Source organism: Nyctibius grandis, chromosome 7 (genome assembly GCF_013368605.1).
Source record: "Nyctibius grandis isolate bNycGra1 chromosome 7, bNycGra1.pri, whole genome shotgun sequence".
In the NCBI taxonomy this organism is placed as follows: domain Eukaryota; kingdom Metazoa; phylum Chordata; class Aves; order Nyctibiiformes; family Nyctibiidae; genus Nyctibius; species Nyctibius grandis.
Window position 1 is genome coordinate 14,321,093 of NC_090664.1, and position 144,179 is coordinate 14,465,271.

A 144,179-nucleotide genomic window follows, 5' to 3' on the forward strand; every position below is an offset into this window, starting at 1 on the left:
TAGACATTGGAATGGGCTACCCAGGGAGGTGGTGGAGTCACCATTCCTGGAGGTGTTTAAGAAAAGACTGGGTGTGGCATTTAGTGCCATGGTCTAGTTGACACAGTAGTGTTAGCCCAAAGGTTGGACTCGATGATCCCTGAGGTCTCTTCCAACCTGGTTGATTCTGTGATTCTGTGGAGGTCTGTCCTTCTCAAGTTACCTTTTGTGAACTACTCCAGTTTTTACCACGTCTTCTTCTTGCATCTCATGCCCATGTTTCGGGATGTTTGATGTCTTCTCCTATGGAACCAGCTTCATATCCCTGATTATCTTATTGCCTTTCTCTACATCTTCTGTAGTTTGGAGACAAGGAGAACCTGAACTGAATGCCACATTCCAGATGTGGGTTCATCAGATTTTATTCAGTGGTTTATCATGCTGTTCCACCAAACTGTTTGGCTCTCTATTTCCCTCCTAATAATTTCTGATTTGTCATTGAAGAACTTCCCACTGTGCCTCCAAGATGTTTTTTCCATTTGATTATAGCCAATTTAGAGAATATCCTTGTGTTCACAGCTAAGGATGTGCCATCTGCAGTACTTTGCAATTATTCACACCAAATCCAATCTTCATTTTATCATCATCTGCTAACTTAGAAATGTGAGAACCTTCTGTATTTCTTCACAGTTAGCTGTAGGTTGGACTGCCCTCAATAACTGTTTATCATCCACAAATGTTATCAGTTCATTATTAACTCCCTTTTCCAGATCACTCAGAAATATATTGCACGTCTTTGGGACACCTCAGAAATTTCAGTAACCATCCTCCTTAAAGAAAACAGGCAATTTCTTCTTACTTTTGTGTCTTATCTTTTAACCAGTAACTAATTCGTACAATGATCTTTCCCCTTCTCACATGCTAGCCTAGTTTCTTTCAGAACATTTGCCCAGTCTATCCACAGTGCTCCCTTAGCACCCGATTAGCTCTTGCCCCTTGCTAAGGTGGGATTCCTGTTTCTGATTTGCTTAGAAAAAAAAGTTTGGATTTGTTTTGGCCATACTATGGCTTTACATCTAACCCCACCAGAATTTACACCCTCTTATATTTTCCTTCTTCAGGTTTCACTCCTACAATTTAAAGACTATGTTTTTAACTCCTGAAATTTCACTTACTCTTGTTTAGCAATGCTGGCTTTTTTCCAGGTGTGGAAGTAGAGGGACATCCTTTTTGTAATTGATTTAGATTCACTCCAAGACCTCACTGCACATCTAAACATGCTGCAAGACTCCATGATACCTTCAAGCATTTTAGCCTCCAGCTGCTGCTTTTACTTCCCCTTCTTTTTCTTGCTTCCTAATGCTTATGATTTGCCCCTTTCAAACTGAAAAACACTGTGGTGGATTTTCTGTATGGCATCTCTTTGGTGAACCAGAATTTTCCTCTTTCCTCCCTGGGAAGATCACAACCTGCACCATCACACTTTCTGTTTGTACTCAGCCACTGAAAGTTATGGCAATTGTGGTGCAGAATCTTGCTGTTGAAGACATAAAAACATAATGTACATTGATGGTGAAAATATTTGTATCGAATTCTGTACAAAACTGAGAACAGAATGAAAATATAAAGTATGAGCCTAAATACACACAGCCCAAATGCACCATCACAGATCTTACCCACAGAGCATAATAAAACTGGAAAATTAGCAGAGAAAAATCAGCATTAGTTTTAAGAAGACAATAACATTAAGAGAGTTATCCTTTACCCTTTAGAAACAAAAACCAGAAAGTTTTTTTTAAAAATCAGGGTAGTGAAATAAATCACATTTAACCTACTGAGCCCTAGCCCTACTTTTCCTGAAGCATCTTAATGAACAAAAAAATTAAGAATCACTGTGCTATGCATTTCCCTCTTTATTTTCTGTCATATACTATCTCCTGTGAATATGGAAAAATCTATTTCCTTTCATTGTATTTCTAGACTAAGGTATTGCAGCTAAAAATACACCAATTTACTCATTTTTGAGCAAAACTGTCTTGGTAAATAAAATAACTCCTCGAAGTATTATGCAATCAAAGTTTAAAAAGTTTGTGCCATGGACTTCAAAGGGCAGCATGCAGGCTTTTCTACAGACAGTAGTTTTGGACAGGAAGGCGTGTAGTAAACATGATAAAAACAAGTGTCTTCATATGCTAAAGGTTTTTATCTTTCTTTTCTGTTTCTTCTCAATGAAACAAAGAGATGTAGCTCAAATATTTCAGTTGTCAGGAATACTAGCACTGTCAAGTCCACATAGCTGAGGAACAGTGATTTAATTCATTTTCCTCGTCACCTACATTCAGCTTGACGAGTTTGCATCTATCGGTTGTCAGAGCATTGCCTTGATTCTCAGATTTTAAGCAAGAGATTTCAGTACTGGCTTTAAAAGAAGAAAGGAAAAGGTTTGTAAGGAGAGATATTTGCTAGGGAATCAATTAAAGAAAATCAGTAGACCTGGAGAACTGATACGAAACCATCCCTCCAGAGCCTTTCTATAGAGTACTGCTTAACTTGGTTTAAATTGGTTTTGGTTGGGATTTAAACACGTAGATTCAGAAGCTCAGCTGGGGAAAAACTGTATCAGCTCCAGAACCAGTCTTACGGATCAAGTAATGAAGTGGAAAAATGGAAAAACTAAAGATAAATCATTTATAGTTTTGTCAGTCAGTTTTGGGGGGAGTTTTTTATTTAAAAAAAATGCTGCTTGAAAGCAAATTTTAAAAACCTGCAAGTGTTTTAAGTGTTTTAGGACTGTCCAGATTTTTGTAAATGTTGCTGTTTAAGTAATTTTGTCTAGATATTGTGGAGAAATTCCTGCATTTAGTTGTGAATAAACAGCACTGAATTCTTGATTAAGTTAGTAGCTCCAGCTCAGTCCCTTCTTTTAGCTAGTCCCCCCTGCTTTTTCCAGAAGTAGCATATTAGCTGGGATCCAAAACACCACTTGGGGAACACAGCAATTAGGAGAATTATATCAGGAATGAACTTGGCTCAGCCTACAAGGAGAACGACATGTCCCATTCAGTAGGGTTTGTTGAATTGCCAGTACGCTATAACATTTTATCTGCTCTCTTCAGATTCACATGTGTATTTAGCCCTACTGCTTTTGGCTTCTGCAGGAGGGCACGCAGAGCTTGGGAAGCTGGGGGCAGCACTTTGGCGATGCTGGAAAGTTCAGCAAGATAGAGCTTAAGGTATAAAATGCAAACTAAGCAGGATGTGTAATCAACAGCCTCCTCTCCTTAGAAAATAAAATTTTTACTTAATTGCCAGGGGAAGGAGGAAGGCAGAAATATCAGAGAGCAGATATTTTTTGGACAGACTGTGCCCTTTACAAACATTAAGATTCTCTTAATATGCCAAAAAATTGTTCATCGAGATAGAACAATGCAAATAGCTAAGCTGGTCACAAGAAGAGCTAATCAGGCAGGACTCAGCCCACAAAGATTACATAGAAAGTTGACTCTATGCACATTTAAAAAAAAGGCTTTTTTTTTCCGGTTCTCTCACCTGCTTTGGAATAAATTTTAGATATTCACAGAATCATAGACTGGTTTGGGTTGGAAGAACCTTAAAGATCATCTAGATCCAACCCCCCCGCCACAGGCAGGGACACCTTTCCTCTAGACCAGGTTGCTCAAAGCCTCATCCAACCTGGCCTTAAACACTGCCAGGGAGGGGGCATCCACAACTTCTCTGAGCAACCAGTGTCTCACCACCCTCACAGTAAAGAATTTCTTCCTATTCTTTTAACAATGTTCTGAAACAAATAAGATAAACAAACTTGTGCCCTCTAAAATTCAAAAGAATATAACTGTAACAGAAATAACAGATAACGTAATGGGAGATATGACTCTGTAGTTTTTTTAATTTTTTAAGGCTGTCCTTTAACATTTGTTTTTTCAAAGCAGCATTTTATGAATTTTTTAATCCACCCTTCTGCAATCTATATTCCAATGTCAGTTAGACTGGATCTATAGGAACCCAGAGACAAGTATCATTTTATTATGGTAATAAAGGACAAGAGGAATACATTCTTGTGAATTTGTTCCCTTTGAAAATTTTATCTATGAAAACAGAAAAACATCATGTTTGTAAAGACAGCAGAGCTTTAAAGTATCCATTTCATATTCAAGACTGAGTTTAACTGCATGGGCTTTATATTTTCCTAAGCATTTATCCATGAAATCATACAAAAAGTATTTTCTAACACACAGTAAAATATGCCCAGCCTATATATTCACTTATTTCATTCAGCTTTTTAAAACAGGCTGCACCCTAAAAAATAAAGCCACTTTTCATTACGAACAAATATACAGAGTAAAAACACTAATTTTATTTAACTTTTTTTTTCCCCTACATCACTAGTGGTACTCTAGTTTGAACAGTACACTAAGTTTGCTCTTGCTTTCTCATTGTCCTCCCCAGTGCTGGGGACACCTGCCTGAAGCTCACGGGAGGCAGTAAGTGGGTGTAAGATGAAAACCCACTGCATTTCCCCGCTTACCTCTCTTCGATGTCCTGCAATGCAGCTCCTTCACATTGGCTCCTCCCCAGTGCTGCCGAAATGCCCTCCGGGTCTTACCCAAGCTTCGGTCCCTTACACCTGGAGTCAGGGCACTCTGCTCTCCCCACACTGCACCCCTCTCCCATCACGATGAGCAGTCCCAAAAATGGGCTACCATTCACCAGCTCTTCACCTGGCACCCCAAGGAGAGAAGTGCCCTTCAGGGACCCTCTGGTCCTGGACCTCTCACAGCCCACTTTGCCATCACTCCTCTCTTCTACCTGATCAAATCAAGTGTGCTCCAGCACCAGCTTTCTGATCAATAAATTACTCTGTTTTACATGGTTCAAATTTAAGCTTTTATTTGGTTTTTAAATTAAAAAAATAAATTTCGTTATTAAATAGTGGAATGGGTCTAAACTAACATTTACATATTAATTCACTTGCTTTAGGATACCACCAGAGAAATAATTAAAGTATACCACCCGGACAAAACTTTCTGTTAGAAAGCTCAACAGTGGCGTAATTTGGTTAAACAGAAAAAAACCCCAAAAGTCTTAATGTTTACAATGAATGTTAGAAGTAAACCTCTGGTTTTAGTGTCATCCAAATCTAAATTCCATCACAAAGGCAGTCATTGTATTCAGAATACTATACCACAGTGCTAATGTCATCAGCTTCGTCTGGTTTCTTTTGCCTGCTTGGCAGGGATTTCAAGTACTCAAGGTGCCTCCTTGCATCCTCCTGATTTTGCCGGACGTAATAAACCACATAGGAGATCACCATGGTGAACCAGCCAAACATGGTGACCAGCATGGCATAATCGGTTGTCTTTTTAGGAAGGTTGCAGAGGTCAGCATCATTGGCAGCGTTGAGAAACGGTCTCCCAGCGTGTTCATCCAGCACAGAAGTCTTGCAGATGACGTTGTTGGCCGTCTCGTGGTTGGAAGCCATGCTCCTTAACACCTGCTGCAGCGTGCAGTCACAGTGCCAGGGATTGTTTGCAATTCTGGCTCTGGCCTTTAAGTTGTTGAAAGCGTTTTTGTGCACACTTTGAATCCGGTTGTCAGACAAATCCAGAGTCTGCAAGGTTTCTGCCACCCCTTTAAAGGCATGTTCATCTATAAACTCAATCCCATTTTTTGATAAATTGAGGACTCTCAGTTGGTGTAAGTCCTTAAAAATTTCGTTGGGGATAGATGTTATCTGATTGGAGTCCAAATAAAGTAAGACTGTTTCTGGAGGAAGATCTCTAGGTATTTCCTTGAGGTTCGCATTGCTACAGCTGACGTTCAGACCTCCAGAGTGAGAACAGAGGCAGCCTTTTGGGCACATACTGGCAGAATGAAAGCACAGTATCATGAGGACAAAACTTTGTAAGAGTAGACACATGGAGAGGGAACGAGTCAACCACAGGTCTACCAAATGCATGCTGGGGTGTCAGCATAATCACACGACCATTTCTCATTCAGCCAACAGTGGTGGGAAAAGGATCGGCAAAGCTGAAATGTGGCTTCATTTTCTTCAGTGGGATTAGTAAAAACTGACTAACATGGGAGCTTCCTCATGGTCCATACTCTTCTTAGAAGCACACCTACAGAGAGAAGGAAAACAAGTTCCTTATACCATAAACTCCAACCCCAATTTTGTTTTCATTAAAACGAATAGAAATAAAATGAAGTCAACATGAAGTGCAACACTAAATAAATGATCTATTATCCTATGAGTGCACCAGAGGATTTATTTAGGTAACTCCTATTAGCATTAATCTGAGTTTAGTACATAAATCCCCAGTACATTTTTAAGAGGACAGACTACACTATTACAAATGGCACAGGTTTGGGCTTTAATACTTATTAGAGGAGGCACTGGTTTGTTTTTATCACAAACTTTTCTAAAACAGCCATAAAATTAAATTACATTTTCCCTTGCTAAAGTAGAAGATGCATTAATAGGAGCTAAGAGTTGGATCTCCAGCAACAGTGACAGGTGAGTGAGGAATTTGTGGTGGGTAATGTGAACTTATCTCAAAATAATTCATGCTATTTTAAGTCCAACTCAAAGTACTTCAGCAAGGAAATATTTTTACTATATCAAGAAACAAAAATTAAGTAAACCAAATGCTGCTGCAAGACAGCACAAACATCCACCATCTCCTTGTCTGTCTCTCCCTCCTTCTCTTGTGCTTTTGACCACTGGAAATCTTGTATCTCCCAGCATTTTGTGAGCCATTGCTGTGAGACCCACAGAAATCATTTCTACTTCCAGTTTTCTTGAAAATTTTCTTTTTATTTAACACAGAGAAAAAGAAAGAAATATATCAATTGCCAAAACCTCACATCCCCTCAAACCAAATAAAACTCATACAAACCTATGTATGAGCCAAACAAAAAAAATATCTCATTCGTGGCATGCAATTTGCTAATAGAACATATGAAAAATATTGTTTCTGTTTCTCCCCTCTCAAGTTAGCTTAAAAATAGTAAATATCCAGAAGCTTTTCCATTTTCTCCTTTAATTGGAGCACAAATACAGAAGTCTGAAATGCTGACCTATAAAGTTTCAAAGACAACCTTATTTATTTTTTCCCCTATTATAGTAAACTATGAATTTTCTAACCACGACAGGCCCATTTGTTTTCATGTACATGCCCTCTGTCTTTGTAGCAGCTCGGACATGTGCAGCCTTCAGGTTGTATTTACACGTAAATGATTTTTTTTTTTTCTGAACCCACTGAACAACAAAATCCCTGCAGATGATATTTGTAATTCCACAGAAAAAAAGAAGAAATTGCATTGCAATCATTTTTGCCTGCAGAAGTCACTACTAACTGCAATTTCTGGCACATCATAGTAATATGGATCAGATGTGTCATGCAGTATTTCAAACCCATAGCTCAAGTTTGATTTAACCCTTTTGCTGAGGCTTAATGTGTCAGTAACACCACAGAAAAAAAACCAAAATATCTTAATAACATGTACATTAGGTGTGATTACTCCCTTGCTATGGCTCCGGAATGGCAAAAGCTCAGCACGCTCTCACTGCAACTACTGCAAAGAGTAGTAGTGTATCACCACTCCTCTTCAACTTATCTATTGATCTAGACAGAAATGGTTCAGGAACCTCAACAGAAAGTTTACACTTGGACTCCATAACGCGAAAATCTTCTACTCTAAAATTAAAAAGAAAGGAAATTGTTAGCAACGAGAAATAGTGAAGTTAACCCTGGAAATGTGAACCATTAAAAAGGGAAGTGAGTAGAGCACAAAAAGCTCCCTATGAGAAAATGGAGGGGAGGCAGCACCTCCACAATCAACAGTACTGTAGGACCTCTGTGGAAGAAACAGGGTTTATGTGAAAGAAGCCTGTTGCACTGAATACATTCTTGTATTCACTGTATATATACTGTATATACACACTGTATATGCATCCTTGCCATTTCTCCCTGCGGCTCTTTGGTCACTGCAGTGCTTGGTCTTCAGATCAGATAGAAATCTGCTACAGAAGGAGAGAAGTTACAGAAGTTGTTTTTTCCCAGCCTGCCCAAAAGTGCTAAATACTTGCTAAAATGTACAGCCCATTCAGAGGCCAAGCTGGAGCTGGCAGCTGCTCCCCCTGGCAGCTCCTAGCTGGCAATCTGCTCCTCCCTCCCACAGCCCTGGCTGCTGCCCCAAGAAGACCCGTTCCCTGGAAAAACATCCACCTGTTTTCTTTTCCCTTCATGTTTATGTGTCTCGCTGCACCAAAAGAGTAGAGTGGTCCAGCTCATCACCACAGAACAAGCATTTCATCACTGACTACTTGCATACACTGGTTTTCCATCAACGATACTAGAATCCTGCCACAGGAATGGACTAGGGTGAAAGAGCAAAGACCTGAAGTAGATGCTTAATTTTATAGAAGCACCAAAATCACACTGTTCTCACCAGAGTGTTACGATTAAATAACATATTCATGTCATCACAGGCTAAAAAACCCCTCCCAACCTGGAATTACACCATGAATCCTTCTGAGTCCTCCATAGCGCAGCTATGCCACTAGAGATCATGTGTCAAACATGTCCCACACATTGAAACCAATGTGGAATGTCTTCATCCCACTGAAGACAAATGAAGCTCTTTAATGTATTAATGTGTGTAGAGTGGAAGAAGTAGGATCATTACAGACTAAGCAGGAAAGTGTTTAATGAAGCAATGCCTCTTCAAAAGAGATCACTAAGTAAATGGATAAATAGGGAGGAAAACTCCCAATGTTTTAAGTTGTTAGAAAGAGCAAATACAAGTTTAAACCCATAATTAACAACCCAGTCAACAAAACTTAGCTGAGCAAGAATAAAGCTCAGCAAATTCTCAGTAAAATAACTGGAAGCAAGCCAACAGGACTGAGCATCAGTCAGGAGAAACAGAACTTTGTTTACTTCCATAATCGGAGTATCTGATCCAAGGGATATCTGAGGTTTGGGTTTCACCAACAAACTTACAGTAACTCTCAGCTCCCAAAAAGCCTTCAAGAGATCCCTAAAAAAACAGCTCGACTTTTCAAGCCCAGTCTAAGTAAACTCCTACCCTTCAGAGTAACAACCTTCTTGTATGCCAACATTGGAAGTTTGATACAGAATTAGAAAAGCCCAGGAAATAGACTCCTACGGGACTCTTTTTTTAGACATCCCTTAGAGCAAACTTGCACTTTGAATAAATACTAAAATTTTATAACTAAAAATCCATTAAAAGGGAACACTGTAAAAAGATCATGGTTTTATCTGACTTCCAGAACATTACTGAGATGTTTTATAGTCTTGAAAGACCTGACATAATAACTTTTTTTCCCCCTCTTTAAGACATTGACTATGTCGGTACATAGAAAAGTTGCTCGTTGATAAATCTAGTCTCCTATGCTCTATTAAAACAAGTCTTAACTTTGCCATATTGAATATTTTTGTTTTAAATCAGGCTTAGCAAATTACCCACTGAAATAGAAAATACTCCTCTTTTTAATGGATTGTTTTCCTTGAACTCTTCTTCCTGTAATGCCAGTCTGTTTGTTACAGCACACAGACAGACCTGCCTTGCTCTCCATATCCATAAAGAGCAATATTTTATGTCTTTGTACTCCTTTTCTTTTGCCATTGTCATAAAATGCCATATACTAATTTATCTCTAAAAATATTACCTTGTAATTAGTATTGACAAGAGAGCCATAAGCTGGAGACTAAAGGCTAAAATTCACAGGTGATCAGCACATTAGAAAAGTTCAGTTTGCTAAAGGACTGAAGACAGGACAATTTTACCTGAACCAAAGAAAGAGATTTGCCACCACTACTCCCAAACAACTGCAGATGGCATATTTATGAAGGATCAAAACAGATAAGCTATCCACGGGAAGAACTATTTCTATACATCCTATCCTTAATCAATCTTATACCACACGTTAATACAGACCTTCCAGTAAGCTAAACGTTGGGTTGTCCTGTGCATTGGTGTGCCGTGTTTGGGAGCAGCTGAGCCTCTGGAGGCCGACAGTGTCTGTGCACACTGGGGGAAAAACCTCCATGAAATCTCGCCTGGCTCCTCCAACACCTGAGGGCTCAATCTGACCACAACTGCTAAAAACACAAGAAGATTGATGTAAAAATACTGAGCCTCCTTCTTCTACATTTTACTCTAAGTCTGTTCCGGGGTTTAGATGATGGCTCAAAATTGACTATCAAAATAACAGTAATTATATTAAAAAAAAAGGTAATTTTGTTCACTTCCCTATGGACATATGATAAAACTACACCACTGCAATGTGACTGACTGAGTGGGTACCCAGACGGAAAGCGAGGATACCTGCGAGCTGGAGCTGAGCGGGAGCAGCAGGACCCAAAGGAGAACACAGCAGCCGCTCCTGATCTCTGTGCTGTCTGTGCGCTACAGAACAACAAATTTCATGGGTACCAAGTGAATTCCTCCAGACTAACAACACAATTCTTTAAAACAACGTTGCCTGTGTACTGTCAGTGGGGAAGGCACAGTGGCACACCACAGCTAAGGGCAATCTCACTAGCTGTACAGGCAGACTGTGAGAGTCAGGCAACTCGACCCTCTCGGTGGCTCTGGGACACCATCAGGAAACTCAATTTAGCAGATGAAACAAGAATCTGGTCTGGATCCTCAGGACAACCTCTGCCTTTCACGCACCTCTCCCTGGCACTCCTCAAATGTTGTACGGCTGCCTGGTCACTTCACAGCATAGCTACCTTGAAGGTAGGCAGTGAAAATGCTGTGAAGCACCAAACCAGAGAGATGGCAAGAGCTGCTTGCGAGGTGCCAGGTGATTTAAGTTCCCAGACAAAAGTCTCTGGCAACGGAAGATTTTCAGGATCTCAGAACATGGCAAGATGAAATCCTAAAGCAGTAAGAAGAGAAATTAATAGAAGCCAACAGCAAATGAGGTGGGAAAAGAGGGGTGCAAAAGATCACTGATTCAATGAATAATTGAAATGCCATGATTAATCAGTGTGAGCCTGAACTCCAATTACATAACGGATTCATTATCTAATGAAACACCAAACGTACTCAAACTATAATATTCTCCGCTAAGACAGGACTCAGAATGCCAGTCAACATTTTGTTCTCAAAAACCTTCCAGTATAGACATCTTTCTAACAACTGCTCACAGCAAACCACTTCCAGTTGCAGAAGCAAACTGTGTAGTTAAAAGTTTACAGATCCTAAGCTACCAATACCCTCTCTTGACAGTCATGGAGTAATAAAATGGTTGAGGAGAGCCAAATGAACATTTTAAGCTATAATTACTTTCTGATGGTGAGATCACTGAATGTATCACTCCTTATTACAGATTAGCAGCTTACTTAATTATACTGTGTGGGCAAATGAATCAGCATTTTAAGACTGATGGGTTGGGTTCATGTTAAAAATGTATTTGACTTTCTCCCTTTTCATGTCAAGTCAGGAATTATTTTATAACTCACAGCTGATAAATAATTGTGTGAAGCTTAGCAGATATAGTAACAGATCAATGACAGAAAAATATTACCAATTAGGCTCAAGATATGCCAGTTACTGCTCAGCAAACATATCTGCAAAATTGATTTTTTACCACTATGTAAGAACATGAAGAACCACATTACAGACGCTAAAGGGAAATGCTCCAACACAGACAAATGATTGCCTGTGAAGAGTTCTCCAAAGCCATATCATTTGTTTCTATGTTAATTATTAGCGTGCATTAGATCAAAAACATATTTAGAGTTTGGGATTATATTCTACCAAGTCTCAGTCACATTTTCTGAGACAACATCAACAATCATTCTGTTTGGCAAGAAAACCCTTTCCAGCAGCAGCTGAGTCAATCCTCCATATGATCTATACTAGAAAAAAATATATACTCTGAAAGCTTAAAATAACCTGAAGTGGAAATACTTTGTCTTCCTTGGGTAGAGAAACCCAGACTAAAGTCTGTTCCAAAGTCTGGTTATGAACTGAATGCCTAAGAGCCTTTCAAGATTAGGCAATGCAGTAGGTTTTCAATAAATCTGATAGAATCCAATGCAAAATGTTTTCAACATAAAAGGTCAATTTCACAATATTTGCTGATCTATTTTTCTACCATAGTTTATAATATCGTGATCAAAGTGAAAAAGACAAGTGCTTGGTTGGAGCCATACCCTGACTCTGCCCAGTAGCTAATGATGGATGCTCCTTCAACTTAATTCTGCACTACCATATCAGAGAAAACGTCGTCTTGATCTCAAGATAATTACACTGATCACCTCAATGATTACCAGCATAATCAGTGACAAGTCTTGCAATTTAATCTTGATAACTGCATCTGGTGACTGTAGATGGTGTCCTTGTCCAACTGAAAATCTCATTCTTATTTTGCAAAGTGTAAATCTAACACACACCCCCTGCCCCCCGCCCCCCCTAGCAAAAACTGTGTTATTGGAAACTAATAGGCCTTTAAGGTAGCGCCTTGCAAAGATAAGCAAGATGCAGACCATCTAGAGACCTTTCATCCACCTTTAGGGCACTTATTTAGTTCTGCATACTGCTTTCTTCAGGCTCATTTGAGGTTCATCCAAATGTTCCTGCAACTTAGTAGGCAGTGGGAAGAGAGAAGCTGTAATTAGGCTGGGGAAGCTGTGCTGATAATAAAGTCAGCAAGGCAGAAATAAGCATGCAAACCTGAAGGGACCATTCAGCAAGGAAAATGCTAGCGGCTTCGTAAAGTTGACAACAGTTGCACGAAGCAGCCAGTGAGACAGCTGCTGGCAGCAGATACCCAGCCACTAGGGAGTCCTAGAAGAAATAAGATGTGTTATGGACTCCAAAGTAAGACAGGGAATGGAGGAGGAGGATGAAGCAGAGCGTGACTGAAAGTTGCTTCTTCCAGCTGATCCTCTGCCACAGAGCAGGTTCCTGGGAACCATGAAGGGTCACCGCAGATGAGACCATCTCTTGGGTTAGATGCCTCAAAAGGAAATACAGATGTGAGCAGAGGCAGGGCCACAGTGGCTGTTTAGCATCCAGTTTCACTTGCTCTTCACTTTACTCTTGCTTTTAATTGGGATCTAGATTACCCTGTTGTGTTAAACCACAGGACACCAGGGCTGTTTCTCTCCATGCACAACTGCCCAGTGACATAAACCCAGAGCAACAATCAATGGCACAAGGAACTTTCAAGGAAAGAAGCTAGGGCAGTAGAAGCTACTACTAAAATGAAACAATCTGATGAACATCCACAAGACGAGACCACAAAGAAAAAGAACATATTTCCAGAGCAATTACTCTGTATGAAAAAATCTGAAAGGGAGGGCAAAAACCACAAGCTAAATTAGCGATAGGGGACAGCACTTTAGAATAGAGTACCTCAGCAGTTATTAATTCAGCTCCTTGTGCTTTGAAATATGCTAGTTGTATAATAACAGGACCTTTTAGAGGCATGCAGGAGTATCTGATTTAGAAAAATGCAAGAAAAATAAAATGTGTAACATTTGTGTATAAAGGAAACCAATAAAGTTTGAAATTCCCAATTAAAAGCTCTAAACGTAAAAGCGAATGCTCAACACCACAAAACCACACTCTTCTATTAAAGAAATTAAAATTGTGATGTACCAACGCATTTCAGAAAATAGCAAAAGAGATAGCAAGAATGGAATAATGATGAGATCAATAAGCAATTAAGCAACTTTAAGAAGATGTTCAAGTGACCTGGAATCAAGTGACACACTGAGTTAATTACAAGCCATTTGGGCTTGCCGAAGAAACTGGTTGATCAATGATGTTGGTTTTGCTATGTCAATGGTTATTAAACCCCCACACAGCCACTTGCATAGCTGAGAGAGCAAAGAGCACATCTACAACATACACATCTACACTTCTCATTTCTCCACCAAAGGTGTCAAGCAAAGGTATCGTAAACCTCTACCATATCAAACCACCCACCACTAAAACCACATCCCCACTTTTAATATTTTAATCCATGAGCAGCTTCAAATAACTGCAATTTCTTTTTCATCGGCTTGCCAAAGAAACATATCTTTTTTCTTTCAACGAACACCATAGTACTGGGCTAATAATAGATTTTATTTCTATATTTAGGTATCATTATAGCTCTAAAAGCTGAATGTGTGACAGCCTGGAACAGTTAGACAGAGGGCTTTTGTACTTCCATGAAAGCAAGATTAGCAGGTTCCCATCAGGACTCGGTTTTAGCTCTGCTGGCTGCTACTGGCATTAGAGACCAAGGAAAAGACTAGCCCAAGTACAACCTCTGCAGCTCTGCTTCAGCTGAGGATCTTCCAAGCAAGCAAAATCTAGCAACGGAAAGCTTCAATGCCATCTTGTGCTGCCAGCATTTCCCTAATTAAGAGTTTAAGGCCAGATAGAGCCATTAGATCATCTAATCTGACCCCCCGCCTATCACATGACGTGTCATTTTACCAGTAAACCTCAAATTGAGCCCAATAATTTAGGTCAGACTGAAGCATGTCAGAACTGAGGAGACTGCTGTGTGCCCAAGGCAGTACCTTTTGTACCCACTGTTCTTGCATCATCCTGTACCGGGAGGTAACAGGATGACTTCAGCAGAGTCTGAATGCACCCAAAAAACTCAATTCCATCAACACAGAACCACAGAATCATAGAATGGTTTGGGTTGGAAGAGACCTTAAAGATCTTCTAGATCCAACCCTGCTGCCATGGGCAGGAACATCTTCCACTAGACCAGGTTGCTCAAAGCCCCATCCAACATGGCCTTGAATGTTCCCAGGGAGGGGGCATCCACAGCTTCTCTTGGCAACCTGTTCCAGTGTCTCACCACCCTCACAGGAAAGAATTTCTTCCTAATATCTAATCTAAATCTACACTCTTTCAGTTTAAAACCGTTACCTCTTGTCTTATCACTAAATGCCCTTGTAAAAAGCCCTTCTCCAGCTTTCCTGTAGGCCCCCTTCCGGTACTGGAAGGCTGCTAGAAGGTCTTCCTGGAGCCTTCTCTTCTCCAGGCTGTACAACCCCAACTCTCTCAGACTGTCTTCATAGGAGAGGTGCTCCAGCCCGTTGATCACCTTTGTGGCCCTCCTCTGGACTCTCTCCAACAGCTCCATGTCCTTTTTATGTTGGGAGCCCCAGAGCTAGATGCAGTACTCCAGGTGGGGTCTCACGAGAGCAGAGTAGACAGGCAGAATCACCTCCCTCGACCTGTTGGCCACACTGCTTTTGATGCAGCCTAGGATATGGTTGGCCTTCTGGGCTGCAAGTGCACATTGCCGGCTCATGTTGAGCTTCTCATCAACCACCATCCCCAAGTCTTTCTCCTCAGGGCTGCTCTCAATCCATTCTCTGCCCAGCCTGTATTTGTGCTTAGGATTGCCCCAACCCACGTGCAGGACCTTGCACTTGGCCTTGTTGAACTTCATGGAGTTCGCATGGGCCCATTTCTCAAGCCTGTCAAGGTCAACATCCACCATAGCAGTTAAACTACTCTAGCAGACATACCTGCTCCACCGGGATCTAGACACCTAGCAAAAGTGTCTGTTTTCAAAACAAAGGCTATATTGAAAGATAATGTTAGACTGCTCATCATGAACAGTTGCATGTTACCACTTGTATCCAAATGAGAGTTAGAAAAACTGGCTTTTTTTTAATGTGCCGGTGAGTTACATCAGGCCCTCAGCTGCCATTAAAGGACATTGCAAATTACTTGTGTTCCACCTAAGCAACAATCAGCATGTTTTCGTTTTGAAATGACTGCTCTGGAGCATCCCCAAGGCTTTCCAGGAAGTCAGGTAAAATCCTTTTATTTTATTTTTTTTAAACCATGCAGTATTTTTCCAAAGTCACAAAAAGCTCGCTGTGTAAGTTTCTCTTCTGAGGACATATGATTATAGCAAGTTATTATTGCAACCTGATGTAGGAGGCTGAAATCCTTCAAGGGTTTTCTGACCCTTACTCAGCAAAAATATTTAGCCTGGTTGCAACTCAGCAGCTTGGTGAGTCTTCAGTGTTCAGGGGGCTGAAATAAAAGTTGTTTTTCAACAATTGCTAAATAATAGGAACAGCTCTAAAGAAAAAAAATGGATCGGCATTTCTCAGTGGAAATAAACACCAGTCTTTATCAGACATGAAATCTAGCTGGGCTAAAAAACAAAAACAAGGCACAGCTGCTCAATACTGAGTGAGCAGAGATTTTCCAGTCAGTCAGTCATCCTTCCCAGGGAGAAAAGAAAGGAAGAGCCAAAGAAAGTGTTGCAATGGCTGCCTCCAAGATGAGAACAAACTGTTGAGGTCACATTTATTCTAAGGGAAAAGAGGTCTTTATTAGCAGCACCAGAGCACGACAGGAAGAGACTGAAACTCAGTTCAATAAACCCCTTATTTTAAAGACAAGAATACATCAGCTCTTTGTGTGTCCCTATGGAGGTTATACAGCCAAGTTGACTTTGGCAGAGCTAGCCAATACAAAAAGCAGGAGCTGTGAAGAAAAAAAAAAATCTTCATTAGCAGGGCGATGATTCAATGAGCAAGACACTGGAGGCTGCAAGTTCACAGCCAAAGAAGCTCAGGTAGAAATAATTTATAGCAAAATTAAGTTAGGTCATGATAATGAAATTTAAAGACAAGTGGGACATGATTTATTTTAGTAAGGCTTGTTGAAAAGTGAAAACCAAGCAAAGCTAACAGGAGGGCTAATTTAACTCTGGTTACAGTTGGTACTGGCACCACAATAAACTTTACTTGACATATTTAGAATGGGAAAGAGAATATAAGAATAGGATTTTGAAAAAAAATGTTTACACCATTCTTCCAAATTGCAGGGGGCAGCAGGGCAGATTTGGTCTTGCAACTCACTGCTGCTTGTTTCCCAATTTTAAAACATCCTGACACACAGCCCTCAGTGGCAAACAGGGGCGAAATACCTGATCACAAGCTTTGGGAAGGGATGGATACCAACACCTGCGCTGCAAAGCCCCTGCCATCAAGGAGCAGGAGGGAGAATGGAAAACCCTAATGGGAGAAGCTCTTGTAAGAGGTGCTGTCCCTTCGCAGGTCACTGGAAAGCGGCAGCCATGGGAGTAGGGATGCTTTTACCGTTGAGGGTTTTGTGAGTTACCTCAACAGGTTATTCGGCGGCAGCAGTGTGGGCTTTGGCTCGTTTGGCAACAGATACGGTGCCATTATGTCCTCAACTGTCCCTCCTGCCGCCCACCTGCCTCTCCCTCCTCATACTGTGAAAAGCGGCAGGCGAGGGGAAAAAAGAAAGGGCCACTCTATAATGGATGAATGCAGCAGTTTGCAGGGGGGGTGGGGAGAGAGTAATGAAAAAGCGTTAATATTAAAGTAATAAAGCTTTGGGCCATTTTTCAGTCTGAAATGCACAACACCATAAAACAATGCTTAAAGGCATTCACTTCTCTTCCAAACCACCTGCACGCTAAGGCACCCTGCTATTAGCACAGAAGTTGTTTACTACCAGTCTCATTTCAGTCTGATTCCAGGAGAGCCGTAATGCTCCATTTTTTCCCTCACTACAAGAGCCCAAGTGGCCTCAGGTTTTCTTTGGTATGCCAAGCCCTGCTGTGTCACCTGCGATCCCTGCCTGGTCACTAACCCACTCATTTCTAACAAGATGTATAAAAGTCACGTCGGAGCAATGGGAAACTGTCCCCGGCGTACAGTACACGTACATCCTCCTTCTCCCCTTCTCCTCCGGTTCCTGAAAAAACAGCTACTCTTGGTGAGGTGTGTTGAGCATAACTATGATGGCAGCTTTGTCTGTCAGTACTGGTCACTTGTGTCCATACACTTCCCTAAAATGGTCTGGGTGGTGGTAGGTAAAACAAGACTACTATTTCCTCTCTGAAACAATTCCTTTCAAAAAAAGCAATGGAGAGGCAATGAAATGTAATGGCAGAGAAAATAAATAACAGACATTCTTGAAATTAAGACTTATTTTTACCTGTTTGCTTTCTTTCACTTCTCTTTTTTTGTGGTTTTTTTTTTTGTTTGTTTGACACAAATAAAAGCATCTGAATTCAAAGCCGCTCATTTGCTTTTATTTTCTATCAGAAACAAACATTAGGATTGAGGGGCTCTTTACAGAGATGGCCCAGCTACAAAGAAAGTCTTCATCTCACTGGCAGGACTACTATTTTAAGGTCAAAAACACAAACACTAGAAGAGCGGCGATATCGACAGGAATGTTCAACGCTGTCAGGAAAGCCTGTGGAATTGCAGGCAGAGCAATGACAAAAGAGAACCAGAAACTGCTGTCATGCCTGTGCTCTCACTGCGAAGGGAGGAAGCCAGACGTGGGAGATTCACATGAGAGACCACATCGGCTCATGAGCCGATGGGTGAACTCCTTACAACCTGGAGCCCAGTGAAATTGCCAAGCATTAACAAGTTCTATAAATTATACCATCTTTCTGGGACCTATGTGACAAACCAAGAAGCAGCCCACCATCAGCAGCATCAGCTTCCCATTGACTAATACGGCAGAGAGAGATGCACTGATATGGTCAACAACCCATACAGTGGTATAGTCTTAACCGATATTTACACATCTTCACCACAAGTGAGGAATGAAAAGCACCCTGTCCCCCTCCTCTCTCCCTTTTTAAGAATCAATGAATTTCAAAGGCACCTTTACCTCTTTTATGTATTCAAATCCCATGTCTAAATACAAATCAATAGTCCACAACACCCAAAGAAGTACAAATGGCCTATGCAACACCATTATAAAGTCCCACTCTACATACTATGAAGAATGGCAAAACAACGAGTAAAGCAAACCGTATCGCTTGAGAGCAGCCCTTTCAAATCTCTTTTTCTTCACACTCCCCATCACAGGAAACATTACATTGCTCATTCTCCTTCCCTTAGTTGCCATAGATGCAGTGCCACAGTGCTGCAGCAGCGCTAATCCCATCTCCGTAAACTGGTTCACATCTGAGCACCTCCTGAACTCCTGATGCCCTCCCTTCTTGCTTTCAGTCAGCCAAAGGTACCCTCCAGTTCCACCCCGCCCTCCCTCACTGCACAGTGAAGTTAACAGACCGGCTCACGCACAATAAAAAGGACTAAACTGTCACAGTGCAGTGGTGGCATGCATACCTTCAGTGCCACTCATGTTCTGGTCCAGGGAAAGTTTGCCTGCACCCCCAAAGGATGCTTCCCGAAATGTCAGATTTTCCATCTCCAACGGCAAAGAGGAGCCCATCCTCGCAAACCTGCATTTCAAACGTTGCAACCTTTGCCAGCCTGAGGAACAGCCCAGTATTAAACCTCCATCAACACAGTGCTGTCAACTGATTTTCAAGCTGATCTGTGACAGATGAGCTGAATTTGAAAGCAGCCAGTGTTCACATGGCAATAGCCACGTGTTACTGCACCACCGGGGCTCTCACAGTGCTCTGTGCTCAAAAGCATCTCCCCAGAGCACAGAAGGGAGACACTAACAGCCACGGCAGTGACAGTCACCCCCATATTGTCCATTGTGGACACATGCCCTCATCAACAGGGCTGCCACAGACCTCAGCCTTGTGCCTAGGCTGAATGTGAAGAGATAAAGCGAGGTAGTCTCCTGACTTTCACAGCCACCACAGAGGATGAGGAGAGCGTGTGCTAGTGGCCACAGCACGACTGCGCTATGGCAAGCCAGGAGATTGCGTGCTGGCAAGCATGTGGTTACTCAGGCCACAAGTCCCAACAAGTCCTAAAAAGCTATTATGATGGGTCACTTCACCTTTTTTCCTTTTCATTGGGATATACAACTTCTCCTTTCTCTTCCCACCAAAAAAAAACCTGCCGTCTTGCAAACAACCATTCTAAAATTCTTTGAAGTTGCAACACTGAAATGTACTTTGGCGGATGCAAACATCTGTGCAGGGAAAGTCAGCCATCAGCCCTGGAGGTGTCTTACAACTTCATCTACAATATTAATCCACCAGACCATCTTTTCACATTATGAAGTTACTTTTATGGTTGCACAAACAACTTCATTAAGAATGAGTGATTATTTCTCTATCAGTGATTTTAACAGCTGCCTTAATATGGCAATCATTTATTTATAACAAAAGAAATACTAGCCGCCTCTTAGAATCAATGTTAGTAGTAAGATGAGAGAAAAAAAAAGCCTATTTATAACATGCTAATAATTATTTTGTTTAAAGTTATTACAATATTCCCCAGGCAAACTTTTACACTCTACCTTTACTCATTAAAATGTGCACATGGCTCAAAACTTGATGGCAGATGAAAAGAAAAAGAGAAAAAAACAATTTCACATCTTTCCCTTTACAGTGGCACTCTTTCAGTTAAGTAACTTCTTATTTCTGCTGCATTTTTCATAGCGTTTGTATCAAAGGTGTTATTGACACTTTAACAGATTTTTTGATGTCATTGGAAGATATAAGTTTTCTTATTGAATTTTATGAAAGTAATTTTTATAAAATATGAATTTTTAAAAAACTTTTAAAGCCCCTGAGAAACAATTTGTATAAAACATTATATAATATGAAAAATTTCAATGAAAATACAAAATTTAAAGAACATCGGCATTTTTCTGTCTTACTAAAAAGATGGTATTTTTTCTTCCGCGGTTCTTCCACCTGGTGCTTTCAATCAGCTCTCTTCAAAATGAAGAGAAGGTGCTTCCTCAGTGCACTAATAGTTACAGCCCCTTACGAACAGGTGAACAAAGCGGCCTCGTTGGATGCTGGTTGGCTGGGCTTGCGCTCAGGATCTTAGTAATGATCTGAAGCAGAAGCTCAGATGGTTGTGGTGAGATTACATGGTGTGTTTGTAAGACCAGACACCTAATACAGGGTATGTTATGAATGGAATGGTCTACCATGAACAGGACACACACATTGCAACCCTGACTTAAAAAGATGCATTAACAACACAATATATACTGAGGAAAATAAATGACCTTTTTTGTGTAACAGTGCCAACAGAAATCAGCACAAAAGATGGCACAGCTACTCTTGGGAATAATTACTGCAACATCTGCAGTCTCCCGCTAGTTTTGAGGCAGTGCCATGGTTCCCACCCAGAGCCATTCTTGCTTGCGTGCAGGATGAGGAGCGACCCTGGCAGACCTTCACATGATGCTAGGCTGAGTCCTCACTGCTGTGCTATCCCCTGAGAGCTGCTGGCTGTTTAAGGAATCCTAAGAAACTGAAAGACTTTTTAAAAGTTATTATTAACTTAAAGGTGGTGGAGCCGTGCTGGAAGAGTAGATGAACACTGCCAAAGATGGGTGGCTTCTCAGCAATAACTCCATTCAGTGGGGATGTCCAATTTCTCTTTGGAGGGCAGGGCTGACTAACCTATGCTCCCCACTAGTGGCACATGCTCAGCAGGAAAGGGACAATCTGTGCTTTGCACCGCCTTGAGCAGTGGGATTCCCAAGCTGCTGCTGGGCTTGGAGCTCAGAAGAAGCCAGGAGCCAGAATCCTGCCTCCTGCCGCACCTGTACCCTGCGAGGCAGTGGCTCCCAGCGCCCTGGTCCTGTTGAGCTCAGGAGCTGTCAGGTTCCTGCTAAGCTAGAAACAGCATCTTCACTTTTTTTTTCTTCCCTCCTTTTCCCCATTTGATGACGGCACAGAAATACTTGTAGATCGGGACTGTTACACCCATGCAAGCTTAAAACAACCTTGCTCAGGCACAGACGACAGCTCTCGATGGCAATGTGAACGTGACTGCAGACTAATCCACCTTGTTGTTCTGACACATGAAAACCATCTCTGAAATCCCTGCACTGCCTGTAGTCACTCCTGTTACATGTCTCTGCACAGCCAGCACTCACAGCCAGGCCAAAACAGGAGAGAAGCACACAGAAAAAAACCTCCCACATTTTTGGTAGATTCATCCTCCTTTGTGCACTAGAATTTTTCTATTTTCGGTGTAATCACGGGAAGACATTAATTGTTTAGCTTTAAATATAGGTCTATCAACAGACTTTAAATTTACTTAATACACACATTCTGCAAATAACTGGTTTGCATTTAAAGCACGTTTAAGTGTATCTCTGATAGCTAGAGGAACAGACTACTACCAGAAAAAAGGCAGTCCGTTTAAAAGATATTTCTTCCTTCAATATTCTATTCTCAGAAATCTCAGGCCCCTGCAACCAGTGAGAAAGCCTGGAGCAATGAAGATTTCCTGTCAGCAGAAGAGGATCCTGTTAAGGGACATTTAAACACACTGGACATACATAAGCCCGTGGGTCCTGAGGGGATGAATCCACCTGAGGGGTGCTGAGGGAGCTGGCTGATGTTAACTGGAGGCTACCCTCAACTATCTTTGAAAGATCATGGGGATCAGAGGATGTTCTAGAGGACTGCAAGAAAGCAAAAGTCCTATTTTCAAGAAGGAGGATCCAGTAAACTACAGGCAGGTCATCCTCACCTCCAACCCTGGGGAGGTGATGAGCAAATAAATCTGGGAAGAATTTCCTTAACATATGGAGTAACATAAGGTGATTGGGAGTAGTCAGCATGGATTTATGAAGGAAGAAATCACATCTGACCAACCTGATAGCTTTCTGCAATGAGATGCCTGGCTCATCTCATTGAGATGAGAGAGAAGTGGATGCTATTTATCTTGACTTCAGCAAAGCTTTTGACGCTGTCTCCCATAACATCCTCCTTGACAGACTGATGAAGTACAGACTAAATTAGTAAATGGTGAGGTGGATAGAAAACTGTCTGAACTGCTCAGCTCAAAAGGCTCTGGACAGCAGCACAAAGCCCAGCAGAAGACCAGTCACTAGTGGAATACCCCAGAGGTCAGTACTGGGGCCAATATTATTTAACATTTTCATGAACGACCTAGACGATGGGATATAGGCCTCAGCAAGTTGGCTGATGATACAAAACTGAGAGGAGCAATTCATACACCAGGTGGGTGTGCTGCCATCCAGAGGGACCTAGACAAGCTGGAGAAACAGGATGACAGGAACCGCATGAAGTTCAACAAAGGGGAATTCCAAGTCCTGCACCTGGGGATGGATAACTCCATGCACAAGTACATGCTGGGGGCTGGCTGATCAGAAAGCAGCCTTGCGGAGAAGGACCTAAGGATCCTGGCAGAAACCAAGTTGAACATAAGCCAGAAATGTGCCCTTGCAGGAAGCGTAGATAACAGCGCCATGGGCTGCATTAGAAAAAGCATCACCAGCAGGTCAAGGGAGGTGATCCTCCTCCTCTACTCAGCACTGCTGAGACACATCTGCAGAGCTGGGTCCAGTTCTGGGCTTCCCGGTACATGAGAAACATAGACTGAAACAAATCCAGCAAAGGGCCACAAAGGTGATTAAGGAACTGGAGGATCTGATGTACAAGGAGAGGCTGAGAGAGATGGGACTAGAGAAGGCTCAGGGGGGTCTCATCAATGTGTGTAAAGAACTGATGGGAGGGAGTAAGACAGACCCAGACTCTTCTCAGTGGTGTCCAGCAAAAGGACAAGAGGCAATGGGCACAAACTGAAATACAGGGAATTCAATCTGAAAGTAAGAAAATAATATTTTTATTTTTTTTTTCTTTTCCCCTACTGTGAGGGTGGTCAAACCTGGAACAGGTTACCCAGAGAGGTTGCGGCATCTCCATCCTTGAAGGTACTCAAAAGCCTGCTGGACAAGGCCCTGAGCAACCTCCTCCAGGTGACTCTGCTTTGAGCAGGGGGTTGGACTAAGCGATCTCTAGAGCAGCTTTCCATCCTCAGCCATTCTGTGATCACTTCCAAGCAGGTTAAACAAAACGTCTGAAAGAACTACAATTCAAGAAAAGACACTCGAAAGGAGTATAACTTGAGAGAGATAATTCTAGGCCCTGCAGCACTACATGTAACTCCTACTGAAGCACATTTTTATTTCCTGTTTATGTTACACACGGTTGTACAATCTGTGTTGTCTGTAAAGAAGAGATGCACTTCATGGGGTGCTTCACTTGCAACAGTGAGGTATAAACACATACCCCAAACCCAGAATTTGGCTGTAGATGTTTTCTACCACTTAGATAGGGTTTATGAAACATCTTACCATTGAGTACATTTTCCACTATGACTAGGGTGGGTAAACAAGTCCAATTACATATGTTCTATTTTTAAAATACTAATTGTAAGGTACATAGTGTAAAACATTAATTAAAATTATGCTGGTTTCCACAACAACAATGCTTCCTGAGAAATGGCTATATTAGCAAACAAACATTGAAGATACACAATTATTGCATTGCTCTGTGACATCACAGAACTCTGTGACTCTAAATCAAAATAGTGCTCTTCTTTTTTTAACTCATACCAACATCTAAAAGCAAAAGATCAAAATTGCAAATATTTATTCATTTATGTAACTGAACTGAAGTGAACAAATTGAATTAGTGAATTGACAGCATGACAATATCCCCAATAAATATGCATAAACTCATTTGGAAAAGTTTTCCCTGAAGCCTCCTGTTGGGTTTCTGGCCCCAGCTTGCCAAACCAAGAGCCCTTGTGTCTGCTTGGTATCTTGTGATTGCTTTCACTCAGGGATTCTCTGTGGCTTTCTCTTGCTGTCTTCCAGCAGAGCCAGCACAACTGTTTTCATCTCCTGGTATCAGTCAAACTTTCTATCAGGTTATTTGCTTAACCTAGCAATCCCAGAGGCTCCCAGGAGGCCAGACTCTAAAGGAAATTTCAAGCACTGCAAGTCATTGGAGAACCAAGGCATACCTCCTCTGCCCCATACTTTTACAGGTCCATCTGCAGGTGAGAAGGGGAGCACTACCACTGACCAGCTTTTTTCCAGAGCCATAGAGGGAGTCAACCATGGAGGTAATCTCTGCACATAAGCAAAGGTGCTACATCATAGGATCATGTAGTTCATGCCTTGAAAAAAAAGCACCATCTCAATTTTCAAGTTCACAGTAACAAAAATACCTTTAAAATTCAGACTGACAGCAGTGATAGCAAGCAAATTCCTTTTAAATGCCCTAAACAATTTGGCTTTACATTTCAAGGCAACAAGTTTAATTTCCACTTCTGTTTTACGCTGAAGAGAAGCTCCCTTAGGCACCAAGCCTAAAAAAGGCAGCCCACCACATACTTGCCCACAGTCATTACCTCTTGAGTGCTGGCAACCACTGCTTAACTCACTGCTGCTTACGGTGCTCCTCATGGTGGGAAAGCACTGATGGTAAGGAAGTAAGTAATATTTTCAATTTATTTTTTTAGTTCTTTCTGGTCATAAGGCTAGACTGTTTTAAAAGTCGCTGTTTGTATATTTCCCCCTGATGTTTCACAACTTTCTCTTAATATGTCTTTCAGCCTTCTCCACAAAAACATCCATTCTTTTCTGGTTAGCCTTACTAATTTGAGCATTTGGATTAAACCCACTTAAGAAAACTTGTCTATGAAGTAGCTTTTATGTTTCTACATGTTAACCTATTTTTCTGTTTATTTCACTTACGGTATCCTTATTTAACTTAATTTGATACATGAAAAAAATGGTATACACAAAAATTAATGCCAAAAAGAACCCCAGAGGAAATAATACCAGAAGGTACAAAAACAGAGGGAATATATGTGCGTATGTTAAGGAAAAAAAACCAACTAGAGTACCTATGTGAAGGAGCCAATAATGAGTTACTTTGATCTTTTAATCACAAGTTGGGGACAGACCTGTTGGAGAGCAGTGTAGGGGAAAGGGACCTGAGGGTCCTAGTGGACAGCAGGATGACCATGAGCCAGCAGTGTGCCCTTGTGGCCAAGAAGGCCAATGGCATCCTGGGGTGGATTAGAAGGGGTGTGGTTAGCAGGTCAAGAGAGGTTCTCCTCCCCCTCTACTCTGCCCTGGTGAGGCCGCATCTGGAATATTGTGTCCAGTTCTGGGCCCCTCAGTTCAAGAAGGACAGGGAACTGCTAGAGAGAGTCCAGCGCAGAGCCACGAAGATGATTAAGGGAGTGGAACATCTCCCTTATGAGGAGAGGCTGAGGGAGCTGGGTCTCTTTAGCTTGGAGAAGAGGAGACTGAGGGGTGACCTCATTAATGTTTATAAATATGTAAAGGGCAAGTGTCAAGAGGATGGAGCCAGGCTCTTCTCAGTGACATCCCTTGACAGGACAAGGGGCAATGGGTGCAAGCTGGAACACAGGAGGTTCCACATAAATTTGAGGAAAAACTTCTTTACGGTGAGGGTGACCGAACACTGGAACAGGCTGCCCAGAGAGGTTGTGGAGTCCCCTTCTCTGGAGACATTCAAAACCCACCTGGACACGTTCCTGTGTGATATGATCTAGGTAATCCTGCTCCGGCAGGGGGATTGGACTAGATGATCTTTCGAGGTCCCTTCCAATCCCTAACATTCTGTGATTCTGTGATCTGAAACCATTTTTTCAAGTAGCATTCTTTAATAGGTCCACGCATAAGAAATTCAAATGTCCAAATAACTCATAAAAATACTACTCAATACGGTGTGTTCATGCATGACTACATAAAGTAAGCAAGATTCAACACTATGGTAAAGAGAATAAATGAAGTGTAAAAATATTTTCCCTTACAACACCAAATGGAAGTCACACTCATTTAAGTAAATATTTTGCTATATTGATAGAAGCCAAATCCATGTTTTTTTTCAAAGCCTTGCTTTAGTTGTTGCTTGTAAACTACTGTGCTTTTTTTGGTCTGCTTCATATGAAATGACACAAGAAGTTTGTGTTCACATAACACTATCAGTGAAATGCTCTTTGCTTTTTTACAAGCTGTTTCTAACAAACATTTTAGCACTCTCAAAAGGTGAAGAATACAATCAGCCAACCTCTTTGTGCATCTCCCATGAGGATACTCATCCTCAGTAGAAACAAATTTCACTAGCCGTAGTCAGAAAGCTGTAATGGCATGTTGTAAAACCATGATACGCACCAAAAACTTACAGACTTGTTAATCAGTAGCAAAATACAACAAAATACCCTCTCTGAAAACTACCCAGATTTGCCAAACAGCATCTGGATAGTTTCCCTTTTTTAAACGGGAACTTGATGCTTCATGTCCAATCCATGCACACCATTTTCTCCTTCCTCCCTAAATTCTAAACATTTTTCTTACATTTACTTCTGAGATTCAGTAGTGACAGTTTCTTCCTTACACTCCTACATATATTTTGCACAAGCTGTTAAACAGCATTAGTCCATGCTCTTCTTTCGTATCAGTCACCACTGGCCAAAATTTTTTCTGCAGAATGTGGTACACAAGAATCCAACTGACTTCACAGTCGCAAAAGCTCAACAGCAGCCAGACTATTAAATAAAACAGAGAAGGGAAGTGTTTAGACGTGGTACTCGACCATGCAGTTTGATGGAAGACTGTTTTTCTTGTGCTCTGAAGGAACCTAATGAAACTGACCTTAAGAGAAGTCCCAGTTCTGACCCTCACCACCCAGCTTCTAACTTGTGCAAACACAGCTTGGCAGCCAGGCTGAAGAAAGCTTTTGCAGACTATGGTCATGCAGACCCTCCAAATGGCCACAAGAAGCATTTTCTAGGTGAAGACAGGTCCCAGGTGGCTAGCAGGGAAGGGGTACGAACACAGCATTTGGAAGACAGGTTGAGTATGCCCAGTGTAAACTCTTTATGTTGCCTTTAACTACCATAAGGGCATCACTTATAAGCAGATTGCCTGGTATCACTTGGTTGTTGCACTCTGCACAATATAATAATCCAGGTTAGTTCAAAAGGCCACCATCAGCAAGAGCACTGGCTGAGACCTTTACCTAAATAAGGAAAGAGATTATTTATTTAATCTGAGCAGAAAGGTACTCTTCAAATTCCATGACAAGTCTTTACTGCAAATTCCCCCTTACCATTCAAAGCCAGCAGATAAAAACTTAAAAAATGAACAAGTTAGAATTACCTAGAGAAATTAAACCTTGTGGTCTTCATAGACCTAGCAAAGCAGAAAGATTAACCTAAGCAAATTCCCCACCAACACCCCCCCAAAAAGAGGCAAAATTATACCCTGGTAATTCTTTCAGTTGCAGTTCACTAATTTAGCTTTTAGTAGTAAAAAGGAACAACCAGTTTTAAGGTAACAATTTAAACTCTATGTCCTATTTTTTGAAAATTAAATTAAAATACCAGAAGAGATACCAGGAAGAAAAAAGAGTGACATTGGAAAACTGACAGATTCTGGGAGATTAAATAATTTAAGTCTGAATGTCCTTCCTTCACCATGTGTTAGGACCACATGGCATGAGGAGAAAAATCAACATGTGCAGTATCTGAAACCCGTATCACAAAACAGAAGAAACTGGTGGATAATAAAGAACTAACCTATCATGCAAGTGCTGATTTCTGTATATGTTTAAATCTGGAGGCACACTACCCCTTCCTGCAGAGCCTTCTGCTGAGTACAGGATCCACGGGGAAAATGGCTTAATCTCCAGTAATGACACAGTGTGAGAAGTCTATCTGGGACACACTTAATGCTGTCCTCCAGACTGAGGGTGCACTTCCAGGAATAAAGAGTTAGTCACCATGTCTCTCTCCACCACCCGTCTTTTCATCTTCTGCATATCCTGCTCTGCAGAGATAGACATTCACACCTACAGGATGCTGCTAAGTCGTGTGGGGACACAGCATGCAGGAAGCTGCTCCTCTACAGAAAACTCCTGCAAATGCAGTGGACATCCCACTAGTATTTCTTTCGTTACATGGATTTCTACAGGATGTGAGATGGATGTCTCTGGTGGTTTCACTACACCCTTTTCCTGAATGGAAGCACCACTCTGCTTCTGAACACCCTGACTTTTCTCATGCGTGCTGGAAAGAGGCAGAGAGCATCTTCTTACATTCTTTGCATATACTATGAGGCCCAACAGAGGCATTATAAAACAGATAAATCATTAAAAAAAAAATGGTTTAGTTACAGCAACCCTTTTTTTTTTTTTTCCTTCTTTTTTTTTTTTTTGTAAAATAAATTCCTGGGTGGAATTGCAATGTACCCTGAATGCTGTAAACATTTCTTGTCAGCTCGCTCCCAAAGCTCATCTAAGGATGGGATAAGATCACGTGCAGCTATCTGGTGAAGCAAAGGAATGAGTCATCAGTCTGCAAGCTGAACAACAGACGGAATCATAGATTCAGACCAAGGTAAGCATAGTAATCAATGAAAGACCAGTTTCTAAATTACACCTCTAGAGAAAGCAGCCTAGGATGGCAACTCATAAACATACCTACCTAGCCTACCATTAGAAAGTATATAGGGAATCCAGTGGGCCACTTAGAGAAAAACTCCATGGAATTCAAGGTGGGGAAACTCTCCCTGAAAAATGTTTGAAACAGCCAAAGGAATTCACTTACAGCAGCATACACCTCTCTAAATAACTTGGTCAAGTCTTGTGTCCTAAGTTCTTACAGGTTGGCATAAATATTATGGATTAGGAAAATGTCATTTTTAAATAAACTAAGTAATTTTAATTAATTCATAGTGAACTCTATTAGTTTTACTCCTACTAAGATTAGTACAATTTTCCTCGCAGAAGAAAAAAAAAAAGACAGTGCAAATGCTCTCTCATTTTGTATTCAAGCGGTTTCTTCTTTGACTAACCAAAGATAGTCTCTCATAAAATGAGATCACTTCCCACCAATCAAACTGACAAAAAAGGCTCAAAATCTGTTTGCAGTTTTGCTGGTCTAAATGCAAATAATCTAGGTAATAAGTTTAGATTTCTACCAAAGCAACTGAAAGTAAAACATGTCCCCAGAGGTCTACAGCCTGATTAGCGATGATAAGCTGTGATAGCACAGCCCCGGCTGCTCAATAGTACACAAAGGAAGAGGTGGGCAGGTTCAGAGAAAGCTGCACATATTGGTTTCACTTCTATTCACAATTTACCCCTACTATTTCACTCACCCACTCTCTCTTCTCCAAAGCATGAAATGCCAGTCGCTTAGATTTAAGCTGTTCAATATCCAGCTGGCTAAATGCTACCATTCCACATAGTAACTCCCAAACATCATGCTAGCCCAATGTATTTTCAGATGTTTTGCTCTCCTCCCGAACTCTTCTGCCCTGCCACCAGCTAACCAGCCTCAGCACCTGCACCACGTTGCGACCACAGCTCTTGCTCCTTCCCTGCCGTGAGGCAGCATAGCCTTCCCTGAGGACTGCTGTGGGTGCAGTACACATCAGGAGTACTTTTCCCCCAAACCTTCACTTGCACCTATACCTCACTGAGCGTTGCATCCCCTGATTTATCCCTTTAGTTACTGCATGCTACAGAGATGACGGTTACCACGCCCCATTCACAGCCAGCACACGGTTGTCTGAGCTAGCTTAACCCTCAGTGACAGACGGAAAGAGAGTGGGAAGAGGGAGAGCCTGGGAATATGGCCTTCAGCTTGGCTCTTCAGGAAACTTCCCCACCCAGCGATTCTGCTGGCTCAGGTGCAAGATTCACAGGTTTAATTTCAGTGGTTCTCTTCCTACTAACACTTTATTTTAGCCCAGACATGGCACATACTGTGCACTGACTGTGCCAGTCTGGGCAGGGTGAGCATGCTCAAAGAATACAGCTGAGAAAGGTGACGACCTCATCAAGAAAAGTAATACCAAAGATATATTAAGAGAATGAGTGCTCAAAATGGGACAGTACAGGACGATATGCCATTTAAGACTTCCAACACACAGCAGCATGTCCCAAGGAGGGAATACTACTAGATTTTTGTACTGACACCTCGAAACCTACGCTTCAACAGCTTAATAGGAAGATAATTTAAAAGCTATAAAGACTACTTCCCTTCTTCTCCAATCTGGACCTGCTTCTTCACTTACCGATTTTTTAAGGTACCTCAGCTTCCATCTCCGTTTCAAGGCTTCTTATTAACTTATTTCTCATTTTAAGTATTTACAGTTTGGGAGTAGAAAAAGCAGAGGGATAGATGATGAGCAGAAGGAACATAAACTGGCTGTGCTGGATACCCACTCCAGGAGCTGGACCACCTCCCCTGTGGGCAGGATGGAAAGCAGCTTGGGGATGTCTCCTTCCTGTTCATAAAAACACTAGGGGCCGTGAAAGATTGCTTTCCCACCAGATTGTGGCTGTATCACACCTACCACGCAGTGAGCCAGAGCACCCCTGCCACACACACAATTAAATTCTGTCAAGCCACTACTGACCACCCCCAGTGCACAGCACATGGCACGCTTTAATTTAGCATTAGCAAAATACCAATAGCCCCTGGAGAGACTTGGATTTAATTCTACTCCAAAAATATGTTCACTGTACTAGAAGCAAAGCAGCAGCAGCAGTGAATAATAATTATTAATTGTCAGCTCTTTGAACATTTTCATACCTATACTGAATGTCTTGGAAAAGATAGCTCTTCTTCCCCAACAGGAATAACAGAAACAATATTTTTCTCAAAAGGAAGACCATTTCAGATTGCAGATGTTAACTGTACATTTCATTTCTAAACTATCAGATTCTGGAAGTCGAAGAAACAAGAATTCAGTATGTAAAACTGCAGCTCAAATATTTTCAGCAGCCCAGCAAAATCCTCTTGCACACATTCTTGTGAGTTAAAAAACAGATCTGCTGTGAGGCACAGCATGTACCTCACGGCAACAGCGTAGATTTATGTTTCTGCTCTCTGGGAAGTCACTGCTATGTAAAAGGATATGACTGGCTTTACAGGTTGAGGTAAAATCTATTGTCCTGAAACAGACCGAAAATGGAAAACAGATTTAGCAGCCTAAACATACAGAACTATCAGAAGGGGTTGAGAGGTAGGATACACCACCACTGATTTATACAGTTTAAATAGCACAGTCGATGCCTGTCTTCTCCATTCGAAAATTTCTCTTTTTGCTTTACATTTTCCTTGCTTTTCAGCCCTTTGGAAACCTCAGTCACAGGGGAGAAGATGTCACATTTCCCCTGGAACGAAATTGGCTTATGACACATTGTATAATTCAAAAAATACATAATGCATTAATTTGACACACTCCTGTCATCAAGACCTTAATTTCTAATATCTTATTTTCCAGATACAACTAAAACATTTCTCTGCCTCAGCCATCTAAATTGTATCACTTTAAGAGAGATTCTTCCCACTCACCCCAAGGTCCTTCACATGGGATATTCCCAGACGTCTGGGGGAAGGTTCACTTCAGTGTCTTCTTGAACGTACTATGTTCTCATCCTAGCAAGTGACTACTAGTGAGCTGCTTTTCTCAGCCAACACTTTGTATTTTAATTCCTGTCTTTTCTTGACTAATTTGCCCCCTCTTTTTCTGTGCGTTAGTTTTTCCCCCTACTTTTGTGTTCCCATTAACTCTTTTAACTCAGCTTTGCTTTCTGGACCTGTGTGTCCCTCTTCTTTACCACCAGACTACCACCCATGCTACAAGTTATCTCAAATTTTGCAAGGGACTACAGCAATGATTTCTGATGATACTCTACAAGTCTAGGAGTGCTGTCTGGCAATTGTTCAAGTAGAACTCTAAAATTTAAGTGGGACATTTTCTGTAAGATAGATGTGCTTCTGCTATATAAACTTTATGCCCTCTTACCTTCTCGAATTACAGCTGCTTCTCTTTTGATGTAAAAAGGCACAGACAGAGAGAGAGAGGATATCTGGATATACTGAAATGCGTTATAATGTCTTCTGGTGGACAATTAATTGTAGTCTGTGAGTCAGAGAACTGTACGAGATCCATCTGCTCACAGGTTTGTGACCTTTCTGGTGAATTTTAGGAGTTATACACCGTCTCAGATAAGCTGCCATTTCATCTTCACAACAGACCTCACCTGGTTAAATATTACATATACGTTGCAGAAAGCAGAAGAATTATTGGCAAAGCCAGTATTAAAATGCAACAGACCCTTTTTTTCTATTTCCCACAATACCGAGCTACCCCTACAGTGACCTGAGATGAGGGGACAGCTGACTAGGAGGGGATAGAGACACAGCACTGTCAATGCCACCACAGGCAGCATTGTCACAATCTGACCCAGCATCTCTGTCTTTCCCTTATCTCCCTCATCATACATCTTTTTCTCGCCCTGCAACCCCAATTGTATGTACACACAAACCAAATGACCCGGTGCTATGTTTTTTTCACAGAATGTCCAAAAATCTTATTCCCTGGTTTCAGAGTTTGATGGTACATAGAATAATGGGAGCAGACCCCAAAAAGAGAAACCCACCCCAAACCATAAACTGGTGTTGCTGACATCAATCTTGCCTCTCTAAATCAGTCCTAAATTAAAATATCAAAAGGAAAGGATGCTTCACAGAGATAATAAATACTGGCAATTATTCTTCATAGCCTTCAATACACAGTCATTTGCACTTGTGAAAGACAATTACAAAACATTATTCTGACTCTATGCATCACCAAAGCAAAACAGTGAATGTAATGTACCAGCATACTCCCTTTGCACTGTTCTCTGTGACTCTGCAGAGATGTCTGGGGAAAAACACAAACCAATATTCGTAATTTTAAAGATTCCCTTTCTGTGTCCTCTCTGACTGTTTTTTGTTCAATCCCTTCATGGTCTTGCCATCAAAAATCAGAGCATCATTCACTGTCACAAAGCTTCATATCCTGGACATAAAGGAAAACCAAAGCTCTCCTTTTTTGTACCAGATCCCTTAGATGGGAATGTTGCCCAAGTGAAAGCAGCCTGGCTGAGCCGTGTAAGAGGTTAGGAAGCAGGAGATTGCACAGCAATCTTAATCTGGATGCGAGTGCAGGAAAGAGAAAGCAAAAGCAGGTCCTGGTAGTGGCAGAGGACACCTGAGGAGCCGCTCCGTGGCATTGCACATGTGGGCCAAGGCTGATCTTACTTTTCCTTCCCACATGCCTGGGCAAGCAGCCCAGCTAAATGAACACAGCACCAGCATGGAGACTCGGCTCTGAATGTGCTCTTTATACCATATACATTGGCCAATTCAACCAAAAATACCCCTCAATTCTGCCCAGCACCAAAAAAATGAATGGAGCTGAAGGGCCACTGCCAAGCTGGAGAAAATGACCCTGACTTGGGTGAGCAGCTCTAAAAGAAACTGAGGAGAAAAGACTGGAAGACGTGTCTTCATAGGGTCAAACATACTCTTAGTCATGTCTTTTTCAGTAACTACTATTTTTGTGCTAAGTTTGCATAATCCTTTGCACAACAAGGTATGTATGACACGTGATTTTTTAAAAATATTAAAAAAAAAGAAAAATCTTTTTGCAGATTAAATTAGTAAAGCTATGAAGGCTAAAAAACTTCAGATTATTGATTTTACCCCAGCCTACTTCATTACACACCTAGTGTGAAAATTTATTACAGGAAAATGTTACCTATTTAAATTTATTATGCTTTGTTTTTTTTTGTTAACTTATTTAATTAAAAACTTCTCAATTTATGTAATTTATTATGGCATGACCATTGTTAATGAAGCTCACAAAAGGTACCGCTGGATAAATTCGTGCAAAGGAGATGAAGCAGAGCAGAATGAGGGATTATGTTCTCAGACTTCTGAGGCAAAGAAGCCTGAAATAAATGCGAGTTGTGAGTATTTGGAGCAGAGGGTGCATTCATTGCAATTATTTCAGACTGCACACTGAGTGCAAAAGATTAACATAAATAGGAGTTGTTATTGCAGATGTTTCTATTCTTGCTAGGAAATTCCTTGAATATAGAAATCACAGAATAAAAAATGTGAAGATGCTATACTACAGCATCGTAACTTTTGTTCTACTCTTTTTCCTGTTCTGGACATACCAGAAGAAACATAAAGACGTTCATCTTCAGGCCTTGAAGGAAAAACAGCACTCCTCTCTGGTACCATGACAAAACATCTAGATGTAACCTCACTGCTCAGTAGTGAGCATTTCGGCACATTCCCTCCTCCCTCCCAGAAGTTCTTAGACTGCACAGCATCAGGTTACCCCCCAGAGCCTACGCGGCCTGAAGCTACAACCATAATCAGTACAATAAAATTCATAGTAATTAACAGCTTTTAAGATCCTTGCTCCTCCATTCACAACAGCAAATTGGACACATAAATAATTCACATGTAATTTTGATATTTCCAACTCCCTTTCTACATTAAGCAATGGTAAAATTTCCAGTCAGTCTGGAAAAAAATACACAACACTCTTCGTTTTGAAAATTTACCAAAAAATAGAAGCAGGTTAAAATGTCTAACGACAATACTGGAGGTGTGTATAATACATCTCATCATATCTTCTGCTTTACTTCCTCACTTCTCATAACTTGCTTTCTTGTCTCAGCAGGATCACAATGCACAGAAACCAAGAAGAAAAGTAAATGATCAGGGGAGGGCTTTTTGACTGTAACTTCAATGTGCTCATGTCTATCACCTCAACACTTTCTTAAAGAAGAACTATACAGCTGTTCAAGCTCTTCGGTTATTTGTGGACCAGCTGTATGAAGTATCCTCCATGCTCGCAGAGGTCAGTAGGAGTCAAAGATGCTGTGGTCAGTACAGAATCTGTCTATAGGCTGAAGATTATTTCCTATTGTTCTGCATTAAACATGAAACAAAAAGGTCATATGGGTCTTTCCATACAGCAACATATCTCCACGTAAACTGTGTTTCACAGTCACAAATGGCAGGGCAGTCACCATGGGCCAGATCCCAGAGCTTCACCCCACTGCCTGGAGACCAAGGGGGTGCGAGCACCTTTCCTTTATGTTCCTCAGCCCTGTGCTTGCTACATGCTGGATGGTGCAGGAATGTGTCAGAACTAAACCCAGTTTTCTTGGCTCAGGAAGGACAATGTCCTCTGCTGCCTGGGACTCGCTGTGCCGCAGGACTAGTGTCCACCAAGATGGGCCCGGGACTCTGGGCACCTCTGCTGCCCAGCCCTGCCAGCAGATGGGCCTGGTTCCTTCTCGAAAGAGATCAGGCCATAGAGAAGGATGGTCACATTGTGACCAGTGGTTTGAACACTGCCAGGAACCAGATGCCCACAGAGCATGTCTGTCTTGCAGCACAGACACTGCTACGGCACCTAGCTAAGACAGTGCTAGTAGCAAACTCCACTGACAGCACAACACTTCTCACACTCCAAATCTGTCCCTCTATTTCAACATTATGAAACAGTATCATCGACTGCAGTTCAGATACGGCTTTAAAATAAAATGTACTAGCGCAAAAACAAGAGCCCTGTCTAACATTTACAGAGTGACTTTCAGTGGAGTGGATCTCACAGGATTTCTTAAGTCTTTCTAAGCCAATTGTATAATGCCACAGGTTTTCACAAGTGCAGCTAAGGGCAGAATTTGGGTCTCTGTATATATGATTTCTTCTATTCCCTGCCAGCTCCAAGGGGTGAAATGCTGACAGAAGACAGAAGCAATTCTACATAACAACGTTGCAGTGGAAGGAAAGCATGGTCTGTGGCAGTGGCAGAGGGAATTCACTGCAAGCACAATGTAGCCACTGGGGCTTGAAAAAGAGGGAACCAGTGAAAAAATGAGACAGAAATGCTGTTTCCCCAACACAGAACAGTAGGCTTGCAATAGAAATTTTACCATACTTGCAGGGGGGGAGCAGGGGATTTATGGGCACAATTACAAATTCTGCAAATCCCTTCCAAAGGACTGTCCTTGAACGACTGAAGCAAGATCCCAATCTCCCCGAACTAACTACGTAACAGGGCTCAGCAGGAATGAAATTCATTGTATGACTGTCACTTCTAGCATTTTGAGCAGAATCTTGTTTTAGTAGCCTGTCAGATGACAAGGGTAGATATGAATTCAATAGATAATACTGAAGCCCCAGAAATAGTTATTTAAAGTATTTTTATATTGCAAGTTAGGAACAATACCTCACTTCCCATTTGGACATATGCTGCGTTCAAATCAGTATGAATAACATCCATTCTTAAGGTGTTTTCATTATGATTTTGCATAAGTCTGTCACAAACTGAGACAGCATGTGCATTATGGACATAAATCTGCTATGGCTTACACCCACCTTAATCAAAGCAACTTTAGTGAGCTCAGATTTATACAGGTTTACCTGGAGTCTTTAAATGTGAGTGATTCTCAAGCTAAAAAAAAAACCACAATACTGATGTTTCCAAAACAAATAGCAACCTAATCTCTAACAGGAACACCTTTATACAACCCTGGCTCCTTCTCCTCATAAGAATCCAGCTCCATCCCCAGCAGACCCATCCGTCAGCTCCGGCAGGGGTATGGGAGGACCAGCTCCAGGCACCTGCACTGAAGGTTTTTTGCTGCCCTGCTCCGTGTATTCCTCAGCCCACACAAGGCATTAAGTTGGTGCATGGGAAGAGCCCTGTGTAGCTGACACCTCTAAGAGAGGGGAAAACATAACTTTCAAAAAGCAGCAGTGGCAAAAAGGGAAGACAGACGGTAAGATAAAGAGAAAACAGTAAAAAGTTTAGGGACTGTAAACAATTCTCTTTAGTATCCAAATATTTGCAAGGAAAATTACACAAAGTTTACTTTTTATTAACTCGCTACACTGTTATGCTATAATAAAACATTTCTCCACCCTTGATTGGGAAATGCAGAGGTGTTGTACTTGTTTAAGCCTTTTGAAGACTTTTCTAATCTATCACTCGAGAACACCTTACCTTCTTATTCAGAATGACCATTTTTCCCTGAGGAAGGAAAGATCTATCCACCTCCCATTTCAGACCTCCTAAGCTGATTCACATCTTCTAAAACTCTTTCTTTGTTGTGCCAACATCTCTAATGGCCTTTGTTCTTTAAACATCACTTTGGTTCAGAGAAAAATTAGAACAAGGTTTTAAAAGTTCTGGGGGGAAAAAAAAAAAAAGGAAACGGCTGGCAAGTTAAGAGATTTTAAACCCACATTGCAAAATGTCACATAGGACTCCCCTATTGCTGAGAACATTGAAATCTCACCTACCCACCCTCCCCTAAAACATGCCACTCACTAAGGGAAAAGAATTGAGCACTTTTTCTCAGTAAGGTTTTGGAGAAGACGTCCTGAAGTCCTGAATCACAACCTTGAAGGCCTTACACAAACCATGGCAATTAAAAATATCCTCGACTCACACTGACTATATTCGTGTTAAAAACTCAAATGGCAATATTTTAGAACACAGTAAGCACAACTAAGTTTGGCAGCAGCAGGTACTGAAAATTTGTCATCATTCCTCTTACACCCTGGACCAGCCACTCATCCTATAAAGGAATTCTTCTTTTGTAGAAAAACCCATCTCTTGAACTGACTTTCAAGATGACGACTTCTGAGGGAAGCCCATTACTGCTGACACCTGTGAGCCCTTCATGTAGATGCCCAGAGACAGAGCTCCTGTCTGAGATGCTTCCCTGGCTGTATTAGGAGATCCATAACTTGTCCTTCGTACCAGCATCCGTGTCTCACAGAATCACAGAATCACAGAATGTTAGGGATTGGAAGGGACCTCGAAAGATCATCTAGTCCAATCCCCCTGCCAGAGCAGGATTACCTAGACCATATCACACAGGAACGCGTCCAGGCGGGTTTTGAATGTCTCCAGAGAAGGAGACTCCACAACCTCTCTGGGCAGCCTGTTCCAGTGTTCGGTCACCCTCACCGTAAAGAAGTTTTTCCTCAAATTTAAGTGGAACCTTCTGTGTTCCAGATTGCACCCATTGCCCCTTGTCCTGTCAAGGGATGTCACTGAGAAGAGCCTGGCTCCATCCTCTTGACACTTGCCCTTTACATCTTTATAAACATTAATGAGGTCACCCCTCAGTCTCCTCTTCTCCAAGCTAAAGAGACCCAGCTCCCTCAGCCTCTCCTCATAAGGGAGATGTTCCACTCCCTTAATCATCTTCGTGGCTCTGCGCTGGACTCTCTCTAGCAGTTCCCTGTCCTTCTTGAACTGAGGGGCCCAGAACTGGACACAATACTCCAGATGCGGCCTCACCAGGGCAGAGTAGAGGGGGAGGAGAACCTCTCTTGACCTGCTGACCACACCCCTTCTAATCCACCCCAGGATGCCATTGGCCTTCTTGGCCACAAGGGCACACTGCTGGCTCATGGTCATCCTGCTGTCCACTAGGACCCCCAGGTCCCTTTCCCCTACGCTGCTCTCCAACAGGTCTGCCCCCAACTTGTACTGGTACATGGGGTTGTTCTTGCCCAGATGCAGGACTCTACACTTGCCCTTGTTATATTTCATTAAATTTCTCCCCGCCCAACTCTCCAGCCTGTCCAGGTCCCTCTGAATGGCTGCGCAGCCTTCCGGCGCGTCAGCCACTCCTCCCAGTTTTGTGTCATCAGCGAACTTGCTGACAGTGCACTCTATTCCCTCATCCAAGTCATTAATGAATATATTGAATAGAACTGGTCCCAGTATCGACCCTTGCGGGACTCCGCTAGACACAGACCTCCAACTGGACTCTGTCCCACTGACCACTACTCTCTGGCTTCTTTCCTTCAGCCAGTTCACAATCCACCTCACTACCCGATCATCCAGACCACACTTCCTCAGTTTAGCTGCGAGGATGCTGTGGGAGACCGTGTCGAATGCTTTACTGAAATCGAGATAGACCACATCCACAGCTTTACCATCATCTATCCACCGGGTTACGTCCTCATAAAAGGCTATCAAGTTGGTTGAGCATGACTTCCCCTTGGTGAAGCCATGCTGAGTGCCCCTAATGATCCCCCTATCCTTGATGTGTCTAGAGACAGCACCAAGAACAAGTTGCTCCATCACCTTTCCAGGGATGGAGGTGAGGCTGACCAGTCTATAGTTACCCGGGTCCTCCTTCTTGCCCTTTTTGAAGACTGGAGTGACATTCGCTTTCCTCCAGTCCTCAGGCACCTCTCCCGTTGCCCACGACTTAGCAAAGATGATGGAGAGTGGCCTAGCAATGACTTCCGCCAGCTCCCTCAGCACCCGCAGGTGCATCCCATCAGGGCCCATGGATTTATGGACGTCCAGGTTGCTTAATTGGTCCCTGACCCAGCCCTCATCAACCAAGACAGATTCCTCCTCTATCCTGACTTCTTCTGAGGCCTCAGGGGTCCGGGGCTCCTCAGGACAGCCTCCAACAGTATAGACAGAGGCAAAGGCGGCATTCAGTAACTCCGCCTTCTTTTTATCCTCTGTCTCCAGGACCCCCACCTCATTCATCAGTGGGCCTACATTGCCTCTAGTGTTGGCTTTACCTGCAATGTATTTGAAGAAGCCCTTTCTGTTGTCCTTGACCTCTCTTGCAAGGTTTAATTCCAAGGAGGCCTTAGCTTTCCTAGTTGCCTCCCTACATCCTCTGACAACAGACTTATATTCCTCCCAAGTGGCCAGCCCCTCCTTCCACGATCTGTACACCCTCTTCTTCCACTTGAGTTTCAACCATGTAGGTCTCCTGGTACCCTTCCTTGACTTCCTACCTGTTGGGATGCTCTGATCTTGAGCTCGGAAGAAGCAGTCCTTGAATGCTAACCAACTATCTTGAGCCCCCTTACCTTCTAGTACCCTGTCCCATGGGATTTCCCCTAGCAATTGCTTGAAAAGGCCAAAGTTGGCCCTCCTGAAGTTCAGGGTTGTGATTCTGCTAGCTATTCTGTTCCAGCCCTGACAAATCCCCATGTCCTGTGCACACCCAAAATGCCCGTTTTCTCTGGGCCCAGGAAAATGCCTCTATCACGGCTGCCAAGAAAGTAATTGCAGTCTTAGCAAGGATATGCTTTAGCATTAGCAGGATGTTTTATCTTTTACCTCTCACCAGAGGTACAAATCTTACAGGAAATGTTCCAGCGTGTCCTGATCTTTCTGCCCTTCATCTCTTCAGATGAGCCTTCTTACACAGATATTTTGTCTGGTACATCCCTGCCAGCTCTTCATAGTCAGCACTTCCCTCTCATGCCGCCCCCAAGCCCTACAAATGCAAGCCCAAACTGAGGAACACCAACCCTGTCATATCTGACGAATTATTGCTGACAGAATCTGTCACTTCTGTTTGGTTGGTTTGGGGTTTTGGTGGTGGTCATTTTTTTTCTGCATGGGCAAGGAAATCAAGTTCCCCTTTCAAATGAACCCAGGGTCAAACCCCTAATGAAAAAGCAAAGGCTTTCACCAGCAAGGGAACTACAACACAGCGTAAGTATGCAAGGTGAACTTTACAATGTCCCAGAGCCCCTGAAGTAAAGAGGTGTTCCCCAAAGCCATGGTCCGACGTGATCGCAGGCACACCCTGCCCTCATGGCGATGAGGATCACAGGGAGCCTGCAAATAGCCGCTCACTTCTACAACACTGACATCGAGTGCCAGCACCACCACTGCTGTAGGGCAGCAGGGCACCTGACTTTCAGCCTGGTGTTTTCTTTGCCTGTTATCAGTGTCGTTGAATAGCAATATTCTCCTTATCGCATCTGCAGAATAGAGTGTTCCTCTCTAATCTGAAAAAGTACAGGCTATGGCACAAGAAGTAGGTTTCAAAAGGTTTAGACAGATGGGGTTTGGGGCTTTTTTTTCCCCATTCTGGTGTGAAAATGATGACAAGATAATATAATTACACTTCTTTTTTATATTGAATTTGTTTTGGAAGAGAAGACACAGAGAATTCGTTTTTTATTTCCTTTTTTCCAGGTTCATTCTTTATTTAGTAAGAACTATAAAAATTCTTTTGAAAAAATAATATATTCAAGACTAATAAAATCCAAGTGCAAAATATTTTTAAAGGCAGCTTAGGTACAATTATTAAGTTGTCAAATACAAGCATCTCGTCTAAGTTATAATGCATAAGGGACAAAGTTTATAGCTAATTTCTCAGACTGAAAGGGAACTATTTCCAGGAGCAACCCTTCTATCCAAGATGCTGCTAGGTAAATCCAAGAACAGTCAGGTATATGGGTGAAAACAGTAAACCTCAGTACAGTGTCAGTGTTAGCAAGAAGTTCACCTCTCACCAATCTCCAATTTTCACTACCATGAACTTTCCACCTCCACAGTGAGCCTATATCTACTCACACCAACTGACCACAGCAAGCTCAGTACCTGTAATTAAAAACAAACATGTTTTTTTTTCTAGATGGCAATAGTGAAGTGCACTTCCCTGATAGCTGATTCTTAGAAACTAAATCTTTCTCTGGCAGCTGTGGTATTTAAGTCACTAAAAAGTCACCCTGTCAGTGCCCTTTACCTGTAACTGACTGCTCCAAAATGAAACAACATCGGAAGGGCTGAGACCAAATGCTTTCAGAGCTCCATTAGCTCCTGCATACACACATCACATCTGCACTCACAAAAATGTCATTTCTACTACATAACAGGTATTTATTAAATTCAACAGTCTTTTTAACCACTTGCCTCAAATATTTTTAGAAGAAAGGTAATAATAATAATATTCTTTTAAAAACAAATAAAATTGAGGAAACTATGGATGCATAGGAAATCAAGAAGGCTACTTGGAGTAGCGAAGAACATGGGGTCACAGAATCAGCCCCTCATTCCCCATTGCTTTGCGTTAATGGAGCACTATTCTGTGGGCCCAATAGTATTTTAGTCTCCCCTTGCAGAATCCCAAGTAATTACTCAGGACTGAAAGCTGCAATACGCAGCTTCTAGAACCAGAATTTAAACCTAGCAGTTTTAGCCCACGTGATTAAAATTGCCTCATTAAAACAACAACGAACGGAGACAGAGTAACTCCAGTCAGCAAGACTCCTTTTGGGGAGCCCACAGAAAGCCAGAGCTTACCTGCTCTGCAATTCTACAGTAAGAGGAAAAGAAAGGACCTGTGCAACCTGCAGCCTCCTCATTTACCTCATGACTTTCTAAAGATACCCCAGCTAAATCAAACATCCATGAACTTTTTAAAGCAATTCACTTATCATCGAAGTATTGCTTGCCAAGTCATGCATGCCACAGTGAAAAAAAACACTAAGATGACAGCGCATGGAGCTGACACTGCATGGAGCGAGTTTCTCTCAGGGAAGGCTAAGTTCTTTGGAGAAGGGACAGAGTCTGTAGAAGTATGTTTGTGGGGCAGTGATACAACTATATAGAAAGTCCAAATTGTAATGGTATTTTTACACAAACTCATCCTGAAATTATCTTTTATTGGATCTGATCTGCAGTCTGATTTCATATCAAGAAAGATACTCAGCATGATAGCTTTTTGTATGTAAAAACTAAAAACACATTGGTGAACAGAAATTGGTGGCAAAGGTGTAAGAGCAAATATCCCTATGGCGAGCTTGCGAGAAAGAGCCATTCTCAGACAACAGAGTGCGAGAGGGTACATCAATTATTGCTGCACAAACCAGATCAAAAAAACAGCACACAGCTGATACACTCATAGTTGTTCATGCAGCATGACAATGAGAAGGGCTGAGATGATATTAGACAATACAACAGCACGCATTCAATTTTTAACAGATTCAGGCAAACATTTTTTTTTCTCACAGCCAAGGGAAATTGCAATGCTACTGACACTGCACAGTTGACTGTTGTTGTTCAATGTGTTAAAAAAAACCTGCTATAATTAAGGAATTGCTTGGCCTCTGTCCATTTTGTTCCACACTGCTGCCTCACACTTGTTTAAAGAACTGAGAAAATTTGTTGAAAACGTGGCAGATAGTGGGAAAAAAACCGTTAAGCTTGACTGGTTCAAATTAGGCAGTATTTGTACAGATGGAGCACCTGCCGTGACTGGCAAGAAGAACAGTCATGTCGCTCTGCAAGAAAAGTTTTTGGATCGAAAGTTATTGAAATACCATTTGTATCCATCAGGAATTTTTTCTGAGCCAAAGATTTAGGTTTCTTACATGTCTAAATCCTGTCATCTCCTACTCTAGCAAAATAAGTATTTATGCATGAGAGCTGCCAATAAGCATACCATGTAATTGATGAAAACAGTGAGGAGAATACATATACAATGTCTTCCGTCAAAGGGCAAAAACTGTGAAAGATTCTGGAAACAGAGCATGACCAATACATTTTCTTAACAGAAATTATTAACCCTTCAATGACAACAGTCTGCTTAAAACCAAGAATGGGATCAGAAATCTGGTCTGTAGGGACATGACATCTCAGCTTTGCAGCCTCAATACGTACTTACAGGGAAAAGACAGCCATTTCTTGCTGTCATCCATGTGCTGCTTTTAAGTCGAGGCTGAGATGTTCTTATTCTAGTTGAACTGGTGTGCTTCAGTTATTTGCAGTGTGCGAGAAGTGACAACTGAAGGTCTGAGAAATACTGTGGTCTGATGTTCTAGGAGTTGTTTCACTCTCAGGCTGAAGATCCTATAAAACAACAATTTCCCATTCATATCCCATTTTATAATGTGATTTAGACCATTTTCTTTGAAACGGTTTGGAATGTTTCAGCTTTCGAAAAGAGGAGCTATCCTTGCAGCAGCAGTGTGAAGATCAACACTCTTATCTACAGAACAGGACCAGGCACACCCAGAGCGCAGCAAAATCCAAAAATGAGTACTTAAAAACAGCTTTCCTCTGATATACGCCTTCCCTTTTAGTGCTTTTTAGTGCAGATTGGGACCTCTGTGTATTCATGAACAGTAATACTCTATTATAAACTTTGTTAAAAATAGACTGTTCAAAAGACACCAATTCTCATCTCAACGACCCAGTGTCAACAAAGCTGAAAACAAGGGCAAAAAGGATGTTTAGAAACCCTATCACAGTATTTGAAGGTTGCGATGGCAGTTGTACTCTGTTAACTTAATTTCAGGAGAAAAGAACAAAAGGTCATTCTTTGTTTTGACACTAATAACAATAAATTATGTTTAATAATACAGAGGAATCAAGATAAATTTTAAAGATTATTTGCAGTACACCTAGGGGAAAAAAAAAACAAACCCTAGCCAGACTTGCTATAAAGACTGACCCCTGGATTTACTGATTCCCAGTCTTGTGAATACTCTCCTGCCTTTGAGCATTTTCCCCTCTTCTGGAACTCTGAATTTGCACATATTGATTCAAGATTTTTGTTCTTGGTAACTACTATTTTTGCCTAGATGGAGGAAAGTGTAACAGAACATCACCATTTCAAAATAAAACTTCAGACTAAAAAAGCATTACAGAATCTGTTTTTAGAAGTGTATGAAAAGGTTTTTTGGTGGTTTTTTTTCAAGGTAAGAGTGTATTGAAAACAGTACACAAATACAGCTACATGAAGAATTACAAATGAAAATAATTTAAATGTTAGTCTAAACAGATTGTGTCAATTTTCATTAGCCAACACAAAATAAATAATGGGTAAAAAAGTAAAGAATTAAAACACCAGTAGCTTAAACGTATTTTGGTTTTAATGTTCGTAAGCTGAAGTTTCATCAATAAGATACATAACCACCATTGCTTGCTTAACCACATGTGACCTAGCATGCAACTTCATATAAAATTTTTGTTGCAGTTCCTCTTCTAAGAGGAAGAAGTACTTGCTTCTGTTCTTAAAGGAGGAGTACTTTCATGAACTGAACACTGTACACCCAGTGCTTTTGTTTCTTTTTAATTATAATGCCTTTACAATAGAAAACAGCGTAGATTCATTTGAATGTCCAAAGGCTTCACCCTTTTGCTGCAAATTATTCACATGCACATAATAAATGTATACTTTGTAAGCATTACAAAAATACTTTGCATGAAGCAAATTCTGCCAAAGCAATACACATTTGCAATCTAGATGAGGGAAACAACCCTCATATGCTTTTCGTGTGTCCCACTAACTCCCAGTACTTAGTGCCATGGTCTAGTCGACAGGGTGATTCTGTGATTCTGTGATATTAAATACTCAGTCGTTCAAGCACTCTAATGTAATGCTGAATACTCACAACAATCTTTACATACAAAATATCTTTAGTTAGTACAGTTGCAAAAGTATGTAACACAGTTTTGGTAAACTGCAAAAAAATACTCCCTTCAAAATCAATGCTATTATTTGTTGGAGGAAGAGGTAACTTCATTAAAACTAACAATATCTACAAAGCCCACCTCTTAAGACAGCCTGTCACTGAGGCATGCCACCTTTAAAAACACATGCCCTGTTTACTGAGGTTGTGCATCCAAAGGATGAAGCATGAACATGAAGTGATCCCCCAGGAGAGCCCTCTGTGTCAGACATCCACAATTTGAGTAAAATACAGGTTGTTATGTAAGCACTGCAATATATGGGGTTATACAGATAATATTTTCCAACTGAAAACTCCACAGAAATTTTAAATCCATTCCCTGCTCCTTTGATCCCTTCCTGTCCACCTTCTAATTTCTTTATGCATTGTCTCCCTTTCCCAACTTTCTTTTTATTCTGCTTGTCTCTCCTTTACTGACACTTTATAACTAGACTTCTCATTTATTGTTCCTCAAACAATTAAATAATCTCCATTTGCTTTCCTGCTTCCAAGGCAGAGTAGCATTCCATTTATGTGCTATCACTCTATCACCTTTCACTTTTTCTTGTTATCATATCTTTATAGTACTATTTGGCAGGCAGAGATCAACTTTTTTTCCTTTTCTCAAAGGGTAAGTTAGCAGCTTTATAAAACTGTTATTAGTGTAGAACAAAATTCATTTTAAACACACACTAGCTAGTTGAACTGACCCTGAAAAGCAGAGGTAAACCTTGATCAAGTACATCAAGATCTGTAGTGCTAATTTTCATCTCTGTTTAAGTAAAAATTCCAATTATCCAGCTCAATGTATCTCTGAAAAGGCCTTTACCAGCCCCATTTACCCGAGAGGCATTTTTATCTCCTTTCTATCTGTGGAGTTAAGACACAAAAAGCCAAGTCCAATCCCTCAGCAAGGCTTCTAGTCCCACTGAAATCAACCAAAATATCTTTTCCAAAGTCCCACAGCAAGCCCATGGCACAGGAGGGAACCGAGCCAGAGGGCTATGGCGCAACCCCACAGACCCCCCTCCCTCCTTTGTGAAAGTCAAACTGCCCAGTTCAGCCACTACCTTTCTCCTTGCTGTCTTTTACTTTTCCCCTGTTTTGAGGCCATATGGCTGCCTTCATTTGTTCCCATTTCTCTCTCTCTTTTTCCATTCCTATAAAAGTTCGTACCTTCCACAGAGAGAGACCCCATTTTAATTTGACTACCATTGCCTTTTCCTTGATGATGGAAAGCAGAACTCATAAGCTGTGCTGGTCCTTACGGTAAGAGGCTTTTCCCATGTCCAGTGTTGAAGTCAGTGAGGAAAGAAGCTATTTTTTTTAAAAAAATCTGCTTGCTGAAGGTTCTCAATAGAGCATTTAAATACCCAAGAGGAGAGGAATAAAAGTTACTTTCTTGTTCAGTAGCAGTAAGCATTGTGTTTATTCTTCAAAGTTCAAACTAAGTCTCCGTGTAAAACAAGCCAGTGCCAACTACAAATGCTGCTTAGTCTATAGGGGTAAGCAGTGCAAGTCATCAATGGCAAGTATGGACACAGACACCAATTACCCACAGAAATCTTCATGAAGAGGAGCGTACATCTTTAATCGTGAAATAATGAGATCCTCCTCCACAGTGGGTTTGGCAAGTGTTTATCTAAACCATGAGCTCAGATGAAGCAGCAAGTAAAACCGATACCACATCATACTGCTTTTTCTCCCATATCCGTTGTACATCCAGACTAACTGCACCAGAATGACGGAAGCAGATAAACAACTTTATGAAAAGTGCTGGATGAAAACCAGAAGCAGAGATTTAAATTCACCAGAAAAGAACAACTCTAAATTTGATGCTACTTCACCCATAGCACATAGGATTTAAGAGCAGAAGGTACACTTCGTCCATGCATGTATTTACAGGCTATAATCCATTTAAAAATACTTCTTGAATGTGCTGAGAAATTCCTATATCATTATTGTTTGTAGTTTCTGTAGACTTATTGATATTCGATTCATGTCAGCACTGAGGTGTTCTACCAAATCTGCACTTTATGGAGTTTACCTTTAGTAAATAAAATAATATTTTAAAAGGCTTGGCCAAACAAGCCAAGGTAAATGCTACATATTCCTTAAACTCAATTTATTCTTGGCTCAGAATACCATCGTTTTAAAATAAGGTTCTTTTTAGCTTTATTATAAGTTTCTAAATTTCATAGCTCCATAAGAGTTTTCTGTATATTTACTAATAAATTTTACTGGATGAAGCAAAACTATAAAGATTATTTTGCTGGCCACAGAACACTGATTTAATCTGCATTCTCACATGAGGGTTGATCGAAAAACCACACATGCAGGTGACAACAAGGACAGTAGTTACATGTAAATCCTATAAGTGACTGCAGATGCAATATCCTGTGCTCAGAAAAAGTACCTTCCTTAGTCCATCTTCTAATCAACTGAAATGGTAACAATAAGTATTTCTACACATTTTCCTGCTTGCTTACATTAGCCATTTCATTAAAAAGTTTAAAATCTTCCTGACAGAGCGCCACACACCCTATGTGTTACTCTCATAAATATTCCTAGTGAAGTCACAGGAAATATCCTTAAAAGCAAAATTCAGAAGTGCCTTATTATTTAACTGAACATCTAAAGGTGATTTTGTAATAAAGCAACACATTTTCTCTGGATTTAGACACCCAGGTTTGCACTTCTGAGTAAGGCTGAATTTTATCCATTTCAGTTCTACTGCTTGGAGGTTATTCTTGAGCTGAGGGATGATGTGTTTGCTCTGAAGTTACTCTGTTTCTAACAGGGCTCCAGTGTGAGCATGAAAAGATTCCTACCTCCCAAAAGATTTGAAGTATGGAGCCTGTAAAGGGCATGGAAGAGAGAAATCACAAATGTATCCTTAAAAGTCTTGCTATTTTGTTTATCTGTGGCAAAGCTCTCATGGACTTCACTAGCACAGGGCTGGATCCAGAGCACAAACATAAATGCCTATTAAACGATACTCCTTTTTTGATTAATCTCTTATTTGAGACAAAACACATTGATTCTTGATAGTTGCAGATACAACCCTCGTTCTCATTTGCTGAGGCCCTGATCTCCAAGATGCTGAGCAGCTTCAACTCACGCTAAGGCAATGGAAAACAACAATCACCCAGAGAAGCCCATCTTAGTTGGATGGAAGTTGGTGCAATTTTTACAGTAGACCTCAGAGAAACCAAGATCAGGACTTCAGTGACCCAATCAGCAATAGCTGAAAAAATGTGAGAGATCTGGACCTAACACCAAGTTCTTCTCCTACCAAAGTCAAAGACCTCTCATTAGTGGCAACAGGCATACCCCCACATACTGCCGTATACCGGAACTCTCTGACAATGGGCCGAATCCTGCTATCTTGAGCCATCAGAACATTACCTGTAGGAGTAATCACATAGAAACCCACAGCAACTTGCACAGGTGAGGGCTGCAGAATCAGCTAAGCAATCACACTGTTATCTTTAATTCCAAGCAAGATTACTATTTAGAAACTAAAATAGAAAATTAGACTCTGAACACAGCAAAGGCTTTGCAAATTAGTTCATTCTACAGCTTAAATACTTTCTTTCCCTCTAAATCAAACTAGAAGCCCATTGTGTGCCTGTCCTTTTTAATTAAATTACTAAGAATAATATCAACGGGTAAGCTATGCGAACACTGTGGTGCTCTATATCAAAGCCTTCAAGCTATCGCTGATTCAGTAGGGCGTGACGCACACCTTGCAATTTAGATGTACAAAGTATTAGACAGATTACCACAAGAAGAAATTGTTACCAGTTATTTGTCAGCATTCAGAAAACGCTGTCCTAGTCAGAGTTTTCGGCTCTAAAAGTACTCATTTTCCTTCCCTTACCAAATCTGTAACATATTCTCACTGTTATTATTTTTTAAATAATCACAATCAACTCAAAAGCATTAGCTTATTTTGTCATTTTCACATATACGTAAATACCTCTGCGTTCACTTATTTGAAAGGAGCACTAAATGTTGTTTGCCTGGTTTTCATTCTGACTCTTTAAGTAGTTAGTTTATTCATGCTTTTCAAGTTATTTGGCTGTTTTTATTCAGTAATCACACCATTTCTGCTGTCTAGGGACATTCAGAAAGACTGGGTGATAAGCTGCAGCCTGAACCACTTCGCAATTTTCTAACAGATATTCTAAAACCTTCTAATTTTTGAAGGCAGAAGCCAAGAAGGAAAGAAAAAATCCTGGTGGCACAACAGAGACATTTTCCAAATTTTTGGAGAGGGAAATTCTGGACGTGTAGATCGCCAGAAAGGCAAGAGAAGAGTCTGCAGTTTGCAGAGCTCAGGCATACCACACACACACAGAGTGCCCAGTACCCGCTCCCTGCAAGCCATCATGACATTTCTGCGCGGGCTCTAAGGTCGCCAAGCTCGCCTCGGGGGGCTGCACCTGCCACCCGGGGAGCCCCAGGGCCACCCGCTACGGTCCCGTCCGGTGCCTCACCGGGCAGCGGGGGCGGCGGGCGGCCCGGGGCGGTGCAGCTCACCTGGGCGCAGCAGGCACCGCCGCTGCCCCTGCAGCCCGGCTGCCGCCGCTGCCATTTGTTGCTCGCGTTCAGAGGGAGCTGACCTCTCTTCCCCATCACAGCCACCGCCGACTGCTCCGTAGCAACTGGTTCTGGTAGGTCTCAAAGTGGAAAAATCCCACGGCAACACACACGGCGTCTTCCCACCGCTCCCCGCCTCCGCCTCCCCCTTCCCCGCCAGCCCCGCGCCCCGCTCCGCGCCCCGGCCGCCGCCTGCATGCTGATCAGCGCGACCTCCGGCAGCCCGCCCCGCACACGGCCGGGCAGCGCAGCGGTCAGGCACCTCGGAAACAGAGACATAGGGGGGTGCGCTTTTTTTTTCCTCCCCCTTTTCTGATGCTACTCCGGTACGGGAGCGGGGGTCGCGGGTCTCAGATCTCTTGCTTGCTCCCAAGTGAGGGGGTGGCAGCCCCCTCCCCGCAGCCTCCTCCCCTTGATTCCCTCCCCACCTCCTCGCTGCCTCGGCGGAGCCCCGACGCCGGCGCCCCTCAGCATTCACAGGGCGCCGGGGCTCGCCAGCAGGGGCCGGGGGAGGGAGCACCTCCAGTGGCCCTCGCGGATCACTGCTGGGCAAGGTGGCACGGCACCGCACGGCGTGACCCTCGGTAGCAGCAGCGCTGCTCGCCTGCCTCCTTCCCTCCTTCCCCCCCTCCCTCCCTCTCCGTCGAGTTTCCTCCCGGCGCTGCCGTCCCCTCAGCGCGGCCCCGGGGCCCCGCAACTCACATCGTGGAGCGGCGCCTTCCTGCAAAACTTCGAGGCGTGGCTCGGTTCGGTGCGGCTCGGCTCGGCCCGCGCCCCAGCGGCGCAACAGGCAGCGCAGCCTCACCTGGCGCGGGGCCGCCGCGCCATGGGAGCGACGGGCGGAGCCTGCCGGCGGCGGGGCCGGGGCGGCGGGGCCCGGGCGCAGCCACCGCCCGCCCTGCTGCCTCCGCCTGGGCGCGGGCTGGGCGGCTCTGCCTGCCGCGCCGCCGCTCCCTCCTGCCCCTGCGCTGCGGCTGCAGGCAGCCAGGAAGGCAGGGAAGAGAGAGCGGAGCGGGGCGGGAGGGAGGGAGGAGACTTCCCTCTGGCCTCCCACAGCAAAGCGGGGAGCTGCCCCCCCTCCGGGTGGGGTAATGCTGTCAGTCCCTCCCCGGGACTGATTTTGGTTCTAGGGGCAGAGTCGGGGCCAGCCCGGCGGAGGCTGGTGCGCGGGGGGCGGCTCGCTGTCTCCCGCGGGGTGCGCAGCCGCCTGCGCCGGGGGGCCGAGGCAGAGCCCTGCCTGCCGGGAGCGCCGGCGGAGGGTGCGCGGGCACGCCTCTGCTGCTCTCCCCAGGGCCTGCCTGGTTCCCCAGCAAAATAAGAATAAGGTTAATTGTTTTGCCAATGTGAATGAAAAGCTGTTATTGCCGGCGGATAATACCTGGTTTGGCAAACTTGCTACTGCACAGTTTTTGCTACAGTAGGTGAACTTACTCTGCACCCAACCTAACCAACCCTTTGAACTGGTCTTGTGTAGAAACAGTTATTCAGACCCTGCTTTGGGTTCACCATAGTTCTTGCCAGAGTGACTTTCTTCTCTGAGAGGTGCTTCTGTGAAATGTGCTGTGTTGCAGCAGTTGCATGAACTGCCAAAATACAGGCTTGAAGGAACATCACCAGTTGGTTGCCTCTTGCACTCAAACATGCATTCTCTGTTGTGCACTTTTCTATTCTGGCCCTGCAAAGTAAACTTTCTGTTTACCTCGTGCAGCAAAGGATTCTGTTGCCTGTCTCCAGTGAGAGCACCTTGGGGCAGAAGCGTTTTAGAAAGATTCATCTTTGCTTGGTAGCTGGTTTGCTTTAAAGGTGAAAGCTGCCTAAGATGCTACATGGAACAGAAAGGGAATAGGCTTGTATTTCCTTGAGACTTTTGTTGCCTCTAACTATACAGAACTGTTTTATCTCAATATAGGCCACTGTTAAACTGCTGGTCAGAAGGACCACTGCTATGGCCATAGATAGGTGGTCTTTTTGGGGGAAACAAAGGAAAAAATGCAACTAATACACTGCTAAATGCCATTCTCCATCATATGGTTGGACTCGTGATCCCAGAGGTCTCTTCCAACCTGATTGATTCTGTGATACTGTCAAACCTAAGTCCTGGGAGTCTCTCTACCAAGTAAATACTTAACCTCCCTGAGTAATCTGGCTGAATCATATTAGTAAAATAGTGTAGGACCAAGCCTTTGTAATTATATCAAAACCTGCTTTTTTTGCTCTTAAGAATATTTGCAAATTGACTCATGAACACTGTTATGTATGCCTATCATTTTACATTCTTATAAGAGGAAATAGCAAATATGAAGAAATTGATAAAAATCACTGTCATCAGTTCCTTACACATTCCTCATACTGACTGACTCAACCCAGCTTTGAAGACGTAATCAGTTAAAAAATAAAAACTTGGTACATGAGCATGCATTCCTGTTTACAATGTGTTGGATCGTGTCACAAAGTCAGTGACCAGAAGAAGCCATGACTGGACTGCCAGCCCTGTATTATTTGCAGTGGGAAATGATTTTCAGGCTGTGTGAGTTTTATTCCTTTAACTGAAACCGACTCAGATTCTTTTGAAGGCAGCAGAAAAATATTAATCATTGCTGAGAACCCAAAATCTAATGTGCAGGAGCCATTTCTTCAAATTCAGCTTGTGTTTATGTTTTCACTGTTCAGTATATAGGCATCTAACAGCTGGATATAGCACCCAGGATGGATGCACTTGGTTACTCATACCCACTATACTAATATTTATATGACAAGCATTGCAAACCTCCTTGGAGTGACTTGCTGCTGTTAAATATTTTTTAAATGAAAAAGAAGATTAGCAGATTTGCCTCAACAGTAAAAAAAAAAAAAAGTTTATTTGATTAGATAAAAATGGATGTCTTCCATGTGGTAATTTCCCTTTAAAACTGAACCTCTAGTAGTACTTTGTGGAATTAACCATTTGCATAGTGAAGTATAATAATATAAGGGAAGACTGATCTTAGCTTGCATAACTTAGCTTACCGCATTAGCCATGATGTTACTCATCCTGTTGATTTAAGTGTGATTGCTTGTGTTCAGGAAAAAAGAACCTCATAAATGATAGAAATACTTATTTTTGTTGTTGAAATTGCAGCTTATAAAAAGTTTTTTGACTAGCTGCACATGAGTAGCTGGTTTGCAGGTTTGTATTCAGAGACTTGCTCCTGAGAGCAACTGAGCATCTATAACTTCAGTTGAAATTAATGGGTGTTTAGTATATCTCTGAAAAGGAGAAGAAAGTATTTTTTCTGGGAAAATTACTGTGAAGGGATGCACAGCTACTTGCTGTTAAAAATGTCACGGATTTTTAAGAACTGAAATACAGCTGATGTCATGCCCCCCCTCAGCTGGCTGTGTGTGCAGTAGAAAGAATATATTTTTATTCTAGGTGGAAGCAACTTCTTAGCTCCATGAGCAAACCCACTAGCAGATTTGCTCATTAGCTTATTGGCATCGGATGTCCATTTTACATGTTAAGTAGAAGTGAAAGGATTAGTCCTCTATTAGGAAGGAGTATAAGTTTAAAGGATAAGGAGAAGGTCATTTGGCTGCCCTCAGATAAGAAAGGAACTGCTAATACGTGCTGACTTCTACTCATAGTTGTGAAAATTAGGGAGCATAAAATAATGGATGGTACCAGATGGTTCTTAAGTTTACCTCATAAAATAATTTTGATAAGTGTTTATAAATATTTAAGGACCCAGTACTACCAACCTTTACACAAATTATTTTTTCTAATGCAAAAAACCCTACATAATTCAGCAAGACTGTGAGTGAGGATTATTCATACAAATAAGACTTTACAGGATTGGATCCTTAAAAATTTATAAACATTAACAAAATATTTCAATGGCTATATTAAAGAATCATCTGGAACCATCTATTCCTTTAATCTTCCCAGATATTAATAACTTTGTACAGAAATCGGCAAAGAATACCACTTCTTCCAGTGCTGAGATAAATTGAGTGACCTTCTCCTTATCCATTAACTAGTATTCCTTTTACTAGAGGATCAATTCTTTTCATAGCCAACAATGGTATTAAATTCATATTCTAGATGTAAGTATGTTAAAGAACTAAATCTCGCAATGGTCTTACCTCTAGCGGCATGTGCTTAGGAGTTTAGAGGGAATATTTTTTCTGTTATGGGCCAGAGTGTGATTTTTTTTTGTAGAGGACAGTGCAAAGACATGCCAGCAGCACATTCTCCTTGGGATTACTCCGTGCTCAAAGGGAGGACACACGCAGAGCTCAGATCAGTAGTCTGCATTGAGCCACAAGAGCAGCAAAAAGCATGAAATTTTGCATCCTGAGAATACTGAAAGCAACACAAACTACAGTGTTCACACTATAGCAGTATTCCTAAATTGGATACCTCTTTCTGCTGTCTCTCTAGGCTTGATGGTTCAGCAGTCTTCATGCTCCTCTCAGCCCATAGGTACTGCCACTGCATGTATAGGTGATGAGGTTTTGCCCCAAGAAGATTGATAATGGAGAAAAGCCATCTTTGCAGGGGGCCAGTACAAATCCTTTGCGTCTCTTAATCTTGCTTAAGCCTTGTGCTAGCAATGTGCAGACCATCTTAATTTCTAGGCACTGCTACTCACACAAGGTTTTGAGGACTGGGCCTTAAACAATCTCTTCAAGAAGTACCGGTAGCTTGTGTTTTCCTGTATTTGGCAGGGTCTGTCATTTTGAAAGATCTCGCTAGTTTTGCACATAGTCCGTTTTCTACATAGCAACGAGATGCACTGTGTTATAGAAGAGAGTTTCTGTTTTAAATAACAGAAAATCCGTAGACTGTCAATAATTCATTAGCTCTGAAAGAGAAACAGTGGTTGTAAATAAGCTCAACTAGTTCAGCTCGTACTCCACCTATCTCTGATCTAGAGAAAAATACAAGTAGGGAAGTATATTTTTCTGCTATGTGCCATCCATTATTTGAAATTGGTGTTTTGGGCTGCTCACAAAATAGCATGCATTACTGGGATACTTAAATATTAGAAAAAGAACCAGAGAATAAATACTTTTAATGATAGTCAAAACAGGTTAGTGGAAGTTAAGTCTTGTCAGACACGTTTGTGGAATTTTTGGTTATTTAGAAGATTTGTATAAAAGATTACAGGTCTGCATGAGAAAAACAGCTGTATTGATAGGACATAGTTGGATTTCTGCAAGGCAATTGACTTAATACCACATGACATTTTGATTTCAAGTCTTGTGTTGCATGGAATTAACAGGTCACCCATTACGAGGATTAAGAAGTGTCTCTGACAAATTTCAAAATGTAGTCTTTTAATGCAGAAGTTTCATTCAATGTGGAGAGCTTTCCCAGCAGAATCAAAGACAGTCTTCACTTAATACTATTTTATATTCTTTTCAGCAGTCCAGGCCATGAGATAAAATTTTTGTTTTAACGGCTTGCATATGACACAATGTATTTTAGCACAGTAAATAAAGAAGAATACATTACTTCTGCAGTGATTTGATTTGGCTAAATGATCACTGTCCAGCAAGCAGCACACTAAATTCTTTTTACTACAGTCAAATGCAAATTAATACCTCTGGGAACCAAAAGCTTGTAGGAATGGACACTGTCTCAGAGAGTAGAGACTCAGGGAATTATAAAAAGCGATTACCCTTGATAATCACCCCTAACATGAGATCTCAGTGCAATGCTGTGGAAAGGACTCAGCACAGTCCTTGCATGTTTCCAAAATACCAAGCACAGTTCTGGTGCCTGTAATTTAAGGAAGATGAGAAAATATTGGAGGAAATCAAAATATTTTGTGAATCAAACACAAGTCTTGAGATGGGAGGCTTAAAGAGCTGGACATATTCCACTTAAGAAAAGGTTGAGAGGATACAGGGAAAAGATAACAGATACTGGTGAGCTTTTTCACTCTTGCTGACAAAAGCACAACTAAATCCAGTGACTGGAAGTTTAAGGTTAGATGTAATCAACCTTGAAATCAGATGCAATTTCCTAGCAGTAAAGGTAATTAAACTCTGTAAGAGCTTATGAAGGGAGGTGCTATGCTCACCGTTGCTTGATCTTGTCATAAAAACTGTCTGTCTTTCTTAAATACAGGCTTTACTTCAGCTTCTGGGAGAACTTCTAATGGACAGAGCAGCCTCAAACAGGGAGGGAGGGAAGGAGGGAGCGTCACATCGGGCTAGATCCCCTGGTGATCCCTCTAGCCTTACATCCATTAGAATGATGCATCTGTTCGACTTCTTCCATTGTTGCTGAAACAAGATGGCTTGAATTACACCCTGCCCACTCAGACATTTCCAGGCTGGCATTAAGGTAATGTATATAATCAAATCCCATACTTGAGAGCTCCAGTTGGCTGCATACAGCAATGAGGAAGAATCCCTTCTCAGCTCCTCCCAGAGGATATTTGGCCTCATATATTCTGCAGTAGAAGTTTTTGCCTTCCCTTGAAGCATGTATTATTTATTTTTGCTGTAGGCGGGAAGACAGTAAACCAATGCAGAAAATTATCTTAGTCGTCTGATGCTTGGATCTGAGTTAAGCCAAGTCCAGGAGCAGTAGAGATTTTTCTAGCTCAGATTGGTAAGGATGGTGGATTTTTTGCATGGATTGTTTCTGTGATTGTCTGGGCATGTCACACCTAATGAGTTCTCAAGTATTGCAGAGATCTCAGGTGCTGCTTTAGACACATACTGGTTTTGTTTCTCAAGGACTAAAATACTATGGGCTAATAAAAGTAATTGTCTCAACCTTGGGGTACATGTACAACATTTAATAGCCTCTGATACACAGGACATCAAACTAGACAATCTGATGATCTCTCTTGGCCATAAATTGTGAGGAAATGTAAAGCTTGTACATAACATAATGAGCCCCTACTTTTCCAGGGCTCCCAGGAATACAGGTAGTTACACCATGAGTCACATGCGCCAGTCTCCAGTACCACTGGTCAGGGAGACAAACCTATGGAGAATTCAAAAACAAAGCAACTCCCACCAAAATTAAAAAGACGCCAAAACAAAATATTGCCATTTGCTTGCAGGTCTTTGCCTTGCATGTGTGGGAAGAAACTTCTCAGTGGTACCATCTTACCCAGAGGGTCATGGAAGGAATGAAAGAAAACCAACTCAGACTGGTGAAACAAGACAGAAAACACATGCGCATGTATCATACCAGTATAGATGCACATCTCCATGACTTATTGCCTCTGAATAATGTATTTATAAAATGAGTGTTGTATCAATCACTAGTAAGTGTAATGAATAGTGTGACACTGCAAATTATTCACAAGCAAAATGAATAAACCACGGTATTACAGACCCCCAAAATTTTGCACCTGGCAGCCTACAAGAGCACAGCAGGTATAGCTTCATATAATGCTTATCATCACAGAACTGTGGATACTTTTTTTGCTACAGGGTAGGAGGAAAGGACATGTTATAGCCTCAGCTCATCAAGATGTTCTTCTCAGTTCAGATTTATCACAGGTTTCTCTTAAACTACAGTTTTATTTAAGAAATGGGCTTGTCTCACAGAGTGCATGTACCGACTGCAAATGAGGTTTTCCAAACAAATCCTCTATTGCATAATTCTTACTGTCATTTTTAATAGCTAGATGGAAAAAAAAAAAAGTTCGCATAAAGAATCATTGTTTATGATGGGACATATAAGAAGCAACCAGCACTATCCCAGAAGCAGTTTGAAAGGTGTCTGGGCAGAAAATGAGAAACTTTAGTGGATTTATTATCTTCCTGAAACAGAAGAAAAAAAAATTTAAAAAAAGTAATCCAGCAACAACAAGCAGTAACATAACAGGTATTAATTCCAGCCATGTGAGACTTGGAGATCTGAGACATTGTTCAGAGGATATTGAAGATATTTCTTACTTTATGTACAGTATTGTGAGGACTTATAAAAACTTGATTGCTCTGGAAGAACTCACATGGTACCCAGGATCTGTTATCTTGAGTCTTTCAAAATAGGTTGAATTTTTTAAATTATGTCTATTATTGTTATGTAGAAAACTGTTAGCTAAATTAATTGGGATATTGTGAGTATTTACTGAACATGCATATTTTGCCATACATTTACATGGTATTTTACATTAATAGAAAGAAAAGTGTGATGTGCCCCAAGGAAACTGCCAACCTAAGGTCCTGATCCTGCAGGACCTCATATCTGCTCAATATTATGCCCCAAGAGTACTGCCATTGACTTCAACTGAGCCTTTTAAAGGATTTAAAGTTAACTGTGTGTGTAAGTCTTTTGCAGAGTGACACTTTTAACAACACTTACGGACACACCAGGAGAACAAAATAAATAGGTTAAATGATCCCTCATGCTTAGGCACTTAGTTTCCACCTAGGTAAAATGGTAAGGTATATGCAATTTACTTTCAAAGTAAATCTTGCTTACAAGATGGGAAGTGCTGTATAAAAGCTGTTATAAGATCGCTATTTATTTTCCTGCAGCCAGTTTGTTGAAAAAAAGTACTTTCACCTTCCATGAAATTGTCTTGCAAGACAATTATGTTATGGTGTAATAACAGGTATGTTGCGGACAAATATGTTATGGTGTAGTAACAGGTATTACAGGGGAAATGACATGATCTGTAGTAACATACATATATATATATATATATATGTATCTCCTATACGTGAAGATTTCCTTCTCTTCACATGTATCAGATGTCCCTTGTTATTACTGTTCTTTGGTGCTGGACATCAGGGAGGACAAAGATTGAAACCCTAAGAAGATGTGCATTTCCCCCCGCCCATAAACTAAACTCTGAAGAGAAGTTGATGGAGTTTTAACACAGTCTGTGATTCTCATAATTATTCTTCAACAGTCTCCTTTTCAGAAGAATTCCACAGAAGACAGTCCAATGTGAACCCCCCATTGAATTAAGCTTTGCCAGTGCAACCTGGGTGGAGAAGCACCATGAAAGAACCAGAGGTCCTGGGAAAATGACAATCATGAACACTGTCTCCCTGTTTTTCAGGAAGTGGGACAAATATGACTTTCTGCAAAGAGCCTGCTAAGGGATTTTTTGTTACAAGGCACTGACCTTAGGCAAATTGCCAAAGCTGAAGTTACTGACTCTTGATAGGTACATAGTGACCCACAAGAACAACTGTAAAACAAAACAAAAGAAGAAGATCAAGTAAGCAGAAACATTTGAAGCATAATTGCATCCTTTCTTCTGGCTGTCAATAAAATCAGACTTTTTTGCTCTTGTTTAACTGGTTAAGTGCACAGATTCTGACTAGAGTTCTTGTTAACTATTGTGCTGAAAGGCACTAAAGGCTGTAATCCAGACAGTGTTTAACCTGAATAAACATTAGACTTAAAATCAGTGGTCTGCCAAGAACTCTATCAGGCTCAGTGGAGTATCTCAAACTGTTAGTCAAAACTGGTCACTAATTGGAGGGGAGTAATTGCTCCAGATGCCCAAGAGGCCAGAGCAAATGCATCATGGGTACAGGGTTTTTCTGGTTGCAGGGAATGAGCCTGGTCACAGGGTTTGTCGCTGAAAAGACCAAATTATCGAAGTTGTTTCCCTCTCTGAAAAACAGCTGAAGCTTAGACCTTCTTTATTTTGCTATTATATTTTAAGGGAGCCAGTTATCCTGTGGCATATTCATTTAAATTCATTTAAATTGTAAATAAGTAAACAGGATGAGACCAAGGATTTGGCCTGACTCTAGTCAGCTCGAGGGAAACAATGAGACAAGGTCCCCAAATAATACTGCTGCCAGCTAATGACTTGGTTCACTAAGAGAACAGTCTTGTGATGATAGCCATATTAAAAGTGCCTAAAATCATTAGAATTAATTTTAAAATGGTCTCTGGGAAGCAGCTGGGCAGGGACTTAGAGGAAGAGAACGACAGAGAGAAAAAAGTGAGGTCATTAAAATGGACTGATTAATAAAATATTAATACAGACAAAGCTGTGCAGATGGGGTTTTACACTCGCATTTAAAAACAGCCATACATATTACTCTGCCTCTGGACTTATATCACTTTAAATCTTTTAGAAACATATTAAAATTTCTCAAAGAGGAACCATTTTGAAAAGCTCCCTAGAGTTTATGCATGATAATTAAAAGAGGGTCATTGTAAATCCTTCTGTCTAGTTCAACAGTATTATCTGCTTACAGGCAACCCTCAGAGGGCAAAGTCACAGCCTGGATCTGGCAAAATCATTGTCCAGTGATGATGCATTGTTTGTGCTTACAGAAATGCAGCATGAGCGCAGTAACAACAGCTCTTATATATGGATGCTACAGCGTCAGGAAAAAAACATCAGCTAAATGAGACATTTCTTAAGTAGTATTATTTGTCTAAAACCGAGGACAGATCAATTTCAAAAGTCAGTGAGAACAGGTAAGAGAAGAGTCAGCTGTACTTCAATTTTTCCATTTAGGACAAATATTCTCTAGATCATACAGAAGCATTATAAAAATAAGTGTAAAAAGATCAATTTGAGGGAGATGAGTCGTTGAAAACATTTGGATGGTAAGATCCTCTGTGTATATATGAATTCAGAAGATCACGGTCTTAGAAATAATATGATTCAGTAAAAAACAGGGCGGAAAAGAATTCCTTTAATTCATCTAGAACTGTATACTGAAAAAGGAAAAAAGATAACTGGATTTGAAGTTCTTACTAGTCACACACTGAGGCAAGACATGTATCTGTATCTCGGACCTACGAAGATGCAGATTTTTTAGGCACAGTGTACCACTGTTCCCTATTGGGCGTGAAAAACTGCTGCATTTTGGAATAGCATTCACCCTGATGCAGAGGGCTGGTGCAGGCCTGTGCAATTTTCTTCCATTTAAGCCTTAGAGACAGAACTGAAGTGAGATCTTGGTCTTTTCTTCACCCTAAAGTCAAGGAGTGATTTTCATCCCTTACATTCACGTGCAAGAAGGGGTTGGGCAGCAGGTCCTAAATGTGCTGAGGAATCTCCTCGAGGAGAGGTTGTGTGCGCAAACATCGTGCGCACTTTTCAGGCCAAGTCAAAGTGTGGCCCCTCTTACCACAGAACAGTAATGAAACAACATATTTGTTTTAATGAGAGATGCATAGGCCCTTCCATGCTTCTCACAGTTTAGTTTGAATTGTTGCTTTCATTATGAACCCATTAGTTCAGGGTTTTAACAGAGCCAAGCAGCTCCGCTTCGGGCTACTATTTGGCACATAACACCACCAGTACAAGAGTAATGGTTTATTTGGACAGTTTAATAAAATTCAATATCTCAACCGTTACCAGGGTCAAAGACAAGCAAAAAATGCATGTGGAGGTTCTCAGATTTTACAAATCGTATTCAGATCGTACAAGGCATCTTTGCCTTCAAAAACTAACTACACAAAAAGTTGAGAGTTCCTAATTTGAGGTAATTGCCTCACCAAATTAGGCAAAAAAAAGTATTACAATATTGGCTGACATACTAATGGGTAGAAATAATGTTCAGAGATAGCACAGTAAACAATTTGAAATTCCATGGAATTTGGTTTTAAATATAGGTTGATGATCGAATAACAGCAACATGAGTCACCTGACATGGCGGGGTGTAATGATGAATTGCACACTGTGCTCCTTTGTAAGGTTCTTTGAGATGCGTCAAAGAACACATGCTTCACACCTAAGTACATGTAATTGTTATTGATTAAGAAAGATATATAATTCAGTAATAAACTAAACATTTTTTATCATTACAGATCTTTGAAGAACAAATCTTCTAACATACTAATTAAGCCTAAAATTATTTCAAGAGGAGTTTGAAAACTGTTGCAATATATATGTAAGAAACATCATATACTGCATACACGTGACTGGAAATGCATTTTCCCTTCTTTTTTTTTGTTTTCTGTGGCAGTTACTCTCTGCATTTTCAGAACAGAGAATGAAGTATATTGGGAGCTGTAATGCTAAAAGCCTTGCAACTGAAAATTTTAATTTAGAGGCTTTGAATCAAATGACTGGATGGCTCGGGAAACTGGTGGTAGGCTATATGCTCCTTAACCATGATACTGCTTGTTCAGAGTCGGTCTGGGTCCCAGGGGACCAAACAGACCTCTTGGGGAAATCACTGGCCTGGGCTCTAAGTGGCCACTTCTCCACGTTGCAAACGAGTAGTCACAGCCTGGGGCTATTTCACGATCATTTTCCCAGTTTCAACAAAAGCAGAGTATTGAAGAACACCAGGTAACCCTCTCATAAGCCATTATCTCGATTTCAGTAAAGCGTTTGACACAGTCTCCCACAGCATCCTCGCAGCTAAACTGGGGAAGTGTGGTCTGGATGATCGGGTAGTGAGGTGGATTGTGAACTGGCTGAAGGAAAGAAGCCAGAGAGTAGTGGTCAGTGGGACAGAGTCCAGTTGGAGGTCTGTGTCTAGCGGAGTTCCGCAAGGGTCGGTTCTGGGACCAGTTCTATTCAATATATTCATTAATGACTTGGATGAGGGATTAGAGTGCGCTGTCAGCAAGTTCGCTGATGACACAAAACTGGGAGGAGTGGCTGATGTGCTGGAAGGCTGCGCAGCCATTCAGAGAGACCTGGACAGGCTGGAGAGTTGGGCGGGGAGAAATTTAATGAAATATAACAAGGGCAAGTGTAGAGTCCTGCATCTGGGCAAGAACAACCCCATGTACCAGTACAAGTTGGGGGCAGACCTGTTGGAGAGCAGCGTAGGGGAAAAGGACCTGGGGGTCCTAGTGGACAACAGGATGACCATGAGCCAGCAGTGTGCCCTTGTGGCCAAGAAGGCCAATGGCATCCTGGGGTGTATTAGAAGGGGTGTGGTCAGCAGGTCGAGAGAGGTTCTCCTCCCCCTCTACTCTGCCCTGGTGAGGCCGCATCTGGAGTATTGTGTCCAGTTCTGGGCCCCTCAGTTCAAGAAGGACAGGGAACTGCTAGAGAGTCCAGCGCATAGCCACGAAGATGATTAAGGGGGTGGAACATCTCCCTTATGAGGAGAGGCTGAGGGAGCTGGGTCTCTTTAGCTTAGAGAAGAGGAGACTGAGGGGTGACCTCATTAATGTTTATAAAGATGTAAAGGGCAAGTGTCAAGAGGATGGAGCCAGGCTCTTCTCAGTGACATCCCTTGACAGGACAAGGGGCAATGGGTGCAAGCTGGAACACAGGAGGTTCCACTTAAATTTGAGGAAAAACTTCTTTACGGTGAGGGTGACCGAACACTGGAACAGGCTGCCCAGAGAGGTTGTGGAGTCTCCTTCTCTGGAGACATTCAAAACCCGCCTGGACGCGTTCCTGTGTGATATGGTCTAGGCAATCCTGCCCCGGCAGGGGGATTGGACTAGATGATCTTTCGAGGTCCCTTCCAATCCCTAACATTCTGTGATTCTGTGTGATATGCTTACCCATTGCTCATTTATGGAACCCTTCAAACTACATCATTTGTGGCTACGACAAAGTATGCATGTGCTAACTACTTAAGTATTCCTGGACAAACTTTGCACTGCAGCTGTCCTGGCTCATATACCATCAGCAGCACCCAAGCTAGCTACTCTAAAGCTAAAGTGGCTCTGTCTACGTGAGCTACAGCCACTGTGAACAACCCTATGCTCTCACTAATGCCCAGGGTCTAGCATGTCCTGCTTGCTGTCCCTAAGTCATCAGGGGCTGCTCGTCCATAGGGACAGCAGGCACAGAGAGAAAAGGGAAGCATTTCGGTTGTTTTTCTGGAACGTGATGGTGACTTGTCAAGATCAGGATCGTGTTGCAGCAAAAGAAGGTAGTAAGGCTGCACATTTTCTTCCTCTTCTTTGGAACAAATAGAGAACTATAAAACTACCTTAGTTCCACTGACTTCAGGAAAGCTATGTGAGTCTATACCAGTATCTGCAAATGGTAGCTTTCATAAGCGTTGAAACACATGCACAAAAACACTGCATTTGTGTTTTAGAGGAAAACTCTGCATTGAAAAAGGCGGCATATGTGTTATGAAACAGCGCCATTTCTGCTGGCTGCATACCTTACAGTCCCTTTTGCTGCAGATTTCTGGCAGGGCTGTACTGCACCATGTGTGGACACGTGCTCTGCTCTCACATCCCCTCCAAACAACATGTGGGATGAAGGAAAAGGAACTACTCCAGCTCAACTTTTCAAAAATGTATCTACCTTCAAATCTCCTTGGCATTCACAAACAGGCTCCTTTACAAATGCCTGGCAATTACACTCATAGCTATTTTTAGAGTTGTCTAACACACTTCAAAGAGCAGCAAGGAATGCAAAAAAACCAGGACTACCATGTGTCACTTTCTTCAAAAAACAACACTTGAATTGCCATGTCTTATACTTTACTGCTTGTAAGATGAGTGGTGTCATCCTTGAGATTTTCCCAGGCACTGGTTCTAGTGAAATTTAGTCTCTCAAGCTATAGTTATTTCAGTTTCTTGGGATTGGGAAACCAGGAAATGGTGGGACAAGAAAAACACACCACTGGACAGAAGATGGAATATTTGAGAAACGTTAGCTCTGTGATACACTTGCCTGGGACAAGTATATGATCTGGGAAGCAATACCTTGTGCTGTAATGTCTTACACACCATGACGCCCAAAAAGGCTGCTGAAAGAGTGTGACACTGCACCACAGTTTAACAAGGATTATTGCATTTTGACTACTTCTCCTATAGGGATGGAGACTCCCCATATTTAACACACAATGTGTTGTGCTCTCTGTGGACTGCTTGATAATTATAAACTTGGTTTCATAGATACCCCCAAAAGTGCTCGTAGGCTGATCATTAATATTGTTTTTGTATATACCATATTTTCAAAACCTACTATTCAGTATAATCAGCACAATTGAAGGAACACTTGGAATTACCTGTGGCAACCTCAGTCTTTTTTGGCCCTGTTAAAATATACGTTGGGATAGTCCAGACAGTTTCCCCCTCTAAGTGTGCACAGGATGAGGAATAGCTGTTCTACATCTGTGGAAATTCATGAGATTTTGATCATATGAGAGAAGAGGACTAACTAGGGAATGAAAATGGGTCTGTAAGGCAGAGGAGGTACTTGGAAGAAATCCATTATTTTCATGCTATCCAGGCTGATAACAGAGCTTGGCCATCATTTGCAGCTGTTCTGGGATATATCACAATGAACAGAGATTAACCATTATTATTCTTCAGCGTCTGCTTCAGTATCCTCAATATCCTATAATATTCTGAGCTTTACTTAATTGGGCTAGAAGGAGAAACAAACCAATAAGTCTATTTTTATTATGATTATGTTATACCAGTCTGGGAGTAAATGAATGTTAAATATAATGCCTGGGAATACTAGCTAATCATCTTCCAATCATAAGAGTAGGTATTAAGAAGCAGACTAGGGTATAGAATTGTTGTTCAGATTCTTTTTCTTAATCTTATAGCAATTAGAATAGCCATTCATTATTTGCCATTAGTGCCACCCATCACCACTGGGGCCAGAGGTTGCCAGTGTAGTTGAAGCAATGCTTAGCCCCTTTCTTACATAAAGCAGCAACTGAAAATACATTACACTGATGTTCCAAAACCAGTGCTGGTTTCCGATAAGCTTCCTGATGGGACTAAAGGGGTCAGCTTTAACCTAGTATGCCCTAAACAGTTTGGGATTTGAGAAACGCCCTTCACTTCCATGTCCTAGTGCCTCTGGGGAGACCAGCAGAGATTCAGCGTACCCTCTTCGCAAAGGGAGGTACTGGCTGAAATTCTCTGTAGTAGGTTTAGATCTTGCTCTCAGCCATGAGCTTTGTTAATGTTTGAGGCCTCCTGCTCTGCGCTCACTTCCCACCTCGCCGTTAAGGCAGGGTGGGCTGCAGGACGTGCATTTATTGGTGGCTTTCTGCTATGCTTACCCTGTGAATTTTTATTACTGATGTTGGGATAGGTGCTTTGACCTATTTTTGGAACTGGACACGTAGAGATATATTTTGAAACTGTGAATCTAAATAATAACCCTGCATGATTAGGAGAAAGAATGAGGACTGCAGAAGGAAAAAAAAAGGCTGCTATTTAGTAGAGTCCTTGTCTCTACCCTCAGTGGTCTAAAATGAATCACCTGCCAGGAGACCTGGTCTGTGGAGAGTTGCGCTGGCACGTAGGCACCTATATGGCAAGGTGCCTGGCATCGAGGCAATTGATCTCTCCTTGCTACCCAGCTGCATCCACGAACTGGCCTCGGCCCAGGGGTGGAGGGAACAGACTCACTCCCAAAATCTGAACTGACAGAAGCCTGCCGTCTAGCAACAACCAACCTTAGTCAACATTATACCATGTACTCGTGACAGAGGCACAACTCTCCATTTTTGGCTGGGTCACTGTCCTATTTGATATGTCTCTTCACAGTCAAATACATGTTCTGGCTGAATTAGACAGATGCAGGTGGCCTGGGATCATCTTTGCACCTTCCCTCACTCTTTTTTCCACAATAACTTGTGGGTAGGGTTCTGTAAGACACTATTACTACTTATAAATAGCAACATGAGTAGAATAGATACTGGGATACCAGGTACATAAGGAGCAGTCCTGAACAACCATTTTAGGTTTACAGCAGAGAAGGAAGAAATTTTTTTGTCACTGAATATTGTGATCTCTCTTTTCCAAAGACTAATCGTGGCATACTATAGCAACAAGACTTTCTTGGAAATGCTGCTGAGAAGACAGCTGAGGATGGATGACTCTGTGCATACCGTTAGAATAGCTGCATACAAAAGCATAAACACATTACAGCTTGCATATTTACAATATTTAAATTCACTGACCTTGCATTCCTAGCAAAAAAAAAAAAAAGAGGTGAGGGAAGAAATTGCGGAGCTTCCAATATTGATCTTTCAAGATCACTATTTTCCAATGGTGACATTATTGTGAATTTTTTAACACTGATACAAGGTGAGTTACCTGATAGTATTCTAGGCTAAGCTGTATGAAAGAGAGGTATATTCATCGCTAACATTGGTGGCTGCCAGCTGTGTTCTGTATGTTCAGTAAATTATTGCATAAAACATTTAATTTTAAAAGACTCAGGATGAGGACAATTAATTGTTTAAACAATGTATTTTATCATATATACTCAAATATAGAATATATTTCATAATATATACTCAAAGCTCAGAATTAAAAGTCAATGTTCTATCTTAACTGTACCTGACTGTGAGGATTTGTTTTTTCAGGGCTGCCCTAATTATCATGTGCTTTTTCTTTTTCCATACGTCTATTATAGAAATAATAGACAGAGAAAAGCCACCAGTACTCATCCTCTCAGAATTGTCAGAATTTATGGGCTGATGCTAAGCCTGTACTAGATTTGTAAAACATTGGGCATATTTTCAGATATAGTAAAAAAACCCAGAGAGATTAAATAGGTTCTCTGAGTGAGAATCTTTTCAGAAAGTGACTGTTAGAAACAATCAGTCATCAAAATAGGGTCATGAAACACAAACCTTCAGAGAAGGCATCAGTATGCTTCACTCTTGCATCAACCTCCCAGGAAACCATGCTGCTCGAAGTATTTATGTCTGAAATGATATCTGTTTGCAGGCTTCAGATCAGTGAGGAGGAACTATAGTGTCTTCTCTTTTTTTTCCAGCCCTATCTGGCTGCCACCTTGCCTGAGCTGTCGAGAAACAAATGCTCTGACTTCATCTTGTGTGCTCATTCTTCTGGATTCTGACAACACCTCTCAGGTTCATAGACGTGTCAACCCCATTGTAACGATTGCTGCTAGAACGGATGCACTGAGGAATTAAAGGTGGAGATGCATGTTCAAATTGCCTTTCCTCTGCATCAGAGGTTCCAAGCTCCTGAAAGAAATTTCAAAGGAATAAACACATCTGTAATGGTTGGTGGTTTTTTTTTGGTTTTTTTTTTTTTTTGCTTCTACAGATAATATTTTATATAAAGCAAACCTTCTTCACTCTGGTTTTCTTATCTGAGAGAGAGAGAGCGTGCAAAAAGCCTGAACTTGAAAACTGGCACAATCTTACCATTAAAACGGTTGCAATCAGAAATCTAATTGCCTTGCAGAGGAGCAGTGGGTTTGCATGAAACAGGATCACTCCATTTCTAGTTCATCATCCTATCCAACCATCTTCAACATTCCTGTATTATTTTCTAGGTGTTTGCACCACCTATGTTAATAAAGATCATTATGTCACAGTCAGCAAGCAAAAAACAATGTCTTCAGGAGGAATGCTTTCTTCTGAATGGAAAATGTTTAATACATATACATCCATCCCAGGGGTCCAACACCTTTCCTCAGGAAGAGCCTGTAATTGGTTTCATTCAGAAAATCCTTTGGGATCTCTGTTAAATTAGTTTTAGTGGGTAGACTCTGTCAATCCAACAGTTTCCCTGAAGTAAAATTTTTAACCCCTCTGTTGCTCTCAAAGGGATTTGGTTATTTTAAAAAACAGAGAGAGAGAGAGGGAGAGAGAAGGGATAGCAACTCATGCCGTTTAAATAAATGTCAGCTCCAGCTGACTTGACGTACACTGTGGGGATGATTCTTTTCAGAAGGCTGCTTTGCAAATTTCAGAACCTAATTTCATGAGCTCATGTTTGGAAATATTTCTGTAAAATTTTGTATGCTGTCCCTCACCATCCATAGTTAATCTGTAGTCATATTCCTCCTTAGCTGCTCCTGGCTGAAAGTACATTTGATCTCATGCCTGTCCAACAACGTAAATACTACTATGAAAGGGCATGGCATGGGGCTCACTCTAAGCTCTTGATGAGTTACTGCTTTTGGAAGACAATTTATCTGAGATGTGTTTTAAGCTCACGACTTTGTTTTTCCAGCAGTTCAGTAGTAGTCTGCCATGGTCTCTAGGCAGGGATTTGGGCAACGCTGGCGCCGGTCCAGAGGAGTCTGTGTCTGAGCTGAAAACTTCCCTTGTGCAGCATCCACAGCTAAAAGTCCGTCTGGCATAGCTCAGCCCAAACTCCAGCGCTCTTTGGAGAAGGGCCTATGTGTGCCTTGCTGCCCAGCCAGCATGGCCCAGCTGACAAGAGCATGCTCTAGCCCAGTCTGCCAGCAAATATCCTGAGTTAAGCAGAGCATGGCTTCTCCAAGCCAAGGCTGGGCTACAACCAGCATCAAGGAAAGAAAGAGCAGCTGTAACAGGATAGAGTGAGCAGAGGTAACAGGGCTCGGTTGGGATTATATGCGCTCCCAAATCCTGGCCTCTGTGAGGACTACATAGCTATTCTTGTTGGAACCAGAATTTTCTCTTTAACATAGAAAAAGGACAAGAAGCAGTTGGTACTGTGCTTGTTACCCAGCGACAACATTGCAGTGGGAACTCTAAGCCTTTGTCCACTACCAAGCTAGAAGTTCTTCACCAGCTAGAGACTGAAACAACGCTGATCTCTATTGTACCCAGACACAGCAGACAACTTGAGATAAATTAATTAATGTTACTAAATAGATGCAGTACTTTACATTCTTGCATTTAGTCCATCCAGCTGAAGCCAGTGGAAGCTGAATTAGCTCGTGCACTTTCAAATGACTCATCACTCATGCATTTGCTCCATGAAGTGCATCTTCTGCTGCTCTATTCCACAGAGGCACAGCACAATGAGGGCAGTACTCAGAAAAGAAGGCAGATGTCCAAACTTCCCATGCCCTTTTCTCACTACCAAATATATCTGGGCTACGATCTTGCCCATGCAAGCTACTGCAGTGTCACTGATAGCAGCTGGTCTATGTTGAGTTACCCAAGACTAAGATATATGGAACCTCAGGATAAATGAGGAGTTGTCTGTGTGTAATTTTTAATTGAAATGTTAATGTAATCTCCTGTGCAGCAGACAACATTTAAATCAGGTTTTCTTCAAATTTGCTGTCGCTGGAAACATATACACAAAAAAAATCCCCACAAATAAGATCTTGAATCTTAACTCAGATGGGAAAATTCACAGGCTGTTCTCTTTAATTAATTTAAACATCACTAATTTAAACCTCTAAGCTCTCCTGAGTAATTCCTGTAACAGCACTTAAAAATAATGCTCCTGTGAAAAGCTCTGCTAATTCAGAAAATGATCAGAATAAATGTCGCTCATTTCACAAAGAAGAAAGAAGATTGTCTCTGTTGTGGCACATGCAGGAGGTTCTAGTCTATTAGCAAACAAGATCAAAAATGAGATCATTAATACTGGCTGAAAAACCCCAAGATTTTTATATTTAAATATTGAATAGTAGGTCTTATGAGAGCCTGATGGGAAAAAGAAAAAACAAAACAAAAAATGTGTATCCACAATGGGAGGGAAAACTATCCTTCATGATACTAGTAGACAACTAGTTAAGTAACAACCACTTTCACATTTTATCATTGCTATAAATACTTGTCTAGTTTTGATTAAATTCATGTCACAATGGCCAAAATTCTCTTCCCATCATGACAAGCAGGTGCTGGTCAACTTGCATTTTTAGTTTCTTCCTCAAATTTCTCACAGATCAGCTTCCAGGCTGCTCTGATTTAATCCTACACACTGTCAATGCCTCTGACTTTGGTCCAGTAAATAAAAGTTTTTTATTTAACGTGCTGAATTTTTGATTTCCTATTAACTGCCATTGTGTGGCTGTACTTCAGTGAGCCCCTACAGGAGTACAGTTTCTGCAAGAGCAATGCCATGCAAAGGGGATCTAAAGCATTAGAAATTTTTCCTGCAGTGACTGATGAGATATTGAAAGCACATCTTTCAACAGAAGTCTCTACTCTTTTGCCTTTACATGAGTTCAGCATATCCAGTGCAACAGAGTTGGTGATGTGTTGGATTCTCTTATCAAGGGTCTGTTGTTCTTCCCAGAGTGTAATTCGATTTCATTGATGCATCGGGGAAAGTCATTCATGCAAGGAGCCAGCCTGTAGACATGTATGATTAGATGGTCTTGGCTGACTATCAATGGTATCTGTTTGTGAGATAAAATATATAGATTTACGTCTGTAAGAAAGGTTGGTCTATAAGTGGACTTAATAAATGCAACCAGCTAGTTACATGACATTTCAGTTGCACACACTCAAAACACTAAGTATGCTTTCAAAATATTCCTTAGCTACATTCATAGTAAAAAGTTAAATCCATTGTTTGACAAGTTAGTTTGCTACAAAACAAGAAGGTATGTAAAAACAATTCATGCAGCGTTGTAACTGCCTGTTGCCCACTGGGACCATGCAAACTCAACCAAGCACAGGCAGGGTCCTGTTGTCTTGGGTGATGCTCATTTTTGTCCCTGATCTTTTGGGGGTTAGTAACATGGGTTTTTTAATCAGTTTTACTTAGAGGTTATCACCGCCATAACCATGATTAGACCTGTTCATTTATTCTCTATTTATTTCTGTGCATGGGTATTTATTAGCAACCTTGAAAGAGCCTAGACTACACAGTGCAGTAAGTATCACAGACAGGAAGAGAGTATGTGGGGTTCTGAAAGGAAGATCAAGATGGCTAATTTGAGATATTTCTGTCATTAAACATGTAAATATTATATACAGGCTACCTATCTGGCATTTCTTCCGTAACTTACAAATCAAAGGAAAATTCTGGCCTTCATTTGTTTCTGTAGAAATCAGCAAGAGGTCATAAAGGCCAGTGTGTGCATGTGTGTGTGTGCATGAGGTACTTTCTTTTTTTAATCTATGTTGAAATCTATGTAGTGTTGAAAATACAGCATTTGGAAAGACAAGGAGGTTTGGGGTTGTTATAGTCTTAACATACTGAAGTGTTCCTTTCACTTTCTTCATTTACTTCTAGAATTTATTTTTGTTTTGCTTTTCTTTCTGATATCAACTAGAAAAGTAGATGCTATGGGGGAAGCAAAATAAACAGGAAGAACTCTGATCTTTTTCCTTATTTAGACAACTGAGATTACATTTCTATTGGTTTGCATTTCAGATGTGTTGGTTTTCAAGTGCTGCTTAGAGCAAAGAAAAAAACCTAAAAAGTAAATTTCTTTCCAAAGCACTTTCTTGCAAATTGGATGGCAGTACAAGATTTCTACATTAAACTTAGACTCGAGTATCAGAAAGAAAATGTAATATAAAAATATTGCTCTTTTAAGTATGTTTATATTTAGATCTTGCCAGGAACTTCTGTCCAATGAAACAAATTCTGACACTAGATTCTTAGTTGACTTAGACTGACGTTGATCTATTGCCCTTTATTTAAAGACAAACCAACTTAGATGCTAGAAAGATAAATAGTACATCCTTGTCTTGTTGTATTAGAGTATACGGGACTAAGCACTCACAGAGTATGTTTAGATACTAATTTTTGGACGGGTTATCTAGAACCTAGCCCTTCCTGGTTTGCACATGATTAATTCTAAGGCTGAATACTGAAATGCTTTCTTAGGCAAAACTCCCCTTAACATTTTAACTAAGTTCTGAGATACTATCTAAGAGTTTGAATTCAGATTTGCAAAGGCATTTAGATACTTACAGATGCAGACAGACATCAAATAGGATTTGCAAAAAGACCTATGCAGGATCTGGGGCTAATTCCCTTTGAGAAGTAATGGGTATTAGACATCAAAGAGACCTGGTGTTCTGGAAATCCCATTGGGCACTTCCATGCAACATTAGGTGCGTAACCATCTTCAGAGATTTTACTGTTGGTCTTCTGTCTGGAATTACTTTAAAATATGGGTCTTGAATTAAGGGAGAAGAAAGAGCAAGTTGTAATTTTATATTAACAGATAAAAGAAATGAACATGTAAAATAAAAAAAAAATTAGATGTGCCAACCTGTAAATATCTGCTATGTAAGTTCTAGATATTCACATTTTAAACTACTATCTAAGCATATCTCATGAGTGATAAGGCCAGGAGGGTGCAATATATAACTAAACAGAGAAAAGATTACCTACCTTTGCAAGACTGTTTATAAGAACACGTCTGATTCGTCTTGGCATTTGAAATATATTTATAGCACATGAGCTCCTTTTTCATTGCAAGCCAAGTACAACTATGTGAACTATTACATTTTTCTCCTGCTGAAATTCAGAGAAATGAAATTGCTGCCTTGAGCCATGTTTTGAACTACTAACCACTGTCACTTGAACCAAGCAAAGCTGTAAAACTTACACTGCAACACTTCTCCAGAAGCTACAATATCCCCCTCCAAGCCTCTGAGTCAGTTGCTGGTAAGAACAGACTTTTTTCAGGTTGCTCCACAACGTATTTACCTTTCAAGTCAATCACTGCTGATTTCATGATATGTCGATCTTACCCAAGTACAACAGTAGGTCCCTAATAAGTATTTACAAGAAATGCTAGTGTGCCTAAAATGTTAGTGTGCCACGACCATGCACGAGAAACAGCCCTGAGCATAAAGACCTGACAGATGAATCTTGCTGTATCGTTGTGCAATGAGATAAACAAATGTTAGCCTTTCAGGTTTTTTAATCAAAAAAATAAAACCAAGACAGCTTGCTTTTGTTCTCTAGTATGTGTGTCAGTGCCATGCCTTTCCCGGTTCATCTGTTGTGATTTGTATTTTCAGAAAGCGTATGGTTCTGCTGCATGAGAAATGTCTCTGTTGAATTGAATTCTCTGACTGCAGTAACTCTAGATGAGCCCAGTGTCTTAATCTGATTGTGATCTCTTGTTTTTGTAAAAATACTATGTACAGTGGCTGCATTACTTATAGTAATTAATTTTGGTCTCATCCTGCAAATTCTTCACTGCATGTGGATTGCCACAAAATATTTTTTCTTGCATGTAATAAACCAAAATAATACACTACAGGCAAGTTTCTGTTTAAAAATCGTGCCATAAGTCAAACTTTACTTTAGTTGTGTAAGTTCAGCTAAAGCATCAAGAAGTTCAAAAGGAACAGGAAGATTTTCTAAAACTTCAGCAAAACTCCTTCTAACACTGGCATTAGTACACCAAAATGTGACTGAATATCCAAGGTGGCTGGAAGACCACTGTATTTATCTGCAGATCTCTCTGATGAAGGTGAAGATAGGACATCCATGGAGGATGTGAGAAACACAGAGTACAAGGACTAAAGGATCAGAGACGGCCTGAGTTCCTTGGCCTGGGAGTCTAGCAAAGCTGGGCTCTGGGAAAGTATGCTGTAACTGCAGTGTTAATACTAAATGCCAGCAGCAAATAGCCAGCAGACAGTACTTGTGCAGCAAACCAGGGGAAAAAAAAAAAACCAAACTAAACTCATGTGTGGCCAGATCATAACTACAAATGTGTCAGCAACACTAAGTCTTGTGTAGTAGGGGACTCGTCACCACCTGAAATCAGAAGCCTTCTCCGAAGTAACTAAACTGGGATTAAGGCCCCTGAGAGGAGACCGGGAGACCACTGTCCAGACATGATGAAAGGGAGGAAGAAACAGCATGTCTATTTATAACCCTTCTCATGGAGGAGAACGGCTGATCCTGACCCAGCAGGGAAGAGTGAGGATACCTGAAGGCCTGGCATCAGCAGGATGTGCTATTGCAGCAAGCGCTGAAAATAGGGACAGAGAAGCACAGCACACCAGCTTCAGGGGGTGGGAGGGGAGTCTCTGGTGGCTGCAGGGGAAACGAGGTCCTCTCAGATCTGCTTTGCTTGAAATGCTTTCTTGTTTCCCAGCAGTTCACTCCTGGTTTTGTACAGGTCAATCTGCACAATCTGCACAGTCACATTAGCCAGGGAACCACGTGCTGTGTAAAGAAGCTCTCTCAGCACACGCACACAGCAGTGCAAGCCAGGCAGTCTTGCCATTTTCCATACAGCTAGTGTTACAGGCTCCCAAAACATGTGAGTTATTTACTCATTATTGGCTGCCCAGTCCCAAGCATGGTGCTTTTCAAATAACATGAAGACACAAATCTCTCCCTACAGAACACAATCCAAAATAGGAAAGATCTTGTTGGAACAGTGGTAAGGGACACCAGATACAAGCAAAGGGCTTAAGGCAATTAGCAGTGATCACCCTCTTGAAATACTTTAGCTACTGTTGTCATGACACAGCAACTTTCCATTCTCCCATTGCCTTCATATCACATCACCATTCAGTTCAGCTATTCCCCCCCTTCCATCTGCTAGAAATCCCAACTATGGTTTTCCAAACAGTTCACACAATGTTTTTATTTCTCATCCAGCTAAACACAAAAATCCTACAGCAATAACATGTCTTTTCCAGGAAATGCCATGTATAATATCAGCTGGAATAGAACTTCAGAACTCCTGTACAAGGTGGTCATCTTAACTGTTTACGTGGCAACAGACTCTCTAAAGGACAGAAGATATTTCTTATTTGATTATATCTCTTTCTTATGAATAAGCTTCTGAATAAGAGGAAAGCCTCTCCTTTCTACCCACCAGGAGTTACTACATAGCTGTGGCATGAGCAGGTGCCATCCCACACTGGTCGAAGCGTGAACCACCTGTCCATAGCTGATGTGTCGGGCAGTGCTCAGGATATTCACAGGGAATTGCCTCTTGAAAAAAGCTAATGGGCCTCACTGTCTGAAATATGACCATTTTCTCAGTAGTGGTAGATAAATGTGCTGCAAAATATCTCAGTAAACAGACTGACCTATTCTCCTGGGCAAGATGCTGAGAAAGTGGGTTATACACTGTGGCTTGTCAGATGTGTTAATAGATGAGCTGTATTCTCAGCACCGATCCTAAGAAGAATACGCAGAGCAAACGTCACTTTTACAGCCACTAATTGAACATGACTATGGCTGACAGCACTTTCCTACCTCCTCTGCCTATCCTCAAAGACTATGTCCTCTTTGTTTATTGGAAATATTCATGCTGCCTCAAAGATTTACCAGGGACTGCATCTCTCTGCCAACAGGGCCTTGTATGTGGAGTTATTATTTTGCATTTGCCTCTCACACTTGCCTGATCCAGCCAATTTGAATCATCATGTTCATACAGCATTTGTGCCAGCAGAGGAGGGAGTGCAAATCATGCCTAACTTTGCATTTGGTTATGCAACCCCTCAGGGTCATCAAAGCAACACCAGGGAGGTCTACATTCAAACTAGGCAACCCTAGGTAACTTTTAGTTTTGCATATGCTTTCAAAGCAACAAACAACCCTGGGTAAACTGCTGAACAAGTAGTGTTCACAAGGAGATGGACAGAAGGAAGGAGACAGCAAGGAAAAATAGAATTGGTTGAAGTGAATCATTTTGGGAAAACAGGCCTTCACAAGGCCTGATAACATGGGATGAGGATCTTCTGCACATTGGGTTATGACTTCCACATATTTTTGTACGTGGACCTGCCCAGACCAAAGCTCATGCATCAAGACACCGCTGAGCTCTCAGCACATCAGTGGCAGCCATCAGAACTGCAGCAGTTAGTCCTAACAGAAGCTAAGCTCAAATTTAACACTTTAATTTAAGTGCATCTCTAGAAGCAAAAGATAAAATTTGCTTCTAACTGCAGACAGCTTTTTTCTAGCCTGATGGAAACTGGCTGACAATTATTCCTGTGAAGCTTTTGTACTGTAAGTAGCCCCAGAAACACCACATTGCAGCAAGATGGCTGCCACCAGCAATAGGTCTGTAATGCCAAGTGCAATTAAAACCTTGAAAAATAGCATGCAGTATCTCAAAGTTTATGAATAATGATGAGTACGTTATTGCTCATAGACCCTTGAGCTCAGCACAAACCTCAGGTAATTTTTCATTATCCTGCAATCCTCTGCACCTTCAAATCAATCACAGTTCTGCCATGGACTTCTAAAAAGGCAGGGTAAGATATCTCAGGACGTGCAAAAAACCCACCTGCTCTGAATACACAACAAGGAAAGCACAGCTCATGCTGTAGCAGCAGCACAAGCATAAAGCAACACAACCTATATCAGGCCAGCTAAAATACACCCACTGTTGCATGATTTATAACAAAGCATTCTCAATGGTACAATTGGAAGACATTAATTCTGGAAGGTAAGACACAGATTCAAATAAGCTGTTTTTCTGTTAAAAAAATTAAAAGGCTACAATTCCTATCTTCTCATTCAAAAAAAAAAAAAGCCAGCTTAGGGAAAGACATACAAAGTTTCCCTTATGCACAAGCAAAGCCAGTCATGGCTTTGCACATCTTCAGGCCATATGAAGCAGCCAGGGAGAAGTGGTAGTAGCACGTGGCCAGATACTTTTTACCAGCTGGTAGCTGAGACCTGTCTCACTAAACAGGTCAAGATCCCTGTTACTTGTACATGAAACTAATAGGAGTTACGTATATGCATACAGAGGGACTAACTCAATATACATATTCTTCCCAGCATGTTTCGAACAGGGTGTTATTCTGTAAATACCTATACTCAGAGGGATGCCTTCAGCCCCTGCTAAGGCTATGCTGTAGCATCAGGGGCTCAATAGTTGTGTGGTGAGACCAGGGTGGTGCAGGGCACCCAGACGGCTAGTTGAACATCTTCTGCCCATCTTCTGGGGGATTCTCACAGGCACACCCACAGCGTCTTGGAAGAAATGCCACAGGGCTGCCGCAAGCAGGGAGTGCGATATCCTGGCAGCAATGGATGAAATCCTGACTCCCCTTCGTGATGTTGCATCCCTTAATTTCCCTGTAGCCAGAGTTTTGATGGGTGACTTTGTTAGATCACAGCAAGCATCAAATGCCACCTGTCTCTGAAACAGCCTCCAAAGGCAGTTCAACGAACACGGGTAAAAGCAATAGAATGATTTAACTCCCTCAGTCCACTCTTCGGCCTTCAGCTTGTAACTGCTGCTGGCACCCTACCAGGCTGTGTGTGCACAGAGTCCTTGAGCCTCCAGCCCCAGCTCAGAGATGACCATAGTGCTGGCTTCCCTCTGTGACCGCCCCTTGGCTGTCACCTCCACCTCTCTGTGCTCACTCACACACAGCTCCTTCTGCTTGCATGCCTCAGGCTATGGTTCCTTCCCTTCCCTCTGTTCAGATGATTAGCAAATCAAGCTGGATACTAACCCAGGAGGCAACTGTGCTCCATAAAGAGCCGACAGTGCAGAACAGTCCGCTGTGCTGTCCCAACTGTGTACTCAGTGACCTCAGGTCTGAAACAACACAGAAGGCATCAAGCCCAGTTCCCCTGGTATCTGACTTGGATCCATATAAATGAATGATTAACAACTACTCAGAAAAAAACCCACCTGAACCATACAAAATATTTTAGCTCTTATTTCTGGAAAAGGGAGTTTTAACACTCACATTTGTACCTGTTATTGCCAAGCCTCAGTTCACCACTTCAAGTCAAAGTTATGGGCAGAGATGTGCTATGTAAGACCACAAAACATGGACATTTTTGGATTCAGTTTGTTTGGGTGCTATGAGATGGACATTTTAGCAAATGTAGTGCATAGCAGGTAATACTGCTGGTCTGTCTTTCCACCCACAACGTGTTTAGCTCCAGCAGCAACAATATGTAGTTTGGGCTGCTGGCCAGCTGTAATAAGATGGATCCATATCTCAGGAAGAAGAAGGTGGTCTCTGAAAGTCTCCTCCTTTTGAGACTGCCTCTGGACCTGGTAACTATTACAGCTAGTACAACTCAAATACAGAAGGCATTTGTGGTACTAAAAGGCTGTTAGATTAATGGCTTCAGAAAAACAGTTTAACAGTGAGGAAAATTTAACAATCATTGTTTGGGTTTATTAAAGGGGGGAAGGTCTGGGACCAGTTCTCTAAAGAGTTAACATCCCTCAGGGCTTGAGATGCTTCTGCTGCTTGCAGAGACCCATTAGAGACTGCAGCATGGATGAGAGGTACAAACCTTGCTCTGGGTCTCTGGCTACAGGAGGAAGGAAAGGCCATGGAGCAGTGGGAGAGAGCAGATGGGGATGACAGTTTTTTCTGCAGCTGATTTACCAGGGTTTTGAGATATTGTCAAACCCTGATGGTGGTGAGGGTGTCTGTCTCCTAATCCAACATTACTTCAGACTGTTACAGGCTGGACTGAGGCCACTAACGCATTTCATATGCCTAACATAATGTGGACATCGCATCTGGTTACACGAGTAATATGATGGCCAGCAGGAACCTAAAGGTAAAAGGTTCAATGACATTTTATTTTCCCTCTGAGTTCCTGGAAAGATAAAATGAAACTAGGAAGCAAACATCTGAATGAAAGAAACCCAAGTGGTATTTATGGATTTTTTTTGCTAGGTAAACGCCTTTACTAAAACATACTCTCAAATACATGAAATGCTCTTAAGGCCCTCTCTATTCCTCCAAGACTGTCTATTCATTGGTTTATGCCTGTGTGTGCTTACCTTGTTAAAACCACCCCAGCAGTGTGTCGTTGAGCTATGGAAGATGTAAGTCTATGGGAAGCATTCAGCTCTGACTCATTGCCTGTACCTAACTGCAGGATCATAAGCTCAGAAACAGAGAGCAACTCTCACATCAGCACAAGTAGCCTACAGCATTCTTTTCCTCAGTAATTTTGTAATGCGGAATATAGTTTTGTTTGATTTTTCATCACAAATGTGGTTGCTGTAACACTATAAAGTAAGCCGGTTGCTCTCCTCCACATTTCTGCATAGAATTCATGAATGAGCAAGAGAGCATGGATGGGAGAGGCAGGATCTTTGGCAATGTCCTTGCTAAGCTGCTGGCAAATTGCCTTGCCCAGGATGAGGAAGAGCAGCTGAAAACAACCAAATACCAAGTTTCCATCATGATGCCTCAGGACTGCAGTGCTGTTGCTAGGGTCCCTGCTTGCAAAGTGCCATGGTTGAATAAAGTAGGTCAAGAAAATTACCATTATAATGAAACTCTCCTTGCTGGTCTCTAGCCTGCCCCTGACCTGGCCCTGCACCGCTGTAGTACCTTCCTCATTGCTTGATCTTGCCTTCCTGCATAGTGGCCCATCTGCACAGAAATGGCAAGAAACTCCATTTCAGCCTAGCCTTCAGCCTGGTGAGAAAGATTCACAGCTTAAAAAACCAAGGGGAGCTGTTGGCTGTAAGCCCCCAGGCCAAGGAGAGCCCACACTTCCCAGGTGGGCCCTGCAAGCTATTGCTGTCTCTTCCCCTTCTGTCAGACAGCCACTCTCTGGTATAGACTCAGTACTGAAAGGATGTATTTAAGGATGGATGTATTTAATGTGAAGCCCTGATTTAGATGCCCATTAACACCTGTCTTGCTGTTTCTCTTTGGCTGACCAAGCATCTCCTTCTTCACCCCCTGGGAGCATTGAGTCTTTCATGTGGAGGTGCCTCGTCTTGTTACACCATCCACCAGAGAGACAGACACATATTTCTGTGAGAATATACTCATTTAATGAGTTAACACTAGGCATCTAACTTAGGAGGCCCCAGATGCCACACATTTGCTCTGTTACAGCCCTACTGGTACAAACTTGCCTTATGACTTAGGTCAATATGCTTACGGGCTGCCTTATGAATCAGGCAGGGTTCAGGACCAAGACAAAGTGCCCAAAAAGTACCAACCAAAAGAGCCTCTGAAAGGCGTTGCTGGCCAGGAATAGGGCAATTCCTCCTCTTCTCCCTCCTGGGAGTATGCTTGTTAGCTGGCCTATATCATCACTGCCAGTGATGGTAGTCCAGATGGTAACAAGTATTTTGGAGAGCAAGGTGGAGAGTGGTGCCCAGGTTTGACTCATTTCTGCTCCTCCCATTTTGAGAACAAAGACATGTTCTCCCTTGTTCCTGTGCTACTATGCAGGAAAACTAAGACTGGGTTTTTTAGTCCATGGCACAACCTAGCCCTTAATCCCACCGTCCTAGCCAGCCATACCTGAGCATTGCTAAGCAAATGACCCAATCCATGACATTGAGAAAGAAATTGCTCCTGTCTCCATTCTGTCACCAAAATGAAAATATTAATAGCTACTTAATAACTATGAATTAGATAATGTTTGTACAGTGCTTACCTACCAAGAAGTGGTAAGCGTTTTAAAAAAAATGCTAAATTGGAAAATTGCATGAAAATTAACTCTTATGAAAACAATAAGCCTCTTGAGCTTGTACAATGACTTTTTATTCTTCAGCAGTGTTGCTGTTAAGCTTTTCCATTTCCTTCATAAATGCCAACTGTCTGACGAGAAGGCTATTTACTATGAGTGCTGGTGATACATAATCTCTGTCTTTATCTCAGAAAGATCTTGGAGGGAGGGAGAGGCAGTCGTATGCCCTCTGATAATAGCAAAGCCCAAAGTGAGGAGCATAATTACGCATGTAGTTTTGTCATCCTTTTGCCTGAGGGCATAGACAATATTTTGGATCTAGCTCTCTTGTTTTCATGTCAAAGAAACAGATGATGCTAGTGAAGTACTTTCTTTGGTGCCCTTCTCTTTATTTACAAAGACTGCACAGGGAGTGCTATTTCTATGAAAGCAGCAGAAGCAAAATAGAATCAATCACCATGTTCAGAGATCCCTAAGTCTGCCTTCCCAAAGGGGTTCATGCTAAATATCACTGCTTCCGTTTCCTCTGATGGAGATTCTTGCTTTTTTGTTTTCCATATCTGTTCTGTTTTTCTCCTCACACAACCATTCTGGAGAGCAATTCCCGAAACTTTGCCTTTGCTACCTGCCTCAGGGAACCCTTCTCAGACCTGCAGCTCCATTGCTGTCAGGATGCCTGGTGAGCAGTGATTTCTGCATCTTATCACGACTTAAAGGTCTACTTAACTGCTCCATCTGATTAGCTCAAAACCCCAGGATATGGTACAGCTGTTCCCTATAAACAGGTACATAAGTGTAACCAAAGACCTGGTTCACAGCAACCATAATAATCTTTCAGCATAAAATGAGAACTCCAGGAAAGAAGAAAAAGGCTACGAGTTTCAAAGTATCAAGTTTACAGCTAGAACAAGAGTCAGATGGAGTCTGTTGTGCTCTGAGACTTTGTCATCTTGTTTTATTTTATCTCACAGCAGTTGCAATTGTCCTTTGAGTCTCATAGGCTATTGTGCTATTTTCCCATCAATTCTATTTGGATTTATATAAAGGGTTTCATTGGACCAGATTTCTTATGTATGTTAAAGTGTTCCCTGGTCCTGCTGTTATTTATGTATTTCTTCCCTAGGTTTTTTAAGTACCTGACAAGAGCACTCCAGGTACTGTTAACTGTACTTTAAGATACTTCTTTGACAGAAATACCAGTTCAAATCAGATCAAACAACCTAATAGTGAAACCAACCTTGTACATCTTCCCTGTTTCAACCCTGTCCAGTGCTCCTCTCCTCATGAACTATGCCCTATGCTCATCTCCTGAGGATGAGGACAATTTCTTTAAGACCTGCAGGAAAACAGTATCAGATGTCCATGCTTCCATGTTTCAAAATGCTCCACCGCTGGTACTGCTGCTGGCTACAGCTGTTGCAATGGCAAGGACAGCAGGAGAATATAAAGGGTGTCGTCGTAATGTGTAATTTCCTTTGGCACCCTACACTTTCTTGCTATTCTTTTCAAAGCTAGGGCATTTAACACAACACATCCACTTTGTACAATGCTGGCAAGAAATCTCCATATTCGACAATTGTTACTGGTCATCAATTCTGATCCAGCTGCTGGCAGAAGATTTTGGGGACAGAAGAAAGTGGTCCTATATTAATAAGGGATTTTAGTAATGAAATTCAACTACCAAAAGTGCAGTCATTACCAGTGACAGGAAGAAGCCCTTCCGATTGCTCCCCAGCCATTCTGCTTCATCACAACTGCCAGTGCAAAATAATCTTCAGAAATACTAGTGAAAGCAGGGAAATGAGGAGTCATATATAGTGCTTATAACCACAGACTCTCCACAGGAGACAAACCAGGCCAGGAAACTTGTCAGAGACAGGAGATGGAGCAGCCCTTTGCTGCTGTAAGTCCAGAGGAACTGCTGGATCAGGGTGCAAATTAGAACATCTTCAGGCTGGAAATCAAACCAGCCTTGAATGGCCTCCACATATAAACACCTTCTTAGCATTAGCTAGGGCATGAATAAGGCCAACATCCATAAAGAGGAGAGCCTCTTGGCTGGATCGAAGTCCTGCCTGCCACATCTAATGTTTCATCAGAGAAACAACTCTAATCCACTAACTCTGAACTCATCGCGTGTAAGGGTTGCCATGGGGACATGTTGAGATTGTGCCATTTTAACATTTCTATTCCAGATTCCTCAATAAAGTGACTATATAGGTTTCTAGGCAATAAATATGCATGTAAAAATGTGAATATACAAACCAACCCATCAAGCAACTTCAAAGCTGCAATATACCCCCATCCTGGCAGACTTGAACATTAGCTGTTATTTGCACAGTAGCTGTGGAAACATTCACTGTCCCCAGACTCCTCTCTGCCATGAGTGCAAAAAGGAAAAATGTTTGGGTGAATGGCTCATAAACGCAGCTCTCTTTCACAGTGGGCCAAGACAGGGAAGGAGGAAGCAGGGAAATGTTTAAGAGAATCTTCTGAACATCATCCGTAAAGCTCTACCTGTGCTTTACTTATGACGCCTTTTCAGCAGACTCAAGTTCTTTAGTCTGTAGTAAGATGACAGAATCGACATAAAGAGCAGTAATCTAAACATCCTGCTGAACAGGTGGGAGGAAGGAGAGACAAGCCTGAGAGCTTACCCAGAAATCCTTGTGGCTTCTCAGTATTCAGCCTTTTTTCCTTGCCAGGCTTTATCTGGGAGAGGATTTACTGAAAAAAAGAAAAACTATATCAAGGTGTAGGAAACAAGGGGGAAGGGAGAGAAAGATAGCAAAGAGGCAAGGAAAAGGGAGGAAAGCGCTGCAGTTAACATTAGCTGATGCAGCATATGATCCATGTCCTGTGACAGGAATAGGGCTGAGTGACAGTACAGCAAGTGGCTCTCCCCTGGCACCCATGTTGGTGCTAAATATGACTCTGCCAGGACTTCAGGTATAAAGAATGAAGGAGTCTTCTGGGGAAAATTAATAATACTGCTGGAGTCAGTGAAATTTCTCCAGGGATACTGTAAGACAAAACAGTGCCTGATGAGGATTGTCCTAGATAAGTGGAAAATGGACTGTGTTGATCCTCAAGCCCAGAAACTGAGGGTATGTTCACACAGCAGGCTATGCTGTGACACAGAGCTAGCACAAGCTCAAATCTTCATGGCAGCTTTCAGTACAACTGCCTTCCAGTGCAAAGTCTTGGACTCTCCATGTTGTCCTAGCCTTGAAGCATGGGTGGCAGCATCTTGAGAACATCTCTGAAGGGAAACCTTATGCATGTCCCCCTTCCCACCACTACCCAGTGCCCCCTGACCCATGGCCACTCTAGAGATGCCCACTCTGAGTTATGCATAGGAGAAGTTCTGCTGGCAGCAGAAGCTGGTGTACACCTGCCTTTAAGTCTAGGGGTCAAGGCAGGGTGAGTTTAGGAAATGCTTTCTGACTGTCCTTCTTCCCAAGGGATAGTTCTGAGAATGAAATTGAGAAAAACCTCCAAGCCAAAAGGAAGCATGATATATAACTATGCTATTTCATGCACACTGCTTATCAGCACTCTGATAATGTAATGTTGTAGATCCACTTCAATTTTTAATGCGTAGATATTTTTAAATAGGTATTTAAGTTGTTAAGGTGAGCCTGAGTCACGTGGATAAATATTTGGCAGGTTTTTGATGGTTGAATGGGGTTAGAATACAAAATGTTCTTGATAAATTGGAGAAGATTCCTGGAAAAAAAAACCCAAGATGGTTCTTAGCAGGGATGAGGTGCAATGTACTACACCCAGACAGGCACAGTCAACTAGGCAAATGACTACACACTGAGCTGCACAGCAAGTTCTAGAATAACATCTAGTAATTACAATGGCTGATAATGTTTGCATGAGTCAACACTATTGGGAAGGAAAACATCACCCTGCGTTACAAAAAGAGGAGTAAAACCTGAAAGACACTCTACTGGTAAGACCTCGGCTAGAGCAGTATGTCCAGTTTTGAGCAAAACACTTCAAGAATGATCTGGAGCATCTGGAGAGTGTGAAAAAGAACACCAGGCTAGAATCATAGAATGGTTTGGATTAGAAGGGCCCTTAAAGATCATCTAGTTCCAACCTCCCTGCCACAGGCAGGGACACCTTTCACTAGACCAGGTTGCTCAAAGCCTCATCCAACCTGGCCTTGAACACTTCCAGGGAGGGGGCATCCACAGCTTCTCTGGGCATCCTGTTCCAGTGTCTCACCACCCTCACAGTAAAGAATTTCTTCCTAATATCTAATCTAAATCTACCCTCTCAGAGTTTAAAACTGTTAACCCTCGTCCTATCAGAAGTCTAAGAAACATCACCACTGAATAGTGTTTGAGCTAATTTGTGCTTATCCCAAAGGAAACCTGAAAATACATACAAGGCAATTGTAAAGGGGAAGGGAACAACTTGTTATTGCCTGTTTAGATAAGACATAATGGGCCTAAATTGCAACAAAGAAGATTCAGAGGCAAAATTAGGAGCTATTCTATGTCATTAAGAATAATGGGGCACAGGAATAGATATGACGGATCTCCATCACTGGAGCCTTTGACTAGGAATTATGGAGTCTTTTGGAGGGTGGGATGGGGAGGGAAGACATTTAAATAGATCTGATATGCTTTTTAAGCCTAGATAATACTCATCAGTATATTTTATTGGGCAATAATTCTCTCTAAAAGGTTCTTCATTTTGTTTTTATGCAGAAGTATGACACAAAAAAATGAAGAAACCAGAGACTCAAGAGATTTTCGGCTCAACTGTGGGTCAGTGCCTATAGGTGTTATATGAAGACAAAAGAAGAGCAATTATCACTAGCTGAGTCTTGCTGCTCTCTGGGGGAACCATGTAATAGCACAATTATGGCAAGGAGTGAAATACCAGCATGACCTGAACAGGCTCATTATCAATGAAATCTCAAAATGGCAACATCAATTAATAAAATCCACCATGCAGTATGAAATTCTAGCATTAATTTTGGCTAGCTAGAGGGGTGAAATAGAAAGTAAGTAGGGTTCTTTGACTCACTTCATCTGAGGAGCCAACATAATCTTTTGACATATGATAAAACAAAGACTTTACAATTTGAAAAATTTGTTACTGTCTTGTATGTGTGGCATGTTTCTTAAGACATTGGGTTGGTTCAGGTAAAGTAATTCAACAGATGATGTTATATTAAAGCAACTCCCTTATCAATCAGACTTCATCCTCCACAGCTGACATCTGCAGCTAAGGTGTACAAAGAGGTAGTCTAATATGGCAATGAGAAAACACACTGGCTGGAGCTAAAAATACCATAATCCACCCTTGAAAGTTAGCTCTGAGATGAACAAATTGCCCTTTTAATGAAGTGAGAGGCATATATTTGACTATTAAACATAATATTGAGTATTTGGTACTAAAGAAAATCCACGTTACTAATAGTACATATATTTTTCTCCATGAACTCTAGTACTACGTAGGTAGAAAGGGTAAAAGTCAGTACAGTGAAAAGATTCCTACTAGTTCCAGTGCCTAAGAGCAAGAAAGGCCAGATCAGTGAAACAGCACTAATTCATGCTAGATACAGCAGCTGGGACCAAGACTTCAGCACGCCATACTGAGTTTCTGGTTTAGAGATCGTGAATCAAGGAATGACAGTACAAGCAGTGTCCGTAATGCCTCACTGAGCTTTTCAGGATTTACAAGTCAGTTTGATCTAGTAGGGAAAATACATCACGGCTTTACCCACAAGAGCAAAAACATCAGTGTATGGTTTGCTGCCCTCCCAGCTACCTTAACAAGAGAAATTAGTTGCATCCATGTGCCCTTTTAGTGCTTCCCGATAGCGTACCGTGTTAGACCACATAGGCACCAAACAACATATTTGCTCAACAAAAGTTTGCTCAAGACTGAAGCGCTGTGCTGATGGCAGAAGGGCTGAGCTACTGTGAACAACACCAGTGAGTAGCAGCACCATTCACGACTCCTGAACACAAGCCTACGCAGGGCGAAACGCCCTGGTTAAGCATCGTTCGGACTGCGAGCCCTGTGGACTAGATATTCCCATTTCTTCAGTGACTCGCTTTGTGCAGCAGCTTTAGCAAGGGAAGTCCAGGCAGCTGCAGTGCTGCCAGCTCTCGTGACACATCGCACTTTCATAGTCACCAAGCTGCTGTAAATTGATTCTTCTTTTCTCTTTTTAACATAATATGCAATTTATCATCTCTCAAAGGAGGAGATTTGTGAAAAAGAAGAAAACAGTGCCAAAATTAACTTTGGTCACAGAAAGCAAAATTTAATTTGCAGTTCAAAGCTCCCTATTAGTGAACAGCACCCACAGGAGGAAAAGCATGCAGCTGTCTGAAAGGAGTCCAGAACTCAAATAAAATGTTTCCAGGTAAGCTAGTCAACTTTATCATAATTATTCTTAGGTGAGCAGACCAAAGCCTATAATTTGGGGACAGCATCCTACAGCTATTATGTGTGTAATCAGAGAAATACTGCAGACCTGGACTGAAACTCACTTTTCAATAAGTGCCATAAATAAATAAATAAGGCAAAACATTGTGGCTATTTTTTTTTTTAGAAAACACTTTTTTTCCCCATTCACAGAGATAATTTCATTGAAATTCAGACATGTAGAAGCTTCATTATCAACAGCAGGAATGCTGCCTTTTACGAGCCCTTTTAGAAAATACTTGTGTCTCCTAGATGAATAATATACATTTTTGAAAGCAATTTATGCCACTGGAAATTGGCTGTCTAAAGACCTGTGAGGATTTGGGGTTTAAGGCGAGATTTTTGAAGCCTCAGGGCTTAGGTCACATTTTTAAAGGTAAAACTCCAACACCAATCATTGAAATATTTTTTGAAGTTCTACATTTCATTTCCTAAATCACTCCTGGCTCCTTAAAGAGTTGCACAATACTGATGTTCAGGTTATGGTTAGACAAGTTACTTCCAGGAAATCATTACCTGAGGTTTCCCCCACAGGGAGGATGTCCTCAGCTCTCCTTGCAGGGGAGCTGGCACGGGCCCGCTTGCACTACGGGCACTTGGCAAGTGCCTCTGGCCCTGATCATCAGAGAGGAGGACACAGGCTTGGCCCTGCAGTGTGCCAGAGCCCCAGGAAGACGTGTTGTGGTTCTCCTGTCAATTGTACTTCAACCCTACTGACATACTGTCCATGCATCTTTTCAGGTCCACGGACACATTGCTAACATAAAACTCCTCTGCTTCTCCCTCAAACAGCTTATCAGGGCTCTACAGGGAGGAAATCGCATGAGAAGACACAGCCACAGCAAACGGGAGAGCAGCCTGTATCTTCTCATGGACAGTTTTTGCTCCCTCATCCTGTTGTACAGACCACGACACATGTCTATCAACGGTGAATCCACAGCGCTGAGTACGATGAAGTAAAGAAATGCACATGCTAGATGGCAGCACAGAGAGCCCTTCCTTACAGCACGTCCTCCTGACATAGGGGACCATACTGCAGCACAGGGAGCAAACCTGGACAGCTTTACTTTGGGCTTATCAAAAACCCAACTAAAAAAAACATACAGTCTCTGCTGAAAATGAAATTACATTTGAAGGACCAATATAAATGTAGACTACCCCCTTGGCCATGTGCATTGGGTTTGCGTGGCAAGGTTTTGGTAGCAGGGGGGCTACAGGGATGGCTACTGTGAGAAGCTGATAGAAGCTTCCCCCATGTCCACTAGAGCAAATGCCAGCCGGCTCCAAGATGGACCTGCCTCTGGCCAAGGCCGAGCCCATCAGTAATGATGGTAGAGCCTCTGTGATAACATATTTAAGAAAGGGGAAAAAAAACCTTGCACAATTGCAGCCAGAGAGAGGAATGAAAATATGTGAGAGAAACAACTCTGCAGAACCAAGGTCAGTGAAGAAGGAGAGGGAGGAGGTGCTCCAGGAGCTGGAGCAAAGATTCCCCTGCAGCCCATGAGTGAAGACCACGGTGAGGCAGGTTGTCCCCTTGCAGCCCATGGAGGTTAACGGTGGGGCAGATATCCACCTGCAGCCCGTGGAGGACACTATGCCAGAGCAGGTGGATGCCCAAAGGAGACTGTGACCCTGTGGGAAGCCTGTGCTGGAGCAGGCTCCTGGCAGGACCTGTGGCCCCATGGAGAGAGGAGCCCTCACTGGAGCAGGTTTGCTGGCAGGACTTGTGACCTTGTGGGGGACCCACGCTGGAGCAGTTCATGAAGAACTGCAGCCTGTGGGAAGGACTCATGCTGGAGAAGTTCATGGAGGACTGTCTCCTGTGGGAAGGACCCCATGTTGGAGCAGGGGAGGAGTGTGAGGAGTCCTCCCCCTGAGGAGGAAGGAGCAGCAGAGACAACGTGTGGTGAACTGACCGCCACCCCCCATTCCCCGTTCCCCTGCACCACTAGAGGGGAGGAGGTAGAGAAATTGGGAGTGAAGAAGTTGAGCCCAGGAAGAAGGGAGGGGTGGGGGGAAGGTGTTTTAAGATTTGGTTTTATTTCTCATTACCCTACTCTGACTTGATTGGTAAAAAATTAAACTAATTTCCCCAAGTCAAGACTCTTTTGCCCGTGACAGTAATTGGTGAATGACCTCTCCCTGTCCTTATCTTGACCCACAAGACTTTCATTATATTTTCTCTCCCCTGTTCAGCTGAGGAGGGGAGTGATAGAGTGGCTTGGTGGGCACCTGGTGTCCAACCAAGGTCAAACCATCACACCATGGATGGCAAATCTGTTTTATTCAGATAGTCCAGTTTTGCAAAGAGGGTTTATTGGATTATCTAGTTTCACAGAATTTGTCCCATTTAATTTTGTTATAAATATTAAGAGAGCTGGTACCTAAAGTCCTGAGGCCAGGGAATAAGAATTTTCATTTGTTCATCCAGCTTTGATGAACACTGAGTAGTTCCATTTTCATACTGCAGTGGTAACACTTCAGCCAGCATTATAACCAGGAGAGCTGATTGGCAGGCATTCAAAATGAAGGATTATCTTGTGGTTGAGGCAGAGGAGCAGGACTCTGGAGACCTGATTTCTGTTCTTTGATCAGTCACACAAACCCTGAATGACACTGGGCAAGCCAATTAATAGCTCTGTGTCTCTGTTCTTCAGCAAAAATTGAGGGGAGGAATGGTTTTTTTCTTTCACTTTTCCTCTCTTTTCTCCACACAGATGGCCAGCTCTGCAAATTGTTTCTTATTGATTGGTACAGTAAGGACCTGATTTCTGTTGTGCACCTCAGTGTTGCCAAAGCGCAAAACAAAAAATCCTTCTACATTTTCAGGATCTGTTTTTACACGAATACTGAACAGTGACCAAGTTATTTTCTATTTAAATTTGGCTTAGGGATTTCGTCACTGTTCTTCATTATTATAATTTGCTAATACTTACCTGGTAATAGTTGTAAGCCTCAGAAAACACCCGAGGAAATTATTTTACAAATACGACCTGTAAGAATGAACTGTACATGGGTGTGGGTGAGAGATTGTTTTTATGGATCAAAGTAATAGTAGTAGTTTTGCTCAGCCATGATGGTCGAAGGATGTAGGCAAAGCAAGTTTTGTAGAGAGGTAATATCTATTACTAGCACAGCTATGTGAACTAGACAGCACAGGTAGGGTGCCAAATACACAAGCCCTAGTTCAAGTATACAGAGGTACAGGCAGTGCTCAGTTTGGGAATTCTGAAGTAGCTATGGAAAATTAGGAGGTCCAGCCTTCTGCTCTCCTACTCCCCTCTCCCTCCACAAAAAGTGCCAGCATCTGTGCTGTACCAGCGAACAGGCAGAAACCAACCCCTTTCAAACATTGCATCTGTGCACAAAACATTAATATATGAATAGCTATTATAGTGGTCAGAAGAAGAGTTTGTTCTCATTTTCGCAACCCCACACCACAGCTGACAGTTCAGCACTCGAGCTGCAGTGATGGACTGTGACTGCGCCACAGTTTCCTTTCAACTTTGCTTATACAAGACGCTGATTATTTGGACAGCTCGACATCAGAGAGGAATAATTTACTGCTGTGCTCCTTCTCGTACTGTATCAGTTCTCCTTTAGCTGCAGCTTAAGCTACTGAAAAAAAATCTATTCTTATTTTAATTTTCTGCTTGCTTACAGGAGAGAATCATTGTTGCAGTTATGATTTAATAAACATCAACTTGGACATGGGCCAAGTTAATAGATGGGTACCAGGCATAACAGCAGGAGAGGCATAAGAACTTCTATTTTTCAGTCTTAGAAAAAAGCTCAATACAGCAGGACATCAAACAACATGTTCACTTGTTCCTAGTTTTCTTGTAATGAAATAACCCAACTAAAGATTTGCATCTGGAGTCATACAGTTGCTCGGGTTATTCTACCTGTCATTGCACACCTGGCCCCTGTTAGAAGGAGACATCACAGCCCATTTGCTGTTCTTTCCAGCACTGTTTCAGAGGACCAAGCCATCTACAGAGCGTTTTATTAATGGAAAAGAAACCAAACCATTACTAATCGGTGTGCACCTGTGGTCACTATTCATGGTTAGATTTCAGCCTAATTTGACAATGACCTTTTGCCTGATGCTGTTAATTTTGCTTCCTGTAGTATTTCATTGAAGGAAGATAATGAAGATACAAGCTGCTTGGTGTAAATCATTAAAGACTTTGACTAGCAATGCGATAGCAAAAGGTAGATCCTTCCTCTCCTATTTTTTTCTTGTTCATATTTTTTCATACGCTTAAAAATTCATATTTTTGAAAGTGGAAGACTCAGTGGCCTGCAAAAATAAGAAAATCTTCATAAGACACCATACTATGTTTCATGAGAAGCCCTTGTTGTATCACAACTGGCAAAATTCAGAGAGTAGTCTGTAAAAAGATTTCTGAATGAAGACAGCAAGTGTAAACAGAATGGCACTGTGTATCTGGAAAGCCCGTGCTGTCAGCCAGGGCTGACCTGCCGCAGCAGTGCTGGGCATGCACGAGATCTTTAGTCACCAGAAAACTCCAAGATCACCGAATCAACTAGGTTGGAAGAGACCTCTGGGATCATCGAGTCCAACCTTTGACCTAACACCACTGTGTCAACTAGACCATGGCACTAAGTGCCACATCTAGTCTTCTTTTAAACACCTCCAGGGATGGTGACTCCACCACCTCCCTGGGTAGCCCATTCCAATACCTAATAACCCCTTCTGTGAAGAAATTTTTCTTAATGTCTGACCTGAACCTCCCCTGGCACAGCTTGAGGCTGTGTCCTCTAGTCCTGTCACTAGTTGCCTGGGAGAAGAGGCCAGCCCCCACCTCACTACAACCTCCTTTCAGGTAGTTGTAGAGAGCAATAAGGTCTCCCCTCAGCCTCCTTTTCTCCAGACTAGACAATCCCAGTTCCCCCAGCTGCTCCTCATAGGACATACCCTCTAGACCCTTCATCAGTTTTGTTGCCCTCCTCTGGATGCGCTCCAGTACCTCAATGTCTTTCTTGAAGTGAGGGGCCCAGAACTGGACACAGTACTCAAGGTGTGGCCTCACCAGTGCTAAGTACAGGAGGACAATTACTTCCGTAGTCCTGCTGACCACACTATTCCTGATACAAGCCAGAATGCTGTTGGCCTTCTTGGCCTCCTGGGCACACTGCTGCCTCATGTTCAGTCAGCTGTCCACCAATACCCCCAGGTCTTTTTCCACCGGGCCGCTTTCCAACCACTCTTCCCCCAGCCTGTAGTGCTGTATGGGGTTATTATGGCCAAAGTGTAGGACTCGGCAATTGGCCTTGTTGAACTTCATGCCATTGGTCTCAGCCCACCTATTTAACCTGTCCAGATCACTCTGCAGAGCCTTCCTACCCTCAGGCAGATCAACGCTCCCACCCAACTTAATGTCGTCTGCAAATTTAGTGAGGGTGCACTCAATACCCTCATCCAAATCATCAATAAAGATATTAAACAGGACTGGATGATTTCACTACTAGATTTTGTAACACTATTGCTGAAACAGGGTGTGTAGGATGTATTGCTTGTTAAGGATTCATTTGTGTGTACCCTTTAATGCAGTGCAGTCTATCCTGCTGTTCAAACAAATACGTTTCACAGGAGAGCCTCATAAGCAATCTGTACACACATTAGATGGGGAAATTGCAATGGTTTCAAAAGTGTAGCAGTTTCATATTGCATTATCACTGTCAGATATGCTTTGAAGACCAGATCTCTCTCTGGCGATGCCAGAAATAGTGAGTTTTCTCACTTACATTCTTCACTTGGAAACAGTGAGTTATTGGAGTCTCTGCTTCTCTTTTGAGCAGGATCAGCTTTTGTCTATTTTCTAGACTAGGGAGTACCTTTTCTGTGCTTCCTCAAGAGCTATGCCGCTCCTCAGTAAAGCAGCAAGGGGTGATTTGGATTGGTTGGACAATTTGACTAGAACAATTCTGTTGGTGCTAAACTGAAATGTTTCAGCTGTCCAACTAGTTTGCTCAATCTGTCTAACTAGTTCTAAAGATAAAAACCTGAACTGAAAAAAATAACCCCCAAAAAGAGAAAATGGCAAAGCTGATTAATGTAGTTACTAGTTTATTAAAAAAAAATCTTTTCTTATTTCAGAATTCTGGTCACTTATAGCAATTGAACAAGTACCTCGGATACTGTGAGTGAAGTGGGCTAACCTGAGCACGCTGCAAGAAATAAATGAATGAAACTTGAGCAGTAGCCTTAAGCTGTCCTCCTCCAACATGCTGAAGTTCCCATTCCAAATGTATTTGTAAACATCTCACATCTGTAAGGCAATTTTACTGAATAATTGCAATCATAAAATTCTTAAATATTTACATGGAAACAACACAGCTAGAGATCATTGACTTCTAGTTTTGCCAGTAACCTGGATATTGCCTTGAAATTTACCGAAACCACAATAGAAGTGGGTGAAGATTTGCAAACTGGGCATGACGGTACAGCTTTGTCCTTCGAGAACTGTGTTGACGGATGAAGGTGAGTTAGTATTCAAACGTGCACCATAAAACCATTCAGGGTGTGCACTGCGGAAGCATTTTGAGCATCCTAACTATGCCCACTGCAGCAAGCAATAACACTGACAAGCTTGGAGCAAAATTTCAGTGGTTGTTGCCGACACCTAAGGCACTGATGATAGCTGTGGACCTTGACAACACTATTCCTATGGCCCATTATTTATTTTGTGGGTTTTGATTTCTGGTTGGAAGGTCTTAAGTTTATAATACAATATCAGAGAGTGTTTTGTGGCTTCTGTTGCCTGTAGGGTCACCGTAGCGTACGTGTCTGTTACGTGGTCGTCAGTGAAGTAAGAAACTGGACCCCCTGACACAGCACATATTTCCAGCCCTGTTCCTAGATATCCAGGGCAGTGTCAATATTTTAAAAAATCCTCTCCACAGACATTATGAACAGAAAGTAACACAGATGCCAGTGATTTCTTAATATTGTACAGGCAAAAAGCTAGACCTTTCTTCCTGATCTTCACACCCTACTTAGACAAGGTTTTTGCTGAAATCTGTGGCAGTTTTGACTGAATAAGGGCAGCAAGATTTGATCCCATGATAATAATATAAAAATCTGAATTCCAAACAAGGTGTATGCCGAGAAAACTCACAGAAGCCCCTTGTACAAGGAGTTTATCATATTTTTTTTTGTGAAGGAAGAACAACATGGCAGAGAAACAGACTGTCAGATACTTTCAGAGTCAGTGTTCCCAGTACAAAAAATATTCATTTTATACAATAGAGTACAAAGCTATGAATCATTTGTATGTGAAGTGCAAAATCAAGAAAAAGTCATGAACAGAGACAGTTACATGTTGTAGTCTCAACCTTCTATCAGTTCTATTCAGATTCATTACTGGAACTAACTCCCAGGTTAGTTTCATCTTCTATGGTCTAACATTTTTTAGTGTACAAGGGATTTCTAGTTAAATAACACAACTCTTTTATGAGTTTATTACTTATGATTTCTTTATTTCTATCTGACTTCAAGTATTACAGCTGTTACAAGCCACACAAAGCAAGAAAGAGGGCATTTCTATAACTGATCAAAGCCCAGTTCCCCATCTGCTCCATTGCCTTATCACCAGTAACTAGCAGTTGCTGTGACAGGGAAAGGCACAAGGAACCCCGATTACTGAACAACTAGAGAAAGATTCTCTCAATTTTGACTGAGAGAAGACAATAAAGCTATTTTGTAGGCTGCATGGACTACCAAGTGGAAACAAGTGATGAAGGCCACAATCAAGACAAGTCAATATGAGGAACTAAAAAAAATTAAAAAGACATTGGTTCAAAGGGTAAAATGGGTGGGAATGTGGTCCAGGATCATCAAAATGGGCATCAAAACAAGAGGGCAGGCTCCAGGAAATGGATGGGTAGAGCAAATACAGGATCATGTGAGTAAAGACTTTGCATGCACTGCCACTTAATTGGTGCCTAACAGTGAGATCCAGACCTAGGCAGAGTAACCCCTAAGTAGCTGCTGCCTGTTGAGCAATTCAGTTCCTGAAAGCTCATGATTTCTCACCCTCTAGAGAGGCTAGTCTGTAACCAAAAGCCTCCTTAAACTTTCAATATTTTTTTTCCTCTGCCACGTTCTTTTTTTTTTTTTTTTTTTTTTTTAAAGTCCTATAATTCTCCCTGGCATTTCCTATAGGAAAACAGCATGCTGAGGGGTTGTTTTCTTCTTAAAAGGAAATTATCTTGCTGACATCTCCTTGACATTTAAACCATTTAAAGTGAGCCATCTGACCAAAAGGCATTCCTGCATGAGGACCCCACAGCGGGAGGCAGAGGAGAGGAACTCTGCTCCTCTCCTGCAGTAGCACCAAAGCCCAGCTGCCGGTCCCAAACCATCTCCCCAGTTGTGCGTAAGGTTGACGCATACACTCAAAGACGCAAGAAGACAAACTCTCTTGAGACTTCCCAGATGGGTAACACACATCAAGATCTCATGGCTGTGACAGCAACAGCTGTTTTTAAAATCAGGATTATACTCCAAATGCAGTTTTTAGGATGAAATCTTGCTTTTCTATTGATCACAGCATTAAAGCCTCAGTCAAGCATTAAATGAGGACACCAGTATGTGTTCCTGAGACCACTGAAATCTTTGCAGGGGATGGGCTACACCGAGACACAGGAGGTGCCAAATCAGCATCCAAGTTTTAATCTTTAATTACTAAGGAAAGACAAATAATATAACAATTTTTCTTCTCTGTGCATGGGTATGCATACTTCCCCGTTTCCCTTCTGGTGAGTAAATATCACACCCTGACTTTGGGCCATCATTTGCCATATGATGTGTGAGAACATTTTGTTGCTCTCTTTTAGGATTTATTCCTATTTGGAAGAAAATTGAGGTTAGCTATGAGCAGTGCAGCGCTGCTGACAAATCTGCTAAGCCAAGTGCTTTGTTCCTCATGAGCAAGTAAGATGAAGTAAGCTGTGCAGGGTGGGTGCTGCAGGCTGAGACCCGGAATAGATGACTTAAGAAAACTATTCATTTGAGCTTTTGGTGGCATTTCTAACAGGGGCTGCCCCTGTGATTCATTGCTTCTCTTCTAATCTCTCTCACCTGCAAGTCACCAATCCATCTGGCTGGCAGCAAACTGAAGCATAAATCTCCTAAGTAGCTCAGCTTTTGCGTTCCCTGGTTTACCCTGAAGTTGAAGATGCTTTAAAACACATTTTTTAAGCATTTTGAAAAGCACTAAATATGACATACTAAATAATTAGTGGAAAATTAAAAACAAACAAAAGACAGCAACAAAAAAGCCCCAAAAAAACAAAACCAAAACCCACCAAACTTTTTTCTTCTTTTTTTTTTTCATTTAACTTAAAAGGCATAATTGAAAGCACTTGTTAAGTTTAGTAGTAACTATATGAGGAAACCTTTTTTGTCATAGGCATTCTGAGCATCAGCCAAAAGAGAAGCTAATGGACTGGGAAGAGTAACTATGGAGATTTCCATCTCTAGAAAGGTAGTGTCAAGAATTAATGCCTGTGGTTACAACCAGAGCTGACCAGAAATTGCCTCATAAAGCATACTTTTGTATGTTTATTTGTAAGCTATTCCCCAAAACCAGAAAGTTTTCAGAGAACCACTCAGGTCTGATTAATTTTGACACCGGTGGGCAGGTTTTCTTACTGCCTAATAGCTCATTAAGGTAGTGTTCGAGGCTTGGTGCAAGAACCATGGGGACTGTGGGTTTCATGGTTTTCTCCAGGCTCTGTGGCACCTCCACATTGCTCGGGGACTGCCTCATCTGGAAGCCCTGAAAGCCTAACTGGAAGCAATGCATTTGCTTTAGGAGAGCTTCACAGGTCTTCTGTGCTTCTGCCAAGGGTGAGCACCAGAGGCTTCCTGCTGATACCCATCTCATTCCACCCAGAAACTACCAGGGTAAAATAGGTCATCGGACAGTTCGTGTTTGAGTGTTTCCAAAACTATGGCTTTTGCGTGTCAGCACGTCCCACAGATAGGGCACTCAGCAATTCAGCCAGGTCAACTGGTGAGCTGGCACATTTTCTGATCTTCAGGCAAATCTATCAAACCTAAAGGGAGCCCATCTGCATACACTGACCATCCAGAAACAACAGTTAACAAACTGACTTCTATTCCTGCAACACAGAAGATGCTACTTCATTACAAATCAAAGCCAGAAGCCTGATAGAGCAAACATTTCTGGTGAAGAAAGAATCTCATCATTTCAGTTTGTGAAATGTTACGCAACAAAGAAATAATCACAGCCTTACTTGAAGGACAGTTAGGTAACACATTCATTAAAGCTTAGCTGAAGGAGCCTCTCAGAGATCAAAGACTTCATCTGCAGGATTCAATGATTCTTGCAAAAGTGACACGCAAGACCTCTGGATATTTTTAAGTATCATGTTTGCTATTTTTTCACACATAAAAGGAAGAAAATGTACACAACCGTATCCATTACTGCTTCACTAAATACCCTTTTCAGCGATCTCAAGTTAAAAATGCAAATATTCGTATAAAAAAATACATGCAGCTACATACACAGATTGAACAAGTGGAAAAAATTATAAACAACAATAATGAAGTGTGTGGCCAACACCTGACACCACAGCAAGGATTTCCTGTAAAATTCGAAGACCTGTGAGACTGCACACCTCAGCTCTTTTCAAAGGAACCTAATGTCATGAGACGCCATCTTCACTGAATTTCTTCCTGTGGCTTTCATCTACCCCTGCCTGTGTAGCAGCAAAAGAACCAATTTTTTCTCCTGAATTAGCTCATTTTATGCTGAAACTTAAAAGACTGCATATGGTATGGGATTGATAATGCCCATTCAGCAGTGAATAGGTCTTCTACTACTGGCAATGCTGCGGGGGAATACTTTATAGGTAGGGCGAATGTAATTTATCAGTAGGGATATCCACTTGTCATAGGAAAAACATGTGAGCACATGTGTGAGGGAGGGGATTGAGAGCCAGCTCGGCTCTCCCGCTATCTTACTGTCCTCCCCCTACCATGTAGCCAGGGCAGCACCAAGGATGTGCAGGGAGAGAGGCACCCACCCCACCACAGATTCCCCCTTCTCCCTCTAACCAGTCAGACGGTGAGGACAAAAATCTCTCGTTAACATTTTCTCTCTTTCTCATATTCAGGGGGACAAAGAGGCTCAAACAGTGAAAGGATGGCCTCTTCCTAGCTTGCCAAGGACTGTGAGTGTAGGAGCTATCTCAGACTATCACTTGTCAGCCCTTTCTGTCTGCTAACAGTAGGATTTATGAATTAAATCCTTGGAGGAGAAACCCAGTCATTTGACAATATTTTTCAGAGAACAAAGAGATTTTTTTAAAATAAAACAATCTGTATGTGCCACAGCACCAAACAGAGATGGCACAAGGGGACTCAATAGCTAGCAGCCTAATGAGCTCCCTAATGGTTATTGGACTGGTTAGGTTGTTAGGGGCAGGAGTGTCCTGGTAGCTCCATCAGTGCCACTCACAATGGGGAAGGGAACAGAAAGAGGAGAAAAAATGAATGGGAATAAGAGAATGAGAACATAGCCAAGGGCTTAGAAAAATACCTTTAACAACATGGTCATTATATTAGAAATCTAGAAGCTGCTTTAGGCAGCACTTCAACAGCTCATGATAGCAAAAAAGTAATATAAAAGAAAGATAAAGCCTTTTGAACAACACAAGTCTTTTTTTCCATTCCTTGAATGGACAAAATAATGTCTATCTGGTAGGTTTCCTGCTAGCTGGAATAATATCCTTTCCTTGCAATACACATAGTTTATTGCAGTTCATTTTTTCTCAGAAACTATAAGACAGATCAGCATCCCATTGTTCTAGGTGCAGTAAAAGCACAAAGCAAAGAAATATTGTTGCCCCACACTGTTAATAATCTGAGGAGATACGATAAAGGGTAGGAGAAAAGAATTATCACTTATGAGAGAGAAAGAGGGAGGAGGCATACATCTAGCTGCAGTTGTGACTGCAGGCGGTAGGTGTACGTACTATTCTGCCTGGTGCTACTTGAGGAGAAAGAGAGCAGTGAATCCATACCTTTGATTATCTCAGCTTAACAGAGACACAAAATGCTGAAAGAAAAGAAAACCTTCCTGAAATCACACATGCAAGACTGGAGTTTATCCTCCACAGAAATACTAAAAGTAACATGAAATGCCTTGGAGCACACTGCATCAGTTTGGGAAAAAAACACACAAATGGAATCTGAGAATTAATCTGGAAATTATTTTTCTGTGCAGATCTGTCACTAGAAGACACTTCAGCAGTTTTTTAAAATCTGTTTCAGCTACACAAAAAAACATCTAACAAACCAGAGGACTAATTTTTTATCTCCTGACCTGAGGGCACTTACCTCAAAAAACAAAGTTCACAAACAATTCATCTTCACAGGTGCCTGAAAACATAACATGCCTCAGCACTTTGATGCCTGCTGGGTCTTCTAGCAATGTGCGAGCTATCCAAGGGAAGAACTTAGTTTTCCAGAAATAACACTCCAAGGAAGTTTGTTGCAGGTCTGTTAGTTCATTTTCTCTAAGGTAATGCCAGAACTACCTCCAAGGTACTATCCTTCACAGAATATCTTGAGAGAAGCCCACGTTGCAGAAATCACCACCACTACCCTCCGATGATACTGGTCAAAAAGCCCATAACCACTCTGTTTCTCTTGTCATCTTCCAGAACATAATGCATTAGTAATAACATGCTCAAAGCACCACAGGCACTGCCATCATTGTATTGCAACACTCACTACTTGTCTCTCTAAAGCCATCCCTACAGGACATTTCATTACCAGTAATGTTTTAAAATAGTGAATGAAAAACATCTAGCACATGTTCTTCAGGGCCTTCAGGGTTTTTTCAGAATAAAATAAAGTCTGAAGAACCCTTGTCCTCTTGTCTGCAAATACTCCTGTTAGGGTAAAGCAGTAATTTGCATTGCAGCACACAGAAAATGCATATGTGCCTGTATATCTGGTGAACAGATAGGAAGACTGGTAGGAAGACTCTAAAGACAGAGAATTATACAGAGCAATAAAAGCTGTTGAGGAAGGTGGGAACGGAAATCCTGGCTGAGAAGATACACAATATACAAATAAACTGAAGAAACATACTTCTGTTTCTTGTCAGACCAGTAAACACAAGATGAAGGAATAAACCCATTGTGTTTGAGATGCGCTGAGTGCATTCTTATAGTCTGTGTTGGAAATATATTTGGTCCTATCTTCCTTCATAGTCAAGGAAAAGACATTGGCTCACCCAGAGTATGGTTAAGCTCTGCAGACACCTGTGGGGATTATCAAGGAAACCTAAGCCAGGTATGGCTCCATCTCAAAGGCAAAGAAAGACGTTTGGCAGTGCATGACATGCCTGGTCATCCTCACTCTCCAGATGAGAAGACATGTTTGGTGGCTTATATTGGTTTCCCACCCATGTATCAATCTGCCAGGACACAGGGAAGAGAGAGGGTGGTGCACACCCAAGTCTTACCTGAGCAAATGAGGATGCAGCCTGATTTCTCCCTGACCCACAGACACATCTTACCCACCTAACCTGAACCTAAGGTAAGCACCAAAACTTAGGCAGCCAAAACCGAGCCTTTATGTCTAATCGCTATCTAGAGTAGCACCGCAGCACTCCCACTGACACCTATTTCTCTCACCTTAGGTAAGAATCTGTGCCTACACCCACGTAAAGAGGCAAGGATTGAAGGGATTAGATGCGTACACAGTGGAAAAAACACAGTAAAATACACAAATGAAGTACATTGCCTTTCAAAATCTATTTTAAAACCTGTGTGGGTTTCCTCTGATCTTCTCTCCCCCTCACCTTTTTCTCCCGTTAGCACAATTGAATGAAGAATAAAAAAACAACACAAAATTTCAAATGTGTCATTTTAGCTGCCTGAAGCACTTTTAACTTACTGTGTTTATGGTACAGCTAAAACAGAATCTGATAATGCCAAGCAGTCTATCATCGTAGGTTGCACCAAAGGATTAATTGAAGGTTTATGCTGCAGAGTGCTATGCTGTTCTTACAAACAAAAACCTGTTACCTCAGTTACTGAGGCTGTAAGTTTTTGAGTTCAGTGATTTGAATTTTTCATACACTATTAGTTACTAAGAAGGGGGGTGGAGCAAGCTTTAGGGGACTGTTATGCTGGAATCACTTATTTTACATTTCATGGCAGATTATTTATATCCTTCTTAAAAAAAAAAAAAAAGTAGAGGTAAGACTGAAGAACAAAACCCAAAGCAGTATCAATACTGTGTTCATTTTGTTCTATTCCATCTCTATTCCTTCATCCCACGCAGACCTCCTGGCAGTCTTTCTTATCTGGATTCACAAAATAAGCTCCCTCTTACTTACTTTTGCTTGAAGACTTGTTTTAACTGCAGTGTCCTCTATGTGTTAATCAACAAAGCCTGTGGAAGAGAGAGCTTCTCTCCACTCTCATTACAGCTTTCGTGCTTCTCCATGCAGAGCCTTAGGTTTTTCTCTTATTAGCCTGAAAACCTCTTAAAGATGGGATTTTCTTATTCTGGGAGCTTACACCAGGCTGAAAATATGACCATCAGTGAACAGACCCTAATTATGGAGGTTATCAGTGAATGCTATTCAGAAAACTGCTGAAGTCATGTTGAAATGTAATTCTACATTCACAGTTATTAGGCAACAAGATTGGAGAAGTCTCAACCATTTGTTGTTGCTTTTGCTGTGGTTGCTTGCTTCCTTAATTGATTGCAGATACAACTCAAAGAAGAGAGAATAAGCCCTACAGGATATTTGTATTTTGCCTATGCCAGACTACAGAAAGTCAAATAAAAATGATTTTGTATGAGGAGCTGCAAATCAATCCTATTGCATGCATTTGAAAACATACAGTTCCATTTCATAACTTTTGATCTAGGACAAGTTTATCAACTTTTGAGTAAATTTAATTTGATGCATACTTCAGGAGAGGGAAGGGAAAATGCACAAAGCTCTCTGGATTTTGTAGCATTTTGATCTTGATCCCTGCACCATTCTCTTCTTGTGCCTGGTTTGGGACAGTGTCAGCTGAAGTAACAAAGTTTAACACAGAAAGCTCAGTGTAAGAAGGAATTTTCAAGAAATGAAAGAGCAACCCGCAAGATTCTTCAGTAACCTGCTAAAGTCCTGATGTGAGGAGACCTACACACTAGCTCATGGGATAGGAAAGTGTGATCTGCTGCCAGGCTGGCTGGTGTATCCTGGGAAAACTGAGCCAGCTGCAATGGAACGCCAGATTAACTGTGGAGGACCCATCTGGAGAGGTGCTAAGCCATCACAGCAGTGCTTGACATTGGGGAAGCTGCGCTGGTGAAGCACCTCAACTTATGACCTGACCACCACAGAACTTCATACTTTGCCTCTACTCCTGCCATGCAGCAGAAGCAAGTGGTGGGACCAGTCTTCAGCTGGTAAAAATCAGCATCATCCCATTCATTTTGCCAGAACAGTACTAAACCACAGAACGCAGCCCTGCTCCTGCCAATCTGTTGCTAGCAATCACCTTGCTAAGGAAAACATCATTTTATATTGTTCAGGGTTTTCCAGATAAAACATATGCCATTCTGTTAAAAGAAGTTACATCAGTGATTAAATAAAACCTGAACTGCATAGTTATAATCTTGTCACTTCTGTATAGAAAAATGGAACACAAGTGCCTGCCATAAGGTTATCGTATAATTCAAGAGCAGTGGGGATTTCCTGACCATTTAGTGTACCACAGAGGCAGTTTCCTGGATATACAGCAATAGGTCATAGAAAAGCCCTGCCTCTTGGGCACAATGATACCTGGCAGATATAATGGAGAATTTTCTAATAAAGCCTGCATTTGGGACTGTCACCTGCCCAGTGTGTGTGCATTAGTGATGATGGAACTGGCAATGCTGGTCATCATTTTTGTAGCTTTTCCCCTTCAGTATCAATATTCTGAAAGTTATGGAAGAAGAGCAATGTGAGTTTTGGGGAATTTGAGAATTAATTCCAGAGTGTCACCACAAAATTAATGAGAGCCACATCCTTGGTCATCCATTGCTACTTTGCCATTGGCTCACTTAATTGGGAGGAAGATCATCACACCTAAGGAAATTTGGGTTTGGCAGGATAAAAACTAGTTATAAAATCTCATGGTATGGATAAATGTGACTGGACTCAGTGCCACAGCGGCTGATTTAACTGCTAGAACATGTTGGGATTAGGTATTGCTCACTAGTTCTCGGTGATGTGAAGGAAGGAAATTAAAATTTTAATGACTTTAAAATAGTGGGAAGCCAGGAGTCATGTAAGTAAAAAGGAGGAACATTAAATAGAAGTGGAGAAAAGGAAAACTCAGAATGTTCTGGTTAGACTAATAGAATTGTGTAGATAAGTGAGTCAGGCAATTAAACATAACAAAATAATGAAATGGGGAGAGAATATGAAATACGAAAAAGCTGAAAGTTAAGATTTTTTTTTTAACCAGGCATTATGATAAGTGCTGCTTCCTCTTTCTTAGTCTAGCATAAGCCAGGAGTAACTCTATTGCCATTAGCGAGCAATATGAATGTCAGCAAAAAAATCAGATTTTATACCAGTGCAGTCTGTGAGCATATTTTGACTACCATAAGCCAAAGGAAATTATTCCAACACAGTAGAATGAAAATTAATTTCAACCACTGTCTGTATTTCTAGTTGCTTATATTATAAAAAGAAACAGTTTTGTTACAGATATGGAAAAGAGAACTGAGAAAACTGAGGGATTTAAAATTACTAATTCCTTAAAAACCAAAATCATAACAAGGAGAACAGAGGTGGATGCAGAGGAGATCCTTGGTAAAGGCATGTGATTCTGTTTTGTACTTCCAAGATTTTCATCTTTTAAAACTAGTACAGAGGAAAATAATGATGCTAACACAAGACATTCTTGATACAAAGCTGTTAAGTGAAAAGAAGCTGACAGTAAACACATGGGTTCGGGAAGAGGAGAAAAGAGGGAAAGGCGTAAGAAGGTAAAACAGTTATACAGGGGCCAAAAACATTTTGATAATTATGTAAATAACAAAAGCATTTGGATTCCTTAGAAAAGCATTATATAGATAACAAGTTACGGCACTCCACATGAACACACAATATCATGGAGCAGCTCAAAGAGAAGAGGGGGGAATGTCTTGTTTTAATACCATTCCTGGGAGAAGGGAAAGGACAAACTGGGGCTGGCAGAATTCATTAGGTCCTGGAAAGTAAAGTGGGTACCTCCTAAACAAAATCAGGGCAGATTATCATAATGCCTCCTCTGTCTGCTACTTCACTCAGTAAAATCTGATTAATAAAGAAAAGAAAAATTAAAAAACTTTTCATGCTATCCATTCTCAGACTGAGGGCAACTGAAAGATGTATGAGTTGATATGAAAACTGGTTGCTCTGATTAATTTACCATGTAATATAGTGTTTTTCTCAGCTTTAAATTTACTAATAACAGAAGTAAATGCAATAGTAAATAATTAATATACTGAATAGCCAAGAAAATAATATTTTCAGCTAGATGATAATCTGGTACCAAAATAACCTTTAATGTATTCTGCAATTGTATTTGAAAGGTTGAAGACTAATGAGGTGAACTGAGCAATTCTTTGATGTTATAAGTTGAAGACTCTTGCCAGAATCACATTAATATTTTAGGGGCAAAATGACATATCAATCAATGTATTCAAAACAAGACTGAAGTCATCTGGCAGGCTAGCTAATTCCAGTATGATACCATAGTTTATGTTAAGAGCAGTATTACAGAATAGACAATAGCTACTGTAAAGCTATTTGAGCTTTATTAAGCCAATTCACAAAACCCTCGCTGAATACATATAAAAACCTTTTTCATAAATCTCAAATAAGATTAAGTCAGAGTGACTTTTGCCTAAATATGAGTTTGAAAACAGAAAAAGAAATTGTAGGTTTAGAATATAAGAATTAGAGAGAGAAAACAGTTATAAGCATGAAAGCCAAAGTCACCCCGAATTTGAAAGTATTGGCTCATGCTACAGTGTCAGATTGAAGAATGATAGGATGGAAGAGAAACCAAGTACTGTTATGTCTGGGAAGGCCCTAGAGCTGATGTGCCAGGTATGCAGATTTGTTTAGGCGGTGGACTTGTAAGGTGTTAAATGAAAAAATGTCTCCATCCTTTTATGCAACTTATTTGCAACAGGAAATGTTCAGACATCTTATGGTTCTCATAGTTTCAAATGGCCAGAGGTGTCATCTGTAGAAGTCTGGAAGAAGGCCAATACAGTTATCTTTATCCTCTGGTCAGACCTATTAGGAATTGTATGTATGTAGTGGCTTTGCACATGTTTTCTGTTCTGCTTCAAATTTCTCCCATACTAAATAAATCACACAAAGCATCACTTCGAGAAATAACTCCTCTCTGTATTGTTGCACTTTCTCATGAAAGCTTCAAAAAGGTGCCAACATTTTCATATTTAGCACTCTAAATACCTGTATAAACTTAATTTATCCATTGCTTAAAAAGGCTGTATCTTCTCTCTTTTTGTGATCTGAAAGTCTACACAAAATTAATATTTAAAGAATGTGGCTGGTCCTCCCCCTTTAATAAGTAAAAGATAGTTCATTATCATGCATTGTCTGCGCTTAAATCTCTATCTGTTGTTCTCAAGATGACATGTAAATATAGAGGAAATAAACAGCAGAGTAACTCCCTCTTAGTCAGATCAGCTGATCATAGTTCATCCTTATCTCAACAGCTGTAGCACCCTTGCAATTAGCTGAGCATGATCCTTCTTTCTGCAAACCAGTCTCTGTCCCAGAGAGTTCACAGTCTAAATGATCAAGGCAAAAAGAAGTGGATAAAAATACTCCTTGTACACAGAACAAATATCAGTAGTGGCAAATATATCTGACTCCATGCTATTTTTCTCTTTTTGCTTGTACATATTAATGATTGTATCAAGGAGGGGCTTGTTCAGGAAGAGGGTAGAAGATTAAGCATGAACATTTTGGGAGAATGCTGGGCAAACAGCCCATGGGCACAGGGACGTATGTTGAGGGTGAAACGGTCCGGGAAAAACCCGGGCAATGGCGGCATTATCATTGCCAATACTGTGCCACATCTCATTGGCTGCTTCTTGCAGTTTCTGTCACGTGAAACAAACATTTTACCTGCTAAGAATAATAACAGAAGCTTATGGGCTCTGCAGTCTGGGATCCATTCAGCTCTTTGCAAGCCCAGCTGACAAAAATTGAGAATTATTGCTGAAAAATGCCAGGCAAGAGACACTCTTCTCTCCACCTACAAAACATCTGCACATCTGTAGAAGGCCTTTGCACATCCTCGGTATGACAAAGTGGAGATGGCAGATTGCAGAGTCTGCCCTGGAAAGGAGATTCCTCTGCAGTGACACTGTGGAAGTAGTTTCTCCCTCACTGTAACACAGTACAGGAAGCATGCTCCACTCCCAAAAGGGCTGGTGCACCATGCTAGCCTGGTGCAAATGGGAAGAATTTTCTGAAAAGGACAAGCAAGTAAATTTTTCTTAGTATATCACATTGGCCATTTTGCAAGACTGCTGGTAAGTCACAATTAAGGCAGTATAGCTAAACTCTTCTTATAAAATGAAAAGTGAACAAATGAAAAATCAGGCTGGACTCTTCTGACAACACGCTTTCTTCCATTTTGTAACAGACCCAATGGCACCAGTGGACATAAGCAGTGCTTGCTAGACTATGAAAATAGCAAATTCTTTCTCACCACGTATGTAGAACGTATTCAGTGTCTGCTGCTGCTGTTTTTCCTTATGCTTTTATCAGACTGAGCTACTGTATCAACAGAATACAACAGCAGGTAGAAAGAGCGCAAAGTATTTTGTATAGACTTGCTAATGTGTTGTGAATCTGTTCCTTTTTTCCTATTAAATAACAGCCCTGATGATTGTGCTTAGCAAGATCTCTTTTTCCTTTTACACTTTAAACCCTTAAATTTAATGAGTGTATTAAAGGTCAGAGGACACAAAGGAAGCATTTACCACTACATCACAATGCGAGAAAAGCTGACAAAGTACCAGCAATAATGAACACAGGCAAGAGACCTCTAATGACATTGCATTATTTAAGCCCATTTCTCCACAGTTTTGAACTGTGTGTTTTTTGCTGAACGTAAGCTAAGACAAAGTCAAACGTTGCAACTACCCATTATTAGAGAAATCTAGAAGGAATAATTCAAATTTCTAGAATAAAAAGTACCAGTAGCAAATAGTAAGAGAAATAAGAAAGTGAGTGTGAGTACTTATTACTACCAATTATTTTTTTTATTGCTTCCTAATCATGACTTCTAACATATTATGCAAAAAACAAAAGAAAGTTAAGTTTAGAATACTAAAAATACCTTATCTTTCAAAAAAAAAAACCAAAACTGTAACACCTTGGAGAATTTGCTTGAGCTTATGAATTTGACCCGACATGCTCTTTCAGGGTGATCTGCATAAAATCACATACTCTTCAGTTTGAATGTGGAGCTTGGTTATCTTCGCTGTGCTTTGCTCTTGTGTAGAACTTGAAGCGCATAGGAGAGATGTGAAAAAATAATTTTGCATAGCACAAAACTAGCTAAAATGTAGAACTCCAGTCATCATCTCTTAGTTAGAATAGTTTACCTGATGGCAAATCAGGGTTCTCAATGGAACATCAAGGCTAGTGGTAACTGAGGCAGCGTACTACACGGTGGGGATGCTGATCATCTGCAGAGACTAACTTGATGAGACTTCAATAAGAAACCAAACTGAAAAGATACTTGGTGGAGGCAGAGATATAAACCTTTCCATTTTAACTCTAGGGCAGGCAAGGAAAGAAGTTCTCAACAGAAAGGAGGAGAAATTAATGATTTGGGGAAAAAGTTATGTGCAGGGGGGAACTTGAGCATGGCTAGTGTCTCCACTGAGGGTACCAGGATCCTGACCCAGCTTCAAAGAACACTCAAGAGTGTGAGGAAACTGGTAAAAATGAAAGAAAAGGATTTCTGCTACTTCATTCTGAAATACACAGAAAAGGCCTTATGAAAACATAACCTACTCAGGCCAAGGAAAGCTTATGGGCAGAAGAGTTTAAAATGGCAAGACAATGACTCAGCAGCCTAATAAGAGATCAGATGAGGGAAATTTTTTCAAGGGTGCAATACTATCCAAGTCACAATGATATAAACTGATGACTTGCAAGCAGAAAAATTTACTGTAGTTGTCTCTGTCCCCTGCCAGGATGAAGCCCGTGACAGCTTCTGTGGTTCCCTCGTTGCTTTCTGTGTCCCCCACCTACAATGCCAAGCACGACTACCACCAATCAAAAACATACTCAGCCCTGGTCTTTGAGAAGGGAACACCATAGATGATTTTGTGAATCTTCCATCAACACCTTATTGATATTATAGCCTCTTCCCTGCCCTGCTATGTTGTGAACACACTGCAGGACACAGTGAGAGAGGATGGAGCACATGGGGCACACCAGAGCTGTTATTCAGAAAACTTTGTTTAGGTCCATAAACACAGGATTACCCTGTGTCCTGTCTTCAGTCAGGTAAAAGTCAGGTGGCTAATCTAAGCCAGTCACTGAAGTTGACCATAACTCAACGCAAACAGTCCTTAGTACATTAAATAGCATAAGGTATAATAGTATGTAGTATAAAGTAACACTAGAAATAGTTTAGATCAACAGAAACACATGTTTAATGAAGCCCCTCTAGCAGATTACTAAATTACTCCTGAAATTGTTTTTGAACAACGGGCTTCCAATAGCCGCTCTTGTAAAGTCAGACTCTTCCTGATAATAGCAAATAAAACAGATTTAATCCTCAGACTGTAATGTCTGAGGCCAAACATCTCTTTTAATCTTCTTGATTCTCCTTAGAGCCAGTTCTTTCTTTCTTCCTCACAGAACAGTCAATGCTTTCCTCCCTCATAAACTCCCACTCTTCCAAAATACTGCTTTCCATCATAAAGCAAGTTCTGATATTTTAAAACCTAACTTCTAACACTGGAACAACTGCAGAGAGCATAATTGCAGGAAGTGATAAAGGTAAGCCTATCATTTCTGAAACCCTCAGGACTTAGAAAGGGAACAGCTTTCTTTGTTCATTAAAAATATTTCCCATTTGAAACCACTGAAATAAGACAACAGTAAAAATGCCCACCTGAGATACTTAGAAATTATATCTACTCCCAGAAAAGCATATACCTATTGCTATCTGAGAGTGACATCTTCACCTCTTTAACCATGCTTGATTATAATCTACACATGTGAAAATCTCATAATGGGTTTGAAAGCAGCAAATTAAGAAGATACAAAAAAAGATTAATACACAAGAATTCTGGCACTGAGTGGTGACTTCAGTCAGTCTGAGGCACTCCAAAAGCCCTCCTTACCCAAAGCTCTTCTGAAGTATTTTTAATACTCAAGGATAAATTGATCTGCCACAAGAAGGATCTCTGCTAGTCAGTGGAAGCAAGGAAATCCCTGATGTGTCTCCCCTGCTCCAGCTCCCACACCAGACCTCTGGGGTCTCAGAAGCTGGACTGATTCAAGAGAAAGTTCTTAGTACTGATGAGAAACCATTCTGCTGATACTTATTTCTTAAAAAAATAAAAGCTGTGTTCTCTTTTATTTCACAAGTCACCTGTGTTCTGGTTAAGTGAAGCTAAACAGCAGTATAGAAAAAGTATGCACCTGTGGCTAACTGAAGCATTTCTGGAAAAGCCCAAAAGCCAGGAAAGTATATTGCAGTCAATGTAAACCCACAGGATTCTGTTAGATATTCAAGGTGACAAATTGCCCCTTACATTGCTGTCATTGTGTTTTTGAAGAATTGATTGCATTTGCAGTCAAAGCTATTCTCAGAATTATACTGTGAAAGATCTAAGAGTGTTTGCTTGTTATTATGAATGGGTTTAATATTCAACAAATTATTATTTCCTGTTTTCTCTGTACTATTGCCTATAAGTCAACTTCTTTTTTTTGAGACTACAGAATTCTTCAGTGACCAGCTTATCTGTAAGAATGACATAAACTTTGAAACTGATAAAAACAGAATGACAAAAATTTAAATAAATTTGAATGTTCTAATTAACTGCATACACAAGTGGTTAGAGTTCTATTGCAGTTCTGTCTTTTATGGCTTCTCAAAAGTTGTAAAAATGCTGGCATAACAGCACACACAGATTGTCAGTAGCGTGTGATAAGGGCAGTGTAGCATCTATAATATACTGATGATGAACCTGTACAGGACCTTCTTGTTTTCTAGGCAGAAGGTTTTCTGAACAGGCAGGATGCTCTGTATCAGGAGTTGTCATTTCATGCTTTAGGTCTATGGCAAACATGTTGCAGGGAAGCAGCTGTCTTCCTTCTTTCTCAGAGGAGGCCGATATGAAACAAAAACCATGTAAGCATCTCTGACTCGTTGTTTCACAGTTGGCAGTCAAGGTTATCAGTTTAGTAACTGGATCCAAGTAGTTGCTGCCCCTTCTGTCTCCAATAGTGTTACTTCTCTCACTGATCAGCCTTCAGTGTTTTAAATGGAAAGATTTAAATCCTTCCTAAAAGCATCTGTTTAGCGATAATGTTTTCCTGAGGATGACCTCTTTAGATTTGCAGTGACACTCTGAATATCTGCTAAGCACCCAAGCAGTTCCTTTATCTGCTTTTAAAATATTGCCACCTCTTCTTGTGCCTCTGCAGGTAGGAGTGTTGTTGCTGGACCTGGCTCCGTTTGTCTTAAAGCCTGAATCTTCCTACACTTCCTTCCTATCTACACTTGTACAGTTTCCAGTGCTGAACTAGCCCTCTGTAACTAATACACGAATTGAATCACCTTTCTTATCTACTCAGACACTCGCTTCTTTTTGGCATGATTTGATATTAAAGAAGGTCCTTAGGCTATCCCAGCGGCAAAAATTTGCCATGAGACAGATTTTCCCAATAAAGAAGATGATGCTACATGTGCAAAGCACCAAACTGTGTTACTGCCTATCAGAAAGTATTAGCTGAGGAGGGATGAGAATGAGAGAAATCGAATGAAAGCATTTTTCCTGGGTTTGTTTTTTTTTTTTTTGTCCCTTTAGGGCATGACTGCAGTGTAGCTGCACAACTGTACTTCACAGACAGTGTGAAAGTCTGACTCTCTAAGGCATCATTAATTTGACAGAACCTGACTTGGGATTTGACCGTGTACTGCTTCTAGGCTGTTCTGAAGTATGGTGAAGTCTGATTGGAAAAAAAACTCACAAGGAAGAAACAGCTTCCCTTTGCATCCTTATTACCCCCTACTCTTCAATTCCTTTAAGATCTCAGTTTTTACCTTGGCGTTCCTTTCCTCTGATCTTTCTCCCCTTCAGCAATCCAGGTCTCCTCTACACTCTTGACATCTATTGAAATGACCCATTCACAGCCACTCTGAAAATTGCCATTTAGGAAGGAATAATATGGAAAGTTCTAGTATGCCTCATACAGAGAGCTAACGAGCACCTAATTAGGTGTGAGGAATGATCTGAGGGCATGGGTTTGGATAGGATTTCACCACACAGTGAAAGAAGTGCACCTTCAGCTACATGTGCCTCTTCTATGACTCCACTGGGACCTCTGTATCTATTCCAAGAAAGCATGATTTAGCCTTTTCTCTTTAGTAAATTAAAGGCAAACTTTGCGTAGCCATGAGAGGACATGCACATCTGCCACTGAGGGTGTACTTCTGATCATCGTGCTTCTGATCAGGCGATGAGATCTGACATTTGATAGATGTTGATCATCTATCACCAGTCAGTCTGTAAAAGCTATGCATCCTTAAATTTGGAAAGTAATATTCATATTTTTAATACAACCTTTATACTTCTACGCACCTAAATGAGTAAACACATATCCTCTTTCTCCTCATACTACTACAGTGCACCGTAAGGAGCAGCTGTGTACCCAGGGTAGAAATCCAGATGCCGCTTCTGTGCATCAGTGTTTGTTATACAGGGACACAAAGGGCCAGGCAGGACCCAGCCTTCTAATTCAAACAGGACATGACAATTTGTTCCTCCTATGCAGAAAAAAAAAGCCTTGTCCCACTGTCTCTCATGCTCTGGGCCCTCTTCCCTAAGATCCCTCCTCTCTCACCACTTCTGCCCTGCAGGTGTGGATTACAGGCAGGGAGAGAGTCCTTCCATGAATTAGAGCTGACAAACTGCTGGCATTCAAGCTCTTTGGAAGTTTTCAGAAGAAGAGCCATGAGTCAAAGGATGTATTCAATCTCAGTGACTCCTGCCAACGGCTTTAAAAGTTGAAAAAGATAAGAGGATGTCCTAGGATACAGAAAAAAAAAAGTCTCATGGATCTTTGTTGCTCATTTCTGGTATCTAACACACATCATCTGTTGTCTGTGTAAACTATCTGGTAAGCACTTCGTTTCTTAATACCATATATATAAGAATTTTTGTCCCAGTACTGGAGAACAGGAGTTGAACCTCTCAGATGTTAGCAAGTGAAACATAGTCTTTATCCACAAGAAGATGGGGCTGTGATTTTTTCCCCATGAAAAATGTAGGATTAAAAGTAAAAGTACATTACTTTGTGTTTAATGAAATGTTTTTGAAAATGTGGAAGGGGAGAGTGCTTGCATCAAAAATCTAAAAATAAAGACCTTCCTAGGCACTGATAGAGAAAAGAATACAGAGGTAAAAACTAACTGCAGAAAAAAATAAAAAAAACACCAGAGAAAACACTACAATAAATAATTGTAGATCTTAAATAAGGATGGAATGGAAGGACATGTACTTAGATAGTTATAACACTTTAGTGCCTCAGACTTTTACTCATGAGCCTTGACAAGTACAAAGCTATGAAAAGTAAAGTCCTATGAAGTATGTTTGAAGAGAAAGAAAAGATTCATTTTCACTGCACCTTAGGGAAAATACTGCCTCTGTGAGAAGGTCACCCCACCTTTTTGTCACTATTCCAGAAGAAAAAAAATAGCTCCAGATGATTTTGTTTTCTGTTTCCATAAGAACATGTACTTCCCAGTAACTTCACTTTAGTAATTCATGATGGGAAACCTGAGCAAATAATTTTCTGTGAAATCTTCAATCTGACAGGTCTGTGTGCACTTTATGTAGATCAGCTTACTGATGCTGCTTAGGCTTTCAGTCTGAAAGCCCATCAAAAGGCAAAAATCTTGCAATAGAAGCATAGGAGTCATCAGTACCCTATGAACCATGAAAATCAATTCTGCACAGTGGGCTTGTCTAGCCAGTCCCACGCCACATGTTTTTACTCAGAGGAGAAAGTCAGACAATCACATTTAAAGCAGAATATTTAGGAGGACACTCCCGGGAAGCAATCTCCAAGACACTAGAGCATATACTAACAGTCTAGACATATATTTTGCCACAAAGAAACATCGCTCCGTGCTGCTGAAACTGTGTACGCAGAAATCACAGGGAGGAACTGAACATTTAATTAAAGCAGAAATGTCAACGTGAGGAAAAAGAGAAAAGTGGTAGCAGGAATGAGGAGATTAAAACATACCCCTGTTTTTCATCCACAGTTTTCGGTGATTAATGAATCCAATCAACACTTTAGATAATGGGGCACTGTTAAGCAGCTCAACAGCCTTTCTAGCATTTATTCAGGAGCAGGAGACCTCATTCCTCTTGTTTATTGACAGAAATCTAAGGCACAGCAGGATTTTGGACTAGGTCCTTCTTATTGCATGCTGCTTGTAATTAAGTGGTTCCTCCACATCAAGGTCTAACCCCCACTGTTTTAGGTTCTGTGTATTCACATAGAGAGCTAGCCCATGTCCTGAATGATCTATTCTCTAAATAGATTAGCTAAAGACATTAATATTATTAATTAAGTTCACAGATGAGGAATCTAAGCCGATGAGGAATTTCAGCAGGGAAATTAAGGGACATGACAAAGGCCAAATGGAAAAATACTAGGTTAAGCTCAAATATATTGAATCTGGGGCCTTTAATACAAGCTCTTTCTTTGTGTCTATGTTGGTAAGGGCTCTGCTGCCAGTAGATAGCTTCCATATAGAGCAAATTAATATTTATTTTCAGTGCTGTAGACAGAAAGGAAAACCACAAGAAAGAAAAAATATTCTTTTCTATAGAAGGGCCACTGTCATACTCATTAAGATCTGCTGTCTTGAACCAATTCCTGCCAATTCTCTGACTCTTTTTGGCACAGAGACAAGAATAACCAACAATCAAAGATGTTACAGAGAGTAAATAGAATTGTATTTCCTATAATCTCACCACTACATGCACTGCTGCTATGCTGTTACATATGCACATACTCCGTGTGAATTCCCAAAGGAGTGAGCAGGGTATTTCTGAAAGTTAGTAGAAGAATTATGTTCCTGTTACAAACAGCCTGCCTCTTGAGTGCTTACTAAAACATCATATGCACATAAATTGTGTATCTCTATGAATTTAGATTTATAGTCAACATGTTAGTAGCCACCCTTCCAAATAGCTGTAGGCACTCACATATTATGAGTAATCCATAGTGTTAGAATAGTAACAACAAAATAACAAAAGCCTACGTATTTCATTTAAATGCATTTATCATTGAGAAAAATGAATATTCAACACTGTATAGAACTCCCAGCCCAGGAATATCAAGTATCCAACACAGAAAAATTCTTGCAGGGAAAACCTTACAGTACACTTCTCATTTAAAACAGAGGTCTTCAGGTAAAATGGCTTAGGCATGTGGGACAGACAGAATCTCTCAAGTAGATTATTGGAAATGTTATGGGTTAAAACTGAGACCCTGAACTCTAACTGAAAAACAAGGAGCAGCCTAGTCTGATCACATCCTGACAATGAAACCCTGTCTCAGGAAATCAGTCTCTGTGGTTTTGTCACTGTCAGCTGTAAACAGTATCAAAGTGAACCCACCCATTGCAGTGACATAACCAATGACCCATTCTTCAAAGCTATAGCAAAGATGCAAATCTTTAATAAAATGGCCGAAGTATTCTTTCCATATACATGTTAAAAGATGTGATTTTAGCTGAAGTAACTTCTTGGTTATCTGACAGTAACTCTGATTCTCCATGAGAGAATTGTGTTTGAACAGCCTGTAAGCAGAAGATTTTACAATGAAGACAGACAGCTCTTGTCTGGAAATCTTCAGGACAAAACAATGCCTTGTATTCTAAAGAAGGTTATTGATCAGTAAAACAAGAAGTACTGTTTCTAATTGTCTTACAATGTCCCTAAAGGGAACATCTGACTGTACAGCCAGGGCAGCTACCATAATTCATACCTCTTCCTCAGACTGCATTTGCCCTCCCCTGCTTCAGGAAAAGATAACTTTCCACCCTGAAGTATCCCCAGCCAGTTAAGCTTATATTCCCACCATCATGTATGGGCCATTCATTCACTGGCTTCCAAAATGTGAGAGCATTTGTTTTCTAGAGTTTTTGTATTTTGACCTATACAATCATTTGTGTTTATTCTTGAAAGCTGTGACTGCAGCTCCTGGAGACATGCTCAGTCTTGCTTTAAGCTAAACCAAGCCTGTCTTACCAGTCCAATGAGAAGTCCGTGATGCAGTGAGACCAACACTGCTGAAAGTACCCTGTCATTGGTACCCAAATTTGTTGACAGAAAGCTGTCTGGGATACATTTATAGAAGCTACAGCTAACCCAGTCTCTTATTAACCCAACATTTTATCTCTACTGGATCAACAGGATTTATTAGCCAGGCATACTTGGAAATGCTTTGTCCTGTCATGAGTATGCCACGTGCTCATATCCTGATACGCTGCACCACAGGAACGTTACTAGAGAGGCGCCTCAGGAGAGCATAGTTTGTGTCCTTGCACAAGGGCAGGCAGTGCCAGTGGCACCCTACAGCTGCCTTTCTCTGTACAAGCACAGACTCCCTTCTGCCTTCTTGCTGCCTCTGTTTCAGCAGCCTCGTAACTCATCACAGCCTTTTGTGCAGCCACAGAAGGGACAGGGAAGTCTTCTGGATCCTGAATATGGGTCCCTTATTTTCTGTTGTTCAAGCTATGACCCTTGAATAGCTGCCCCTATGAACACTAAAGTCAGATGGGTACCTTCATCTTAAATCCTGCTGGTTTACATGCTCTTGTCACCTCATGTAGGTGTTACTAGGTGTTATGTGGAATCACACCACAAAGACCTTTAGACTTTGTTTTTGGTTACCTTGCAAAAATCTTTAGTTCATAGTGACTGGAGGATATCTCCATACTTGCACTCTGTTAGCATCAGGAAGTCTAACACAGCACCTATAATTTCTGAATGTCTAACATTACCACAAAAAGAAGACAGAAGAACACTGTACTGGAAAGAGATGACCCAGAAAAACCTTACTGTGTTTTATATGACTTTCAACTGGTTATACAGCTCCCCCACAGTTCTTCATAAAATGGGATGCTGAACCTCTCCCTGAAGAGGAGGTCATGCTTATCCAGCTGAAGGCTTCTGCTAGGGCTGAAAGCTAGAGTTGGTGTTTGCCGAGTCAATCTGTAGCCTTGGCAGGGCCTATTCTTGCTTCTTCAACTCAGCTTTTGTACTCCAAGAAAAATAAAGCAGCAGCATTATCCTGAATACTTAGTTTGTATAACACTAATTCAGCCTCTCTGAACTGATTTTCCCCTCAACCTTACCTTGCAATTTCCTCCTTCTTGACTTTATTTACTGCAGCATTACTTATTTAAACTGTTTATTGGAACCACTAACACACATCAAACTCCTACTCTATCACATTACTATTTTTGTTAAATTCACAATTCTTCTCTTTGTGTTATTTATTTAGGACTTCTTTAACTCTTCTTTAATCCTTGACTTAGTCCAAAAATGGCTTATCTACCCAACCTGCTAAGTATTTCACATCCTTTACTCAACTGGATGATTTAACCCTCACTCACAGATTTATCTGCTCTCTTTCTGTTAAAAAAGTGTGTTTCCGTCTGGGTTGTGGAAATTACCATATTGACTCCATATTATCTGAGGAAAAAAAGACTTGAAATCACATATTTAGGGAGAACTGCAACAAGAACAAAGTGATAGGAGTAGCGGTCAGCTCCTTTTCTGTTCCAAATACTTTTCAATTGTATCTGTTACTACATCCACAGTTTTAGACTCTTTTCTTTAAAGAGAAAATGGATGTGAATAAAACTCACAGTAAGTAATTTCTGGCATCTGATATCAGTCATTTCCCTTCTGAGGGTAAACATGGCAGCAGTAAAACTGTCCAGCCTGTTGTCCCAACAAAAACCAAACTGTTACTCTTCTTTCTTAATAGCTTGTCACCAGCTGCCTCTTACAGGCCGAATACCAAGCAGGTCCCCAACCGTGCACTCTGTTAGTGCTCATAACGCTTGCACTTGCAAATGGTAATTTATCTGGTGGTCATATGTGGAACTGTCTCATTTTGCCTGCACATGTCTGGCTGTGTACATGTAAATAGGGGCAAGAGCAATTTTTGACAACACAAAATTAGAAATAACTCTGAAAAATAATCACTAGTAATTCAAATTGCCTCTTCCAGAGATGCAACCTCATGTTGCCTAGAATCATTGGCACAGCTTCTGGCAGAGAAGAAAGCATATTTCGTCATCCTCCCAAGGCCAGTCTTCACAGTAGAAATATGCAGGTATTTAGTAATCCCTTTAGTGAGTGAGCCAATTCTCTATAAAGTAGCTTTATAAAACCCTAATTCTCCAATAATAAAGCCATCATAATGTACTGCATTTTCTTGGAAGAAAAGAATACAACAAATTTCAGAATTCTTAATTCCCCTATTTTGGAGCCTTACAATAAGAAAGCAGCGTGGAATAAGATGTATGCTAGATATATGCTACTACAAAACATTGATACTCTAGAAGAGAATTCATTGTCCAACCTATGTAAAGAAAGAAAAACCAAACTATGGATTGAAAAAGCACTAATATGCATATTTCTCATTCAGGTCCTGAAAATCTCAGGTCTGGGATTAAAGGTCATATCCAAGACATAAAAAGCTCTAGACATTATTGGTAGGACTCAGGTGTCTAGTACCATCTTAGACACACAGAGGAATGCCACCAAGCCTCAGGCTGCCTCTCCAACATCAAGCGGGTGCCCAAAGTTGTCTAGTGTCAGACACCTTTGATTGGGCAGCTGAATTCCCTGCTTAGGAATGGAAACTTCAAATACCAGTGGGATACAGGATGCTATGAGTGCTCCTCAACTCTTCTGCAAAATGACAAGTTGGTGGTAACTATAGTCCAAAGGACTTAGAAAATGCACCCCCAGGACCTCCACTGTATCCAGATGTCAAACTCCTTCAAACGACGTGTCACATACTGCACACAACATCATCAGTAGGTACCTCATTCACAGAATCACAGAATCACAGAATGTTAGGGATTGGAAGGGACCACGAAAGATCATCTAGTCCAATCCCCCCGCCGGAGCAGGATTGCCTAGACCATATCACACAGGAACGCGTCCAGGCGGGTTTTGAATGTCTCCAGAGAAGGAGACTCCACAACCTCTCTGGGCAGCCTGTTCCAGTGTTCGGTCACCCTCACCGTAAAGAAGTTTTTCCTCATATTTATGTGGAACCTCCTGTGTTCCAGCTTGCATCCATTGCCCCTTGTCCTGTCAAGGGATGTCACTGAGAAGAGCCTGGCTCCATCCTCATGACACTTGCCCTTTACATCTTTATAAACATTAATGAGGTCACCCCTCAGTCTCCTCTTCTCTAAGCTAAAGAGACCCAGCTCCCTCAGCCTCTCCTCATAAGGGAGATGTTCCACTCCCTTAATCATCTTTGTGGCTCTGCGCTGGACTCTCTCTAGCAGTTCCCTGTCCTTCTTGAACTGAGGGGCCCAGAACTGGACACAATACTCCAGATGCGGCCTCACCAGGGCAGAGTAGAGGGGGAGGAGAACCTCTCTTGACCTGCTAACCACACCCCTTCTAATACAGCCCAAGATGCCATTGGCCTTCTTGGCCACAAGGGCACACTGCTGGCTCATGGTCATCCTGCTGTCCACTAGGACCCCCAGGTCCCTTTCCCCTACGCTGCTCTCCAACAGGTCTGCCCCCAACTTGTACTGGTACATGGGGTTGTTCTTGCCCAGATGCAGGACTCTACACTTGCCCTTGTTATATTTCATTAAATTTCTCCCCGCCCAACTCTCCAGCCTGTCCAGGTCTCTCTGAATGGCTGCGCAGCCTTCCGTTGCGTCAGCCACTCCTCCCAGTTTTGTGTCATCAGCGAACTTGCTGACAGTGCACTCTATTCCCTCATCCAAGTCATTAATGAATATATTGAATAGAACTGGTCCCAGTATCGACCCTTGCGGGACTCCGCTAGACACAGACCTCCAACTGGACTCTGTCCCATTGACCACCACTCTCTGGCTTCTTTCCTTCAGCCAGTTCACAATCCACCTCACTACCCGATCATCCAGACCACACTTCCCCAGTTTAGCTGCGAGGATGCTGTGGAAGACCGTGTCAAACGCTTTACTGAAATCGAGATAGACTACATCCACAGCTTTACCATCATCTATCCACCGGGTTACGTCCTCATAAAAGGCTATCAAGTTGGTTAAGCATGACTTCCCGTTGGTGAAGCCATGCTGAGTGCCCCTAATGATCCCCCTATCCTTGATGTGCCTAGAGACAGCACCAAGGACAAGTTGTTCCATCACGTTTCCTATTTTCATGCTGCAGCAGTAGAGCTTGCAGGGACTAGGGCAAGGATGAGCTGAAAAACTGATACTCAGATTGAGGTATGGTACTGGAAAACTACAAATGAGGAAAGGTATGCAGAAAGGCAAGACAGGTTGGGTATTTTCTCTCTGAAGGATGGATTACCTTGGGTACTTGTTACCCAAGGTGCTGTTTCCAGTGAAGTCAACAAAGGTTGCATCAAAGTGTGTGACTCACTACAGACCAGAGTAGAATTAATACTTAAAAAAACCCTAATGTAATATGAAAATAAGCTTTTATTTCAAAACACTACCAGTACTTAGCTGAAGCAGAGATGACTGCAGAAAGCAAATGTCAACATTTTTTAACACCAAAAAGATACAAAAGGTATGTTTTCACTAAGCTAATTTTACTCTCTTCGAGAAGGATTCAATGTAGTATTGGAGAAGGATATTCTCCAGCAAGTAGAACTTGCTACTATTTATAGTATCGCAGTTTTACATTTCAGTTTGATCACAAACACCTTTTCCAGCCACTGCTGGAGGCTGAGAAATGACTCAAAGCAAATTTTTGAAGCTGATTCTTTTCAGGCTGTCAGTGCACACTGTTGTGTTTTGAAAAGTACATGTGTGAGCACAACCGGACATGTGGTTGTGGGTGTGAATATCATTCCTAGCAAAGCCTCTCTCTTCTTCCAAAGCTATCTGACAAAGGACAGGCACGCTTAATAATAACTCCTGTTGCCAACATCATTTTACACCGCTTCTATTTCAGGGTATGTACGTGTTGCTATCACACTACTTGATGAATTTCAGAGTGGTCCCACTTTGGAAAAGAGGCAAAAGAAACAAAATCATTTTACTACTTTCACTTGGCTGCCAGAGGATGTTTTGAGACATTTTGTAACGAGATAGTCTGAGAGGTTTCAATGAGGGGAAGAAAGAAAATAGATCTTCAATGAAATGTAAGGACTGAAATATCATTCAGGGTACTTCCGTATGTCGACTGAGTTGATATGCACGAGTGACTGAAAAAAGTCACTAAAAAGATGGATCTCAACTGCCTTATGAAGTCAATATTTTTTTCTGTCCGTATGTTTTTGAAGATAATAACAGGATTTTCACTGTGGTTTCAATTCTCTCCAGCTGTGTAATTTGTGTGACACACTTTCAAAGCACCCACCAGCTAAATAGCTATAACTTCTAGGCTTTAATGCGTCTCAGAACACAATTGCATCCATCACAGTTCATGTGCTAGAAAGCAGGAGAAAAACATTTTCATTTGATAAATTAGGCACTGCCTCCTCAAAACAACCTGATATTTATAGACATTCTGACAGACTAATGAATAGATAGATACATTTGCATAGATGGACAAGTACTAGTTTCTAGATGAAAGAACAGAGCAATGTGATAAAACATTAAAGACAAACAAATATGTCATGTAGGTTCTGATTATACCATCTGTCAGGAGAAAAAGAAGTAACTTTCTAGCCACTTCTTAAGCAGACAATTCAGCAATCAAAAAGGCTTTAAAAGTTTCACCAGAGCTTGAACAATTTGGATTTTTTGACTCTGTTGGTACTAGTTATATTTTGTTGTTGCTATTGGAAAGGTACCTTTGAAATGATCACTGAAACTACCTGTACGTGTTCAAGAAATCCAACAACCCTGGGTGAGGTCAATACATGCCTTAATTTTAAACAGTAGCAAAGAAGGATATCCCATATCTTATCTTCACTATGATATTATTATGTAGGAGAAATCTGACCTTATTTTTGTTCAGCAGGCTCATTATTCCACCACCTCTCATGCACATTTGTACTGTCACCATGAACAGGAAAACTGATATAATGAAAACTGTAAGAAGAGATCATTTAATTAGAAAAAAAAAAATTGTTATCTAATGAGTAGTAGATAAATAATGGAATATTTAAAAGTCTGGCAGGGTACTGTGGGAATTAAGGTGTCAGTAAGTTTATGTGAGAGGTAAGCTAGAGCAACTTTTTTATTGGTAAGTCTTTTTACAAGCTCTAACAAAATACAACAAAGTGAAAATAACTTTGTAAAGAATATGTCTATAAGATGCCTTGGAGACCCTGGCTGTGAATAAACAGACTTGCTAGGAAGGATGTAGAGATAGTAGCTTAGGTATTTGGTCTGCAGGGATCCTGAAAGGTTTTGATTAGCACCATAAATAGGAGTTTCTGTCATAGATGTTATTAAGCTGTTTGAGGATTTTAAGGAACCTTGTTTATCAGCAACAGAAATCACAGCTTTATAGAAATGACTAGCAAATGTTAGGACAGAGATAAAAACATAACATGAAAGGGTCTTTGAAGACTATTCTGCAACCCTTACTTGCACTGAGTTGCACTTATTTTTTCAAGGAGGTCACAGTGGGACAAATTTAATATGACAACAGTTGTAGAAATATGCTTAATAACACACTAAAATATAACAGGTGCTTCTCTCTTCGCTTAGGGCAACCAACCTGAGTTACCTACAAAGTGGAGAGAATGAACTATGAGGGTAATTACCCAGATGATGCACTGAGCCGTTATTCCTTCTCCTTAATTTCTGCTGGGGGACAAAACACTAGACTAAAGCTAGTGCTTAGTTTTCAGCATGTAAGTAAGGAGTCCCAAAGGAGGAAACAGAACTATTCCCTCAGAAGCGCAGCATTTCTTAAATGCTTTGCCAAATGTAGGGGCTATGGAGGTAGAGAGGAAGAGTGTGACAGCAGTGACTAGGTTTGTTAAGGTGATTTGCCCTTACTCTTGCACTGCAAGGGAGATATATAGAATCATAGAATCATTTTGACTGGAAAGGACTTTTAAGATCATCAAGTCCAACTGTAACATAACACTACCAAGTCCACCACTAGCGCATATCCCTAAGCACCACATCTACTAGTCTTTTAAATACCTCTAGGGATGGTGACTCAATCACTTCCCTGGGCAGGCTGTTCCAATGCCTGATAACCCCTTCAGTGAAGAAATTTTTCCTGAAAACCTCCCCTGGCACAATTTGAGTCTGTTTCCTCTCAGCCTATCACTTGTTACCTGGGAGAGGAGACCAACACTCGCCTTGCTACAACCTCCTTTCAGGTAGTTGTAGAGAGCGATAAGGTCTCCCCTCAGCCTCCTTTTCTCCAGGCTAAACAACCCCAGTTCCCTCAGCTGTTCCTCATAAGACGTGCTCTAGACCCTTCACCAGCTTTGTTGCCCTTCTTTGGACTCTCTTCAGCACATATGACTACATGCAGCATAGTATTAGAAAATTATTGCATAGAAGCCCATCGGTGCAGAATAATTACACCTTATTCTTAAAAGAAAGATGAATATCTGGCCAAGTCAGGCCTCAGAGTAGAGGAGCACTTTAACACAGTCCCTATAGCAGCCTTGTACTTCCCAGAATAGAAAGTAATTTTATCTTAATGGCAAGACAAGGGGTTGCTCACATAACACACAGAATCACAACTAAATAATATACCAATTATTTGCTATCAATTAGCAAGACACGTATTGCACAGGCAATGCTTTCCCTGTGAGTATCTTAGTCCAGAAGAGCGTGGGACATCCCTAGGAGAGATGAGGGAGCTAGCACTAGACTGCCCTTCCACAAGTCTATGGAGCAAGTGTTCAGCTTAGGGACTGACCTGTGCTTTCTACATTTGTTTGCACAGAAATCATCCTGCAGACTTGTTCTCAAAGTATCCCAGAGGCTCAGTGTCTCTGGAGCCCCCTTTAGTGAAGCCCTCACTTTCCTGTACTGGTGACTGGAGAGTGTTTCTGGTCCTTATCATGGGCTCACTACATGAAGAGCCCCAGCACAACTTCTGAGTTACTGAAATAAGTCTCTTTCTCATTCCTTTCCCCATAATCTTTTGCACCTCCCAGAAAACAGTATAAACATCTCTTCCTCTTAAAGAACTAGTGTACTAATACCCCATCTTACATTGTCTATCTAGTTATTTTCCCCATACTTTATTCTCTCTTCCTGGTTAATCTAACTTTTATCTTCCTAATACATCCCTGAGACCTTCTGCCTCCCAAGCCCAGACCCTACCACTGGACCTCTTTTAATTAGACCTTATCTGTTAACTCAGATAGGGCTTATGGTTGAATATTCTTAAGCAGCTCAAACATCTGTAGATCATAGAGGTACATTACTGGCTTCCACTTCCATTGGATCTACAGAAGAGTTACCTTGTGAAATTAAATTTCCAGGACAAGCGAAGCTTGAAATGAACACCTCTGAGATGTTAGCAATTTAAAACACCAGTGAAAGAGAAAGAGAAGGGGAGAAAAAGAAAATTTTGGAAAGCTGAAAAGGTGCAACCTTACCCAGTGGCAACACCTCAGCCCGGAGGTACAAGTTTCCAGAAATATAAATTGATATCAGCATCTTCCTCACTCACTAGGTCTTTGTAGTTAATCTGCATATCTGTTCATCCAAGAACAGGAATAACCTTCACCCCTTAAATTTTAATTTTTCCAACCATGCTGTTGTTGACATAACTTTGTAGCAAAACAGACTTTAGATCCGTGTGTAAATATTACACTGAATAATTTATGGGAGTCACTGTGACTTTCAAGACTGGAGAGTATTTGGAGATCTGAAGAGGAGGTAGGACATCACTCTGGACATAGTTCAGTCCCACTGCTATAGCTAGTCACTACAAAGACACCACAGACATACTAAAGCAGAACACGACACTAGGTTATCAGTGGTGGAGGTTCTGGCTTTAGCAGGGAGGGTTCCTTCCAACTGCAAGAACTGAAAACTCCTCCAAAGTTAGCCTTCCAGCTTTTGTTTGATTACTTCTCTACATTTTGAAAATCCACATTGCTACTCCCCTTGTCCAAATAATTTCATTGTTTTCAGCTTGATACTTATTTTAGTTTTATTACATCCTTCAAAAGATTGGCAAAGTGATCAGAAGCCCAAGCCAAAAAAAAAATACATGGATACAATGAATCTTGCTGTTCTATGGAGGGAAAAGCTGTCCTTACTCCAGGGAAAAAAAAAAAAACAAAAACAAACAAACAAACCGCATTTACTTCACCTTCTGAGCTGCAGAAGTTACAAAATACTATAAATGTAGGGTCTATGGTAAGCTGTACTGCTGGTAGGCCTGATATGGGGCCAAGCCTGTCCTTCCCCTCAAAACCTCCTTAGCTCCCAGACTGTCAAGTTGCAGAACTGGTATATCGGTCTAAACTATTGTCTGTCTGAAGCTACTCTTCCAGCTCTGCCAGCTGCTCTTAATCCTCAGCTGATGTGAAGGGTACGAATAGATCTGGAGACTAAGTGGATAAGCTGCGGATGTTTTCCTTCTCTGTATGCTTGAGGATTTTTGCATTTTCTTTTTTGCCTGCATTTTCTCTTGAAACCCAGAGGTGGAAAAAAAATAAAGTAAGTGGAATAACAAATACAATGGAAGTTTAATCATTTGACTTGAAATTCGACTAATGTCTGGACAGAAGCTTCACACAATAGTACAACTTGGGATGTAGAAATAAACATGCCACACATACACACACCTTGAACAACAGCCAAAACATCAGTCGCCTTACAGATTCAAAAACTTTTGGGAGCAATGCTGCAAATGCTGACGGAGGTCAGTATCCCTAACACACCTACCTACTCACAGAGGGCAGTTTGTAATTCAGCTGAGAATCAGCAGGTGAGTAGTTATGGGATTGGACTAAGGGTTTAGTTACCCACTATAGATCCTGCATTGAATCCTGAGAGCTGTTTGGCTGTAGTCTCAAAGCACCCCTGGTTGGGTAGGGACTTTTAGGTCTGCCTGGTCCTTATTTTGGATTCGGGTCTTTGTCTGCTCATGTGACATGGGCACAGCCCACATGTGCAGAACTGCATGCAGGCATGAGGTGTGCCTCCAGGCACTTGCCTTCCACTCACGTGGGTGCAGCAATATCTTCTCCAAGACGTGGGCAACAGGCCAAGGTTGTCTAACCTGGGGCGACCCCCTGTCTTACCCCACGTTAGGGACGGGGTGGTCCTTAAGGAACTGTCATCTTTCCTTAGGCCCTCAGGTAGGGTCCCCTGGATCACCATCTTTGTGATCATGGCAGTGTTCTGGGGAAAAAACCTAGCTTCCATGCATGTGGCTTAGTACCCAAACATTAATCCCTTTCATCAAAATCTCTAAATTTTCAAGACAAATTGGGTGACGGTAAGTGGTAGCAAGTGAAACTGTTCCTCTAGGATGGGGTGGAAGCATGGTTGTCACACTCCTGAGACGATCATCTCGTTTTCCATCTTGGACAGAATGGGTTTGAGACCAAGGTCAAATGTTATGTTCTGATTGTGAATGCACAGACAATGACTAGCCTAGAAATTAGCCTTTTCATAGCTTCAATTAAATATCTAGCCTCTAAGGTTGAGCTTGTGAACATGCTGTGTTCAGTCTGTACTTGGGTACAGATTTCTAGGAGGAACCCCAAGTGCAAAAGTTAAGCCTGAAAAGCTACATGTCATCAACTACTATTCCAATGTTGCTTCTGGCCCTGAGTAATTAATCTTCTTTGACAATACAAAATGCACACAAGCTGGGAGCTCCAACAAAGAATTTGCATCTTTATTTCTAAAAATCTCCAAAAAACCCAAATACTTTAAGGGTTTAAATTCACATTTTGCAAGCAGGTTGGCAAAAAGCAAGGAAGTATCTACCTTGGCTTTTATGTTCAAAACACAAATATCTCTCAAGTCAGGCTCTTCTGTTTCTACATACGACTCTTTGTTTGAACAAAGACAGGTTAACTCATCCTGATAACTAATTCAAAGGCCTGCCATTACCACGTACATAAAGCACTACAAAGCTAAATGAACTATCATTCTGGAACAAATACTCCCATTGCTTACATGTACATGGTACCCAATTCTGTCCTCATGGGGAGCTGGAAGACCACAAGGATATTTTATGCTACTTTATTAAATTCTTAAGAAAACAAGCTTGCAAATTGTTCTTTCCCCTATGTGAAATAACATAATCTCAAGCAAAGATGAGACTTTTATTTGCTTCCCTTAAGCTGATTTTAGTATTTTTTATACAAATTCATTGTTGATCTAGGATTATGACCACTGCCTTTCATGGGGTAGCTCAGCTGCTGGCAGATCTGTTCCTAGATCTAGACATATTTGGTTAACTGACCTGGTTATTGTAAACTTTCCTCTGACTTCTGCATATTTTGCATGAATTCTTACCACTTAGGATTTCTGTTACTCTCTGCATCTTAAATGAGATGCACTGGAAACTCATGAGACTATGTACGTTCCCATTCAATATCAAGCCAGCAAGCAAGAACAAAAAAATACGTATGAGCACCATATTACACAGTTATGTATCTATTACTCTATATAGATAAAAATAACACACTCATTTATAGAGATACTGGTGATGGTTATTAATGATACAGCCAATTGACACCTATCCTGACTGCCTCCCTTGGTCTTATCAGAGTTTGAAAACAACAAGAAGTCAGACTGAAACAAACTCTGGATATTTAAGTATTTTAAATCATTGTTTAACAAAAAAAGTTAAGCTTTATTGGCTGGCTGGATTCGATGTTTAGAATGTCTGGGTCCATTTTCCAGGTTGTATGCTTGCTTTCAATCTCTATAGGAGCCAAAGTAATACGACAGATGGAACCTGTGGTAGAAAAAAGTAAGGATTCACAGGCAATCTTTTAGAAATAAGACATTTCAAGAGAAAGTCAACCCATCATTACAGCAGAAAGCGGTGACAAAAAAAAAAAAAGGAGGGGAGGTTCACGATGGGGCTGTGAACAGAAAATTTGGTGGACAATAAGAGGAAATTACATTGGTTTCTACTATAGGATCACAAAAGAATAACTTTCACATTTATTTCTTGACATTATTGTTAAATGCATTAAAGGTAGCTCTACAGACAATTAGTAAGAATCCAATCCAGAACGCAGGCAGAACAGCCAAGCTGACTGCATACAGACACTTGTTAATTTGCATAGAGCTGCTTGTGAAAAAGGAAAGTCAAAACTATCCAAACATGGTTCTATCTTAACACAAAGTTTACAAAAACTGAAAACATAAAACCTCTGCATCTTGCTAGCTCTCTGCTGCTCTTAAAAAATAAGTACTCAAAGTCTCCTTGCAGTTCTAAAGATGCAAAATAAAGTGACTTCTGGTATGTATGAAAGCACTAACGGAGACAGGAGAAACAACGATGTGCACCACAAATGGGAAAAATGATGGCAGACAAAAGTTAGATGACAGTAACTTCCAATATTTTTCATTCCTCAAAATGATATATTGCTGTCTGCTCATATTCCGCAGTGGCCTCATACCAACATGCACTGCTTGTTTTTCAACTACTTTCAAAACCCATGCATTTCAGCTAATAACATTGATACCCCAATGGACTTACTCAACAGCACTACATTTGCAACATATACTTTTATTTTATTTTCCTTTTTTTCTTTTCTCTCTTTTTTTTTTTTTTTTTGCCCCTTCTCAGGAGGCAGATATGAGAGTCTGCATTTTTATATTCTGAATGAACTCAATTTCCACACTGAAACCATTTCTCAGTCTGAAGTTCTGTATTCACTTCAGTAGCTGCACTAAGTATAAAGCAGGAGATCAAAGTGAGAGGGTCAGTAGAGCAAGCTAGAGCAGTAAGTCTGAGTTCAGTTCACAGGGATGGCACTACAAGACTCCGACCAACCCACCCAGAAAAGCAGAGTGTTGCTGCGCTGTGACCATGACATTACAGTGAAACATTTTAGCAGGCCCCTGAGGATATTTCAGAAGGTGTGCAACTGCATCAAAGTGCATTGATGAGAGCCAGAACATAACTACAGACACTCCTATCTTGAATAGGCCTCATAGGGATTTGCTTTGCAAAAATGTAAGACTATACTTCTCCAAACAATTAATGAATAGAAAAAGGAAACAAAGTGTGGAGCAAGATAATTTTGTGCTATCTCTTGCCCCAAGGCAAGATCAATTGCATCTACATCATCTTGACTGGTAGGATGGAGACAGTGATGCTAGTCAGCTTCTATGAACCAATCCATGAGAAGCTGTGCCTGTGCGCAATTATTTTCTCATTCCAAAAGTAAAACACCACCTCATTTCTCATTGAATGTGTCCAACTTCAGCTTCAAAAATTAAAGGCTTACTAAAGCCTTTTTCCTGATGACTAAAAGAGCAGTTTGTAGCTTGTTTTTAACTATTTTTACCTTATTTTGGATAAACCAAGAAGTTGGAGCCTCTCTAATCTCCCACTATATGACCTCTCAGGGGGACAAGCATTCTTGTAGCTCTTTGAACCCTTCACACTTTTCCAACACCCTTTTTGAAACGAGGCCTCAGCTTTCCAACATCATGCTCTAATCCCATGCACCAAGGTCACCTGCCCACCCTCATCTCAGTTAGCCACCTCCCTGCTATTGCTGGCATATCCTACGATAGCAGAAAATAGACTTTATAAAAGGTACTTTATAGCCACAACTTTTCAAGATGAATAGATGTTCTGCCACTATCTTTTCTTATAACACCACCTGTAAATCAAGCATTTTCTGTATGTGTCATGGCTCCAGCAGAAGTAAGCAATGGGCTTGATGCAGAGATTAACTGAGAGGGGTGCATTATTGGGTGTTTGTCAGGTCAGCCTGACCCTTTGTAAAGAGGTGTGATGCTGAACTTGAGGTCAGCCCCTGAGAAAGCAATGCAGCCATGTCGCCTGGTAGTGTACTGCTGTGGCAAAATCTTCCCTTAGAAAGTCCATGACTCAGTCAGCCACTTAACCTCACCTCCTCTCAAGTGAAGAGGAAATCTCTCGTTATCGTCACTTGTGCAGGTTAAAACTGAGCGGTGCAGCAGCACAGTTCTCATGCAGATGTTGCGAGTACTGTACCGAGTGACTCGGTGACATGGGGGTGTAGCAAACTGCTGTGAGCAGAATGAGCAGAGCTCACCTGGGAACAGGTGGACGAAAAGATGAGAGACAAATGCTGCATCTCTTCCTGGGGCACAGTTTAGTGAGGCAGTGAAACCTCCAGTCCCCTGGCCCTAGCAATGTTATTGGTACAAGTGACATCATTCCCTTTCAAGTTTTACACACACCACCTTTGCTCTTAGATGAAACATCTCTCAGGGTCATCCTTTGCTTCCCCGATCAGGTGTTACAGTGATTCCCTGTGAGGCAGCACTGAAGGACTGCCGGGATCAAAGGGAGGAGAAGGGAAGCAGAAATCAAAATCTGCCCTCTCTCTCTTTCTCTTCATTTTCTTTATCCTCCTGTACTTTCTTGTGCTCACAGTGCCCTTCATTTCACTTCCCAGTTGGATATTTCCCCTCTTCATTGCCTGACATGAATTCAATCTGTTGGCCTCCAAAGTAGAAACAAAATTAACTGCTGAAAATTCTAGGGATTATCTTGGAGCTCCTGGGACTGTAGAAAATATAATTTTCCAAAACAACGCTTTCAGCGAGACCCTGAGCCCTCCTCCAGGAATAGTAAATGCCTTAAAGTCCGGATACCAGATTCACTGTCAGAGGTAATTAAATCTGACTCTCACCTAAACTCTCTCCATGGAGCTGGAGATGAATAAATGTGAAATCAAAATGAAGTATTTGTTGTGTTTGCTCACCCTTTGTGCCACTTCTGTAAAGCAGTAGAAAGAGCCTGGCCTATTCGGTACAGTTTCATAGTACGTGAGTAAGAATACAGCATCAGCTTTCTCCAAAAGGCACATATTACATGGGACTTTCAGGTCTTTCTAATGTTGAATTTGCTGATAAATGCTAAACCCATATGCAAAAGCCATACACAGGCCTCAGCACCAAGCCTGAAGTTAACCCAGACTATTGAGTGGCTCCTCTCTATTGTGCTTCTGCTGCTACATCAGATGGGGGCAGGAGGGAGAGGAAGTTTGGATAACTCCTCTTCTGGCTTCAAAAAAGTAATTAAGACCCTACTGCAGAATGATCTTATTTGCTAGGAATTATTTCCTGTGAGCAGTGCCGAGTGTACTGTATGACTGCTTTCCTTTATAGCAGCAGTGCTGATGTACTAAAAGAAGCAATGGAAATTTTGTGCTACAGAATGAAGGAGTTGGTTTTACTTTGATTTCCTGTCTTACTCTGCACAGTTTCAAAAGTTAAGGTTTTGGTTTCTTAGAGAAACTTGGAGCAGGAAAATAACTTCTAGTTTATTTAAAAAAAAAAATTATTTTTCAGTCTTGTTTGAATTATATAGATCCAGTAGATAAACATTTGAATATATGACTGAAATTTTACTCTTTTCATTTTTTTCAGTAGGTTTCTGTCCATGTGTCTACACAGTTATGACAGTGCTGACTGAATTATTAGCCACAGAAGCACCATTCAGTGAATTTTACTTCCTTTTAGGAATGCAAAGCACATAAACAAATTGCATGCTCAGATTTTTTTAAACAAATTTTTGGGGGTGAATGTCTTCAGGATTAAATTAATCTCTATGCAGATTCTAACAGAAACCACAGATAGAACTTTAATGGTGTTTCTATATTTAGTCAGTGCTGCAATACATTCATGTGGCAACCAGCTTTATCACTATTCACAAACTTTGTGAATCCAGCACACTATGGATTAAAATTCTATAGTAAATCATTATACTCATAATTCAGTCTGTGCCTTTAGCTGCATTAGTCATCCAGGCCAAGAGCATGCACAGCACTGGGTGCTCTTGTGTAGCTCACCAGCCTTGCACGAACTACAAAACAATAACTACAGCAAGCAACGGAGCACGGTGCCAAGATCCCCACACTGGTGCCAGCGGGGGTCCTGCAAGCTGGACGAAGATGGCTGTGGAATAGGTAATGCGGATACATGGCTTCGGGGACCTGCACTAGCCTTGTTTCATGACGCTGTACTGTGCCATATTGACAGAGCTGACTGCTCCATGGCAGCTTGGGGATTTCTAATACAGTGCTGCACTGCACCATGGAATGATGATTGTACCGTGTACTATGACTCAAAAAGGGCTAGGAGAGAATATTTGCACTGGAATTTGACTTTCTGTGGTTATCTATGCTATGCATATTAAAAAAAAAGAACCCAACACCATAAACTTGGCTATTTAAATGTGAAAAGAAAAAGCAAGCAGATTAAAAATATAAACACCACAAATTCCTGACACAAATAGATTATTTCTTAATTAGAAGTATTTATATTTGTAAATTGTTCTTTGTTTCACCTCTGCGAAAACACACAAATATGTTATCATCTGCCTTAATATTAAGTAGACTTTCTGGAGGAGTTTTGCATTCACGGCTTAATAACAGCAGCTCTGATTTTTGTACTCACAATAGAACAGACTTAGCAGTTTTGTCAGACATGACTTAGTTATGAATTATTGGACACCACACTGGTTATTTACAGTTGCAGCTTGAAGAAGGTGACCTTTACCTTTCCTGGGAAATGCTCTGTTCCTATGAGAAGTGCATGAAGAGCTGCACTCCTTAACTAATCCAGCCACACATACGTACGAGAATCATCCACAGAAGACAATTTATCACCTTATGCACTTTCTTTGACCCAGAAGTCTGCCAGGAGTCAATAAAGGCACACAATAAATATGTATTTCCCTCAGGTGTTAGACGTACTTAATCTGTAATTTCAATTAAAATCAGATTAAGACCTTACCATGCATCTAAATTATTTTAAGTGACTGGTGATTCCTGATGCCTAATGTGAGGGGGGGAAACATTAGCTAGGCTTTCCAGGATTAAACCCCATTGCAGATTTATGCTGTTTAGGGTTCATTCTGTTAGACAGTCAAAAGCTAAATTGCTCAAGAAAAAATAACGCTGGTCAGCAAACAGGCACTGAAGTAATATCTTTGCAACCACAACCGCAAGCAGACATTAACACCAGGCCCCCTTTGCCACCTGCTCAGGTGTGGAGCATGCTTACCATGCTGACAGTAAATATTCCACAAGTATGACAGGGGCCTTGACCACATCAGCAGGTTGAACTGCAATCACTGTTCATTCTCCTTTCAGTAAAATAGCTTCTCACCAGCTTCCTGGCAGGAAATCAAAACACTGTGTAAATGATGCTTTAAGGGAGACATCCGAGGCATCCAGGAGCTGATGGGAAAAGAAAGGTCATTTGTTCTTCAATAGGAAAGGGAGAAACCGTCTTCTGCTGATCTTCATAGACACCACGCTTCTTTATATAGAGAAATTCTATTTATATTGAGTCACCCCCCGGGACTTCACAGCTATGGATAGCAAAAGACATGCTGTATTTGACCCTATTTTTCATAGCTCTTGTCTTTCATAAGACAAATGTTTAGGGGATAAGATTTCTCACAATCAGTTTCAGCCTTCAGGCTACTTGTTGTTGGGTTGTTGTTTTTCAGTTTGAGCCAAACAGTGCAAAATATTTTGTTGCTTAGATATTTTTCTCCATGCTGAGCAGGAGCCAGATATAGCAGTAGGGGCTCTGTACTGGGAGTCAGTTAACATGAATTCTCTTCAGTAATAAATTCTGGTGGCTAACAGCAATGGTTTGGTCTTGCTGACCAAGAGTTTCTCTGTGTTTCCTCCCCCAAGTTACAATCAATTTAGAGTGCAGCAATACATGTAAGCTGTTCCAGTTATTTTTCCAGCAAAACTGTTTTTCAAGACATACTTTCACTTGTTATAACCTATCTTTTCACACAGCTGTAGAGATCAGGTTGGCAAAGCAGGACAAAACCAAACAAGTAAACAACAAAAAACAACAAACCCCAAAATCCCAAAGCCCCAACACCCCACCCCCCTGAAAAAAAAAAAAATATGCAAACAAACAAAAAACAAAAACAAAAAAAAAGCAAGGAAAATGGAATACCCTTGAGAGGGAAGTTTGTCAGTTGCATAATTTTCAACAAAAGTTGCCTGAAATTTAAAATTCAGGGAAGCATTATTCATTTCCACTTCGAGCTTCGTTATTTCTCTACAATCCTTCACAGCTAAGGCTTAGCTTATCCCTGTGCCTGGTGTCCCTTGCAGGCCTGTTTTCCAAATAATGAATAACAGTTTAGAAGTGGGTTTCATCCAAATTTCCTCCCTCACTTTGCACTTTCAATTTGAACTGAAAATATTCTTAGTTGAAAGTACTCTATAAAAGCCTCAATCACATAGTGACTGGCATCATCTTTCTAAAGTGTAAGATTAAGTTGTTAGAAATTTCCTACCCCAAGTGTCAGCGTTTTCCTTTTGAAAGGGAACAGAAACTGCATCTGTGGGAAATCCACCTTCCAAGTTGTCTTGGAGTCATAACACCTAGAAGCCTGGACTGATGCCTGGATAGGCAAACACAACAGAAAACTGGATTTCATTAGAACATCATTAGGTCAAATTCCCTCCAATTAATATTTTAAGTCTGACAAACTGGAAATTCCTTCTTTAAAAAATAAAATAACAGCATCCTCGCAGCTAAACTGAGGAAGTGTGGTCTGGATGATCGGGTAGTGAGGTGGATTGTGAACTGGCTGAAGGAAAGAAGCCAGAGAGTGGTGGTCAGTGGGACAGAGTCCAGTTGGGGGCCTGTGTCTAGCGGAGTCCCGCAAGGGTCGGTTCTGGGACCAGTACTATTCAATATATTCATTAATGACTTGGATGAGGGAATAGAGTGCACTGTCAGCAAGTTCGCTGATGACACAAAACTGGGAGGAGTGGCTGACACAACGGAAGGCTGCGCAGCCATTCAGAGAGACCTGGACAGGCTGGAGAGTTGGGCGGGGAGAAATTTAATGAAATATAACAAGGGCAAGTGTAGAGTCCTGCATCTGGGCAAGAACAACCCCATGTACCAGTACAAGTTGGGGGCAGACCTGTTGGAGAGCAGCGTAGGGGAAAGGGACCTGGGGGTCGTAGTGGACAGCAGGATGACCATGAGCCAGCAGTGTGCCCTTGTGGCCAAGAAGGCCAATGGCATCCTGGGGTGGATTAGAAGGGGTGTGGTTAGCAGGTCAAGAGAGGTTCTCCTCCCCCTCTACTCTGCCCTGATGAGGCCGCATCTGGAGTATTGTGTCCAGTTCTGGGCCCCTCAGTTCAAGAAGGACAGGGAACTGCTAGAGAGAGTCCAGCGCAGAGCCACGAAGATGATTAAGGGAGTAGAACATCTCCCTTATGAGGAGAGGCTGAGGGAGCTGGGTCTCTTTAGCTTGGAGAAGAGGAGACTGAGGGGTGACCTCATTAATGTTTATAAATATGTAAAGGGCAAGTGTCATGAGGATGGAGCCAGGCTCTTCTCAGTGACATCCCTTGACAGGACAAGGGGCAATGGGTGCAAGCTGGAACACAGGAGGTTCCACATAAATATGAGGAAAAACTTCTTTACGGTGAGGGTGACCGAACACTGGAACAGGCTGCCCAGAGAGGTTGTGGAGTCTTCTTCTCTGGAGACATTCAAAACCCACCTGGACGCGTTCCTGTGTGATATGGTCTAGGCAGGGGGATTGGACTAGATGATCTTTCGAGGTCCCTTCCAATCCCTAACATTCTGTTATTCTGTGATTCTGTGAATAAAAAAAAAATACCTCACTCTCCCCCACCCCCCAGCAGCTCCAGTAATTGTGTTGGGCTTTACATATCAGCTACAGAGCTTCAGTCATGTTAAAAACTAGCCATTTATTCAAACAGTTTTGCACATCAGAATTTTTCTAGTGCCTCACACAAATTTAGTTCTCACTCTATCACTGCTTAATTTCCTTAATAGCCTCTTATGATGGATATGCCAATGAAATTAAAGTCAAGAACTTCAGAGCAGCTTTTGTTGCTATTTTTCTGAAAGTCTCAAGAACATTTGGAGATCCCTTGATGTAGAAAGGGTACAGCTGGTTCGTGACTGAAATTAACAATAAAAGAAATAGAAACACATTTGATTTTCTGATAGCTTGATTGTAATTAAAATTTTCTAATCTAGATATCTGACTTAAATCCTACTCTTTGAATATTCTCCATGCTGACAAGGCAGTAGGTGTTACAGTGTATTAAGCTCTCCTGTATACCAAGTACAGTACCCAAAGAGGCAGTTCCTAAACACAGAAAGATGAGTTTATGAAGAGGTTAATGTGCAACTGATACCTTCTTTCCCTAGTTTTGGGACTCCAAGGACATGAGAGGAGGACATGAGACCAAACTCATCAAATTAAGAGGATCTACTTATATTCTGTCTATCCTCTTACGCCATACCTTTAATAAACTTAAACTTCAACTGTTTTGGAGCCAGATAGTGGTTGATTCAGCTTCCACTGAAACCAAGATGGACTCTGTCTCCACATTTGCTATAGCCTTACCCTTTTGGCTGTAGGAACAGCTTGGGGTGGGGATTTGCTGTACAGACTAACTGTAATTCTCTAACATGCAACAACACTTTTGCTCCAACAAGCAAAAGAAGGGGATAACAGAGGTGTTGAGGCTCCTCAGGCTTCAGAGAAAGACATCTCCTTTATACAGGAAATGCCTTCTGCAGACATCTATGTTCTGGAAGGAAAACCTTCTACTAGTGTCAGAAATGCTCAAATATATTGGTGAATTGTTTTATCAGAGATATCTCTCGACCTTTGAAATTACAAATAACTGAATCTTGCAACTAGGGAAGACAGTACCACCTCACCTACAACTGAGTGTTTTATAGCACACATCAGCTAGAAGTATTTTTAGATCAAATTGGAAGTGCAGTGAAAGCCTGAAACTGACCAGAATCATAATGCAGTGGAAAACCTTACACAGACACCTGTTTCAAAGCAATTTCTGTCTCAATTGGCAGATCAAAGAGTGTCAGCTACCGCTGATAAGCTCAGATAAGCCCCTGGAATTCTGGATGCTTTGCAGATCCCAAACCTCTTAACACAAGAGGCTCACTTATCACAGTTTCTTTTGGGTCTCCTGAAATTAACTGACGAAATTTCACAGCGTGTAAAAGAGGATAGCTTGGGAATGAGTGCTGCGTTCCTTTATCCCAGGCCAGCATGCTCCCCCTCACAGGCTCATTTCCCAAGTGCTCAGTGAAGTAAATCAAAGAGTAAATTGGATGTTTGTTATTATTTTTATTACCCCAAGAATTAGTGAAACAGCTAGACTACACACAGACAGACAGGTAGAATGAGTATAATTTATCTGTGAAGTAATTTCTGTGTGTCTCTCTCTGTCACATACCCATACACTATTTCGTTCCTGATGACAAGGCTGACCAGGGTGCTGATCAGCCACGTCGCCGACAAAGTGACAAATCCCTTTCAGAGTTCAGAAGAACCTTAAATAAATTCTCTCAAGACACTGGCAGACGTTCTCCTCCTTGCCCTGCCACTCATGGTGAAGGCTGAAAGGCTGATTAAAAATTAAGCAGGGGCACTCTGGAATGGAAAAATCTCACTTGATGTGGAATAAGTCAAGACTAGAAAGTGTACTTAATTCCTTCTCTTTCCTCCTTCAGTTTTAATTAGGATTAAAATGTCTCTGGCAGATATTTTGGGATTACTTTCATTTTCTTACACTATGTACGAGCTTATCTGCTTCACATTATCCTAAACAATACTGGAGAATTAACTACTGGAAATAAAACAGTTGGAAGGCAAACACATCCCAGCAGAAAAATCTGCGGCTCCCTTCATTTCCCCACCCCCTCCAGAACACATGCATGTCAAAAGTTTGTGCCAAAAAAACAATCCCGACATCCACATCCTTTCCCACGAACATATTTTCATTTGATTGTAACAGAGCCCTGTTTCTGGTGCAAATGGTAAGCAAAAGTGAAGGCAGGAAGCAGAAGCTCTTTTCCCTTCAGGTCAAGTCTTGGCTGATCAGAGCCTAACAGGGGTTTATGGATTGCATTCAGCACTTCTCAGAATTAGGCACACTGCCTCTCAATAACATCTAAAGTTTCATAAATGCTACAGAACAAAGAAAAAAAATCAAGTCACCATGAAGAAGGAACAAGTCCAATCTCAACCCAAAGGTCACAGTGTTTTCACTTGCACAGCCATTCAGATAACTCCTTTCTCCCTGACACCCTTATATTTTCTGTTCCTCTCCTAACAGATTCTGCTTGGCCATTGGTGCTCTTCACAGTATGTGGCTCCAGGGCACCACTGAAGACCCAAAACTTTGGGCCACAACCTTGGAGTAGCAAGCGGCAGTATTGGATTCTAGCAACAAACAGGACAAAGCCTAGCGGGGCTGTGGCATGAGCCACCAGCAGCCACGAACACATCTCCATACAGCAAAGCACTAGGGCTATGATGAAATTGAAGTGTTGAGCAGCAAAAAGGGAAAGAAAAAAGGAAAAGCCTGGAAGTAACAGTCTATGGTTGCATAAGGGAAGAAAGAATTTTATTATAAACCTGTGGGAGTGCCACTTCATTGTAGACAGTCTTCACAACTGGGTGTAACTGTCATATGCTGACAGCACTTTGAATTAACTCTAGGAGAGTACAAGGCTGTAAGTGACGTTAATGTTTACCTTTAGGAGCTTTTAATCTGCCACAATTATACAAAAGGTCCACAGTAGGAACTGTTGTCTCACTGGACCCTGTAAGGAAGATTGGGGCTGTACCAACAGCCTTGTATGCTGCATGGATTGCATGCCCAACTGTGCAGTATCCCTTCCACAGCACAGGCGACTCCATATACCCCAGTCAGCTGAGACGTGCACATCCTGTCCTGACAGGGACATGTGTCTAGTGGGCAGGACTCAATCAAGGGATGAAAGATACACTGAGGCAAGCATTGCTGGTGGATTTTGGCAGGATGAACGTCTAGAGGCAGTCAGTATAATGACAGCTATAAAGCAGCATAGGCAGAGACAACTCTTTAGTCCTCTCAAAGACAGAGAGGGCTCCAAAGATATTTGAGACACCTTCACACTTTGAGGGTATTCAATAAATTTGTTTGGCAAGATGAGGTCAGGCACAACAGGTTTATAGTATCTGATTATATGTTTTGATGCAAAATACTAAACCAAATGGAGAAATGAGACTACTCCAATATGACAAGTTCAGTGTTCCTCTAGATTTATCATTTTAATAAGCAAAATTAACTTTTCAAAGCACGTTGTCTAGAATTTGTCATGATGACTGATGATGCTTCTGTTGATTTCATAACAAATTTTGCATTTAAAAAGCATTTTGTAATCTTTTGTGCCAGCTCTGGAGCTATATGTTTACCTATTCAGCTACAGCTAATCTTCAGGCAGCTGCAGCCCCAAGAACTAGTTTTCCAAGGGCACTTATCCAATTGAGTTATTTTGAAAATAAGTCCCTACATTTGTGGGCAAACGGATCTGCTGGTTGGATTGTCTCCATTCTCATGAAGTTCAGGTTGGTCCAAGCCTTTCTGTGAGGAACATCTTCGAACAAAGAAGGAAAGAGGGAGGAAGATTCAGTGTTTACTGTTCCGGGTAAGGAGTGGAAACCTTTTTAATTGATAAAACTTCCATCACAAGAACACACAGTATATGCTGGTACTGTTGGATACTTTTATGCAGTAAGATTTTGCTCCTTGACAAACAATCACACCATCTACTTCCCCCCCGTTCCCCAGCAAGGTAACATTAAAATGGTTTGCAACTGCAGAAATTCATTTTAAGAATATTGCACAAGACTCAAAAGGTGGAGACTGAAGAGGGAAGAGGAGATTGTGAGACAGTGAAAGAAGGTGCCTGAATTAAGAGAGAGTAGAATCTAGCCACTGCAAAAACATTAGTAATAATATTTATACAGCAGAGGTGGATTGCCTTGGACATTCTCTTAATTGTAAATTAACCTGTTAAACAGGAATTTAGATGATGTACCACTGATCTCATTTGGCCTGAAAAATCCCAATACAACTACATAACAACTCTTTGGTTGCTCCTATAGCTGACACTGGCAAAAGCTCAAGCACTGAAAAACCCAAACAAGATGCTTTTTGATCTCTCAACACCTGTGGCAAACACAGGTGTTTGCCTGTGATATGTTCCCAGTAGAAATCTCATTAACCTAAATGCTAGCTGGAGAGGTCTGTTTGTAAGCTGCCAGCACATTGACTGTTTTCCTCAGGATGGAAAATTTCCAGTTGCGAACATGTGGCCAGTACTACTTAAAAAATATCAAGGTGATTATATCATCATCATGAGATGTCCGTTTCCCACGTTGAGCTCTATTGTCCCTAGGTCCTCCTCCTAACCAACAAGGGCATCACGAACGAGACATTTGCTGTGGAAATCAAACACAGACCTGCAGGAAAGCAACTTGCCAACAAGCTGCTGAATAGAGGAGATGCTGAACGAACTAAGACTCTCAAGAAATATCTGCCATGAAGCCATGGCTCCCCAGTGGCACATCTCCGCTACAGCTATTTATATCCTGTGTTTCTGTAAGGTCAGATGCAGGAAAGTTAAATCAATTTGACTTGAAGCTCTTCTTTAGTCTAGGATCACACTTTACTTGCCTTAAAATGAAAGAAGCTAGTAATCTTATGTGAGGATGTTTTTAATCCATTGTTGTTAGTATATTTTAACAGAAGCTATTCTTTATAAACAGAGAACAAACCATAACTGAGAGAGGTCAAGACTTAAATGTCCAATGGCTCCAGGGCTTTTGGTGCCTAATGAGAGATGCTTACAGCTCAGCCTTCAGAGGTTTGGACAGCTGGTACTATAGGGCATATTCAGGGAAGCACAGCCAGCTTTCCTAACCCCAGAGCATCATTCTAGTTACTCAGTCACATTGTCTCAAAAAATTAGGCATTATTTTTCCCTCTGCTGGCAGTCCTGCCTTCTGCCTCACCAACACATTATTCGCTCCAATTTCCATTGCAAATTTACGATGGTATCGACTTTTTCTTCTTATTAGTGCAGAAAATTAAGGTAAAGCACAAACTACCCGAAAGCCTTAATAGATTATTAAAGTCAGCAGGCATGCCATGGAAATTTTCAGATTACTTAGCCTCTTTTGTAAACCGAAGGTTAGCATATGACCCAAACAATTACAGTCTGTGAACTTTCACAGACAGCCTGAGGGCAGCTGTAGAAGGTAGGAGAGAGCAACAATTTTGAAAGAGCAGCAGGCAGTCAAGCACTGTCTGTCAGGATAAAGCTTCTTAGTTCATTAGCATCAAGAGGGAATCAGATAATTGGAATGCACTTTCACATGTATGCAGCTTTTGAAATGCACTTGAGCTAGGATATTTTCTCCTAGACATGGTATCACACTGCTAAAATAAATCTTTTTTTTTAGTTCTTGATCTTAGTGAGGGAGGAGGGAAATAGTGGAAGGTAAGTTTTCCCTGTAACATCAGCCCACCTGCAGTGGAAACAATCCTAAGGACCATGAACGAGAAGTGTCTGGGTTTTCATTTACCTCTGCTCAGCATTTTCACAATAAGGAGGGGGAAAAAAAAAAAAGATAAAAATAATCAAAAGCAGCAGTGACTAGGGAAGGGCAAAGCGAGCAAATGGAGACTGGAACACAGGAGAGGGTGGGAAAAATCTCTTTAGTCTTCAGTAAGTGTTTCTGATGCAGTATTACAGCTTATTTAAATCAAAGCCTTTGAAGGGCTTGCTGGCAAATACACCATGTCATTTCTGTAATAGTGAAACAAAAGTTACTTAAAAAAAAAACAAAACAAAACAAAACAAACCAACAAAACAGCCTTTACAGTCACATGAAGCCAGACCTGAATAAACAAGTTCAACAATAGAGTGATGCCTTCCAAAGAAACTAAGAGTCTTTTTTATCCTCTGGATGCTGTTTAACTCAGGTTTATGAAAAACAAAGTTGAAAGCTAGCTGTTCTGCTGGTCTGGTTACAGCAAAAATCTGTGGGACCAAGAATGGGTTTCTGAACTTATCCTAGAAGCAGGGATGGGGAAAGAAAAGCTAAGCTGCAGCTCCCCCAGACAGCTAACAAGAGCGAGATAGATCTTAATCCAGACAAAAAACAGTGTACAACATGTCGTGAGAAAGCACTTGATAATTCATTTTAGAAATCTGGTGCTGACAGACAGTGCCCGTGTTGACACACACGAAACCAGACAAGGTAAACCGAGGAAGACAACATGGGGAAGTAAAAAATAAAAAAAAATATTAATTCACAGTTTTTTCTTTTTAAATAATAGGTATAAAATAGTAATATAAAATACTTTAATCAATATATTTATTTTTTAATATATATAATTTTTTAAGTAAAGGAATAAAGCATTTCTGTTTCCCCTTGGGGCCACTTCTCTTCGATTTTTATGCTCTTCAGAGGTGGGATTCAAGAATCTAAGATGGAATTGTCCCAATGAAAGCCCACCATAGACGTATTTGCATCTGGAGATGCAGTTAGTCATCCAGAAAACACTCTGAAACAGTCTGTGGTTCCAGACCAAAAATCCCATTTCACTAGAAATATTTCTACTGAATTAAGCCAACCTTCTGAAAGGTCAAAGGAGATTTTATTTTTATAAATATATGCATGTGTGTATACACACACACACATATATACACACAGCAGATGAGTTCATTTCACTGCCTCCTGTCTCTAATGGGATATTTTATGATAACCAATGCACATATCTTCCTCAGAATATAATATCAATGACACACTGTGATTTACACTGTCATTAGACCACAAAATATTCACTGAAACTTATTTTCCACCAATTTCCCCCACAACTGACACAATAGTTATAGGCAATAAATAAATAATCATCATACACTCCTTTGACACTAATGAGATAAAATGCTGTTTGCTTACCTGTATGGTCTTTAACATGAGAACACCCAGATCCTCTAAAAAACTAAAAAGATGGCTTCCCCAGTAGCACTAACCAACCAAAATAATGATGAATTCTTCAAATTTACACAATATACATTTTTACCATCTTCCGCCAGGTATTTCTGGATAAACAAGTCTTTATCTTCTCAGTCCAGAGAAGTTAAGGCAGTGCTGCATCATTGCATAGAAATGCCTACTTATACCACATAAAGCTGCAAATTTACATAAGTTAAATATCATTACAAAAGGGACCCATGGGATGCATCCTGCTATCAGCTACAGTAGTTCAAACCCGCAATGGACCCAAATGGAGCTTCACCAGATTTACACAGGATTAACACGGGCAGAGCATGGCTCATTTTCTTGATATCATTTCCATATTGTGAAATTAGTATAGAGGAAAAGTTTAGGCAAATGTTATGCATAATAAATTGCATTTTTATTTCTTCCATTAAGAGAGATGCTATAAGGAAAGGAGTACATTTTATGTACTGTACTAGCCTGGGTGACATTAACAGTTTAACTGGAGAGTAATAGTATAAAATAACAATAAAATACAGATATATGCTCAGACAAGAGTTTCAAAGGGATCCAATAGCATAGTCTGTGGAGACAGCTTGCTCTTACAGCCCATGTGTCTCACAGGACTTGAAGATGTTTGCTGAGGGCTGTTTCTCTTAGCTTTTGTACAACCTTGTTGTTGATAGCCTTCAGCTGGATACACAGGGATTCCCACAACACCTAAAAA

The 144,179-nt window shown here is 41.3% G+C and overlaps 1 protein-coding gene and 1 long non-coding RNA gene across 4 annotated transcripts; one reads left to right on the forward strand and one right to left on the reverse strand.

The window, feature by feature from the left end:
• Positions 1-4,079: 4,079 nt before the first annotated feature.
• Positions 4,080-51,313, reverse strand: LRRC3B (leucine rich repeat containing 3B). Of its 3 annotated transcripts, XM_068405141.1 has the most exons (3): positions 51,189-51,313; positions 44,093-44,277; positions 4,080-6,119 (listed from the first exon to the last, which is right to left on the reverse strand). In XM_068405141.1, the coding sequence occupies exon 3, from the start codon at positions 5,954-5,956 to the stop codon at positions 5,177-5,179; it is 780 nt and encodes a 259-aa protein (XP_068261242.1). In that variant the 5' UTR covers positions 5,957-6,119; positions 44,093-44,277; positions 51,189-51,313; the 3' UTR covers positions 4,080-5,176. The 3 variants fall into 3 exon arrangements, with proteins under 3 accessions (XP_068261242.1, XP_068261241.1, XP_068261243.1); XM_068405140.1 differs by lacking the exon at positions 44,093-44,277; XM_068405142.1 differs by lacking the exons at positions 44,093-44,277; positions 51,189-51,313 and adding an exon at positions 50,427-50,473.
• Positions 50,496-68,291, forward strand: LOC137665760 (uncharacterized). Its single transcript, XR_011048545.1, has 3 exons — positions 50,496-50,560; positions 56,602-56,820; positions 68,114-68,291. It is a non-coding gene; the product is annotated as an uncharacterized lncRNA (long non-coding RNA).
• Positions 68,292-144,179: the final 75,888 nt, after the last annotated feature.

Bases quoted from the DNA above. Each gene is read 5' to 3' on its own strand.
- LRRC3B (XM_068405140.1), bottom strand. From the start codon at position 5,956: ATGCATTTGGTAGACCTGTGGTTGACTCGTTCCCTCTCCATGTGTCTA.